Source organism: Bos javanicus, chromosome 2 (assembly GCF_032452875.1).
Source record: "Bos javanicus breed banteng chromosome 2, ARS-OSU_banteng_1.0, whole genome shotgun sequence".
In the NCBI taxonomy this organism is placed as follows: Eukaryota; Metazoa; Chordata; class Mammalia; order Artiodactyla; family Bovidae; genus Bos; species Bos javanicus.
In genome coordinates, this window is record NC_083869.1 from 29,028,709 (window position 1) to 29,172,887 (window position 144,179).

The 144,179-nt window shown below is 37.4% G+C and overlaps 1 protein-coding gene across 3 annotated transcripts; it reads right to left on the reverse strand.

The window, feature by feature from the left end:
- Positions 1–30,057: 30,057 nt before the first annotated feature.
- Positions 30,058–108,869, reverse strand: XIRP2 (xin actin binding repeat containing 2). 3 transcript variants are annotated; one of them, XM_061436246.1, is made up of 8 exons: positions 108,705–108,869; positions 81,639–81,799; positions 75,999–76,136; positions 50,383–50,493; positions 49,892–49,964; positions 48,824–48,954; positions 38,846–48,161; positions 36,624–36,752 (listed from the first exon to the last, which is right to left on the reverse strand). In XM_061436246.1, exons 2-8 carry the CDS (start codon positions 81,693–81,695, stop codon positions 36,658–36,660), a joined length of 9,921 nt encoding a protein of 3,306 aa, XP_061292230.1. In that variant the 5' UTR covers positions 81,696–81,799; positions 108,705–108,869; the 3' UTR covers positions 36,624–36,657. The 3 variants fall into 3 exon arrangements, with proteins under 3 accessions (XP_061292247.1, XP_061292230.1, XP_061292238.1); XM_061436263.1 differs by lacking the exons at positions 38,846–48,161; positions 108,705–108,869 and adding an exon at positions 30,058–31,955 and having other exon boundaries at positions 36,619–36,752; positions 81,639–81,793; XM_061436254.1 differs by lacking the exon at positions 50,383–50,493.
- Positions 108,870–144,179: the final 35,310 nt, after the last annotated feature.

Here is a 144,179-nt window from a genome sequence, read left to right on the forward strand (position 1 = left end):
CAAGCTTGATCCATGAAAGAGAAAAATTGATGTTGGACTGCATTAAAATTAAAAACTCTACTCTGTGAAACACACAGGAAAAAGAATGAAAAGACAAGCCATACACTGGGACAAAACATTAGTCAAACACATATCTGATAAAAGACCTTTGTATGCAAAATATACAAAGAACTCTTAAACCTCAGCAATAAATTGATACCCCAATTTTTAAATGGACAAAGTTCTGAACAGATACCTCAAAGAAGATATACAAATAGCAAACAAACATTTGGAAATATCCTCAAGTCATTTGTAACTAAGGAATTATAAATTAAAATGATAAGGAGATGCCCATACATGCATGTTACCAGTGATTAAAATCCAAAAACCAACTGCTGGTGAAGATGGGGCGCAACAGGAACTCTCATTCATTGCTGCTGGGAATGTGAAATAGTGCAAGCACTTTGGAAGGCAGTTTGGCAGTCTCTTACCAAACCCAACATTGCTGTGCTTTGATGGTACGGTAAACCCCCATATGATGTTTGTGCTTACATATTGTGCAAATGTTGATGCTGACTTTATTCAGAATCACAAACACTGAAGGCAACCAAGATGTCCTGCAATAGGTAAGTGGATAAACAACTGTAATAATCCATAAATGGAATAGTATTCAGAGGGGAAAAGTAAAAACGATGAACTATGATGATACACAAAGACAAATGAATAATGCTAAGTGAAAAAAAACCCAGTCTGCAAAGGTTACACACTGTGCTTTTCCGCTTATGTGACTTTCTAGAAAAGGCAAAACTGTAGAGATAGTAGACAGGTGAGTGGTTGCCTGGGGTTCAAGGTGGAGGGTGCTGAATAGTTGAGATACAGGGGGATTTTGGGGATGGTGAAACTATTCTGTATGATTTTATAATGATGGATATATGACATGATGCATTTCTCAAAACTCATGGAACTTTGTAGCAGAAAGAGTGAATATACTAAACTAAAAAAAAAAAAAATCACTTTGGGGGTTGGCGGATCCCAGGATGAAAGGCATTTAAATATTTACCTAGAAACAGCAATGATTATCTCTTGACATTGACTTTTAAAGAAAGTTATTCTAATTATATCAAATGGGAGGAATGGACACCATTATAAAATTTCCAAATCTTGCTTCCTTGGCTTACACAACTTCTACCACTCAGAATGCAGACTTGAGGAGACTTCCCCAACCCCACATCCTTAGGTAAGTGTAACACATTTTATACCTTCCTCGCCAAGAACAACATGCTCCAAGTGAGTTTCCACAATCAGAGCCGCTGCACTCATTTCTGTCCACATCTTCAGGAACTGTAAACCAGGAAAAGGTCTTCCGCCTCTATGTTGCCAGCTCTCACCACCTGGGGTCATTGTCACGGAGCAAGTTCTGTCTAGGCTGCCAGTTCGCTTCTGCTGCATAGCAGCAAACAGCAGTTGCCAAGGTCATCCTTGCTTTCCTTCGTGCGTGAGCTGCTGGACTGCTCCCTACTCCAATCTGTCCTGACTGCCCTGCTGCTTTGGGCAGGAAGTCCTCACTTCGTTCAACATGTCCTCTTTACTCAAAGTGTATAGAATTTTCTTGACTTTTTCTGTTTCACTCTTATCTCTTAAAAATGACAGAGCTTTTTGGGTTGGAATGATAGAACACAGTCCCACTATTACTGAGAGTTCTTTGGCTTCAGAATTGTTCATCACATCTTTAAGACTAAAACCTTTTTCGGTGATTCTGTCAATTTTTTTGTGTGTGAATGTATTTATAGAAAACTCTCAAGGAAAACTTACGGAATAGTGGAGAGAAAGATTTATAGTTAGAAAACATGGTATTATATTTTAAATCTTGAATTCACTAGCTCTGTGCCTTGCAGCAAGCCACTAAACTCTTACAAACACATGCATAAACTCATCTATAAAATGGACATATCTCCCCTATCTCTTTCACAAGGCTATTTTAAGACTCAAGTATGATCATGAGTGTGAAAATGTTTTAAAGAGCGTGAAACTGTTAATGTAAGGGATTGTTTTTAAATGGAAAATAGACTCTCAAATGTTAATAAAGGAGTGAAATTCAGATATTTGCCTAATTTTTATGGTCTTTCTACTATCTATGTTAGGCAGAATAATGTCCCCCCAAAGATATACACATCTTCATCCTCAGAGCCTGTGAATATGTTATTTACATGGCTAAATAATATTTACATTTACATTTGCAGATGAGATGAAGCTAAAGATACTGTGATGGTGTGCTTATCCTGGATTGCTACTCTGCTGGCATGCATGAACCAAGGAATGCCAGAGGGCTCCAGAGGCTGGGCAAGGCAAGGAAACTGCTTCCCAAAGTCGCTGGAAGGAACACAGTCCTGTTCATATCTTGATTTGGGGACTTGTATCCTCCCGAAAGAAAAGATATAAATTGGTATTGTTTTAAGGCGCTAAGTCTGCAATTATTTATTATAGCAGCAATAAGAAACTAACACATACTAATTCATTCAGAGTCTAAACTTAAAAAGTGAAAGGGAATCATCCCACAAACATTATATCCCTTATTGTATTATTTGGACATTTGATGACTGTTGTTTTAGTCCTAGTCCCCCATGTTTTAGACACACTTATTTCAGCACCTTTATTCTTTATCTGATTATCCTACTCTGATTTTCATAATCAATATCCTATTGTTGGCATTCCCCACTCCAATACCTTATCCAAGTCTCCTCTTCTTGGTTTATCCAACTATTTCCTCAAACCTTGCTTTGTATTTTGTCAGAGTGAAACCAGAGTAGTAATCTCTACAAGACTTTGGGTGCCTCTCATTCTTTATGACTTATGTTACTCATCGAGCGTGTGTATTTTCACGCTCCTGTTTTATTTGGTTGTGGTTTATTAGTCTGTCAACACCCAGTGTTGTTTGTCTTAAATCTTGAGCTCGTAGGTACTACACATAAAGCTCAATCATTTACTTTTGCACACAAAACATATTGTCATGCTCATGCACGATTCTAATGTTTTCAATTCATCAGTCCTTATATATTCTGCCTAGGCAGTTTCATCCATACCCATATCCATTTTGTGTGGATGAATTCCAATTTGGTGCCTCCAGTTTTCAAGCCCTGACTTACTTTATTCCTATCACTGAGAATACAGACAGGATAAAGACACGTTTTTCCAACCTCGAGATGGTTGACCGTTTGTTTTAAGTCCACATACAGAAACAACAGGCTACAGAGGATAGGCACCTAAGTCAGTCTAGGGTGGTAAGGATGTCTTCAAGTTGAAGTGAAGCTTGAATTAATCTTGAGAGACATGGATGAGAGATGGGTTAACCTAGCATAAGGCAGAGAAAGGGCCTCCAGGGGGAAAGGACAGCATGAGGAAGACAGAGAGAGGGAGGCAGACAGACAGACAAGACAGAGAGACAGAGAGGAAGAAACAAAGGATGAGCACCAGCTGGCTTTGTCGACTGCTAGCCATGGTCATCTCCCTCAATTAACACACCATGGAACACAGACACATAATCACATACGCTAGAGGTCAATGTCCGGGCAGAATATACTGTGTTGAATGTCTTTGTGGAAGACCAACCAATTAGAGACAAGGTACCAGAGCTCAGGAGGAAGGTCTGGTCTCGAGAGCTGGAGACACAGCTGTAGGATCTACTCATGCAAGGTGAATATGGATGTGAATAGACTGGTCTGGGCAGAATGTATAATGGAGAAAGCTGAAAAGTCAAGTCTGGAGAATACACATTCCAATGAGAAATAGAGGAGGAGCTGGGGAAAAGGCAAAGGCTGAATACCAAGAGACTGGGAACAGAACCAGGAGAGATGTGTGTTAGGGAAACTAAAGTAGATGGTGGTTTCAAGGAGGGAGATGTATTCTTGCCTGGAAAACCCCATGGAAAGAGGAGCCTGGTGGGCTACAGTCCAGGGGGTTGCAAAGAGTCGGACATGACTGAGTGAGCTCCATCAGAACAGGACGAAGATTAGGTAGAAGTTCTGGGAGATAGGAAGTACCACTGATAGAACAAGATCCCTGGAGAAGCAGGAGGATGAAGACCAGAAGAGAGAAGGAAAGTTTAACCATAAATTAGCTTTTGAGATTTTTGATATGGGGCAAAAGAGAAAAACTTCATTTCCTCCACTTTTCCATAACAATGTTGAAATTAAGGAAAATATAAAAGCATAGTGTGAGAGCCTTGTCACAACCCTTAGAGAAGTTTATGCACAATATATTTTTACCTGTAGATACAGCGCAGCACGTTTTTCAAAATTTTAAGCCCATTCTATATGATAGATCAACAGTTTTAAAATCAGCACAAAGTCAACTTTCTAATAAGCTGACTTCTGAATCTATTAATTATATTCTATTTCATGCATCCTGTCATATATTTATTTTATGGGGAAAAATAACTCCTCTTTCATGGCAAATTTATCCCTTTGTTTTTCCTAGATCCTTTCAACCTATTACTCACAGTGGGTGCAAGTAATTTCATATCCAATAGAACTGAATTAACTTGTTAGTTAACATGTTTGAAGTGTATTTCAGCAATGAGAATTCAAATAAGCTTTAGAAAACACCTGTGGCCTACTAGATATGAAAGCCAAGGATCTCTATTAACATAACTCCATTTAATACTTGAGAGGAAAGACAATGTATCCATGTACCTGTGGACACACACCCATACATACTCATATATATATAAGAAGAGTATGAATCTTTATTTGACACACACGAGGACCTGGATGGAAAGAAAAGATTACCCCTGCCAAAGTATTCCCAGGTTTTTGTATCCATGAAGCTTAACGAGGCACTGATTTGAATAACTGCCAGAAAAAAAAAAAAATTATGAAGAAACACGCAAAACACAGAGAGAGAACTACAAGACTAAACTAAACTGCCTCAGATGGCCAAATACCAAGAGGTTCCCAGGCAGAAGGAGGAGGCAACAGCGGTAACTTGGTCTGTGACCCATGGGCCTGTCGTTTGCCATTGACTGTGTTCCCAAAGTGTGGAATTACCCATCGTTTACCCCAGCAACAATGCAGAGGTCAAGATAATGCAAAGTAGTAGATAATGCCAGTGCCAAACCCGTTCATTTTGGGATTTAGAATGCCTTCTGCCTAGCACATCTATCTAGAAACACTAATGATTGACTTTGGAAATTCTCCCTTTTTCCCTCAGAGATTGGAGCTGGCGCTGTATCTTTGCCAACCCATCTGTAATCTTTAGTCTCATCATTTTTTTTGCCTTTTCCATTCTTGTAGGTTTAGCAGCAATCCTCCAGTCTCTGGCAGGGCGTCTTGAAAAATGCCTGCAAGCAAGGCTGAGAACAGTAGTCAGTCTTTCCCAGGGCTCACACCTGGGCTCTCAGGTTGTTCTGAGTGAGTGATATTCTGCTTTGGATCTTGGCCCTCAGAGTTGAGTCATTATTGTAGGGTCTGCCACGTGCCTCCCACTTGTGCAGCTTCTTAACCTTTCTATACTTGGGGGTGCTTTGAACTCTCAGATCTTCCAAAGACCCACGGTTGTTTGAAATGGCCCAGTCTGCATTCCTGCTTGAAGTTCTGTGCTGTAACTTTCCGGCTTGCCTGGTCTCCACTTTGCCTGCTCTTAACTCCTGAACCTGTGAGCTGCAAGCCTTTTGAGATGGCCCTGAGCCCAGTGCTTGACCTCCCAAAGGTGGTCTGCTTGTCTGTTTTGACTTAGATTCATCCATCCATATCATTACTGAGCCATTAAAAAGAATACATTTGAATCAGTTCTAATGAGGTGGATGAAACTGGAGCCTATCATACAGAGTGAATTAAGTCAGAACGAAAAACACCAATACAGTATACTAACGCATATATACGGAATTTAGAAAGATGGTAACGATGATCCTATATGCAAGACAGCAAAAGAGACACAGATGTATAGAACAGTCTTTTGGACTCTGTGGGAGAAGGAGAGGATAAGATGATTTGAGAGAATAGCATTGAAACATGTATATTATCATACGTACAACAGATCGCCAGTCCAGATTCGATGCATGAGACAGGGTGCTTGGGGCTGGTGCACTGTGATGACCCTGAGGGATGGGATGGGGACGGAGGTGGGAGGGGGGTTCAGGATAGGGAACACATGTACACCCATGGCTGATTCATGTCAATGTATGGCAAAATCCACTGCAATATTGTAAAGTAATTAGCCTCCAATTAAAATAAATAAATTAAAAACAAAACAAAAAAACCCCAAAATATTTATGGTGGATTTCTAAATGAAAGGCTATAACCCATACAGGTACAAATTTTAAAGAATAACATTTAGTACAATGGTTCTGAAAAATAGATGTGATTGGGTGTCTGAAAGTCTGGACTTCCATTTATCTCATTGTGGCAGATGTTCAGATATAAGCATGTTTTTATTTTCTTCCTGGGCCCAAAGTTGAGTACATTTCCCAGGCTCCCTTACTAGCAGGTGTGGCTATAGCATGGAGTTCTGGACAATGAAACGCAGGCAAAAGTGATGTGACCCACTTCCAGGCCTGGCTCATAGAAGCCTCCCACTGCTGAACTGCACTCCCCTTACCTCTCTGTCTGCCAGTTCACGACATTCCAGGGCTGTGCAGGAGGGCAGAACCAGGACGCTAGGCTCCTGAAGGCCTGTTTAGAGCAGAGTTTCTTCCTCACCAGCTCACAGTGGATTGTGATAGAAGCAAGAATTAAACCGTTCTTACCTTACACCACTGAGATTTCAGGGTCTATCTGTTACACCTGGAGTCACTGACAGTAACCAATACGTTCCTCTAACTGCCTTCCTGGCTTCTGGGGTTTCAGTCCTAGAATCTGAACCAATCTGTTTTTACTGACTGGACCCCAGTTATGCTGCTAAACCTGTTATTTTTCTGTCATCTGTTCATGATCACCCACATTTAAGTGCAAAACAAATAAAAACATATTTTTAAATTTGTTTATTGAAGGATAATTGCTTTACAGAATTTTGGTGTCTTCTGTCAAACTTCAACATGAATCAGCCATAGATATACATATATCCCCTCCCTTTTGAAACTCCCTCTCATCTCCCCTCGCCCATCCCACCCATCCAGTTTGATACAGAGCTGCTGTTTGAGTTTCTTGGCCTAAATTCCTGTTGGCTGTCTATTTTACATATGGTAATGTAAGTTTCCATGTTATTCTTTACATACATCTCACATACCCTGAGGAAACCAAAATACATATTTTTTAAGCTGTTTCCCTGACTAAGTTTCTCTTTTATTATATACCTCTACTTCTCGGCTTTCCCAAATTAGGTTTAGGAATACTAATTTTTGGCCAGTGTTCCCGAGATCTTTCATCATTTATTGTGATCTGCCACTTTCTAGATGGGTGACCTTGAGAAAATAGTTTAATTTTCTTCAAGATGTAAGTTCTTTACATAGAGATAATAATTTCATCTCAGAAGTATGTTGTTAAAACTAAATGAACCTCAATTGGTTACCTCAAGTATAAAAACATGATACTAAAATATAGGCCAGATATTTTAACATAAGTATCACATGGATATTAACAGATACTTATTTTGGAAAAACTGAACTTTGGCAAAATGTAGACATCCACCTGAGTTTCTTCCCTCCTTTTCTTCTTCCTGCTCCCTTAACTCTCCATTATTAGCTACATTGGGGAACAAAGATCTGAAGGTGCTTTTTCAAGGAGCTACCATTTGCTGTCCACAGGAACATATGCCATTCATTCATTCATTCTTCTATCAAGTATTCACTGAGCACTCATCCTGTGTTAGTATTAAGGGAGACAGAGACAGGGTGCCATGGTTAATGAAAAAAGCTAGGAAAAGTGGTGTGGAAGTAAATGGCTGCATGCCCTGGGGGCAGGAGATAGAGGGAAAGGAAGTCCATGGGGACTGTCTTAGCAGGATCTTGTGTAAGATTGCCATTGAAAGCAGAAGCAGCAGAAATCCAGCCTGTGTCATTTATGCTCACAATTCTCTTCCTTCTGCCTTGGAATAAAAATATCAGAGGAAATTATTCTGTAAATGCGGCCATTATGTTTTACTTCTGCTGATACTGAAGTGCGTTCTTGTTCCTGGAGGACACAAGTGAAGGTGGCAGGGAGCCAGTGGTCTGGGTAGGTTGGAGACGCCAGCCTGGAACTGAACATTTTCTGTAGGCGATCTCTTCATGGGTAATTGAAAGTGGGCTCTTTGAAATGCTAGTGATTTAATAACTTTCTTATGAATTAAAAAATAGGCACATGCTCTTCCTTTCTTCTTTATAAAGTAGCCATTTACACATCCTTCTGTGTTGGAAGTATTTCTAGCTTAAATATTTCAGAACTTTGAAAATTAAAAGGTTTGGGATTTAGGGTGAACAGTTCCTGTCCTGTTTCACATGGCCGAGGCTGAACCTTTTGCATCCTGACATTTCCTGGCACAGGAGAAAACGCTGCCATGTTTTACAGCCACGCGGAGAGTGAGGTAATCAGTAGCAGCAGAGGCCTTGATGTCTTTCTCTAAGTTATTCAGTCTTCAGGTCCCGCATGTGCTGATTCCTACCTGACATCTCCTCTCTGCCACATGCAATTGCTTTTGTTAATTTCATCGATTTAAAAAGAGCAGTTCTGCTTGTTTCTCGCCTTTGAGGTAGGCGGGCGAATTGATGTATTTCCTTCACTTTCATTCCCTGAGGTTGATGACATTTTCAGTAAGTAATCTTTTTTTCTCTACTTTGCATTATAAACATGTCTTTGGAATGTACAGGCATAAGTACCTGGTAGTAGGCATGTAATAATATGTGTGTGTGTATAAACACAAAATTGTACATAGATACATTTATACAAAAAAATGCAATGAGTATAACACATATGTATACTCATTGTAATATCTAAATATAGTTATAAACATAGTAGTTAGGCATACTTGTGCTTATAAGTATGTATGAGAACATTTGGTGCATATGTTTTACTCACACAATAAAGGGCTGAAAGTCCAGAAGAAGGCGACAAGGCACAGTTAATGGACTTTTTAGTCAGTTAGGACTAATTTCAATCTGTGCCTCTGTACTCACAAGCTGGATAACTTTGTAAAACTCAGTCAAGAAACTGAACCGTCTTAAGCCACAGATCCTTATTTCATGTCATAATCATGAAACCTCATTTCGTGTCCTACCCATGGAACACTTGTGCGAATTAAATGAGATCAGGGACCATGGTGCTTGTCCTTGCTGTGAGGTTGGAGCACAGCAAAAGATGAACACTATCTGCAACTAATTTATATTATTTTTGTATGGACAAGCATAGCTGTTTATTTTCTAATTAATGGCAATTGCTTCTCTGCCTATCTCTAATTTCTGGTTAAATAATGGTTAGTCCATACTCTTTTCTTTTCAATGCTTGTTAAAATCTTCCAAAATGAATGTACTCCACAGATTATCTGAGTTCATTAAAATGATCAACACAGCAAAACCAATACAATATTGTAAAGTAATTAGCCTCCAATTAAAATAAATAAATTTATATTTTTTAAAAAAGTAGAACTCAAAAAAGAAATTTCTAAATATATTGAAATTATGAGCATTTATATAAAAGCTAATACTTTATAGCCAAATCATGTGTAGGACCTTGTTTGAGCAATAGATGCTTCAGATTTGGTTCTAGAACATTAGTATGTGTGCATACACATGTATATGCACACATGGATGTACATGTATGCACAAGTCACACACATATTACATACATCACCAATTACGTACAAAGATAAATGAAAGGGCAAAAACAAAGTCAGAATAAAAATTAAATGTTTGGTAGCAAAATCGTCAGACTTTCAGAGACTGTTTCAATGGAAGAAAGGGTATGAAACCTCAAACAATAACCTTTTTTATGTCCTTAATGTAATGTAATGAAAGTTGCTCAGTCGTGTCCAACTCTTTGCGACCCCAAGGACTATACAATCCATGGAATTCTTTGGGCCAGAACACTGGAGTGGGTAGACTTTCCCCTCTCCAGGGGATCTTTCCAACACCAGGGATCGAACCCAGGTCTCCCGCATTGCGGGCGGATTCTTTACCAGCTGAGCCACCAGGGAAGCCCTTTTATGTTCTTACATTACAGTACTGAACACGTAATCTTAGGTGACTCAATATCTCTAAATCTTGTTTTTCTCAAATATAAATTAGGAATACTAAAATCTCTTTCTCTTCTAGTTTACTGGGTTGAGTGCCAAGTTACTTCAGTCATGCCCCACTCTTTGCGAGCCTATGAACTGTAGCCCCCAGGCTCCTCTGTCCACAGGGTTCTCTAGGCCTGAATACTGGAGTGAGTTGCCATCCCCTACTCCAGGGGATCTACCCAATCCAGGGATAGAACCCCATCTCCTGCATCTCTTGCATTTGCAGATGAATAATTTGCCACTGAACCACATGGGAAGCCCTGAATTTTGGGGGGATAAATACATAACCTCTCTGAGCCGCAGTTTCTTTATATGTCAAATGAAATAAAGATTTACATACAGTGTAGGATTTTTGTGAAAATTGAGATAAATCATATTGACGTGATTTACAAGTTACAAGAAACTATATAAACTTCTATAGTTAGTCAAAATAATAGAGATATTACCATATACATTCTTATACTTTAAATATGCTTTTTTAAATTCCATCTTTAACAGCATTTTATTTATATGTGGGTATTTTTTTGAAATGTGACCTCCAAATCAAGGACTTATCATCATTCCAGCCTTTAACTATCCAACCAGCATATTCTATACAAGGTGTTGTACAAAGTTAACTAGTAATATGTGGGAAAATTCATACCTTAAAGCTAATATAATGAATATTAATACAGACTTTAAATACATGTATTTATATGAATGATTTTGTCTATCCTTAGGTATTGGATTAATTTTGTCAGTCTTTAAGAAAATAAACACATTTTCCTGTAAAAAAAAAATCAGCCTAGCCTTATTTGCAATAATAAAGTTTACCCATTCAGCTGTTATTCTAGAAACGTGCCCAATGGTGCCACTGACATTTGGATATACAGTCTGGGAGTACAACTGCAGTTCTCTCTGAAGTGTTGCTTTTACATTACTACCAACATGGTCTGTGATTGATACTTTGTGTTTAATCCAAAAGTGATCCCAGAAAATATCTTTATCCATTTCCATATGTTATTCTAAAACAGTATGTACAGTGGCTCAAGTTTTAGATTTACAATGGCTCTTTACATTTTTTTCTTCAAAATTTATTAAATGCCTGCTGCTGCTGCTGCTGCTAAGTCGCTTCAGTCGTGGCTGACTCTGTGCGTCCCCATAGATGGCAGCCCACCAGGCTCCCCCATCCCTGGGATTCTCCAGGCAAGAACACTGGAGTGGGTTGCCATTTCCTTCTCCAGTGCATGAAAGTGGAAAGTGAAAGTGAAGTCGCTCAGTCGTGTCCGACTCTTAGCGACCCCATGGACTACAGCCTACCAGGCTCCTCCGTCCATGGGATTTCCTAGGCAAGAGTACTGAAGTGGGGTGCCATTGACTTCTCCTAAATGCCTACCATATGCCTAACTTATTGCTGGAATTTTAGGAAATGTGGAGAGTGAAATTAGACCTACTCCTGTCTTTGTAGAGCTTCCAGTCAGTGTGGGAGGCGTGAGTGGAGTGCCACCAGCATTCATCAAATAATTTATTAAAAACATGGAAAATGATCAACACAAATGTGATTTGTGCTAGGAAGAATAGATGAGTTTCCTAAGCAGTAAAAATCAATTGGATTTGGTGAAAGATTTTAATTGTGAATGGATTAAAAACTAAGAATATAAACTATGAGTCCTAGTTTTTTTTTTTTTTAAGTAACTGGATGTTATAATAGAGTCTGAGATAGGAAATAGCAAAAGAGACCCAAGTTTAAGGCTGGAGGTATGGAGTAGGTAATGCTGTGATTTGGAAATGCTGGATTTAATGTGCCATTGAAATACCCAAGAGAAACCATCAAACTGGCAGTTGTCTATGATTCCAGCATTCAGAGGAAAACTCAGGTAAGGTAATATAAATGTGGGAGTCACTGATACTAAGAAGATAATCAAAGCCTTGGGCATGGATAAAATTGCTAGGAATCATATAGGTGAAGAAATAAAATAAATTAGTAAAACATTTTGAGTAGCTATAGCATGGTTATACGAATTACATTAATAGACACACACTTGCTTACCAGTACTATATCTACATTAACAACAAACCACTGAAGGTATTAACAAAGAAGAGAAGAGTAAAATGCATCGCCTGAATGTTACAATTGGTAACATAAATGTTATCCAAGTGATAAATATTTATCCAAATAATGTTGTTATTAACTTCTAACAATGACATATTCAGAGTTGGTGATTTTGACAGCTTTAAGATTGAATGATCTGGGTTGCTAAAAACAGGCTGAAGAGCATAGAAAAGTGCTGATATTGATGGTTTTGAAATTTGGATATTAACTATTAAACACATATTGAGAGGAATCTTGCAACATTTTGGTTACATCAGCCAACTTATTTCCAACCATGTTCTGAATTCCATTTTTTTCCAAACAAGTCCCTGACCCTGGCAAACCTTTAAGCTTTCATAGGGCCCAGGTACGCTTACAATTAAGCTACATTTAGCCTTTAATTGTTGATTGATAATTTCAGGTTTTTGTTAATTCCCCCACAGAATGACAGTGTTTAATAATGGCCACTCAGTTTCATTTTCATTTTGTAGTTGCTACTTTTCCTGCACATCTCAAATATCTGACATATGGTACCAGTTAAGCACTTACTTCAATTAATACAGCCATTCTAGATCAGCAATGCTGGGATTTTTAACAATTGCACTGCCATCTTGTGCTCAGTGTCAGGCAGCAAATATTTCAGCTCCAAAATATCATGCCAGTGTCTGTGTTCTGGGGTCATTCCTAGTACCAGCTAGTCCAGGTGGGTTCTCAGAGACATCGATTCTGAGACAGAGATTGATGTGGTGATGGTTTATCAGGGTGTGCTCTTGGTACCAAAGGAAGGGAAGGGATGGGAAAGAATGGAGATTGGACAGAAGAAGGTGAGTTGTGATGCAGGCTCAGTGGAGAGCTCAGCCAGCTCTACAGGGAGATTCACACTGGATTGGCCCTTCAGAATTGTGCCAAGTTGTCCTTGAATTCATCAGTTATTGAATACAATCTGTGTTGAGGGAAGTGACTTTCTTTAGCTAAAGCAATCTTAGTATGGGACTGAAAGTGGAGGACTTTCTGTGGGCAGTATTTCCAGCTTTGGGGGAAATAAGTCCTCCTTCCTGTAGGGGGAATCTTGGCTGTGCATCATAGAGTCCACAACCATATAATTCCATCAAAATAAATTGTGATTATGGCAATATGAAGATAGTTTACCTTTCAAAGTCCCAAATTTCTCACATGTTTATTTACTATTATTTTGAAGTACTCTAATTTAAGAGACTCTTTATGGTTATACATTTTCCTGGGTTGGTTCCCTCTACATCTATAAACATCAGCTATAATTAGTGTTTTTTTTTTTTTTTTAATTCAAATCTGAGACCTTATATGGAAGATACCATGAGTTCTTCTTTAAAAAGTCACTCTGACACCATATACTGAGTGTGCTTGGTCATTCAGTCGTGTCTGACAGCCCTCCAGGCTCCTCTGTGCATAGGGATTCTTCAGGCAAGAATACTGGAGTGGGTTGCCATGCCCTCCTCTGGGGATCTTCTCAATCCAGGGATGGAACCCAGGTCTCCTGCATTGCAGGCAGATTCTTTACCAGCTGAGCTACCAGGGAAGTCCCAACATATACTGAATGTTCTATGATATTTGCAGAATGGCTGTTGACTGGGTCCTGCCACAGTATGTACTAGTCAGGCTTTCTATCCATCAGTTTACTTTTACAAAGAAGTACTATATGAAAAGGTAATGGCCACATTGTAGACATTCTATGACTATTACTTTCCCTCTACCACTTCATTCATAAACACTCACAGTTTTAAAATCTTAAAATTTCTCATGATATTTTAGGGGGGAAACATCCATGAAAAACAAACCTTGTTAGGGAGCTTAAATTAGCCTTTCCAAAGTACTCTGTCAAAGCTGAGATTAAATTACCTGTGGCTCAGATGGTAAACAGTCTACCTACCAATGCACAGATCCAGGTTCGATCTCTGGGTCAGGAAGATCCCCTGGAGGAGGGTATGGCAACCCACTCCAGTATTCTTGCCTGGAAAATCCCATGGACAGAGGAGCCCAGAGGGCTACAGTCCACAGGGTTGCAAAGAGTCGGACATGACTGAGTGACTAACACGCACACAAAGTACTCTATCAAAGTTGAGATTAAGTTACTTTTAGATTACATTTATCCAAAAATATTTCTTGTCTTTTATTAGAGATAATTTCCAGGACATTGAGACTAAACTCTTCAGCACTCGCATATACTCTTGGCTCTTGTTTTGAATCTGAGAATTACATTCATGGTCTACTTGTGATCCCCATGTAAAACTGATTTTTCTAAAGTAAGATTTTATATTACTGTTAATATATGCAGATTTAAAAATTTTACATCAGATGTGGCAATAACTCTTGGTTCTCAATAGCATTTCCAGAGAGAAAAAAATGCATTGTACTTTTCTTTCACTGCAACATCTGTGATTATCTTTCTATAAGTTCATTTTCTTAGAAATGGGGAAAGTTTTCTCCTCCTCCATTGGCTTATAACTAATAGTTATTAAAATGTAGCAGAGAAGGTATACTTTTTCTATCCTCAAGTTCCTTAAAAAATTAATGTCCCTTTAGAAATTACTCTAGAAATGTTTATAGAAAACTGTTAATCTAGGGGAAAGTATGGTGGATGGATGCACATGATTGTTGCACATCAGAGATGGGGTAGTGGGTGTACATTCTGAAGTTTCATTGCACTGTGGGAAAATAATTGTCCCAAACCAAAGAATGTGCTGCCCAGAGTTCCAAATATGTCACAAGGATTGATTGTGTGGAAGTTGCAAAAGATAGATAGTTCAGCACAGTTTTCTGGGTAACATAACATTTTTATAATATTCATTAGAAGGTCCAGTCTTGAAAAATGATGCAAAACCCCTTATATACTAAGCTCTGCCATCATACAGACTCCTTTGGTAAAGCACTTGTCTATCATAAACCCATTTTGATTCCTTTGAAAGAGAATTATATTCCTGGAAACATTAATTTTTATAGCATAAATTTATGAACAGTTCTTTGAAGACCTACAAGGCATTTTAGAACTAACACCCAAAAAAGATGTTCTTTTCATTTTAGGGTACTGGAATGCAAACGCAGGAAGTCAAGAAACACCTGGAGTAACAGGCAAATTTGGCCTTGGAGTAGAGAATGAAGCAGGGCAAAGGCTAATAGAGTTTTGCCAAGACAAGGCACTGGTCATAGCAAACACCCTCTTCCAACAACACAAGAGAATACTCTACACATGGACATCACCAGATGGCCAACACCAGAATCAGATTGATTATATTCTTTGCAGCCAAAGATGGAGAAGCTCTATACAGTCAGCAAAAACAAGACCGGGAGCTGACTGGCTCAGATCATGAACTCCTTATTGCCAAATTCAGACTGAAATTGAAGAAAGTGGGGAAAACCACTAGACCATTCAGGTATGATCTAAACAAAATCTCTTATGATTATACAGTGGAAGTGAGAAATAGATTTAAGGGACTAGATCTGATAGACAGAGTGCCTGATGAACTATGGATGGAAGTTCATGACATTGTACAGGAGACAGGGAGCAAGACCATCCTCCAAAAAAAGAAATGGAAAAAAAGCAAAATGGCTGTCTGAGGAGGCCTTACAAATAGCTGTGGAAAGAAGAGAGGCAAAAAGCAAAGGAGAAAAGGAAAGATATACCCATTTGAATGCAGAGTTCCAAAGAACACCAAGGAGAGATAAGAAAGCCTTCCTCACTGATCAGTGCAAAGAAATACAGGAAAATAATAGAATGGGAAAGACTAGAGATCTCTTCAAGAAAATTAGAGATACCAAGGGAACATTTTATGCAAAGGTAGGCTCAATAAAGGACAGAAATGGTATGGACCTAACAGAAGCAGAAGATATTAAGAAGAAGTGGCAAAAATACACAGAAAAACTGTACAAAAAGATCTTCACGACCCAGATAATCATGATGGTGTGATCACTCACCTAGAGCCACACATCCTAGAATGTAAAGTCAAGTGGGCCTTAGGAAGAATCACTACAAACAAAGCTAGTGGAGGTGATGGAATTCCAGTTGAGCTATTTCAAATCCTGAAAGATGATGTTGTGAAAGTGCTGCACTCAATATGCAAGCACATTTGGAAAACTCAGCAGTGGCCTCAGGACTGGAAAAGGTCAGTTTCATTCCAGTCCCAAAGAAAGGCAATGCCAAAGAATGCTCAAACTACCACACAATTGCACTCATCTCACACGCTAGTAAAGTAATGCTCAAAATTCTCCAAGCCAGGATTCAGCAATATGTGAACGATGCACTTCCAGAAGTTCAAGATGGTTTTAGAAAAGGCAGAGGAACCAGAGATCAAATTGCCAACATCCGCTGGATCATTGAAAAAGCAGGAGAGTTCCAGAAAAAACATCCATTTCTAATTATTGACTATGCCAGAGCCTTTGACTGTGTGGATCACAATAAACTATGGAAAACTCTGAAAGAGATAGGAATACCAGACCACCTGACCTACCTCTTGAGAAATCTATATACAGGTCAGGAAGCAACAGTTAGAATTAGACATGGAACAACAGACTGGTTCCAAATAGGGAAAGGAGTATGTCAAAGCTGTGTATTGTCACCCTGCTTATTTAACTTATATGCAGAGTACATCATGAGAAATGCAGGGCTGGAGGAAGCACAAGCTGGAATCAAGATTGCTGGAAGAAATCTCAATAACCTCAAATATGCAGAGGACACCACCCTTATGGCAGAAAGTGAAGAACTAAAGAGCCTCTTGATGAAAGTGAAAGAGGAGAGTGAAAAAGTTGGCTTAAAGCTCAATATTCAGAAAATGAAGATCATGGCATCTGGTCCCATCACTTCATGGCAAATAGATGGTGAAACATTGAAAACAGTGACTGACTTTATTTTTGGGGGCTCCAAATCACTACAGATGATGACTGCAGCCATGAAATTAAAAATGCTTGCTCCTTGGAAGAAAAGCTATGAGCAATCTAGATAGCATATTAAAAAGCAGTGACATTACTTTGCCAACAAAGGTCTGTCTATGCAAGGCTATGGTTTTTCCAGTGGTCATGTATGGATATGAGAGTTGGACTGTAAAGAAAGCTGAGTCCTGAAGAATTGATGCTTTTGAACTGTGGTGTTGGAGAAGCCTCTTGAGAGTCCCTTGGACTGCAAGGAGATCCAACCAGTTCATCCTAAAGGAGATCAGTCCTGAGTGTTCATTGGAAGGACTTTTGTTGAAGCTGAAACTCCAATACTTTGGTCACCTGATGCAAAGAGCTGACTCATTTGAAAAGACTCTGATGCTGCAAATATTGAGGGCAGGAGGAGAAGGGGACGACTGCGGGTAAGATGGTTTGATGGCATCACTGACTCAATGGACATGAGTTTGGGTGAACTCCGGGAGTTGGTGATGGACAGGGAGGCATGGTGTGTTGTAGTCTATGTGGTTGCAGAGAGTCAGACACGACTGAGCAACTGAACTGAACTGATAGCATAAATCTATATGTGACATAATTCTGTGATATAAATTAGAGAAAATTATTGGGAATTTTGAGTGAAAATTGAATGAAAAGGTTATTGGGAATTCATAATATTCATAGACATATTAAAAAAAAGAATCAAGGTAAAATGTAATAACTGCTGTTATGGACTGAGTTGTGTCCCCTAAGACAATATGTTGAAGTCCTAACACTCATTATCTGGAAAAGTGACTATATTTGGATGTTGGGTCTTTGAAGTGGTAATTAGTGTAAAATAGGTAATTAAGATGGACCCTACTACAGTATAAATGGAGTCATTACAAGAGGAAGAAATCTGGACACAGATCTATACAAAAGAAAAACCATGACAGAGAGAAGATAACCATTTAAAGCTAAATAGAGAGGCCTCAGGAGAGGGCAATGGCACCCCACTCCAGTACTCTTGCCTGGAGAATCCCATGGATGGAGGAGCCTGGTAGGCTGTGGTCCATGGGGTCGCGAAGAGTCGGACACGACTGAAGCGACTTAGCAGCAGCAGCAGCAGAGAGGCCTCAGAAAAAAAATTGTTTCCAACTTTATCTTGGACTTCAGCTTCCAGAATTGTGAGATTTCTGTTATTTGAATGACTCCAGTCTGTGGTACTTAGTTATGGCAGCCCTAGCATACTAATACCCTGTTTGCAAAAATAAGAAAATTTATTGAATTTGGATTTGTGTGTTTATCTGTACTTTAGGTCCATTTATTTAGCTGAAACATTTTGTCATAATTAGAGCGAACCAATACTCATCACTAAATAAAGAAATATTTGGACTTCTTAAATATATCTGAATTAAAAAAATTTTTTGTGTGTGTTTCTTTTCTTTTTTTATTGAAGGATAATTGCTTTATAGAATTTTGTTGTTTTCTGTCAAACCTCAACATTAATCAGCCATAGGTATATACATATATCCCTCCCTCTTTTGAAACTCCCTCCCATCTCCCTCACCATCCCACTCCTCTAGGTTGATACAGAGCCCCTGTTTGGGTTTCCTGAGACTACTGCAAATTTCTGTTGGCTATCTATTTTACATATGGTAATGTAAGTTTCCATGTTACTCTTTCCATACATCTCACCCTCTCCTCCCCTCTCTCCATGTTCATAAGTCTCTTCTCTGTGTCTGTTTCTCCATTGCTGCCCTGCAAATAAGTTCTCCAGTACCATTCTTCTAGATTTCATATATGTGCATTAGAATACGATATTTATCTTTCTCTTTCTGACTCACTTAACTCTGTATAGGAGATTCTAGGTTCATCCAACCCCTTAAAACTGACTCAAATGCATTCCTTTTTATGGCTGAGTAATATTCCACTGTGTATATGTACCACAACTTCTTTATCCATTCATCTGTTGATGGACATCAAGGTTGCTTCCATGTTCTAGCTATTGTGAATAGTGCTGCGGTGAACAATGGGATACATGTATCTTTTTCAATTTTGGTTTCCCTAGGGTGTATGCTTAGGAGCGGGATTGCTAGGTCATATGGTGGTTTTATTCCTAGTTTTTAAAGGAATCTCCATACCGTCTTCCATAGTGGCTGTATCAATTTACATTCCCACCAACAGTGCGAGAGTGTTCCCTTTTCTCCACACCCTCTCCAGCATTTACTGTTTATAGACTTTTTGATGAGGGCCATTCTGACCGGTGTGAGATGATATCTCATTGTAGTTTTGATTTGCATTTCTCTAATAATGAGCAATGTTGAGCATCTTTTCATGTGTTTGTTAGCCATCTGTACATCTTCTTTGGAGAAATGTCTGTTTAGGTCTTTTTCCCACTTTTTGATTGCATTGTTTGTTTTTCTGACATTGAGTTGTATGAGCTGCTTGTATACTTTGGAAATTAATCCTTTGTCAGTTGCTTCATTTGCTATTATTTTCTCTCATTCTGAGGGTTTTCTTTTCACCTTGCTTATAGTTTACTTTGCTGTGCAAAAGCTTTTAAGTTTAATCAGACCACACTTTTTTTTACATTTGTTTTTATTTCCGTTACTCTAGGAGATGGGTCATAGAGAATCTTACTTTGATTTATGTCATCGAATATTCTGCCTAAATTTTTCTCTAAGAGTTTTATAGTTTCTGGTCTTACATTTAGGTCTTTAAACCATTCTGAGTTTATCTTTGTGTATGGTGTTAGGAAGTGTTCTAATTTCATTCTTTTACATGTAGCTGTCCAGTTTTCCCAGCTCCATTTATTGAAGAGGCTGTTTTTGCCCCATTGTATATTCTTGCCACCTTTGTCAAAAACAAGGTACCCATAGGTGCATGGGTTTATTTCTGGGCTTTTTATCTTGTTCAATTGGTCTATATTTCTGTTTTTGTGCCAGTACCATACTGTCTTGATGACTGTAGTTTGTAATATAATCTGAAGTCAGGAAGGTTGATTCCTCCAGCTCCATTCTTCTTTCTCAAGACTGCTTTTGCTTTTCAGGGAATTTTGTGTTTCCATATGAATTGTGGAATTTTTTGTTCCAGTTCTGTGAAAAATACCATTGGTAATTTGATGGGGATTGCATTGAATCTGGAGAAGGAAATGGCAACCCACTTCAGTGTTCTTGCCTGGAGAATAATGTGGACACAGGGGCCTGGTGGGCTGCTGTCCATGGGGTCACATAGAGTCGAACACGACTGAAGCGACTTAGCATGCGTGCATGCATTGGAGAAGGAAATGGCAACCCACTACAGTATTCTTGCCTGGAGAATTCCAGGGACAGAGGATCCTGGTGGGCTGCTGTCTATGGGGTAGCACAGAGTCAGGCACCACTGTAGTGACTTAGCAGCAGCAGCAGCAGCATTGAATCTGTAGATTGTATTTGGTAGTATAGTCATTTTCACAATATTGATTTTTCCTACCAAGAAACATGGAATATCTCTTCATCTGTTTATGTTGTCTTTGATTTCTTTCATTAGTGTCTTATAATTTTCTGTGTACAGTCCTTTTGTCTCCTTACATAAGTTTATTCCTAGATATTTAATTCTTTTTGTTCCATTGGTGAATGGGATTGATTCCTTAATTTCTCTTTCTGATTTTTCATTGCTAGTATATAGAAATGCAAACAATTTCTGTGTATCGATTTTGTATCCTGCAACTTGGCTAAATTCACTGATTTACTAGAGCTCTAGTAATTTTCTGATACTAACTTTAGGATTTTCTATGTACAGTATCATGTCATCTGCAAACAGTGAGAGTTTTACTTCTTTTTTGATCTGGATTCCTTTTATTTCTTTTTCTTCTCTGATTGCTGTAGCTAGGACTTACAAAACTATGTTGAATAACAGTGGTGAAAGTGGATATCCTTGTTATGTTCCTGATCTTAGAGAGAATGTTTTCAGTTTTTACCATTGAGGATAATGTTTGTTTAGGCTTATCATATATGGCCTTTACTGTGTTGAGGTAGGTTCCTTCTATGACCATTTTTTTGAAGAGTTTTAATCACAAAGCGGTGCTGAATTTTGTCAAAGGTTTTTTTCTGCATCTATTGAGATTATCATATGATTTTTATCTTTCAGTTTGTTAATGTGGTGTATCACATTGATTGATTTGCATGTATTGAAGAATCCTTGCATTCCAGGGAATAAACCCAACTTGATCATGGTATTTGAGCTTTTTGATGTGTTGCTAAATTCTGTTTGCTAAAATTTTGTTGAGGATTTTTGCATCTATGTTCATCAGTGATATTGGCCTGTAGTTTTCTTTTTTGTGTGTTGTCTTTGTCTGGTTTTGATATCAGGGTGATGATGGCCCCATAGAATGAGTTTGGAAGTGTTTCTTCCTCTGCAATTTTTTAAAAGAGTTTTAGAAGGATAGGCATTAGCTCTTCTCTTCTCTAAATGTTTGATAGAATTCTCCTGTGAAACCATCTGGTCCTGGGCTTTTGTTTTTTGGGAAACTTTTGATCATAGTTTCAGTTTCAGTGCTTGTAATTGGGTTGTTTATAATTTCTATTTCTTCTTGGTTCAGTCTTGGAAGATTGAACTTTTCTAAGAATCTGTCCATTTCTTCCAGGTTATCCATTTTATTGCCATATAGTTGTTCATAATAGTCTCTTATAATCCTTTCTATTTCTGCCTTGTCTGTTGTAATCTCTCCTTTTTCATTTCTAATTTTATTAATTTGATTCTTCTCTCTTTTTTCTTGATGAGTCTGGCTAAAGGTTTGTCAATTTTGTTTATCTTCTCAAAGAACCAGCTTTTAGTTTTTATTAATCTTTACTATTGTTTCTTTCATTTCTTTTTGATTTATTTCTGCTCAGATCTTTATGATTTCTTTCCTTCTACTACTTTTGGGTTGTTTTTGGTTCTTTTTCCAGTTGTTTTAGGTGTAAAGTTAGGTTGTTTATTTGATGTTTTTCTTGTTTCTTGAGTTAGGACTATATTGCTATAAACTTCTCTCTTAGAACTGCTTTAGCTGCATCCCATAGGTTTTGAGTTGTCGTGTTTTCATTGACATTTGTTTCTTGAAATTTTCTGATTTTCCTTTTGATTTCTTCAGTAACCTGTTGGCTATTTAGAAACATGTTGTTTAATCTCCATGTATTTGTGTTTCTTACAGTTTTTTTCTTGTGATTGTTATCTACTCTCATAGCATTGTTGCTGGAGATTTTACTGAGGTTTGATTTGTGAGCCAAGATGTGGTCATTCCTGGAGAATGTTCTATGTGTACTTGAGAAGCAGGTGTATTCTTCTGCATTTGCATGGAATGTCCTGAAGATATCAAGGAAATCTGTCTCATCTAAAGTATCATTAAAGACTTGTGTTTCCTTATTAATTTTCTGTTTTGATGTTCGTCCATGGGTGTGAGTAGGGTGTTAAAGTCTCCTACTATTATTGTGTTGCTGTCAATCTCTCCTTTTATGTCTTTTAGCGTTTGTCTTATGTATTGAGGTACTCCTTTGTTGGGTGCATAGATATTTACAGCTGTTACATCTTCCTCTTGAAGTGATCCCTTGATCATTATGTAGTGTCCTTCCTTATCTCTTGTAATTTTTATTTTAAGGTCTATTTTGTCTGATATGAGGGTTGCTGCTCCAGCTTTCTTTTGCTTCCAATTTGCATGGAATATATTTTTCCATCCTCTCACTTTTAGTCTATACGTGTGTTTAGGTCTGAAGTGGGTTTCTTGTAGGCAGCACATATATGGGGCTTGTTTCTGTATCCATTCAGCCAGTCTGTGTCTTTTGGTTGGAGCATTTAATCCATTTACATTTAAAGTAATTATTGATATATATATTTCTCTTGCCATTTTCTTAATTGTTTGGGGTTGATTTTGTAGATCTTTATTCTTCTCTTTGTATTCTTGACTATATAAAAGTCCCTTTAACATTTTTCGCAAAACTGGTTTGAAGGCACTGAATTCTCTTAATTTTTGCTTGTCTGAAAAGGTTTTTATTTCTCCATCAATTTTGGATGAGATCCTTGCTGGGTACAGTAATCTTGGTTTAGATATTTCCCTTTCATTACTTCAAATATATCCTGCCAATCCCTTCTGGCCTGCAGAGTTTCTGTTGAAAGATCAGCTATTAAGCATATGGGGTTTCCCTTGTATGTTACTTGTTGCTTCTCCCGTGCTGCTTTTAATATTTTTTTCTTTGTGTTTAGTCTTTGTTAGTTTGATTAGTATGTGTCTTGGCATGTTTCTCCTTGAGTTTATCCTGTATGGGACTCTTTGTGCCTCTTGGACTTGACCGACTATTTCCTTTTCCAGGTTGACAAAATTTTCAAGTATAATCTCTTCAAAAATTTTCTCATACCCTGTCTTCTCTTCTTCTGGGATCCCTATAATTTGAATGTTGGTGCATTGACATTGTCCCAGAGGTCTCTGAGACTATCCTCAGTTCTTTTCCTTCCTTTTACTTTATTCTGCTCTTCAGAAGTTATTTCCACCATTTTACCTTTCAGCTCACTGATTTGTTCTTCTGCTTCAGATATTCTGTTATTGATTCCTTCTAGAGTATTTTTAATTTCAGTAATTGTGTTTTTTGTCTCTGTGTGTTTATTCTTTAATTCTTCTAGGTCTTTGTTAATTGATTTCTGCATTTTCTCCATTTTGTTTTCAAGGTTTTGATCATCTTTGCTATCATTATTCTGAATTATTTTTCAGGTAGTTTGCCTATTTCCTCTTCATTTATTTGGACTTCTGTGTTTCTAGTTTGTCCCTTCATTTTTGTAGTGTTTCTCTGCCTTTTCATTATTATTTTTTTAAAACTTATTGTGTTTGAGATCTCCTTTTCCCAGGCTTCAAGGTGGAATTTTTTCTTCCTTTTGGTTTCTGCCCTCCTAAGGTTGGTTCCTCCAGTACTCTTGCCTGGAAAATCCCATGGATGGAGGAGCCTGGTAGGCTGCAGTACATGGGGTCGCTAAGAGTCGAACACGACTGAGTGACTTCACTTTCACGCATTGGGGAAGGAATTGGCAACCCACTCCACTGTTTTTGCCTGGAGAATCCCAGGGACAGGGGAGCCTGGTGGGCTGCCGTCTATGGGGTCGCACAGAGTCAGACAAGACTGAAGTGACTTAGCAGCAGCAGCAAGGTTGGTTCGGTGGTTTGTGTAAGCTTTGTATAGGGTGAGATTTGTGCTGAGTTTTTGTTTGTTTGTCTGTTTGTTTTTCCTCTGATGGGAAAGACTGAGTGAGGTGGTAATCCTGTCTACTGATGATTGGGTTTGTATTTTTGTTTAGTTGTTTAGATGAGGGGTCCTGCATAGAGTACTATTGGTCCTTGGATGATGCTGAGTCTTGTATTCAAATGGGTTCCTTTGTTTGTGTTCTCACTATTTGATACTCCCTAGGATTAGTTCTCTGGTAGTCTAGGGTCTTGGAGTCAGTGTTTCTACTCCAAAGGCTCAGGGCTTATCTCTGGTCAGGAACAAAGATTCCAGAAGTGGGTTTTTTTTTTTTTTTTATGGCATTAAGTGAGATTAAAACAAATATCCAAAAATGAGAAATCAAAGATGAACTCCAGACAAATGGCAGTTACAAAATCAGCAAATAATAATTAAAATAATGGAATATACACATATACATATACATTCATGAGCAAAGTCAAAACAGTCCAACAAAAATAAAGTACAGTAGCTTGGCCTGGTGAATAAAGGAAATCAGAAATTATATTTATCAGTTAAGAACAAAACTAAAGCACAAACTGGAAAACAAAGCTAATGCAAGGTGCCAAGTGGGGAATAAAGCAGTGAAAACAAAACTAACAAATATATTGAGAGGAAAGGAAAGAAAGAAAGAATAGATATGCAAAGTTAAATAAAGGTAGATGAAGAAGATTGATATACATTTAAGATTAACTACAAGGGGAAAAGAACAGTAGGAAGGCAAACAAAGGAATAAATGTAGAAAAAATATAATAGATTTTTAAAAATTAAAATTATAAAAAAGAGAAAAGAAAAAAAACAGAAGAAAGAAAAAAAAAAAGGGAAAAAAGGAAAACTTCACAGAACTGCTAAAGCCCAATGTAGAGGCAGAAGTTTATAACAACAATAAAAAGTGTGACTGAATATACACATATACCTATACACCCATAAGCAAAATCAAAACAGTCCAACAAAAATAAAGTACAATAGACTGGCCTGGCAAACAAAGGAAACCAAAAATTATATCTACCAGAACAAAACTAACTAAAGCAAAAACTGGAAAACAAAACTAAAGCAAGGTGCCAATTGGGGAATAAAGCAATGAAAATAAAATTAACAAACATGTTGAGAGGAAAGGAAAGAAAGATAGAATAGATATGCAAAGTTAAATAGAGGTAGATGAAGAAGATTTACATACACTAAAGATTGACTGCAAGGGGAAAATAACAGTAGGAAAAGCAAACAAATAAATAAATGTAGAGAAAATAATAATAGGTTAAAAATTAAAAATTAAAATTAGAAAAAGAGAAAAGAACAATTAAAAAAAAAAAAAGGAAAACTCTACAGAACTGCAGAAGCTCAATGTAGAGGCAGAGGTTTATAACAACAATAACAAATGTGACTGAGGAAAAAAAAAGTTCAAAAGCTTAATTCGATTTCATAGTGCCAATAAAATCAACTACTACAATGGCGGGGCGGGGTGGGGGAGGTGGCAAAGGAAAAAAAAAGTAACAAAATCCAAAAGAATCTACAGAAAAGTCAAAACATAAGAAAAATAGTTTTTCTTGAGTCGCTGCTTCAGAGTCCTTTCCCTCGCTGAGAGTCACAGTCCCCCTCACCTCCCTAGGATGCCCTCAAGCACTTGCTGATCTCTGGACCTGCTCTGGGGGGAGCTCAGATTCTAATCTGGTCCTACCCTCTGTGTTCTTGCCTCCAATGTCCACAGCTATCAGAACCAGTGCGTTTTCTTTTTGGGGAGCTCTCAATGACCTTTTTTATATTCTGTAAAATAGAATATAACAGAGTTTGCCTAGTTGATCGTGTGGATTTAATCTGCAGCTTGTACAGATGGTGGGAAGGTTTTGGGTCTTCTTCCTTAGCCACACTGCCCCTGGGTTTCAACTGTGGTTTTATTTCCACCTCCACATGTGGTTCGTCCACTGGGGTTTGCTCCTGAGGCTGCCCTGGAGGACTTGGGTTTGCCCCTGTGAGGGCCAGTTGTGGAGGTGCATCGGCTTGGGTCACAGGGCTTCTGGCAGCATCCAGTACTCAGGGGAGTTTGTGGCAAGGGAAGCAGGAAATATAGTTCTTTAGAAGAGTATAGGAACCAGTATTGGCCAATATGCTCCAGTATTCTTGCCTGGAGAACCCCATCCCTGACAGAGGAGCCTGGCAGGCCACAGTCTACAGGGTCACAAAGAGTCAAACACTACTCACTGTGTGCTTAGATGCAAGACTTTTGCTTGACTGTGGCAGCTCTGCCCCAGTGAGTGCTGAGTGTGAAGGTAGCACAGCTGCTTGGCTTGTGGGGACCCTGGCTGCACCAAGTGTGCAGGGCCACAGATTGCCTCTGCCACAGGAGTTATGGCCCTATCAGATTTTTAAGCCTCTTGTAGCTGGTGATCAGAAAGCCTCTTTGGCCAGTCTTTCTCCATAGTTCTGCCCATCCAGGCACTTAGAGTGCTCCCTTGCCTGGAGTCCTTCTCTGTTGTTCAGCATGTCAGGCACATAGAGGGCCCCCTCCCCCTCCCCCCCAGCCCCCGGCTGGGGGCCTACTCTGTAGATCAGTGCATCAGGCACTTAAAGGGGAACCCTGGGTGGGGTCCTACTCTGTAGTTCAGTGTGTCAGGAGTTTGATGGGCCAGCCTCTCTATTGTCCAGCTGCTGATGCTGGCGCCTGGGGAGAGAGAGGCTATGGTGATGGCTTCACCCTTTATGTATGACTCAGCAGTACTGCCTTGCTTCCATGGCTGCCTGGCTTTCCTTAACTGGCATTTCCCACCACGATCTCCTCCCTCACATCCCATTGATCTGTCTCGTCTCAGTCAACAGCAGCCCCTGCACTGGGATTGCTCCACAATCCCTAAAATCCAGCTCCCAGCTGCTGTGCCTTCCAGGGGACCTGTGTCCCTGTCTGGGGTAGGTATGGCTGCGGCAAGGACTGTCTGATTCTCATTCCATTTAGGCTGCCACAGATCAGCTGTTTCACTCTTGGCCTTAAATGTTTCTCCTCTGACTCAGACAGTTGCCCCAATGTGGGGATCAGATCCCTGTTTCAGTTCCTCCACCGGCCGAGGGCAGGTCCAGTCCTACTAACACTCCTGTTTTTCCCCCTAGTTCCTTTGTCCTACCGAGTTTTGGGTGGTTCTATATATTCTTTCCCACTGGTCAGGTACTCCTGTCTGCTCTCAGCTGGTGTTCTGCATGCACTTCTGTGGCTGAAGGCATCTTCCTGATGTATCCATGGAGAGAGATGTATTCCACGTCCACCTACTCCTCTGCCATCTTGTTCTCTCCCCAAATATATCTGAATTTTTAAAAAATCTTACATGTTACCCAAGGAAGGTGAGGCAGTCAATGATTATTTCTGATAAAGAAGGTTTTAAAACAATATGTTGTTGATTGAGTGAAGGTTAAACAAAAGAACAATTCATATTTTTCTATTGTCTTCCCTGATATCTACATTAGCTAATTTTAATCCCAAGTTTTAATGTAACTGACAGTTATGTGGACTGGGATATCAAAATTAAATGTGCAGAATCCCAAGGTAGAAATTTTGTAAAGCAAACCACTTTTGTAAAAGTGCAACTGACATTAATAAATTAAATCTCAAGATATTGCCATGATCATTTATAAATTATTTTTTCTCTATGGAAACTTTTGTGTAATCTTAGCATATATTATCTCACAAGACGTAATTAAAGGTTGTGTGTGCCACAACTAAATCCCAGATGCCATAACTAAGGCCCAGAGCAGCCAAATGAATAATATGTGCATGCTCAGTGGCTCAGTCACGTTCAACTCTTTGTGACCCTATGGACTGTAGCTCACCAGGTTCCTCTGTCCATGGGATCTCTCAGGCAAGAATACTGGAGTGAGTTGTCATTTCCTTCCCTAGCGGATCTTCTTGACTCAGCGATTAAACTTGCATCTCCTGTGTCTCCTTTATTGGCAGGCAGATTTTTACCACTGAGCCAACTCAAAGCCAATAAATAAATAATAAAGATTCAAAGAGTAGATCTAAAGTGGAATAATTCAATTTAAACAGTAATTTTGCTATTGTAGTACCACAGTTAACGGTTTTCTTTGCAGATTTTCACAGTACTCCATTAAACTGGGTAAATATATTCCCACAAAATGTATATGTTGAAGCCATATCCCCAGTGTGACTATATATGGAGGTAGGGTTTGTATTAAAGATGATTAAGGTTAAATGAAGTTACTGGAGTGGGGCCCTAATCCAATAGGCCTAATATCTTTATAGGAAGAGGAAGAAACATCATCAGTACACCTGCATAGAGAAGAGGCCATGTGAGGACGCAGTGAGAGGGCAAGCTGTCTGCAAGTGAAGGAGAGAGGCCTTAGGAGAAACCAATCCTGCAGACACCTTGATCTTGTACATCTAGCCTTCAGAACTGTGAGAAAGTAAATTTCTGTTGTCTAAGCCATCCAGTATGTGGTTTTATATGGCAACCCTGGCAAATGAATAATGTCTTAGAAACCTGTTGAGAACATACTAATAAGAGAGAATTGTTATAATTCCTAAAAAGAATGAGTTTTCAACATTACATTTTGGTTTCATACTTGATAGAAAGATAATGGTCTGTGCTCATGTAGAAAAATACAGAATAAGGCCTATTTTATATATGTACATTTTACATCAAAATGCCTTTTCACATTCTTGACAACAAAGGACCTTTGCCAACAAAGGTCCGTCTAGTCAAAGCTATGGTTTTTCCAGCAGTCATGTATGGAGGTGAGAGTTGGACTATAAAGAAAGTTGAGCACCAAAGAACTGATGCTTTTGAACTGTGGTGTTGGAGAAGACTCTTGAGAGTCCCTTGGACTGCAAGGAGGTCCAACCAGTCCATCCTAAAGGAAATTAGTTCTGAATATTCACTGGAAGGACTGATGCTGAAGCTGAAACTCCAATACTTTGGCCACCTAATACAAAGAACTGATTTATTGGAAAAGACCCTGATTCTGGTAAAGATTGAAGGCAGGACGAGAAGGGGATGACAGAGGATGAGATGGTTGGATGGCCTCACACTTGATGGACGTGAGTTTGAGTAAGCTCCTGGAGTTAATGATGGACAGGGAAGCCTGGCGTGCTGCAGTCCATGGGGTCTCAAAGAGTTGGACATCACTGAGCGACTGAACTAAACTTGAAGTTAACATGCAGTGGCTCATTTATATTCACATTTTTCTTCTCAGAATTATCACATGTATTTGAGGAAAGGAAAAGTCAGAAGTGAAATTTTCGAAAGACAGTGTCTTGTAACAAAAAATTAACATCCATTAAATAGGGTAAGAAAAAAATCTGACAAAATGTAATGATATCATTTATATGTCCACCAATTGCATATATAGTAAGCATTAAAAATGTGTGCCATAATTTTTTTAAGTAACTTCTAAAATCTTTCAAGTTCAGTTGATTTCTGAGTATGAACTTCACATTCACATTATTTTGATGCAAAGTGATTTTTTTTCATTAAATGTTTATAGGTATGTTCCATGATAGTTTAACATAGGTAAATAAACAACCATAATAGTTCTTGTATCTTTATAAAAAGAGGAAAAAAGAGGGTATTTATATTTTCTAATAATACTGTGGCTCTGGCTTAGTATTTAATTTTTCCAGGAGTGTGTGTTTACGTATTAAACGCTTGCTGCAAGACATATATTTCCTAATCATGATAACACACATGCTTAGAATGAAAATATACATGGAGAAAAGAGACACAAGTGTTTTGGTTTGCACCCCAGGTGATTCAATTTTATTTCAGCAGAAATTATAGAGAAAGTGTAAGAATGGTGATAAATATCAGAGTACAGAATGTCACCATGATGTTATCTGGCATGTTGAAAAAACAGAGCAATACACTTAAGTATCATTTGACAAGAAAACATTCAAGAATGTTTCATCTCTTGATTCCATTCAGACTAAAAGTAGATTCAAACCAATTATGAAAAACATCATCTAGTGTAATACAAGGAATTATTTTATCCATTGTGGATCCAATGGATATATTATATCCATTGTGATAGACATGAGATTTCTGAACGTTTACAAATTCAACAAGAGGTTACCAAAACCCGCAAAGTCTTCTTTCAGAACACTGATATTTCTCAGTGCCTGCTGTGGACTGCAAGTGGCCAGAGACACTTACTCAGTGTCACTGTAGTGTCTGTTCCTTTTAATTTGCTCTTCCACTGTGAGTTGTTCAGACTGGACTTCCACTCTGGGAAACGGAGGCTTGGCTGTAAATTCACAGCTCGGAGCATCAAGATCTGTGACGTGTGCTGCTCCTATTGTTTGCCCATGCCAATGTTTGATGTCCTTCCCCAGTTCTCTTAAATACAAACATGGCATATTTTTAATATGATCTACAGAATCTATTAAATTATGCGTAAAAATGTTCTCATTCCTTTTGGAAAAAGCAGCAATTTTCACCGTGTTCGAAAAGAAGAAATGTAGGTTTTTATTATTGGAGTGGTTTCCTTTGATGTTTAAAATGTTTGTCTCAGAAGAGGGCATTGAACTTTTCCCATCACCGAGGCCTGACCTGGAGACAGACTGCACAGGACTGCCAGCAGTAGCTCCGTCAGTCTGTTTATCTAGAGTCATAGGCAGCACGTTTCTTGAGTCAGTCTTTTCAGATTCAAATATACCAAGTAACTCCGAGAGTTTAGAAGCATTTTCTAAGTTTTCAATTTGATATTCATTTGCAGTGTAGTACACTTCACTTGACAGTGGCAATAGATTAGGAAATTCTAAAACAGATGTCTTCTGCCTGCAATTATTCAGATATGACGCTGCTACATAATTGTTATTATTATTCTTGTTCAAATTCTCTTTACTATTTTCTGGTACCACCTCATCATCAGTGTTAGTAACCTGTAAAACTTCTGCACCATCAGGTTCATTAGCTTTTTCATTTTTCTCTTTCTCAGCACTCTGCACAACCGCATTATTGTTGTCATTAAGATCCATTTCACTTTTCCTCTTCTTCTTCGTGTCTTCAGCCTCATTCACCTTATCTTGTACATCCTTATTTCCTTCCTTCTTCTCTCTTCTTGCTTCATATGCTTCCATTTCTTTGATTCCTGTAACATCTTCTTTCTGACACATGTGGATGGACTGCAGGCATGGCTGCAGGAAAGAAATGTTATCTCGTTCTTGTCCTTTGTTTTCCACAGTTTTCATGTGTTCTATCAGTGATCCACTTTTAAATTCAGCAGATGTAGGGGTTGTCATTTCCGGTGGCCATTTAGGTTTACTCATTTTGAGTTCTTCCTCAAGGGGGAAGGTTTTCTTAGGTATCTCCCTGGAAGGAGGCCAAATGATTTTTAATTTTCCCCTCTTTCCACATTTTTTCAAACCATCCCTTTGCCCTTCACTGTTATCAGCATCTAAATGTTTATTAAGTTCTCCAAGCATGCGGGTATTTTCCACATTGTTTTTACACATATTTGGGTCTTCATTAGGAGTAAAGTCAACTGAGCTGCTTTGATTTTTGCACTTCCATCGATCTTTATGCTGTTTGTGTCCAAAACCTTCATCGTAATTTCCTTTTGATTTGAAAAGTTGTTTAAAGTGAGGTTTACAATATATTTGTCCATGAAGTGAGGCATAATTTCCCAAACTGTCAAAAAGAAAAAACATTTTTAAACATTTTATATATACACTGCAAATTCTTACAGCGTTAGGGAATTGATTATTTCAAGCAATGAATCAGAGATTGAGTACAATTAACTTACTGGCAATAGGAATGTGCCTATTAATTGAACATTTCTGTTAGATAATATTCACCACTAATGCCCTCTATAATACTCGTCTTGCAGTAGTCAGAATTTCGTGCTGTATGTCAGGTACCGGTACAAAAGGTGCTATAGTGTAATGCATATGTAGTTATAGATGATGTAAAATGGTAGGACTAAATCTTTGCTAACTCCGAGAATTGTGAGGGGCTGCAGTTTTCAGCAAATCCTGAATAGCATAAAAAATTAACTATTTGAACTTCCTAGTTAAGTGGACTTTGAATGAATGAATTGGAAAGCTTGTCTATGCAATTTTTTATCTTGTCTCTTTGGAAATATTAACAAATAGAAATGCCTGTTAAAATTAACATCAAATTTAGTCAAAGGCAGCAGCATAATTTTTTAACATTTCTGAATCACTACATAAAAATGGAGAGAAAAACTAAAAACCCAAGGATAAAATTACAACAAAACTAAGTGACAAGGTATCCTCATCAACCTCAAAATATAAGGAGGGAAGGACAAACCAATATCAGCTACAAGACTAGCATAATAGTCGCATGTGTGTGGATGACAACAGAGGGAGAAAGGAAGGTGTCTGATGGACCTGAAAATATGAGACTACAAAATAATCAATATTTCCTGCAAAGTATCACATGCCAATCGGAGAGCAGCAGCTCAAATTGGGAGAGGTTTTGGCATTTCAATAGCCAATGAGAGTGCAAAAGTCCTGTGGCAGGAAAGTCTGAAGAGGCTGGAGAAATTAAACTCAAAACTGACCCACTGGGATTGTTTAGATCCTACACTGTGAAAAATAAACATGGGAGTGGAATCAAAAGGGAGGCAAACAATGATGACAGAAATCAAAAGGTCCCAGTCAACATGAGGGAGAGAATTCAAGACAGGAAATCCCAGGAATCAAGGCACCACAGTTTTTTGAACAGTATAAGAAAATTAGAAAAGGTAGCCCTGTGAAGTTGGGAAAACCATCCTGAATTTTGCTTCCTTCCAAGATTTGTGTAAATTAACACCATATAAAACTAAGCAACAGCAAAGTATCAAGGCCAAATAGTATATAAAGTTATTATGAGAAGTGAAAGAATAAGGAGCATTATCACTGTAGGCAACGAAAACATGGTAGAAAAACATGTTATTGAAATATCAAACTTTTAACCTACTATTTCAAAATGACCTAAAAGACATTAAGAAAATGATAAAAGACCCAAAAGAACAGCATGAATTGTAATTAGAAAAAGTAATAAAGAAGGTGTCAGGTATCAAGAAGAAAACAGAAAAGGAAAAAGTCAAACATGTCAGCAATAAAAACCAAACTAAAAGAAAAACAAGAGCAAATCAATAGGAAACGTCTTAAGAAAAATATGGCTTTCCTGGTGGCTCAGATGGTAAATAACCTGCCTTCAGTGTGGGACACCTGGTTTCAGTCCTTGGGTTGGAAAGATCCCTTGGAGAAGGGAATGGCAGCCCACTCCAGTATTCTTGCCTGGAGAATTCCATGGACAGAGGAGCCAGGTAGGCTACAGCTCATGGGGTCACAAAGAGTCGGACACGACTGAGTGACTAACACTTTCACTAAAGAAAAATAGGAAAATGAAAAGATACAAAATTTATAATCATAAATGAAAAATATATAATAGGAGTTCCTGAATGAGAAAATAAAATTATGAAACAAGTTAAATACTAAAAAGCTATAATTTAAAGAGCATTTCCCAATATAAAAAAGAATGAAATTACATACTGAAAGATCACAAATTATTATCAGTATGTAAGAACTAAAGGAATAAACTTTCCATGAGCCTTTTCTAAGGAATCTACTTGAAAATAAGCTTGAGCAACCATAATAACTAAGGAAATGTCAACATAAGGATTGTGGGTTAGATTAAATACATTGTTATATATTAACTGAGATGAAATGAGGGTATAGAGGGAGGTACTATAACATGTAACAGCTATATATGATGACACCAAAGACTCAGTACACTTTTAACAAAATGGGGTGTGAGTGATCAGCGGAGCAAATACAATTTTTAATGCTTTGATAATCAAATTAGTGGTGCTGATAGCTTTGTTTTTCTAAAACTGTTGTTCAAATGAATATGGGATAGTCTAACTCTGTTATCTCCTTTGTCTTTGAGAACCAGAAGCCCTGAAGTAGAAGAAGATACAGCTGTAACGGAGAAGAGGCTAAGCAAAAGCTATGAAATTCTGAATTCAATTTGGAAACATCCCTATGAATTCCTATTTTTTTCTGTATATATAAATATTTACTAGATCTTAACACTTAAAAGCTTAGAAATAGTGATCAACTCAGTAGAAAGAGGGTCAAGATTATAGTCTTGAAATATTTCACATTCTCACTAGAAGAAACCAAGGCTTAGAGAAATGACTGATTCTGCACCTGGGCCAGTAAATGTATAAGATGAGCATGGGACATCTAGTCCTATCAGATAAAGAGGAGGTTATCACAGACAACTTGGGTTCTGTCAAAAGGACTCAGGAGACAGCTTGAAGTGGCTTCCACTGGCCAGGTATAGAGTAACTGGAGTTTCAGTAATGATGATAATTGTTTGTGTAAACATGTGTAAATCTGTAAGTTTATAAAGACATTAAAATATCTTAAAAGTGGTTATCTCTAGGAGATAAGAAACTATTATATGAAATTGTTAAATAAAAAATTGATACATTGACAAAACTGATGAATAAAGGGAAAGAATTGTAGACTTATTCTGCCTTTTTTTAAATTAACTGTATCACCGTGTAACCAAATACCAAATACAGGGAAGCATCTTCTGTGAAAGTATTCTAATAATAAAAAATAAAGAACAAAATTTGAGTATCGGCATTTTGCAGACATCATTGAATGGATAGAGGTATTACAAGCTTCAATATCTGCTATGTCACAAAATGAAAGAAAAGCTGACATAATGTATTAAGTATACTCTTGTCAATACTCCCTATGTTCTTCCAAAAGGAATCAAATCTTATTTTAAACTAGAATTAATCTAGAACCTGGATTCACCTGACAGTTTTTGAAAATACAGAGGATAAAGGAGCATATGAACTGCAGTATGAGTGTGTAATCAGCAATTCCAGACTGTGCAAAACTGCACAGGTCAAATGTCCTGGGTCTTTCACAAGTAAGCAATAAGGAATGAAAGGAATGGATGGAAAGCCTAGAGATTATTTTTAAAAAAGACTTGAAAGACTTGAGAGAGTTTTTTAAAAAAGGATAAAACCAGAGTACAGAATTTAAGAAAGCACATTTGGGTAAATAAAACTATAAAATGCAAGGAAACAATTACTATAAAGGATGATATTTAGTCATAGGCAAGAGACTGGTTATGTTTGCAAAGGGCAAAGGGAGGAAGGAGCTTCTGGAATGGCTAACAATATTGTATTTCTTGATCTTGATAGTGTTTATGAAGTGTTCACTTTATAATTTAGTGAGCCACATATTTGCTTTGCTTGGTTTTCTGTATCTGTGGGTGTTATACGTGTTGTACTGTGTTTAATTGCTCAGTTGTGTCTGATTCTTTCTGAGCCCAAGAACTGTAGCCTACTAGGTTACCCTACTCCATGGGGGTTCCCCAGCAAGAATAGTGGAGTGGGTTGCCATGCCCTCTCCAGGGGATCTTCCCAACCCAAGGATTGAACCCAGGTCTCCCGCATTGCAGACAGATTCTTTACCATCTGAGCCACTAGGGAAGCCTGGGTTTTATATAATGTTTTTTAAAAATAGCAGTCATTGAATAAATATTTTTGAGTCCTTATTGTATATTTGGGTTTACTTGGTACTGACAAGACAAACATTAACACATTTCCTATAGCCAGGGACAATTACACTAGACTGTGTTAGAATGGAGCGAGCACAGGAGATGCTGTGATCCATATACAGGGGTAAAAGCAGGTCACTTCAAAGACATAAAGTCTCAGTTGAGGTCTGAGGAATGATATGGGGGTGAGGCATGGGAAAACTCCTCCAAGGAGCAGCAACAACATTTGGAATCAGCTAGATGAGCGAGGAAAAAAAAATGACTTCGAGGAACTGAAATTCAGTCTTCATGAAAAGCAACAGGCAACAGGAGGAAGGGGTGCTGGGAGATGAGAAGGGACAAGATATTGAATCGCTTTTTAATTCATATTTATATGTTAATTTTGGGAATAGAGGAAGCCATTATATGTTTAAAACTGGGAAGTGATCCCAGATTTGCATTTTTAGAAAGATCATTCTTCTTACGCAATGGAGCATGGCATTGGGAACGGTCGGTGGTAGTGAGAGTTATTTCTCTTATCTATGTGATCTTCATGCTTGGACTAAAGGGCCCCTTCTGAATTTTATTAAGAAAGCAAAATGTCAAAAGGAAAAAGGTAACAGCCATTCCGAGCAACACAGAAAATGACCACATTTCCATTTGTTGTTTTAAGTGATGGAAACAGGATTTGGAAAAACTGACATTTTTGAAGAGACATGATGTAAGTATACTGCAAGCTCTTTGACTATTTGTGCCCCAGGCCACAAAACAGTTTTACCTCAGTTTACTGTTGCAATGGTGGCAGCGGAAACAGGATTTATGAAAACTCTGCCTGTCTGCTACTAGGCACTCCATTGGATAAACCGTCTTTTGACAAAGTATGCATATTTCCTTGTCTTGGAGTTGCAGTTTCTAAAAATAAAAATGTATAAGAGCTTATGTAATACTGTTTTCAGTCACATTGTAAAAACAAAACAAACAGCAACAGCATATTAACTGGCCATGCAGTTAGTGTAGAAAGTTCTAACACTACTGGTCTCGATGTTCCTTCTCTGGATGTGGGGCATCTACCATTAGGCATAAGGTTCTGGTACAATCAACCTTATTCTGGTTTCTCTACTATTTATACATGGGACAAGTTAATTTTTATTATTTTAGGAAATATACATGAGTAAAATGTGTTCACTAACTTTAATACACTGAAAAGGATATATAGGAAAATCGGCCACGAGGAGACCTCCTGAGACCACTTATCATTCTAAATGACTGAACTTTCTATGTATATAAAAGTTTATACCTAACTTGGTCTAAAGTTTTAGTCTTTAAAGTATTCTGTAGAGATTTTTCTAAAATATATCCATATATCTTTTCAGCTGATATTTTATTTGTTTAGGTATTTTCTTGATGACTTAGTGTTGACTCTGTGACACTAATTCTTAACAATAAGACGAGACTCCTAAATACACTGAACTATTCAGAGCCATTTGTCCTCAGTCTAAATAGCTTAAGATTTCAGGGCTTTGGGGATTCTTATCTCTGCCTCTTATGATTTCCCTACCTCCACCAAAATTACATGTGAATGCCAGTTCCTATAAGTAGTTATATTACCAAGTGTTTGCATAGTTATATTACCAATGTTTGCCTAGTGGTTCAAAACTGACACAACTTTTGCCAGAGTATTGTTTTGATTCTCACAACTCATCTGTAAGAATAAGCTTTTGTAGTAGTTTTATATATGAGCATATATGTGCATTGTTTTTTATATAAATAAATATTATATACACACACTTTAATGTTTTGATGCTCAATTTGGGCTACTAAGAAATCTCCTTTATTTATTTTGCTCTAATAGGAGACACACTTCTATATTTAACACCAGTTTCCTTGTATTTTTTATGTCTTTAGTTAACAGAAACTCAGCATTTGAAATTAGACAGCTTTGCTTAATTATGCCAGAAGCCAGTACATTAAGAAATCATATTAACCTGATAAAGTAGACACATATGTTGCAAATATGATAAGGGCAGAATTATTAGTTTCAGCAGTTTTTATTTTTAGGCTTGCTATTTCTTTCAATCTATCTAAAATAATGGGCTACATTAATTATGTCAAATCTTTTTATTGTGAAGCCTCATTAATTGTAAAAAGGAGGAAAATATAAAGAAATGAGCTGTTCTCTGATGTTAAAAAATCTGTACTAAGTTCATGTGTTTTAAATCTCTTTTCTTCCAAATATAATTATATTTTAAAATTATTGTCCACATTTATCTGTGAATGAGGCCAATTGAGCTGTAATTTGGGGTTTAGGAAAGGCAAAAGAAAATCAATTACAAGGGGAAAAATAGCAGTGGCATTAGAGAGCCAATTCCATCCAACTCAACAACAATAATTAAATATACAAAAGGTCTAATTCCATACTACACTTTTGTCAGAGATCCCAATCAATGAAAATCCTTAAAGCACATATGCAGAGTGTAAATTGTTTCTTGGATTATTACCAGGTTGTATTGAATGCAAACTCAAACACCACTTAAGTCTGGTAGTTAAAAATCTATCAATAATAGGTCAAGAAATATTATCTCCTATTGTCTTTAACAAGTGTATAAAATAATATTTTAATAAGAAATACTCATAATGTACTAACGGTATACAATAATTAATAAATATAAAATCTATATAATAATTAATGCTATCACAATAGCAATTATTATTATACCTGCTGCTTTATCTAAAGCCTTATTTACCTTGACAAACACAGGTCTCAATAACCTATAGAGTAGTGTTTGTTACTCTCACACAGGGCTGGTGAATCATATTAAAAGCTTTTGTAAAGAGAAAGTAGTAAAAGCAAGCATGGTAAAGGGAAGGATAGCAACAACCAGGGAAAGCTGTTAGTTTTACGTTATGGTGTTTAGTTCTTTCCATGTACTCTTTTAATTGCAGATCGTCTTAGCTCTGTGCTTTTAAAGGGTTAATCTTACTTCACTCTTTGCAAGGTCATTTACCACGTATAAATGCAGATTCCTCTTGGAAGGTGGTTTCCATCTCAGTTGCAGAAGCATCTGAGGTTGCATATCCCAAGTTTTTAATAACTCTTTCACTCTCCTGCCAAGTCTGTTGAAAATTCCTCCTGAGTTCTTTAGGTGAATCAGAAACATCTAAAATGTGGCCGGCGATGACATCCTCATAGGTGGGTGGGGCGTGCTTGAAGTCAAAGCGAGATCTGCCAGCTTCTGAGCCATGTGACGAAGAGACTGTCGTCTTCGATCCAACAACCTGACTCTCAAATGCATCCACACCTGAGAAATGTTCACTGAGAGACCTTGTTTCAGAGCGTATGCTGGGCAGCTTAACGGGCATCATTTCTTGTAGCTCTCTAGGACGACTTTGAGAAAAACCCGTAAAGCTAGTGCTTTCTGAAGATGTTAATCCAAATTCCTCCTTAAATGAACGGCTTTCTTGCTTTATATTACGATTTGCTTCTCCATTTATATAAGCTCTTCTATTTGACTGTGTGTCAAAACTTAGGCCATCCTCAAATCCCCTGAACCACCTGTTTATTTCATGTTCATGGTCACTCATGAAATTTTCAGCCATTTCAACAGTCCTGTTGGCTGCTGCGTATCTCTGCGCGTGCTCTGACAGGCGAGGTCCTTCGACTTTGCGGATGATTTCCACTGCGTCAAAACTCTCAGTATCTGGCACTATGTCTGTAGCAGAATTTACTCCATCTTTGTGAACGTAAGTCGATCTATTCTCTACTTTCCTTACTTCCTCTTGAGCTTCCATGGATTCTTTGAAAGAACCACTGTCAGCATGATTTACAGTTATAGGTATTGTGATTGTAGGTGGAGAGTCCCTACCACGAGCCTCTATCTTAATTTGACGGCGAAGTGTTGCAGGAGATGTGATGATCTCAGACCTCTTCTCCACAATGGGAACCGGGGTTATCGATGAACATGGGATGATCCCTCTGGATAACTTCGCAGTGGTGTCTTTGAGTTTCACAAGTTGTTCAGAACGACTCTTGGGTGGCGAAGGGGAGGTACTTGCTTTGAGGATTCTAGTTGGTTGTGACGGCCTTGGTGATAGTTCAGCAAAACTGTCCTTTTTAGGGGACTGGGAAAGCTCATCCTTGGGAGAGGTTTGTGTTCGCCGGGCGGTAGACTCGATCGTTATGAAAGTTGGTGACGATGGGCGTGTTTTTAAAGATGGAGGAGGAACCTTGGCATCATCTAGTTTAATTTCCTGATGGGTTTTCACTTGATGATGAGCAGTAGTTTCTTGATGAGTTGCTACTTGGTGGTGCTCTGCTTTTTCCACAATTGTATTTTCTTTCTGCTGGGTATTTTTATTATAACTGACATTAGCATTAGACACTTTAGATAATGTTTCATTAAGACTGGTAGCTTTATTTCTCTGCTTTCCCGCTTTAGACGATATCATGGCCGTTTGAATTGTATTTTCACAGGACACAAGCATATCCTCTGCCTGAGTCTTAATGTGTGTTATTTCTTCTTTGATTTTTTCTATGTTATTCTCCATAGCAATGTGAACTCCATATTCTCTTTTTTCTTCACTTAATAGCCATACTGGAATAATTTTTAACAGCATCTGAAATGTCTTAAGGCCATTTTTATCTGGCTCTGCTTCAAACTCTTTTACCCTAGACAGAATCTGTTGTAGTTCTTCACGTTTTCTCAAGAATTCCAATACATTTACAGCACGTTTTCCATCATCCTGCTGGGATTCTTTCGCAGAAGAGAATAAAGATTTGTTCTGTGTAATCTCTTGCTTTGACTCTTTAGTATTAGAAAAGACTTGTTTCTGTTGTATGCCCTTGACGCCAAGATATTTTTCTTCCTGAAGATTATTATTTGGCTGGGGCAATTTTTTATGTTCAACTTGACTTTCAAAAGACTGTGTATGTGTTTGCTGAAAATTCTGAGTCTGAGAATCAAGATGTGCCTCAGTAACCTTTTGTTCGACTACCTTCTGAGCTGATATATTTAAGTGTTCTTGTTTTGTTTCAGCTATTAGACTTTCTTTCTTTGGACCAATCATTGGTGGTCCCTGAATTGTTTCTTCACTTCCTAGAAGTTTCCCACTCTCAGATTCTCTAAATTCTCTTTGCTTCTCATGAACTATTTTGAGCTTACTTTCATGGCTTTTCCCTGTGGTTTCTGTAGGCAATTGTATTGTTGCTGTCTTCTCCTTCGCAGGTAATTGATAATGTTTTTCAGTCACTGATTGCTTATAGCTACTACCTTCAGTCCTTGCTTCTGTTCTCCCGGTTTCCTGGTACTGTTGTTTGGTAATGGTTTGAATATCAACTTCAGATTGCTTTTTATGACTTTCATAGCTGTGGTTTGTTTCATCTAACTTATGACCTAGAATTGGAACCTTCATGGTTTTAACTTTGAAACTGGGGGAAACTGGCTGGCTTTTGGGCAAGTGCAACTGCTCCAGATGCTTCTGTTGTGTTTGCTGGGTCCTATATTCTTGCTGACTCTGTTTAATTTCACAAGCTGATTTAGATTGGATCATACCCTTTGAGCTCTGCAAAACTTCCTTTTTCATTGTATCTTTGCCTTCCAAGGTTGCTGGAACATGTTGGAGCCTCTTGGCAGAGAATGTCACTGCCGGTGTTGTGGAAAGCTGGTTATCAGTACAGACCCTTAGATCTTGAGAAAGACTTTGAGAGACTGGGTTGGTTTGGGCTGCAGTCACCTCTGAATCCATTCCAGTTAGGGGGACCTCCTCCTTTGTTTTTTGTAACAGCACTTCCTTTTTCAACTCTGATATGTTTTGATTTTGGCTCTCTGTTCTAACTATGTTGTAGCCCGAACTCCCCTGTCTCTGTTTTTCATGCTCTTCTCTTTGTTGTCTGTATTTTTCTTCAGCAATCATTAAAGGTGTTTTAAATTTTCTCATATAAGGTTTTGGACTTTGCTGCCCTGAACCTGCTGGAAATGAATGAGATTTTATGAGAGGTGCTATAGGTTTTTTCTTGGGTGGTGAACTTTCTGGAACTGCCTGTGAGAAAGACCTTGTAGAGTCCATAGATAGTTGTTTTCTTTTATCAAGACTTTTGCTAGATACATTCTGCATTGTCTCTATGTGTTCACTGCTAGTTGCCATTATTACTCTTTTCTGATCCTTTGAGGGAGTCATTTTACATTCTGTATCTGGCAGAGAATTTTCCAAATCAACTTTTGGGGAACTATGATTCTTTATATCTTCTATCTGCTTGGGAAACTTGGGTTTGGGGAGTGTGGGAGGTGGCAAACGTCCTCCAGATTTTCCTGTTGTGATTTTAGCCTGAGAGCTTGAGGCTTCTTCTTGGGAGTATTGTATGAATGTTCCATTATGCTTTTCTTGAACAGAAGAGGAAAGGAGATGTGCTGGTTTTAGAGCTGGAGCTGGAGGAGGAGGGGGCGGTGGTGGAAACGTGGATAGACATTCTCTTTCAAATTTCTCATCTTCTGGTGGTGGAGGAAGAGGGAGGCCTGGAAAATTTTCAAATTCAGCCTGTATCTTCTCAGTGGACAGTGATGGAGGAAACACATTTTTTTCAGGCAACATCATTAAAGGAGGTGGAGGAGGAAGAGGAAATTCAATTTCAGATGATGCATTGGAAGGTAGAGGAGGAGGTGGAGATGGAGGTGGAAGAGGGAACTCATTTTCCTTTGCATTATTTTCAGGGTTAAATTTGATTGGATTAAAGGACATTTCCATTGCCATTTTTAAGTCTTTGGAGGTATTTGTCTTCATTAGAAAGTCCGGGCTCTTCAGATGAATATCAGTCTGCTTTTTGTCAATTGCCTTAAGTTGATTGTGGCTTTTTTGGGAGACTTTCACTTCTGTTACATTTGACATGTCTTGATTCACAGGCAAAGTCTGCCACCCTGGTTGAAGGGTCACATTCTTTTTCATTATATCTTTATTAGAATATTGCTTTTCTTGTTTTAACAGAGTCTGCTTCTGAAAGTCCTCTGAAACTTCACGTGTTTCTCCAACCATCCTGTTGACTGGACCCTGGGTTAAACCAGGCCTAGAGCTTTGTGTATCTGTTGATGTTTTAGTGTTTTTGGTATTTTTAGGACTCTTGACAGGGAAAGCCTCAATCTTCTGGTAGTCATTCCTCAGTTGGCCAGTTTCAGTCTGTTGCTTTCCAATTGTTTTGTCAATAGATTGCAAAAACACAGCCTCCTTCTTCTGTTCTCTCTCTGTCTCTGCTTCCTTGGTTTTTCGATGTTCCCTAACTGACAGGGTTGAAGTCAACTGTCCGCTTACATGTTCATCCCTAAGATGTTGCTCTGTCATGTTATCAGTCCAGATACCCACTTGGTGTGAATTAGATAGTTTTCTAAGGTTTTTCTCAAGAGCATCATTGTTTTGTTCACGATCTATGACAATCTTTACAGGGCCTTTGGGGGCTTTTGGAAGATTAACCTCAGTTCTTTCTTTCATTAAATCTCCATGACAAGATTTGTTTATAGTTTGATTGAGAATGTCTGCTCCCTCCTGCCACCTGGCTGCTGGCTCAAAGGGTCCTGGTCTTGGCTGCAGAATGCTTTTTTTGTCCCTCTGTACAGCCACCTGATGAGTCCCTGTTTTCTGCTCTTCTTTGGATCCTGCCATCACAGTCTGCACTTCATCTTTCACTGCACTTTTTACCTCTTTGAAAGCTGTTTGTGTTTCTTTTAGATTCCTTAATGATGCCTCGAGGTCATCTAGGATAAGCTCCTTTTTCAGTATTTCCGTCCTCGTATGTGCAGTCTTTTCAAGGCATTCAATAGCTTTCTCAATATCCCCAGGGACGACGTCAGGCTGTTTAGAATCTTTCCATTTTTGACTTGATTCCTTAAGTGACTTGAGGGTGGTCAGCATGTCACCTTTTATAATTTCTTCTGTTTTAGCCACTGTTTTCTGACTTACGGCCTGGCTGAGGGAGTTTAGGGTTGACTTCACATCACCTTTAATAATTTCTTCTTTGGGTAACTTACAAGATGTATTCTGAGGCTCTGTCAGAAAAACCTTAACTGTATTATGCACATCTCCTGGGATGATGTCAGTTTCATTAACAGTACGTTCAACCTGAGATTGCCTTTTCTTTAATAACAGTTTTGTGCCTTCTACATCACCACCAATGATTTCTTCCTCTTTCTCTTGTTTCCTACCTGTTAGTATTTCATTTGAGCCTGTCTGGAGTTGTCTGAGATAATCCAAAGCTCCAGTTTCTATGCATGTTGTAAAAAACTGAACATTTCCTCTCTCAGAGGCATCAATTTTAGCCCTTTCAGATATTTTATTGTTTGATATGGAAGATAGCAAATTATGAATCGTACGTTTTACATCACCCCCTACTATTTCTTCACGCTTAATTGTATCACCAGCATTTTCATGAAGAAGACAATAGATAGTCATGTTAATATCGCCTCTTTCATCTTCCTGAATCAAAATACCTTTCTTTACAGATCTTTCCTCAGAGAACAGGTTTTTTATTGCTTGTTGGACATCACCACTCACTATCTCTTCTTTTTCAGCATGAAATTCTGTTGATCTGTTTAATAACTGAGTTTTGGTCAGATTAACATTTCCCTTCTCTTCTTCACTGACCAAAATCTCTCTTTTCTTACAGTCTCTTTCGGAAAGAAGGTTCACCATTATATTTCTGAGGTCAACCTTGATAATTTCTTCTTTCTGTATCTCAGGTGATGCTTGATTCATTAGCTTGTATTTTGCCATTCGAACATCCCCAACCTCATCAGCTTCAATGATGATTCCAGGAGCCTCGATAACTTTTTGAGAGTACAGTTCTCCTAAGGTTTCTTTAATGCTCTTGCCAATAATTTCCACCTTTTCTACCCTATTTTCAGTAAATCTGTGAAGGGGTGTGGTTTCAAAGAGCCATGTAGTTGTCTTGACATCAGCAGGAGGGATTTCTTCCTTGGTGATTTTTGTGATGCTTTCATCTGCTTCCTTAATAGAATCCAAAGTTTGATTTTCAAAGAGCCATACTGCCTGCTTCACATCACCTTTCTGCATATCTTCCTGGGTGACTGTTTTGATATTTTCATATTCTGACCCTTCTCCTCTCAGTTCATCTAGAGTATGGGTCTCAAACAGCCAGGTGGATGTTTTAACATTGCCCTTCTGTATTTCATTGACACTTACTGTTCTTACATAAGTATTCTTATCCAAATTTTCAGACTCAAAGAATTGTTTACTTTTCCTTACATCCCCACCTTGAATACAGTCCACAGTGGGCACAATATCACGTGATTCCTTTGCAATCTGATCCAGTGGCTGGGTTTCAAATCTGTATCTAACAGAACTAACATCCCCCTTCTGAATGTCTTCTTGTGTGACAGATTTAATCACATACACAGTCTCAGATTCATTAATTGAGTCTAATGGTTTTGTTTCAAAAAGCCACCTTGTCCCTCGTACATCGCCGTGAATTACCTCTTCCTTTTTAACTGTAGTCACTTCATGATAAAACCCTTCTCGATCTTGAATTGCATAGAGTGGCTGGGTTTCAAAGAGCATTCTATAGCTTTTTACGTCGCCCTTTATTACTTCTTCAGTAATTGTTTTCTTGGTGCTAATATAGTCCAATTCTTCTTTAATCTCATCTAAAGAAAAAGTCTCAAAAATAAAGCACCCCTTTCTTACATTTCCACCTTGTATGTCTGTCACTGTCTTAACTAATTCATCACCTTCTTGACTTTCTTTTATCATATCAATTGGTTGGTTTTCAAAGAGCCACCTACAATTTAAAACATTGCCTTTCTGAATATCTTCAGCTTTTAGGGTTTTGATCTTTCTCAAAACCTCCTCTGAACCGGAACTTATAGAATCTAAGGACTGACTTTCAAATTTATGCCGCATGCTGGAGACATCCCCAGCTTGGATATCCATTTCTATGGCTTTGATCTCCTTTCCTTCTTCTCCTTGTATGCTGTCCAAATTTTCTGTCTCAAAAAGGAAACATGTTGTACGAACATCCCCACCATGGATTTCCTCTTGTTTCACAGTTTGCAATTTGACTGTTGCTTCAGAGTCATCTTTTATGGTATCAAGTGGCTGAGTTTCAAAGAGCCAGGTACAGGCTTTGACATCTCCCTTATGAATTTCTTTACTGCCAGTCATTAGTGAAACTTTTTCATAAAGAGATTCCATTGGCTGGGTTTCAAAAAGCCATCTACAGGTTTTGACATCCCCTTTAACAATATCAGTGACTTGTTCAGTTTTCCTTTCTACTTCTTCCATATTGCTAAAATGTTTAATCGAATCAAGTGGTTGGGTTTCAAATAGCCACTTAGCAGATTTTACATTCCCAGTCTGTATTTCTTGAGCAGATATTCCTCTAATTATCTGATATTTATGAATGCTTTCATCAAACTGATCGATGGGCCTTGTTTCAAAAAGCCACCTACAGCTTCTTACATCACCTCTTAGGATTTCTTCTTGCTGGACTGTCTTTACTTGATGGTATTTTCCAAGGTGATCTTGAATGGCATATAATGGTGTTGTTTCAAAGAGTGATTTATTTAACTCTACAGCACCTCTTGTGACTCCTTCCACCTCTATTTTATGTGATGCATCAAATTTAATCAAGTTGTTTGATTCAAAGATATGTGTATAATTCCTTACATCTCCTCTGTCAACTTCTTCAAGTTTCACTGTTCGTATGTACTCTTTTTTATCTTCTCTAATCTCTTCCAGAGGTTGGGTTTCGAAAATCCATTTTTGGTGCCTGACATCCCCCTTTTCTTCTTCAGAAGCAGTAATTTTTTGAAGTTTTCCTACATCAGGGCTATCTTTTAAAGCCTCTATTGGAAGTGTTTCAAATAGTTGCTTAGTAGTTTGTACATCGCCCCCTATTATCTCTTCAGACTTTAGATGGTCTGCATCAGGAACTTCTTTCAGAATATCTAATGGCTGTGTTTCAAACATCCAACACTTTTTAGAGACATCTGTACCTATTACTGTTTCCTTTTCAACGATGACCTCTTCTGTCTCTTCTTTGATTTTCTCCAAAGGTTGAGTTTCAAACAACCACTTGGCCCTACGCACCCCACCTTTGACATTTTCTTCCATGGATATTCCTCTGACGACTTTAATTTCTGTTATATCTTTGTTAATTGTGTCTAGGGGCTGTGTTTCAAACATCCAACGTGCTGTTCTCACATCCCCCTTTTCAACATCTTCTCTGTGAACAGTTTTAATTTCTAGCATTTGACCTGAGCCATCTCTAATAACATATAATGGTTGCGTTTCAAAGTATTTTATACTTCTCTTAACATTCCCCTTAATTTCTTTGAGCTCAGATCTGAGTTGCAGTAGGTGCATCTCATCTACTGAGTGAAGTTGTCCAAGTTGATCCAGATGTTGAGTTTCAAACATGTATCTCACAGTCTTGACATCCCCCCCAGTTATGTCCTTTATGGCAGTTGCTATTGATTCTTCTTGGCTTTGATGCAATTTATTCATTGAGTCTAATGGCTTTGTTTCAAACATCCACCGGGCTGTGTGGACATCTCCTCTGGCTAGCTCAGGAATTTTCTCAGCATGTTTCTCAGTGCCAGAAGAATGATCCCCCAGAGTATCGATGGGTTGGGTTTCAAACATCCATGTGGTATATTTCACATCACCACCAGCAATGATTTCTTGATCAGCAATGCCCTTGGAGATGTTGTCTTCATCTGGAGAGCCATTGTTGATGGAATCTAATGGCTGATTCTCGAAGATCCATCTCATGGACTGCACCTCCCCCTTCAGAATTTCATCCCACTCCACGTGTTCTCTTTCCGAGTTCAGACCTTTTTGAGAACTGTCATTCGTATTTTCAAAAACATACCGGGCTTGTTGCACATCTGCTGAAACTGAGCTCCCTGCATTCATTTGACGAGAAACAATCTCAGAAACCTCACTGATATAATCTTTTTCTAAGTTTTTCCTTAACTCGGGATGGATGTGTTTATATAAACGGTTTAATTCATACAAATTTCTTTGTTTGGAGTATAATTCTTTGGGGACTGGTGGTTTTCTAGGAGGGTTGGGGAGTTCAGGGGACTGGGAAAATGCTGTCACATCTACTGGAGGTTGAAGCATGTCGGGCGGGGGAGGAGGAAATTCTTCTGTCTTTTCCGAAGGAGTGGCATTAATTTGTGCCAGCGTTGAGGAAGTGGCACTGTGGTCACTGTATCTGGTGGTTGATGTTTCCTTCCTCTGGCTGGTTGAAGTGTAAGAAGTAGAAGAGGTACCCACAATTGATGATGGCTTTAAAGTCTCTTCAGATTCACTTTCCATCTTTAAGGGAGAGAAAATCAAATCTTATAAAGCTGAATATAGTGGTGGAGACTTTCTGGGCACTGCCTTTCACCTGCCCATGCTACGATATCTCCATTGGGAACAAGAGGTGATAGAGTCCATTTAGAGACCTACTTCAAAGCAACATTCAGTATATGTTGCTATCTTTCCTATAATCCATTTGCACTTTTTAGAATTATATTCCCTATTCAATACATCAGGAACTCAGTATTTTAACATTTACCCATAATCTTGACTGTCTTTCCTTCTTTACTTAATGTGCTATGCAGAGTAATCTAGAGGGAAAAAATTAAAATCTTAAAGCACTTTTGAGGGTTGTTTTGTTTTCCTTGGAATTTTAAACACAACAGAGTAAGTAGATGACATTTAAAAATTGGCTTTATTACTGTATCTAATGTTAATTATTAAACTTAAGTACATACATAATTTTTTCTCCCCTAATTTGCTTTAGTGAGAAAAGTTTTAATTCTCTCTACTGCTTTTCTCATGTAGAATAATATTCTTTGTCTGGAACAGAATAAGTACTGGTTCAAGATATTTTTTTGCTATTGGAAAACCTCTTCATTCAATAATTTGAAAATGTTATGTGTTTACATGTGGTTTTATACTTAACATGTCTCTGTGCAGAGACATTATCTTACCTTAATCTGCTTGGCTGGGGTCAATTCTTTGTCAGAATAAAGGACCTTTTCCTGGACAGACTTTTCAAATTGTTCTTTTAAAAACTTAGTCGAAACCTTTGGAATCTCTTCATCTTCAGGTGTATCTATGACTATAAACACAAAAGAACACCATGGATATTATGTAACTAATAAACATGATGTTTGAGAAGTCATTATAATACTATGGAAAACTTCTTATAATGTAAGTTAAGTAAAAGTATTCAGGATATAAGTGTATACATATGGCACTACTTCATTAGGTAAGTTAGTAATTGTCAAGAAATATAGGAAGAAAAATAATGGTGGTTACTGGATGGAAAGTCATAAGTTATGAAGCTGTTATTTATTTTAATTGCATATATTTTCCAAATTTTCTACAAGCATGTTTTACTGTTGTGCTCAAATAATAATAAAAGTTATAAAACAAGAAAAGAACAGCAGAAGAATAGAAAAGGATCTACTTCCTTAAGCAAAACTACAATAAAACAAAATTCAGATATAGTTAAGTAACATTTGGGTCACAGTTGGCTTAAATCTTCCCTTCTAGCACTTAGGAATAGCAAAACTCATTCCCCTTTTACAGGCAAGACACTCTGTACCCATTTTATGCAGATCCGCACAAGTTTGCCTGGAATCTAATCTCATATCTGGAGGTTGGAGAATTAGACTTAAACATGCTTGAATCTATCATTAAAAGTAATACAATCTAGATAACTTTTCTGTTCCCAAGGAGCTTGATAAACATCAAGTTTATTCTAGATCCCTAAGGCAAAAACAATTCAGAGGTGACTGGCTTATCACCTTCTAGGCTTTTGGATACATCATAAGGTTGAAGGGCAGTGAACTATTTTAGAAGCTTATTGCAGCTCTTAGCATAGACAGAACCTAATTATATATAGAAATACTGCCCTATCTCCATTAGAATCATGAGTAATAGTTACTAACTTTATTTAGTGGGAAGGCTTGTACTTTAGAAGTTCTCTATTCAAACACAGACGCATCAACAGTAAAAAGGTATATTCAAATCAAATAATATCAGATTCTTACCTGTTTCTTGAACATATTGATGGAGCTTAGAAGCTTGGTTTATTTCCTCAGTGTGTTTTTCAAGATGAGAGACCTATGTTTAAAGATAATTTTAAATAAATAATTGTTTTTAAGAAATCAGGTCATTTCAGGATTGTACATGTATTCTTGGACTTCCCTGGTGGCTCAGACAGTAAAGCGTATTCTACATTGCAGAGTGATTTTCATCCAAGACTTCAGTACACATAGAGAGATGCAAATTAAACACTGATCATTTATTTTAATGCATGAGTTCATGCTATAACAGAACATATATGAATGGACATCTAAAGTACCCTTATATTTTCAGGGTGCTCATTTTATATTTCAAAGACTTCAAAGTTGGGAAAGAGACACTGATGTGTATTGGTATTAAATACATAAAGGAATATAAAAGCAATTGTTTATAACAAGATCAGAATGTCCACACAGTTCTGGAAACTGTGTGGAAAGTGTTTTTTCTAAGTAGTTACCATTTCTGTTCCAAGAACATCAATTTTGTGTGCTTCGGAAATTTCTGGTTCATTTCTTTCCATTTCCTGGCTGCATCTTGAAATGTCGACCTGGCTGCTACGGATTACCTCCTGAAAATGAATGAATGAATAGACAATGCCTTAAGAGAATTCTGAAATTTTTAACTTTCATTTTATCAGTGCAATTTCAGTGAAAGAGACTTCTGAAAAAAATTGTTTCCTCCGTATATTGCTTTGCTTGACTGTTGTAACAAATGACCACAAACTTAGTATCTTACAGTTGTATAGGTCAGAAACACTGAATGGGTCTTGCTGGGTGTTAGCAGGTGCCATTCCTTTCTCCAGGCTATAGGGGAGGATCCATTCTCTTGCCTCCAGCAGTTCTAGAGGCTGCCCACTTTCACTGGATCGCGGCCTCCTTCTTCTAGTTAAACTTTTTCTCACTCTGCCATCTTGCTGATTTTCTCTTCTGATCCCCCTTTCACTTTTATGGACCCTTGTGATTACATTGGACTAATCCACAGAATCCAGGATTATCTCCCTGTCAAAAGGTCAGCTACTTAGCAGCTGTAATTCCATCTTCAACCTTAATTCTTCTTTGTCACATAACTTAACATATCCACAAATTCTGAGGATTAAGATACAGGTATCTTCAGGAGCCAGTATTCTGTTTACCACCCTTAAAAAGCAACAAATGTTAACGAGGCAACTCATACCCCGTATGACAAGGATGACTCTCAAAGAGAAAATGAAAATCCTTGATGAAAAAGAAATATATTAATATTGTTGTTTATAAGCCAGATTTTCATGTTACAGAAAGACATTCCTGTGTTCAAGTTGACCTTCTGATTTGGTGGCAGATCTAGAGTCTAATTTAAGAGTCTAACCATTACATAAAACCAATATAAACAGGCCATATTATGCTAGCATATCTCCATCATCACACATCCGGCTACTTTTGATTTTAGTTATGCCATTGCCTTCTCCAGTTAAGTTAGCATAGGTGATCCTGACTGAACTGGATGGTTGAAACTGCTACTAACTTTGGTGATCCATCCCTGCTGTTACTATGGGATGGGATCTGACAGAAATATACGATTGTTTGATTGATATGAAGCATTTGGCATACTGCTAAAAATCTTACCATCAAAAAATAGAAGGTAGACAGATGACTCTCCAAGAACACATCTATGTGAACACCTTTGAAGTTGGGATTTCACTTTACTTTTGATAATTTACATGACTAGCAAGTGCTGTTTTTGATATGGGATTTCAGTAATAAAAATTTTGTCTTACTAAAGTATAGTCAAGTGAGCAAAGGTGAATTATTATTATTAATCAAATAGAAGCACTAAAGTTTTTCTTTTTAAACATGGAGTTAAATAGTTTTAAGTGATTAAATTCTAAACCTTTAAACCAAGAATAAATTTATATTAAAGCTAATTCATGAGATCTTGACTTGCGGTTTTTTTTTTTCTTCTTGCTAGTATACTTGCAGTGTTTGGCTTTTTTCCCCCAAGTCTATTTGGTATATAGGGTCAAAGTTAATAAAGTGGCAGTCATATATTTGCACACACACACACACACACACATATATATATATGGTTTAGTTGCTAAGTCATGTCCAACTCTTGTGACCCCTTGGACTGTAGCCTGAAAGGCTCCTCTATCCATGGAATTTTCCAGGCCAGAATACTGCAATGGGTATTTCCTTCTCCAGTGGATCTTCCTGACCCAGGGATCAAACTCTGGTCTCTTGCATTGCAAGCAGATTCTTTACCAACTGAGCCACTAGGGAAGTTGTATACACACACACACACACACACACACACACACATATATGTATATAAAACATGACTTGATCTTATTACACTTCTCTGGGAAGGAGAATTAAGACAAAAAATTGATAACCTCTCAAATGTCCTACAGAGAATTGAAGCCAAAATCTAGGTTTGTACTTTAAAATGTAGATTATATTCCATTCACTTCAGTTCAGTTCAGTCGCTCAGTTGTGTCCAACTCCTTGCGACCCCATGAACCACAGCATGCCAGGACATTCTGTCCATCACCAACTCCCAGAGTTTACCCAAATATTTTTGGGTAAACCTAATATTTACACCTAATATTCCATTAGGTGTGTTAATTAACTAGATGGGAGGAATCCTTTCACAGTGTATAAGTATACCAATGATCACTGTGTATGCTTTAAATATCTTATAATTTTTTCAATTATACTTCAATAAAGGTATAACTGAATATCTGAAAAAGGCATTTGAAAAGGTACCTGGAAAAATTTAAATTATACCTCATTAAATTAAAGACCAGTGTAATATTTTCCTAATTAGAATGCGCTTCCAGCTCTAGTCATTTATCACATGATATTTATTAACATGCTTGATGCATAGTTTATGCTAAGGAAAAGTTTACTTAATGAATGAATGAATAAAACAAAACTTCCATTAACAAATTAATTTCATTCAACCTTCTATTTGCCTGAGAATGTCCTAGGACCTGGGGTTAGAACGATGAACAAATGTGTACTTTACTTTCTCAAGAGGGAGTATAGAAAGTAAATAATCCATATTCTTTCCTTTAAGTTCAGAGAATCATAATTCTATAATAAGAAGTTGTGCATAATCAAGTTTTATTTAAGGTTATTAATAACATTATGCTGGAGGAAATAATAAAAGTATTATCTTTTGTTGTCATCACCTAGGTTTCCCAGGTGGTGCTAGTGGTAAGAAACCCACCTACTCAGTTCAGGAGACATAAGAACCTCGGGTTCAATCCCTGGGTCAGGAAGATCCCCTGGAGGGGGGCACGCCAACCCACTCCAGTATTCTGGCCTGGAGAACAACGCCATGGAGAGAGGAGCCTGGCAGGCTGCAGTCCATGGGGTTGAAAAGAGTCAGACATGACTGAAGCGACTTAGCATGCATGGAGAGAATTAAAACTGTCATTGAAGACCACAGAGAGAAAGGAATGCACTGGTACAAATAACATTTCTTTGTGTAAAAACTGTTTGCAACTATGGCAGATCTTTCTATCTATCGACATATAATGGGGATATTCTATGAGTTTCTTTTGACACACTGAGAAATAGGAAGTACTGATTAAACAGTGAAAGAGCAAAGGACATGGGAACTTGATCAGTGACAAGATCCTTACTGAAGGGCACTTTGATTATTACTACAGAATCACATCTCTGCCTAGAGGCGCATATGACAAGCTGTGATCCAGAGACCCATTTATTTGACCCACTCAATGATTTTAAGGTTTTGAGCTAGTTAACGCCTACAAAAATAATCAAGATTCCTGCTTATGTTTGAAATTTTGAAGATCCGGCAACACTGGATTCACATTCCAGCATGGCAGTGGCTTGCTGGACAAAGTAGTGGCCACCCGTCTTAGTTGGGACATACACTTTTCAGTTGGTCCCTGTTCCCATCACTCACTAATGTTTCACACCAAACCTGCCTGGAACCATAGCAATTTGAGTTTCTGATACTTGCTGCTAACTGTCAGGCTGAAAGAATAAAGTCAGTAAGTTAACTTGGTATGTTGAGAAAGATAAATGCAAAATGTTGGGAGTAGAAAAACAGTAAATAAATATATTTCAACACATTTTTAAAAAAATTATTATTTTCTGGGGCAAACATTTTATACTTAATGTGTATCTATTTGGTTTAAAAAAATCCAGGCCTATCATCTCTAAATATATTTTCTTGTGGGAGATGACACAACATAAACACATAAACAGTACAAGGATACATAAATTTAGTTTAGAGGTATAAGCTTCTACTTCAGCACTTATGTGCTATTATGAAACAGAACTATAATTGTTACACTAGTTCGGTATGTTAGTGTCAATGCATCAATTTTACTGCCCCCTGTTTTCTGTAACTTACATAAAGCCTGTCTTAAATTATTCCAAGATTTTGTTTCCATTATTTACTGTGTTTCATATTTTGTAACTAGTGGAGTTGGATTTTAAATCTGACTTTCTTTCTTCCCAAGTGTTGGTGTCTATAGACTGAAGGGTTAGATAAAAGGATGGATCATCATAATGATCAGGAAGAAATCCAATTATACAAATAAATGCAATAAAGAATTCTGGCCAGAACACCATACATAAATTCACATGAAACAATTCATGAAATTGGTATTAATACTTAAAAAATTAAATTCAAATATAGATTGGCTGCAAGAAGAAAAATACAATTTTGGGTTCACAGGTGAATTAACCAAAATCAGTACTCACGCCTTCCTTTATACTAGGTATGTCATAAGTTACTATGGGTAACTTACTAAATCACACCTAACTTTTAAAAAAAAATCTCATTCATCCCTGAAAAGAAACATATGATATATATGCTCTAATTTTGGAATCTAGACAACATCGGGCAAAATAAAAAAATGTTATACTGTTTGCATAACTCATGCCAATCTGGTATCAGCTCATAGATTAATCAAGTATATTACAAAGTTTCCATGGATATACATTTCTCCAAAAGGGATTTCTCCAGCACAGAAAAGATTCCACACTTTGCCTACTTAATTTGCCATTGTTCTTACCACTGTAAGAAAAGGCATTGTACATTTCCACTGATAAAAATGCAAACTCATGGTATCATAATGAGTAAGGGAAGAAAAAAGACAGTCTTTTTATGATGACTCACTACTATTGTGACTCTTAGAAGTACATCCATTAAAATAAAGTGTGATGTAACTGGCAGAAGAGTAGATAATAACTGCCTCACTAAAGTGGAAAAAATAGCTCATTTTCAATGCTAGTAATTCAGCAATTTTACCCATCACTAACCTCATTCTTAATAAAACCAGGAAGGGTTTGTACCATTGTCAAACAGGCAGAAATAATACCAAAAATGTGCTTTTTATGTTAACAAAGATGTCAGTTGATTCAAGACTTGAAAGAATAATCAGTTCTTTAAGTGATGAACATAAAAATTTGTGGTTGATATATTGTGTGTGTCTAGATTTGGATATATTTGAATTCAAACATGTTTTATTTTTGCCCTGAGTTTTTTCTCTTCACTTTTTAAAAAATTTACTTTAAAATTTTACAGCATAAAATTTGATATCCCTGTAGTTAGAGCTTCATGTTAGGGTTTTTCCTCATTCACTACACACTTTTGAATCTTGGCTCAAAAATTGTTTTTTATTTGAAACCTTTCCTGACTTTTCTATACAGAGGTACCTGTTCCTGCTTTTATTATCATATTCTTATATGGTCAGTACATATCTCTATTACCTACCTATCACATTTCTCATAACTGAACTCATGCATCTTCAAATCTTGATGTTTATCTTCCTGGTAGAGAGTAGATCCTCCCCTCTAAATGTCAAGAAGTGAATGCATGGATAAATAACTTTTTTCTTAGGAATGTGAAAACTTTATGATTTTATAAAAATCTAGTTTAAAAATTAAAGTTCTATAAAATCGTATGATTTCATTTTTTGATATTTCAGTTGATAATCTTTGATACTGAACATTTCATAATTGGTAGGCAGGGTTACTGAAGCTGATGCATATAGCAATGATATGTCAATCACTGACAAAGTGTACTTAGCAGAGTTCTCCTGGTAACACTCAAATGGTTGGAACGTTTACGGAAGAGCATGGGCAGTGCTGTTATGCTATAAAGAGCAATTGAAATCATTAGAGGGAAGAAAAGCCTGTATCAAGAAACCAAAAGATACACAAAGGCAGCAAACACACACAGAAAGTAAAGAACCTTTCAAAATAGGAAAATTTATTTTCAAATGTTCTTTTTATAAAAGATCTTATTGGTGAGAAACTAATCTGTATGTTTTTTTTCTTTTGTAAATTGTTATTATTCATTGGGTTGGTAAATCAATGCATTATCAAGCATTATGTAAAAACAACAGTAGAATGCTTTGGGCAGAATTACTACGACATCAACAAATTAAGTTGATATATTTGTGATGACAATAAAAGATACTATTTTATCCTTATTTTCACTATAAAGGGGAAAGAAGAGTCCAGGCAAATGTAAGTCATGATCCTTTGTATCCCTGTATATACTCGGAAGTGAAGACTCCAGTTTTACTTCATTTAGTACTAGGGCTGCCTGAAGCGATGAATGCTCCCTGAAGCTGGTTGGACTATTGGATCCTAAGAGACTGATGATGCAAAACATTTGTAAAAAAAAAGTAAAGTAGCAACTTTTTCCTTTGAAATTACTGCATCTCTAAATGTGAGTGACCTCATATCACTTCACCTATATATTTATTTATTCTACCAACAGCTACTGAGCACCACCTATCTCTATAGCATTTTGCTAGGCATTGTCAGTATTGTTTTAATAAAAGTTTTATCTACCAACCTATCTACATATCAATAATCTGTCGGTCTATCTCTATATCTGTGCAATATATATAAATATGTACATATATATCTAATGGAATAAAAATGGCTCACTTAACTTGAAATTCTCTTAAGATCTGTAATATATAGAAATGCACAAATTATGTAGGATTGTTGTATAAGTCTCTGAGAGAATTGAATTCATACTTTATTGAATTCATACTAATTCATAATTTAATTGAATGCTATCATTCAATTAATATCAACTATTTCCTGACTCAAAAGAATTATGCTTTGGTCACATCTAGCTATAAAGAGCAAAACTTATCATTTTTAATAAAAATACTTAATTTAAAAGTAGAAATGTTTGACTTCAAAGAGAGGTTTCTGAATAAGTAATGCCAGCTTTCACTGCTAAAATTCTGTCCTCTTCTTTCCCCAAAGTGTTATTTATAGAGTCATATCTCAGCATCTAAAATGCTAAAGATTCATAAAAAGAACTTGTAAAAGATGTACTCTCAACTGAGCCATCAAACATATTAGTTATATAAATAGGATACTTACTTGATAAAGTAAAAAAACAGGATACATAAAACATTTGGTTTTCAGTAAAAGACACCTAGAAGTATTATGTAGAAGTATAATATATATATTATATATTAACACACACACACACATATACACGTATACAGCATTTCAGTCTAACATAGAAGTAAGGCATCTTAAAAACAAAAGGGCATTTGGATATAAATAAACATAAAAGTACAATAAAAGAAGCTAAAACATGGAGTCTCAAGGAGTAGTGAAATTGCAAGTAAAAAGCTTGCAAAAAGAATAAAAATAACTTAAAAAGAAAACCAGGGGTAACATGTATATTATGTTAATTAATCCAAACCAAAATAGATAAAAAGAAGAATTGTACCTGTTCATTACACAACTCCTCTTCACCAATATTCAGTTGATTTGACAGTGAAAGCCCTGCCAATTCTACCTTTAATTATCTTTTGAGTCGGTGTCCCCTTTATTCTAGAATTTCTGACCCATTTAAGCCCTCATATATTTAATCTGCTATTTCAGTAGTCTCTTAACTTACCTTCTTCAATCTAACTTTGACACCCTTTACGTCAATCCTATACAGCTAGGAAAAACATTACTTAAATGCATATCTATTCTTCTTTTTCCCTTGTTTGTTTCTTCAATGGGTTTTGATTGCCTTAGAATAAAATAAAAATAAAAAATTTTTTCTCTTATGCAGGCTTTGGCTACACTTCCAGCCCCACGACTCAATTATGTTTCACTATATTCATAAATATACTAATTTACCTGTGGCATAAGCTGTTTCTTTCACCTACAGTGTAGTTCTACATTTATAAAAAAGAAAATTTAAATCTCAGCTGAAGCATTCTCCACTCTCAGATTCCCCTCAATTATCCCTCATCCAGAGTAAAGTTTATCACAACCTTGTGTCCTAACAAACCTCATTTATATTTTCTATCATAGAATCTACCATATTGCACTTGTAATCATTTGTTATGTGTCTGTCTTTCTGATAGAGAGAGCTTCTTGAGGGCAAAGTAATATCACACTCATCACGGAATCTTTTGTGCTTGACATATGGTGCATGCTTAATGACTATCAGCAGAATAAAAAAATTACAAGGCACAGACTCTGGAATTAGCCTTCTTGAGTTTGGATCACATTTGCTCACTTTCTTTGGACAAATTACTTAGCTCTTCCATGAGTTCATTTCTTGTCCAAAAAAAGTGTGTGTGTGTGTGTGCGCGTGTAGGGGGCAGATGAAATAGTGCCTATCTTGGAAGGTTACTGCAAGGAGAATCAGAGTAACATTTGTGAAAACCTGGCTTATAAGTGCTACATGAATATTTGTTATTTTTGCTTAACAAATATTCATTGTACACTTACTCTGCATCAACTATTTCCCAGGTAATTCAAGATATACAGTAAATAAGGCAAAAGAAAAAAAAAAAGATTGAATGAAAGTAGATTGTCTCTGGTTATGTCAATATATTTTGCCATGAAATTTTTCATTATATAAGTAAGTCCAGAAACAAAAGAAAAAATAAGTTTCAATATGTATATTCTTTATTCTACCAGAGAAGAAGTGGATTTGTGAGGTTTATTGAAAGAGAAGCAAAAAGGTGCCTGTGCATATTATAACCCTTCTAAATCATTCTGGTCCCCAGGACATAGAAATTTCTATAGAGGCATGGCCAGAGAGTAGCTTTCAGATCACTGATTTAGTTTTTCTCTGATTCATCTTTTATGAACTGATATCCAACGAAGAGTCAGTTCACAGGGATTTGATCTCAGTTCAGTTCAGTCGCTCAGTCGTGTCCAACTCTTTGTGACACCATGAATTGCAGCACGCCAGGCCTCCCTGTCCATCACCATCTCCCAGAGATCACTCAACTTATGTCCATCGAGTTGGTGATGCCATCCAGCCATCTCATCCTCTGTCATCCCCTTCTCCTCCTGCCCCCAATCCCTCCCAGCATCAGAGTCTTTTCCAGTGAGTCAACTCTTAGCATGAGGTGGTCAAAGTACTGGAGTTTCAGCTTTAGCATCATTCCTTCCAAAGAACACCCAGGGCTGATCTCCTTTAGAAGGGACTGGTTGGATCTCCTTGCAGTCCAAGGGATTCTCAAGAGTCTTTTCCAACACCACAGTTCAAAAGCATCAATTCTTCGGCACTCAGCTTTCTTCACAGTCCAACTCTCACATCCATATATGACCACTGGAAAAACCATAGCCTTGTCTAGATGGACCTTTGTTGGCAAAGTAATGTCTCTGCTTTTGAATATGCTATCTAGGTTGGTCATAACTTTCCTTCCAAGGAGGAAGCATCTTTTAATTTCATGGCTGCAATCACCATCTGCAGTGATTTTTGAGTCCAAAAAAATAAAGCCTGACACTGTTTCCACTGTTTCCCCATCTATTTCCCATGAAGTGATGGGACCAGATGCCATGATCTTCGTTTTCTGAATGTTGAGCTTTAAGCCAACTTTTTCACTCTCCTCTTTCACTTTCATCAAGAGGCTTTTTAGTTCCTCTTCACTTTCTGCCATAAGGGTGTTGTCATCTACATATCTGAGCTTATTGATATTTCTCCCAGCAATCTTGATTCCAGCTTGTGCTTCTTCCAGCCCAGCATTTCTCATGATGTGCTCTGCATTTAAGTTAAATAGGGTGACAATATACAGCCTTGATGTACTCCTTTTCCTATTTGTAACCAGTCTGTTGTTTCATGTCCAGTTCTAACTTGCTTCCTGACCTGCATATAGGTTTCTCAAGAGGCAGGGCAGGTGGTCTGGTATTCCCATCTCTCAGGATTTTCCACAGTTTATTGTGATCCACACAGTCAAAGGCTTTGGCATAGTCAATAAATCAGAGATAGATGTTTATCTGGAACTCTCTTGTTTTTTCCATGATCCAGCGGATGTTGGCGATTTGATCTCTGGTTCCTCTGCCTTTTCTAAAACCAGCTTGAACATCTGGAAGTTCACGGTTCACATATTGCTGAAGCCTGGCTTGGAGAATTTTGAGCATTACTTTACTAGTGTGTGAGATGAGTGCAATTGTGTGGTAGTTTGAGCATTACTTTGGCATTGCCTTTCTTTGGGATTGGAATGAAAACTGACCTTTTCCAGTCCTGTGGCCACTGCTGAGTTTTCCAAATTTGCTGGCATATTGAGTGCAGCACTTTCACAGCATCATCTTTCAGGATTTGAAATAGCTCAACTGGAATTCCATCACCTCCACTAGCTTTGTTCGTAGTGATGCTTTCTAAGGCCCACTTGATTTCACATTCCAGGATGTCTGGCTCTAGGTGAGTGATCACACCATCTTGATTATCTTGGTCATGAAGCTCTTTTTTGTGCAGTTCTTCTGTGTTTTCTTGCCACCTCTTCTTAATATCTTCTGCTTCTGTTAGGTCCATACCATTTCTGTCCTTTATCGAGCCCATCTTTGCATGAAATGTTCCCTTGGTATCTCTAATTTTCTTGAAGGGATCTCTAGTCTTTCCCATTCTGTTGTTTTCCTCTATTTCTTTGCATTGATCACTGAGGAAGGCTTTCTTATCTCTTCTTGCTATTCTTTGGAACTCTGCATTCATATGCTTATATCTTTCCTTTTCTCCTTTGCTTTCGCTTCTCTTCTTTCCACTATTATACAATTTTCACACTTAACTCTTCATTAAAAGGTCCTGTTTTTTGTCTCTCATGTAAATAACAAATTGAATGTTAAGATTTGTAATTTTCCCTCATAGTTCAGTTGGTAAAGAATCTGCCTGCAATGCAGGAGATTCGGGTTCAATTCCTGGGTCAGGAAGATCCCCTGGAGAAAGAAATGGCAACCCATTCCAGTATTCTTGCCTGGAGAAACCCATGGACAGAGGAGCCTGGTAGGCTGCAGTCCATGGGGTTGCAGGAGTCGGACACAACTTAGTGACTAAGTGAAAGTTAATTCTCTCAGTCATGTCTGACTCTTTGCGACCCCATAGACTTAGTCTGTTGACTGTAACCAGACTCCTCCGTCCTTGGGATTTTTTAGGCAAGAACACTGGAGTGGGTTGCCATTTCCTTCTCCAGAGGATCTTCCTGACCCAGGGATTGAACCCAGGTCTCCCTCATTGTAGGCAGACGCTTTACCATCTGAGCCACCAGGGAAGTTCAAAATATAGTGACTAAACCACCACATATATATGTATATTATCAGTCACAGCTCCCAGTGCCAAGCATCAGAGTCTAACTGATATAAACAGGAAAGGTACTTTGTTAAAGAAACAATTCACAGTAGAAGTGTATTTCTCAGACTCACCAGGAATATGATTCCTGAAATATTCTCAGAGAATGAGACTTGGAGGTTTTATAGCGAGAAACCATGCTGAATAAAGCTGCAGAACCTTCTGGTGAATCCACCCTTGCGGTTGACACTGGACACACCCACTGCTAAAGTCACTGATACTATATCATGAACACTGTTTTTACAATGACTATTTCTTGAAACTTGATGTAGCTAATCTCCTGTTACTAGCTATCACCAAAACTGTTTCTGCATAGTTCTTGCTTCTCATGTTGTTTCATTACTTCCTCATGCAAAGCTTGAATTGGAAATGTCTGATTGGTGCAGTCCAGTCGACAAGCTTGAGTCCTACATACCAGGAAGGCCAGGTTAGTGAATGTATGGTATTTGCAGCTTCTGCTAGTGGAGACTGGTTCTGCCTCATGGGATGGTGAAGTCCCCAGGGGTAGACGGAGGTGCAGATGTCCAAAAGAATGAAAATAGGGCATTATCTCTCCTAAGAAAGTGTTATTTATCAACACTGCAGTCTTACTAATCAAATAGAAACCAGTTAAAAACACAAGAAAAGGGATGCCGTTCATTGTAGAAAACACTATTCATGTCTTATGATGAAACTGATTTGGGCTTATTTCTTGGCAATATATGTTCCATTTGACTTTACAAATTCCTTTGGGAGGACTGAGACAGTAAAGTTTCTCTGCTAAAAGGATCACAAAGAGCTCCTGGTATACAAACCTGCCTCCGCCTTTCACCATCCCTCTGAGTCTTTATGGTCATCAGTCTTACTCACTGGAGTGATACATTTTAATTCCTTATATAAAAATCCAAGCAGAAGAAAGTGCAATAAAACAGATTTAGCTCTGATGTAAGCACTCCAAGATAATCTGTGCAAACAAAGCCTTTCAGGGTAATTATTAATTATGATTACAAATTACTCTGATCACTTGGGTTTTCTTCAAAATGAGGGAAACTTCTGAAAAATAAAAGGGTAATTAGTTGCAGTTGCACTAGTGAATGTGTCTACTAGTAACATCAGGAATGGAAAGATAATGAAGTGGAAATAGGAATGGTAGATTATGAGCTGGAGTTTGTCATCAATTCAAGTGAGAAATCAGGTAAGTAAATGACAGCTAGTTTCAGTCGCAGTTAGAATCCTGATTCGTAATCTGCCGGGATAGAGTGTAGGGAAGCATTGAAGGAGACAGAAAGAAAGACCTGCCACTGACTGTTGTAAATGTCAGGAAATACACAAGGCCCTTCACACTTTATAACATCTGATTTGTTAAGAATTTTCCCATTTTTAAATTCTACATGTTGATTACCCATGGACTTAATCAGTAAAAGGAGTTAAAGGGGAAATGCTGCACAAGATTTGAAAATTCCAAACATATACCATGGTACAGAGGTTAACAAGAATTCCATCAGTATAGAATCAATGCTTTAACACCTAAAAGCAGTAAGTTATGTGCTCAACATGCACTTGTGATGTACCTAAAGTGTGTTTAAACTAGGAACAAGAAAGGAGGGTCGTTATCCTTAAGTAGCTAAATATTTATGCTGAAGAACTGCACTGAAACACCTTCAAAGAATTAAAAAATTCATGTGCTGTAATTTTTATTGCACACTGATTTCAAAAATCACTGAGTCTTTTCCCCCTAATATGGTTTTCACTAGTCTATCAGGTAACTGCACAGTTTTATTTCTTTTAAGGTTGGTGATTCAGTGAAACATCTTTTCTATCAATGTAATACTGGTAATCACGTGCAAAGATTTAAAAAATACAAAAGTTAGAGGGGTCTCAAAATTGAAAAGAGACTCTTACAAAAAAAGGACAAAGAACTATTTGCTTTAAGTAGATGTTTAATAGTTTCATTTTGCCTAAAAGTATACATCTATCGAAAAAGCAAGAGAGTTCCAGAAAAACATCTATTTCTGCTTTATTGACTATGCCAAAGCCTTTGGCTGTGTGGATCACAATAAACTGTGGAAAATTCTGAAAGAGATGGGAATACCAGACCACCTGACCTGCCTCTTGAGAAACCTATATGCAGGTGAGGAAGCAACAGTTAGAACTGGACATGGAACAACAGACTGGTTACAAATAGGAAAAGGAGTACGTCAAGGCTGTACATTGTCACCCTGCTTATTTAACTTATATGCAGAGCACATCATGAGAAATGCTGGGCTGGAAGAAGCACAAGCTGGAATCAAGATTGCCAGGAGAAATATCAATAAGCTCAGATATGCAGATGGCACCACCCTTATGGCAGAAAGTGAAGAGGAACTAAAAGGCCTCTTAAAGAGAGTGAAAGAGGAGAGTGAAAAAGTTGGCTTAAAGCTCAACATTCAGAAAACGAAGATCATGGCATCCGGTCCCATCATTTCATGGCAAATAGATGGGGAAACAGTATCAGACTTTATTTTTTTGGGCTGCAAAATCACTGCAGATGGTGACTGCAGCCATGAAATTAAAAGACACTTACTCCTTGGAAGAAAAGTTATGACCAACCTAGATAGCATATTCAAAAGCAGACACATTAGTTTGCCAACAAAGGTCCGTCTGGTCAAGGCTATAGTTTTTCCAGTGGTCATGTATGGATGTGAGAGTTGGACTGTGAAGAAAGCTGAGAGCCGAAGAATTGATGCTTTTGAACTGTGGTATTGGAGAAGACTCTTGAGAGTTCCTTGGACTGCAAGGAGATCCAACCAGTCCATTCTAAAGGAGATCAGCCCTGGGTGTTCCTTGGAAGGAATGATGCTAAAGCTGAAACTCCAGTACTTTGGCCACCTCATGCGAAGAGTTGACTCATTGGAAAAGACTCTGATACTGGGAGGGATTGGGGGCAGGCGGAAAAGGTGACAACAGAGGATGAGATGGCTGGATGGCATCACCAAGTCGATGGATGTGAGTTTGAGTGAACTCTGGGAGATGGTGATAGACAGGGAGGCCTGGCATGCTGAGGTTCATGAGGTTGCATATAGTTGGACACGACTGAGCGACTGAACTGAACTGAACTGAACTGATACATCTATAGCTTTTAAAAATTGAGCCATTTAATTCCTATACATATATAGAAACAAATCAGATGAGTTGAAATTTAAGGACATAGCCTTTGACCTGTATTGGATTTTCCTCCAATTGTACTTATCAACTCCAGGGCAATGTAAAGGGTAGAACACCCACCCACTTGCTGGAGATTCATGACTGAAGATCAAATTAGTTCTGTAAGGAGGGGTCAGAGCAGATGAGATTCAAATAGACTTTGCTAAGAAGGGGTGATAGTCTTTAAAACTTCAAGTGTAGTGGTCTAGGAAACAGTAAAAGATAAATACTTGATTACATATCTCAGAATTATAAGAGAAATTTTACTGAGCATAAGTGCTAAACACAGAGACAATGATCATTATATTTAAATAAGTTAACCTGTATTTGTCTGAAATGATATTGTTTGTCTCACCACTATTTTTACAGGAGGAAATCAACACAATATATCTGATTCTGATATAGAAAAAGTAGTTGTATATGTAAGTATCTCTAATTCTCTCACCCATATTTCCTTGCATTCCCTCATCTCCATAAATTACTGCTTTTTCTTTCTCTATTTTCTGTACCCAGACTTGATGGTACACCTTGTCATTGTCATAATCCCCTCTTTAGTAATGAAAGGGCTGGAAACAATAAAGACAGGAAAGAAAAGAAATTGAGGGGAAGAAAGGAATACTCCTTTTTTAGATCCTCTAAGAAAAACAAAACAACGAAAATGTGATTGGGGGAATTTGTTGTTGATACTTTTAGAATAATGATAAAAAATGCTTATGATAACGGGTTCACAAACTGGACCCCAGCCTAAAGTCTTGACTTCACTGAAGCCTCACAAATCTTCCCCAAATATATTTCTATACACTGTGCAATATGATGAATTGCATAATTCAATGGAGGGATTTCAAATACCAAAGCAGAATGATGTCTCTAGAAGACCATGGCATATACCCAAGGATAAGCAAGATGGATTGAGTACTTGGCTCCCTACTTTTGGTGTCCACCTAGTGGGTGGTACTGAAATGCTCTGTCCTCCTGACAGGGTTGAAAATGAAGGCTCCTTGGGAGTTGGTGATGGACAGGGAAGCCTGGAGTGCTGCAGTCCATGGGGTCACAAAGAGTCGGACACGACTGAGCAACTGAACTGAACTGAACTGAAAGAGCTGTCTATTGGACCATGCTGAGTAGATCACTCAGGACAGAGAGGGATAAAGAAGAAGCAGAAGAAAAGCCTGTTGGAAGGAGATGTAATCTTACTTTTGGGTTCTGTGATGTTGAGATTTGCAAAGAAACTGAAAAAAAAATCAAGAATTTCCTAAACATATCTCTGCAGAAGAATTTCCTCTTTATGCTGCTTCTTCTTTGCTCATGCCTTGTGTTCTTCCAGTTTTGTTTTTGTAGCAGGATAATTCATTTGTAATTATGCAAACTAATGAATAAATGAACATCCAAAAGAACAGACAGGCTTGACTCAATCCAATCATTTTCAGAGCCCCAAGAGGACAGGTTTATTTTGAGAAATATCAGATCCAGAAGCAGCAGAAAAATCTAATACTATATCCTCTGATGTCAAGTGCCCATTTTCATAAAAGTAATTATATGGAAAAAAACCACATTTTTGCAGATTTTACTAAGTTCTGAAAACATAATGATTGTATAATGTTAATGATTTCTATTGTTGTTATAATTTTCCTTGCTCTTCACAAACTAGCATAATCTCAGAACTTAAAATACTGTATCTTACCATTTTATTATTAAATTTAAAAAGAAAGTGTATTTAGTAAATATACTATATTGTCTACATACTTGAGAAGCTTTTTAGGTGTAATTATACAAAGAGCACAGTTATAATTTTAAACTAATAGGACACTTCAGATTGAAGAATGGGCTATACAAATATATATTCTTTTCCTATTCCAACTTTCCCTAAATGTCTACTGTCTCCCATAAAAGAAGACATACAACTTGATTATGTCTAAATAATCTTTACATCTTTATCAACATCAAAAGCTTTTTGAGATCATGTGTTGGAGCACCAAGAATATGAAATTCTGCCGTGATTTTGTGTCTTTGTGGAAAGGGTCCAGGTGACACTCCCTCAACAACCACAGGCCCTGTGATAAGCACAATGCCATTTCTTTCCTCCTGAGCAATCCTAACTCCTTTTACTTGAAAGAAGTGAAGGGTATATCTGTAAACACACTTGTCTTCTGTAAAAGAAATTGAAAATGGGTTCTATAAGAACAAAGAGGTTACAGAAATGGAAAACTCACAGTACCATTCAGAAGAAGAGGAACTATGGTCATAATATTCCAATAACTGGGATAAATCTTGTTCCTACAAATTTTGTTTTGGAGAATCAGTAAGATGATCATAGAAAGAAAAGCAACCAATTCAAGATATTTTGAAAGTGTTGAATCTATTCTTGTAACTTAGTCTTATTTATGAGTATTTGTACTATCCCCCAAGGTCCTGCCTGCCTGAGAAACCAGGGGATAGGGATGGGGCTTCATATGTTGATGCTTCTAAATCCGTCTAAGCCACCGGGAAGATTAGTTTCTTTGCTCATTTTCAGCACAGTAAAGGTTAACAGAGATTTGTCAAGAGAACACACTGATCATAACAAACATGCTCTTCCATCAACACAAGAGGTGACTTGACACATGGACATCATCAGATGGTCAATACTGAAACCAGATTGATTATATTCTTTGTAGCTGAAGATGGAGAAGCTCTATACAATCAGCAAAAACAAGACCGGGAGCAGACTGTGGCTTAGATCATGAAGTCCTTATTGCATAATTCAGAATTAAATTGAAGAAAGTAGGGAAAACCACTAGACCATAGAGGTATGACTTAAATCAAAGTCAGGAATAGATTCAAGGGATAAAATCTGTAGACAGAGTGCCTGAAGAAATATGGATGGAGTTTTGTAACACTGTTACGAGGTGGTAATCAAAACCATCCTAAAGAAAATGAAATGTAAGAAGTCAAAGTGGTTGTCTGAGGAGGCTTTACAAATAGCTGAGAAAAGAAGAGAGGCAAAAGGCAAAAAGGAAAGACATACCCAACTGAATGTAGAGTTCAAGAGAATAGCAAGGAGAAATAAGAAAGACTTCTTAAGTGAACAATGCAAAGAAATAGAGGAAAACAATGGAATGGGAAAGACCAGATTTCTTTAAAAAATTGGAGATACAAAGGGAACATTTCATGCAAAGATGGGCACAATAAAGCACAGAAATGGCAAGGACCTAACAGAAGCAGAAGAGATTAAGAAGAGGTAGTAAGAATACACAGAACTATACAAAAAAGGCCTTAATGACCTGGATAACCACAATGATGTGGTCACTTACCTAGAGCCAAACATTCTGGAGTGTGAAGTCAAGTGGGCCTTAGGAAGCATTATTATGAACAAAGCTATTGGAGGTGATAGAATTCCAGCTGAGTTATTTCAAATCCAAAAAATGATGCTGTTAAAGTGCTGCATGCAATATGCCAGCAAATTTGGAAAACTCAGTAGTAGCCACAGGACTAGAAAAAGTCAGTTTTCATTCTAATCCCAAAGAAGGGCAACGCGAAACAATGTTCAGACTACCACACCATTGCACTCATTTCACATGCTAGCAAGGTAATGCTCAAAATCCTTCAAGCTAGGCTTCAACAGTACGTGAGCCAAGAAACTTCAGATGTACAAGCTGGATCTGGAAAAGGCAGAGGAACTAGAGATCAAATTGCCAACATTCACTGGATCATAGAGAAAGCAAGAGAATTCTGGAAAAACATCTACTTCTGTTTTACTGACTTTGCCAAAGCTTTTGACTGTGGATCACAAAAACTATGGATAATTCGTAAAGAGATGGGAATACCAGACCACCTTACCTGTCTTTGAGAAACCTGTGTGCAGGTCTAATAGCAACAGTTAGAACTGGACATGGTTTCACCAAGACATACAGAGCTATAGGAAGGTGGACATGAATAGGAAGAGAGGAGGCAGATGGAGACTGGGTAGCGGGAGGTTACCAGTTGCAAAGCATATTCAGGGATGTTAATTTTAAACTAATCTCGAATTGCCTAATGAGCTTCTAGGAAATGGTTCTGTCTCCCCAGGCCAAAAAGGCGAAAAGAAAGAAGGTGTGAGGCATAGAACAATGCCATCCTTCTTTGTCATTTTACTTATAAATAAAATAAGTTTATGAATCGTATTCTACTTTGAATGGCAAAGTAATGTCAATACTACTACTGATAGTAGCTGGTGTTACGGAACCGTTCATATCTGCTGGTCAGTTCTGGTAAGAATTTTACATGAACCACCTCATTTTATTCTTAACACATATGTTACTTAATCCTCATTTTATAGAGGAGGTTATGTGGTTAACTCAGGAGACTATAACCTGGGCTGTCTGATTCTGGAACTGATAGGCTTAACCATTCCTCTAAACTGCCTGTTTGATTGGGTTACTTTAGTTACAATAGTCATTTAAAAACCATGCACACAACTTAAAAAAAAAAAAATTTTCAAGACATACTTCTGGTCACAATCCTGTGTGCTGATAGAGATATAGGTTAGGTTGGGGTTGTTAATAGCAATCCAGGCCCTTGAAAAATTATCTATGTGGCAGAAAGCTGAAGTCAGGCTTAAAACACTTTTTATGAGAAATGCTTTGCAATGTGGACATACAGTTGATAAAAATATGTTTAGCTTGCTAGAAAATAATTATGGGTCACCTTTAAAGAGTCTAAAACACACAGATGTCAGATATATCACAAGCTGTCAAAAATGTTTTATATCAACCTAAAATTGTCTAGAGATTGCTTCAAATCCACATAATCTTAATAGAGTACGACTGTTTATGTGAGGCTTTTTGCAACAGCAGATGTGTGTGGAAAGATACACCCTGTCTTGCAGCTCCCTACTGGTCCACATCAGACTTGGCAGCAGGGAGTGGAGGTCAGGCATGCTTTAGACTCTTGACATAGATTCAGTGCAGCCGTTCTCATATGAAAGCAATTACCTAAGCACAGCATTGTACTGAGTACTTACCAGATTTTTGGAGCTCCATCTGTTCTTTCCTATGTAGACCACTTAAAATGAGGAAAAAAAGAAGCAACTCCAGAAAAGAGCTGCTAGGACTTCACAATTAATACACAAAGAGCTACTCAGTACTGTGTAAATACAAGAGAAAGAAGAGGAGGAAATAAGCATGAGAGGATGAAGATCAAATCCTGAATGTGAGAATATGGCTCAGAGAAGGAAGGTCCTAAGATTGCTAATGGGTCCAAGGTTTGGTTTTTGGAGGAATGCGAAAGTTCTAAAATTAGATTGTGGCGACACCGCACAACTTTGTAAATATATTAAACAGCCATTGAACTGTATACTTAAAATGGGTGAACTTTATGGTATGGAAATTATCTCAATAAAGCTGTTAAAAATGAAGAAAGAGAGGATGAAAGTCTTTAAAAAGAACAACAACCCAGCAACCATACAATGGGTGAGTGAAAATAAACTCTGACAAGCAGAATGACATTTTCCTACCAACAACACATTTATCCTAATATCTGCTCCATGTACTTCAAGATCTCTTTTTAAAGATGAGGGGATGGATTATTCAGAATGTTTTCCCAAATGGAGCCTGTTGTAGTGAGTGGATTAAAAATATCCCTCTTAAGTGGTCCTTTCCATTCTAGTATTAAGAACCTACTGCTTTTCACTGGCATAGAATTCTGAGAATTCAGTCCTAAGACAAAATGAGAAACAATGCTAATGTGGTATTTCTAATCTAAATATCAACAGGACACATGCTGAATGGCTCATAATCCCTTAAGGAGGGTTGGATTTCATTCTTATCTACAGGAATAAGTAACGGATACTTTGAAAAACAGGCTCTAAATGGGTGATATTAAAAACAGTACTAACTACCAGAACCACCGATAACAATAAAGTTTTCCCCAACACATTCCTCTAAGAAGCTGAATTCCACACCCCTGTTACCCAGAGACCATGACTGTCCAGAGTGGCTTCTTTTTCTAATTTACATAAGGATATTCCCACAAGCTAGAAGTGATGTTGCTAACTGTTGCTGCTGCTGCTGCTAAGTCGCTTCAGTTGTGTCCGACTCTGTGCAACCCCATAGACGGCAGCCCACCAGGCTCCTCTGTCCATGGAATTCTCCAGACAAGAATTCTGGGGTGGGTTGCCATTTCCTCCTCCAATGCATGAAAGTGAAAAGTGAAAGTGAAGTCGCTCAGTCGTGTCCGACTTGTAGCGACCCCATGGACTGCAGCCTACCAGGCTCCTCCGTCCATGGGATTTTCCAGGCAAGAGTCCTGGAGTGGGGTGCCATTGCCTTCTCTGAAGTCAAAGTCTAGAATACATAAATAGGACATTATTCCCAGTTTAAAATGTTTGGCATAGTGAGTGTTCCTGTATCTAGTACCTGCTTTCCCCCCACTATTTAAACCTCTTTTTCAATAGGTATAATCAATTAAAAAAAGAGGGAACTTTACCCTCAGAGATAGCTTAATTTTCAAAACCTGTTTAGTCCTGTTGCCTGTCTTCTAGACAAACTGCTTCCAAATAGCTAATTACCTTGAAACATCTCACTTCAATACATTAGGAAAAAAAAAGAGGCAGATTGGAATTCATATTACACCTTATGAAATTATTGGAGGAGGAAATGGCAACCCACTCCAGTATTCTTGTCTGGAGAATTCCATGGACAGAGGAGCCTGGCAAGCTACAAGTGCATGGGGTCGCAAAGAGTTGGACACGACTGAGCGACTAACATTTTCACTTCACTATGAAGTTATTACTAATTGTGATGTTAAATATTGTCAGAAATCCAAAACAAATGTTCTTTCTTTTAACTCTAATTAAACTTGATATCCAAGTTAATTTATATATGTTAGCAAACTAAATATTTTTCTGACTATGGGCAGAACTTAGCAGAGAGATAAATCTCAAGTACTTTAAACAAAGAGACAGGAAACACTCTCAGGCATGACAACAATTTGGATAAAACAGAATTAACTGTTTGTCTACCAATAAATGTTTTGTCCTCAATCCTTGCTGATAAAAGAAGAGATTTTTAGAATGCATTCAGAACGCTTTAAACATTTAAGTGAATATCTAAAACATGAGTTTTCTGCATTTTCTGCCCTATAACCAAATTTGATAGATATCTCAAATTTCCATTAAGAATTATAAGTCAGTAATTTGACTTTTAAGGACAGATGACTTGTTTCTTTTATTCCCTACAGATTTCTGTGTAAGAGTCAATAAATGGTATTTACTTGTTCATTCTCCCACATTTCCTTTCTATTTTATTTATATTGCATTGCATTCCTTATGGAATTATGGGGTATTATTAGTATGTCTAAAGGCAGATAATGAAACTGAAGTTCAGAGAGGTCATTACAGGCTTAGAATCATGCAGCTATTCAGGTTTTTAGTGCATTTTTTTATTTACTCTTACACACTTTAGTATTTCATGTTCTCAGAGCAGGGATTACAGCCTATAATAGTACACTATATTTGCAAGGAGAAAAATACATCTGCAAAACACATACACACACATATTGCTTGACTGCTTTGATTTTTTTGATTGTTTTTTGATTTGATTATTTTTACCCAGGTTTGATTTGTTTTTGATTGGTTGATTGTTTTGGTTTGATGGTTTTTACCCAGCCTCTATTTATTGTTTGTTCCTAAGGGGATGTGGAGGACATGCACAGAGGCTGCTCAGCCAATCAGCATCCTCTGGCTATAGTACTTTAGTTCTAGGGGAAGCACATGTATTCCATTTAGAGCCAATTAGATGTTATAAAGGCTTTTCCTGGAGCTTCTGGGAAAAGGATTCTCCTTTTTCTCCATCATTTTTAGTCTTTTCTGGGGAAAATTTGAGTGAAAATGGGGCCAACTCAGAGGAAGTAAGGCTGAGAGGTTAAAAAAGAAAAGAAATATGATCAAGGAGATATTCAGTTTTTAAAACAAACACTTGGAAAGTGTTTATAAGGTCCAAGCACAATCTTAAGTACTTTACAAAAACAGCTTTTTTAATGCTCTTAACAAACCTATCAGGTGGGTGCTATTCTAATCTTGGCTTTATAATTGAGGAAATTGAGACACAGAGATATTAAGAAACTTGCCGAATGTCACCAGCTAATATGTTAGGAAGGGCTTCCTTGGTGGCTCAGCAGTAAAGAATCCGCTTGCCAAAGCAGGAAATGTGGGTTCGATCCCAGGGTCAGGAAGATCACCTGGAGAAGGAAATGGCAACCTACTTCTAGTATTATTGCCTGGAGATCCCATGTGACAGAGGAGCCTGGTGTGCTATGGTCTATGGGGTCCCAAAGAGTCGGACACGACTGAGTGACTAAACAACAACAACAATGAGTTAAGGAGCAGGGATATGGACCCAAGTGATCTGGCTCCATCCAAGTGCTCCTAGCTACTGTGCTAGAGACATACTGTGAATCCTTAGGTAAATCAATGGTAATGTAATACCTGCTTAACAATGGGTTCTCAAAGAAAAGACAGAAAGAGGAAAGGGAGGAAGAATAGAAGGGAAGGAAAGCAGGAAGGACGGGAGAAAAAATATTCCTGATTTGTTGCCAATTCCCTTGGTGTTAATATTCATAATATGGCTGATGTCAAGCTATTAACATGATATTATCTGGTTTTCAAAATTCCTAAAAATTTAATAATGAAAGCGTTGGCACAAGCCAGCTGCTCTAGTATACCTCTGGAGATTACATCAAATCTCCCTTCTACAAGATTGCATTTTTATGAATCTGTGATATGCTTTTTAGTTTAAGACGTTTGTGGTTGGGTTTTTGGTTTTTTGCAAAATAAAGTGTCCTAATTGATATCAAATTTTACAGATGATGAAATGCTTTCACGGAAATGCCCATTGTTATCTTTGACCACCACAATCACCTTGTGAAATAGACAAATCACTCATCGGTTTCTCCATCTTAACAGAAACTGACTTGAGGGGGTTATGAATTTGGACTATGTAGTACTGGCAACATAATTTGCGATACTCAGTGTAAAATGAAAATGTAATGTTCCTTGTTCAAAAATCATGAAGAATTTCAAGATAATAGCAGAGTATGAAACTAAATGCAGGGCCCTTCCACCCAAGGGGTCCTGTGTACCTGCTCCCCGTGAAGGCGGCCCTGGGTCTACGTGACTCAGCTGATAAACTTCAGAGGTGGCGCGTGAACTCATATCTACAAGTCTCATAGTTCTTACACTCTATCACACCGCTTTCCTGTAAGGTAAAGGATCTGTAAAACCTATACTTCTATGTAGGATTTATTTAAATTATTAATAATGACTATATATCATGTAGTCGATCAATTTCAAGTAAATACACATACTTGATTCACTTAGATTCCTATGTTGTAAAAGCTATATTTTAGATCACAAGTATATCCAATCCCAGGTTTCCTTGGTGGCTCAGTGGTAAAGAATCCACCTGCAAGTTTGATCCCTAGGTCGGGAAGATAGCCCTGGAGAGGGAAATGTCAACCCACTCCAGTAATCTTGTCTGAAAAACTCCATGGGCAGTCCTTGAGGTCACAAAAGAGTTGGATATGCCTTAGCGACCAAAGGGCAACAATATCTTGTTGGTGGGAATGCAAACTAGTACAGCCACTATGGAGAACAGTGTGGAGATTCCTTAAAAAACTGGAAATAGAACTGCCTTATGATCCAGCAATCCCACTGCTGGGCATACACACTGAGGAAACCAGAAGGGAAAGAGACACGTGTACCCCAATGTTCATTGTAGCACTGTTTATAATAGCCAGGACATAGAAGCAACCTAGATGTCCATCAGCAGATGAATGGATAAAGAAAGCTGTGGTACATATACACAATGGAGTATTACTCAGCCATTAAAAAGAATACATTTGAATCAGTTCTAATGAGGTGGATGAAACTGGAGCCTATTATACAGAGTGAAGTAAGCCAGAAGGAAAAACATAAATACAGTATACTAACGCATATATATGGAATTTAGAAAGATGGTAACAATAACCCTGTGTATGAGACAGCAAAAGAGACACTGATGTATAGAACAGTCTTATGGACTCTGTGGGAGAGGGAGAGGGTGGGAAGATTTGGGAGAATGACATTGAAACATGTAAAATATCATGTAAGAAACGAGTTGCCAGTCCAGGTTTGATGCACGATACTGGATGCTTGGGGCTGGTGCACTGGGACAACCCAGAGGGAGGGTATGGGGAGGGAGGAGGGAGGAGGGTTCAGGATGGGGAACACATGTATACCTGTGGCAGATTCATTTTGATATTTGGCAAAACTAATACAATTTTGTAAAATTTAAAAATAAAATAAAATTTAAAAAAAAAGTCAAAAAATAAATAAATAAAACAGTAAAAAAAACACAAAAAACAATATCCAATCTTAATTTATTTACATTTCCTTTAGGAAAAATTAAAAGAAATCTTGCCTTAAACTTGAGCTACTTAAATTTTTTTTTTCAAAAAGCCAGAAAAAGAAAACAAATACTAATTCACATATCAGACTTTTAATTAATCTGATATACTTTCCCTGCTACCCTACCACCATACACACTCAACTGCCTTAATATTCAAAACTTAGACAACTCTAAATATCCTTGGGATTTTTCTGAAAACAAAAACAAAAACAAAAACAAAAAATACTTTTATGTCCTATGACAACATTTCAGAACTATCCCAGTTACTTTCTTCCTCATAGAAAGGCTATTTATAGTGCAATTACTATTTTTCACAGTGCCAGGCTCAATCTAATGAGTTTTATTACTAATGTTTTCACAATCAAAAATCATTATAACCCATGATAATATTTGGTGATATATGACAATGGAGTAATGAAATGGGAAAATAAATCTTTCATGTAAGATAACATTTAGAGGTTGCATCAGTAAGTTTCATATAACATCTGGGTTCCACTACTCAATTTTTGATGATTTTAAGAAAGCAGAAAACTCATCAGAATAAGCAGCTGAATAATGCTTCAAATTTAATCTATGCAAACAAATAACAGGTAGTTTATCATGAGTTATAATATAAAGACAGAGGTTCAATGTAAATATTGTTCTCAACATTTCTGTTTACCTGTTGACTTAGACTATTTAATTTTCATTTTTGAGACAATACAAGCTGAGAAAAAAATATACCAGTATGATTTTCTAGAAACATGTCAAAATGCTCTAGTAAGTCAATACGCTGATATGCTTTCAGGATGATTTTCAAAACATTTCAAAATTACCATTCTTGATGAGTAATGTAAACAAATATACCACCAAAGAGGGCGGGTATGTGTGTTTTATATTAGCACTGAAATAAGAGCATTTCAGCCCGACAGGATTTATCCTTTACTGATAGTAGTATTACCTGCTCAGATCTGTTCTGGTGTTGGTATTGGTACTGAGTGAAGGTATTAGAGGAAGAAGCAATTTTGTCCTTCTCAAACTGTTTCTTCACTCTGGCCAAACCACCAGGTACTGTGCACATTTCTGATTCTTCCAGCATCTAAGACAAATTAAGAAAAAGGAAAATTCAACTTTACATCATCTCAGGGTGGGATTCTCAAGCTGTTTAAAAAAAATCATTGACAGTTATTAATGGGTGGTATAATAGAAAGACAGTAACATAAACAATTATTTCAGAAGGGCCTTTATTACAGAAAACCTTAATAAAAATAATCTATCCATGTTGGATTTTCATGTGTCAGTCTTCTGATATAAAGTTAGAAGAATCTTCAAAGTATTGAGTTAATTTTCTTTATCTCAGATAGATTTTGATGTCTAGAGATTAGACCTATTAGAATGTATTTCTCTCATACTACACAAACCAGCCAGATATTAGATAATGGATTAAATTTTAATCCATAATAAAGTCATTATTAAAATTCCAAATGTCTAGATAGGTAACACATTATTAAGAATATTAAAAAACATTTGACTTATTCCAAAATGTACTTAAATCATTAAGGATAAATAAAATAGCTTTGGAGTTATTTTAGGGGAGCATATTTTTAATCATATGCAAAAATATTAAAGTTAATAAAAATAACCACTATTTAATACATAGTGCTGAGTGATTTTCTTCTATATGTTTACATATATTTTTTCATTTGATGCTTCTCCATATTCTGTGAGATATGAACATTTATCATCCTCACTTTAAAATGAGGAAATTGAGGTTTGGGGAAGTAAGACATCTTGTTAAATTCTTACAACTAGGGTGTGAGTGTGGGAGCTGGAGTTTGAACCCACATCTGCCTGTCTTAATCACAGCTGTCTGTCTTAACACTAGCCTTTAAAAACTAGGCAGAAAAACAGATACTCCGGGCTGGATGTACCCTAGGACTCAGCTCTTAGCCTTGGTATATGAGACTCTGGGTTTGGGGGGAGGGTCTAAGTTTAGAAAGATCCTGGTCTATGGCAGTTTATGGATGAGAAAGCTCATTCTAGTAGGAGTCACTTGGAGCAAGCTGAACAACTTTGAGAAGTTGTCTCAGATACTCTGCCCCTGTAAGAAGCAGTAGTAACTCGAAGGCTTTGGTTTTGACAATTCAGCATATTCCCCAGCCCAGCAGGCACTCAAGCCCAGGTGGGACGACAACTGTTAAGCAAACAGGCCCCAGGCCAACCCACTCTCCTCTAGGATGTGTCCCAGTATGAGACTGGGAGGAGATTCAGTGACACTTCATGCACAGAAGGTCTCCTGAGGTCTGGCCCAGTCCTGACATAACCCTGGAAGACTTGAGACCCGAGAGTAACTGGATACTTGTGAGCTGAGCTTCCCTGGACTGTGGATTCTTACGATCCTGAAATCTTGACTGAAATAGTTTCTCAAACAAGTACTAAAAATACAACACTATATTGAGGTTTGCTATACGCTAAAGTGGGTTTCCAGAGGTGGGAGTGGTAAAGAATCCACCTGCCAATGTAGGAGACACAAGAGACACGAGGGTTTGATCCCTGGGTCGGGAAAATCCCCTGGTGGAGTAAATGGCAGCCCACTCTAGTATTCTTGCCTGGGATATCCCATGGACAGAGAAGCCTGGCGGGCTGCAGTCCGTGGGGTCACAGAGTTGGACAGGACTGACCGTGCATGCATGCACACACGCACGCAATACTCTAAGATACCGGAGATGAAATTAACATTCAGGATTGTCTGAATTACTGGCAGATACTCAAGTGGTTGCTTTATCAAGTTTATAACCTTTCCCCAGTTATAGGGCCTGCCAAATATTTAAGAATAGCACATTAGCTCAATGGAAAGAAGGGATACTTTCTATCAAACTGTAACAAACTTCACGTATAAATCCTGGTCAATTACTATCACTTGATACATGTTAAAATCATAAGAAATTATGGCATCTCTTTTGAAATTTAAGATAAAGAAAGGGAAGGGCAAATTAAGGCTATAGTATTTCTCTTATCCCCATCATTTAATTTACATAAATGACCTTTTTCAATTGATCATGTATAGATAATATATAAATATCAAATTACAGAAATCAAGCCAAATTTTGTTAAGAAGAAAGTTACCTTTTCCAACAACTATAAACAATGTCCAAATGATGTGCAAATTAATCTGGTAGGTCTGATTAATTGTGCTAATGAATGGATACTTTCCTAGTATGTGTATTTGCACAAAAATATCAGTTCTTACACTGAATCAGATTGCCTCTTATCTACTAAATGAATTAGGGAAAAATGAATATATCCATTCATTTCCTTTAGCATCGTGCTTTGGAATTAGACCATGTTACACATGCAACAATGCATAGTTTGTTAATATCTTCTAGTAACACAACCCAGTACTCCTGATGCCACTCGCTGGCCTAAGGGGGAAAGCCCTTTGAGCTATAGTTTAGTTAGTAGGAGTGAAAAGGTTTTCTTGTTTACTTCAGCTTATAAGTGCAAGTTTACCTATGTAAGATGGCAGGACTTACTCAAGAAGCAGCCTGTGACTATGAGCTGGAGTGATGTTTCTTTGCTTAGACTGAAATCATTTTGCCTTGGTTACCACCAGGTACTGACATCTCAACTACTCCATGTACTTGTCAATGACCATATAACTTAGATTGCTTTGCGTTGAACCTTTCAAAAAATGTTTATCCTTATTCTGTGTTTCCTATTCTTGGACACAGCAACAAGATTTGGATTTTAATGGGTACACCAATAATAATTATTCTATTAACAAGTCAATTTAAATACCTAACACAAAATCTACCTAATGTTATTTTAATAGTAAGTTAATTTAAATATATAACACTTAAACCTAGGCAAGTATATTACATACAGAATCAGCAATTTTGTTTACAAAGAACTGTTCTTGGTTTCTAGAGCATAATAGAAATGACATAATTTGGGGAGAGGACAAACAGTGATTCTGATCCCATGTATGAGCCTTAAAACCTTGGGCTAGAGTTCCTTAACCTCAGTTTTCTTTCTTATAAACTCGGAGGAGTAGCAACATATTTCTCACAGATTTTTTGCAAGTGTTGAAAAAGAAGATAAAGGAAATGAAACTGCACAGCACAAAATGTATTGCTTTGTTGCTTAATAAATGTTACTTCTCCTTTCTCCTCCAGGGGGCTTCTGTGGACTGATGCTTTTTCACAGGCAGGCCTTTCCTTTGGTGGTGGTGGTGTAGTCCCTAAGTCGTGTCGGACTCTTGAGACCCCATGGACTGCAGCCCGCCAGGCTCCTCTGCCCATGGGATTCTCCAGGCAAGAATACTGGAGTGGGTTGCCATTTCCTTCTCCAGGGGATCTTCCTGACCCAGGGATTGAACCCTGGTCTCCTTCTTTGCAGGCAGATCCTTTACCAACTGAGCTCTGAGGGAAGCCCCAGCCTTTCCTTTATGTTCAACAAAATACCATCTGGCTGATTCTAGGACAAAGAGAAACTGATCTAGGACAAAGAAACTATCTCAGTGTGATTCAAATATAATGGATTCAGTTTGGGGCCAAATCAATGACTTCCGAATTCTGCACATAAAATATTGGTTTATTTATGTAGACAACACTTGGTTATAAGTAGTTTCCACGCTTTTTTGATTAAACAAACATTTGAAGCAATTGACCAAATGAGGCAGTTATTTTGCTGTATCTTAGATACTTATCAGGATTTCTCTGAGATAATATATGTGCTCATTTTTCTCAAAATATTAGCTTAGGGGCAAACCAAACAATAGGGCTTTTTTTTGGACCAAAGATGCTTTCCTGTATAAGAAGAGGCAGTTGAATATAGTTAAAAGAGTATTAGAGTCAAGAGACTTTGAATCTAGTCTGGCTCTGTTGCTATCTAATTACATGACCTCCCACAAATCGCTGTCCCTCAGTTTGTTTTATCTGTACATGGGCAGGAAAGACAGGGACTATTACATTCCTTTTATATAGACTTTCTTCAGAATAGCACTGAAATTAAAAATTTTTTATATGAAATAGTGAGAAATTTACTTTCTCATGTGCCCGATTTAAATGTTTTTCTTTTAACATACTATAAATACAAATCATGCCTTGTACACATTTGTTTTATGGTATAGTATCCTCGTGCCTAGCAAGATAAAAGTCTTCCTAGATAAAAGATAGCTAAGTAAATAGCTAGTCTTTATCTAGGTATTTTCAAAGTCAGCTTGTTTCCCCAAGAAACATTTTTTCAATTTATTATCTAACTTGCAGTGAAGTTGCTTAATGATCCAGCAGGGGGTGCTATGTAAGAAGGCTGGCAGGAGGTGCTGGAGGGATACTATTTGTTTTGGAAGTATTTAGATACTTATTTCTCTACATTCATTCAGCATCTATGCTGTGTCTCAAATGTATTTTAATTACAATGCAAAATCTTAAATGTCATCTAGAATTGCAGTATTGTTAATGAGTTTGGCACAGTCATTCTTGTCTCTGAATAATTTGTAAAGAAAAACGCCGCTTCACAGTAGCTATTTTAGAATACCACCCTTCTTGGCTGTTCTCTCTCTCTTTTGGATAAATGAACATCTTTGCTAATTTGAAGATTATAATTATAAAAGAATATCCTTACATTCCATTAAACTATAAAGCTTCTACTAATAACATGACTTCTCAAATCCTGTGGCTTGAAGGCCACAGAATATGGAGCCCAACAAACTCTTTTGAATATGACTTTATTATGCACTGGCTCTAAAAATCGGTGGTCTTACTGAATCCTGCTGTTTCCTATAATCATAATTGGTTTAGCAGAGTGCCTACATTGCTAATCTCCCTCATTTCTATGTTGATTAAGCTACTCGTAATGGATTTAGTGCATACAGAGAAATGAAAAAAGCAAAAGAAATTATATTGCCAGTGAATTTAAATTAACTATACATGTGACCAAGGAGGATGGGAGGCAGACCCACATTATTAAGATTTTGAAATTAATTCCCAACCTTCCTGAGGAGAATAGCTATAGGTTAAATGATAATTGTGGCAATAATAACACATTTATACAGTGCCTTACGGCTTACATGTAAATTATCTCTTTGACTCTTCACAGAGACCCTTTGCAGTAGGTGGTTTTTCCCATTTTTCAGTTAAGGAAACTGAAGTTCAGAGAGGGGTTAAGATAGTAGCCCAAGTTTATACAAATGGTAAGTGGCAGCGTGCATGCTAATTAGCTTTAGTCATGTCTAACTTTTTGTGACCCTAGGGGCTGTGGCCTGACAGGCTCCTCTGTCCATGGGATTCTTCATGCAAAAATACTGGAGTGGATTGCCATGCCGTCTTCCAGGGTATCTGCCTGACCCAGCGATTAAACCTTAGTCCCTTATGTCTCCTGCATTGGCAGGCAGGTTCTTTACCACTAGTGCCACCTAGGAAGCCCCAGCAAGTGGCAGAGCTGAAGCTTAATTTCAGATACCCTGAATTTGATACATAGTATTTCTGTTTTCTCTACTTTATCCAATTGTCCAGTAGTATTCTTATATTTCCATGTAAAGAGGGCATGTGAAAGGCAGACAATCAGCCGGCCTATTGCAGAAGCACCAGGAGCAGCTTACATTGGCGGAGAAGCTGCGGCAGTCACCCCTGGAAACAGCTGCCTGGTACTTCGCCATCCGTTCCTTCAAGGACACCACCTCTTGGAGGTCTGATGCACTCTTGCTCTGCACGGCAGTGTCTTCTGCAAATCCACTTGCAGGCTTATTAGGGCCAGTAGTCACTAAAAACAAACGTAGCATACTCAGATATGATTCAGGTTTTGAAAAGAAAATAACATCATCTTAGGAACAGTGAAGGCAGTTAAAACATCTGGTTTTGGAAAGCAGACTGTAATATACCACAGTATTGCCCATGTTTCATGGTCACCTTCTTTTTTTAAACTTTCAAGCAAAGCTACAAGCCCATAGAGAAGCATCTGCTTATGCAAACAGCAAATGAAAGTACTGCCCCTCTTTCCTGCCATCATTCCGATAAACAGTAAGTATTTATTAAGAGACACATAATGTTAATGAAACTCCTGAAGTACTATGTGTTGGATTTATGCTAAATGCTATAAAAGCATAATCTCATTTACTTCTCTAACCACCTCATGAAGTATGTTCCATTATTTTCCAAAATTTACAGATAAAGAAAATGGAGAATCAGAGTAATTAAAAAACTTTCCCATGATCACACAATTAGTGTCAGATTTGGTGGTTTGACTAAATCTTTAGCAAGTCTAAAAATTGCTCTTTGCCTCTCACTTTACCTTTCAACCCTCAAGGAGATAGATCTAGAAAGATCTATTGAGATAGATCTAAAATATGTGAATGCTATGAGAATTATAGACTGGAGTTTTTCCTATTTCATAGAGGCATGTGTTACATAAGACAGAATTAATAGTTCCCTTTAAAAAAACTTTTACCAGTCATTCCAGATCACCTGATATTTTCCCATGAAAGCCATCTACCTGACAAAAATATAGGGCATTAGATATTACATATTTGCAAACAGAGCAAAAGCCTGATTGCATGACCACAGGATAACAGATGTTAGAAGCAGAAATGTCTTAGAGATACTGTAGTCTTATTTGGTCTAATAGGTTCCTTTTAGGCATAAGGAAACACATCTAAAGGTTTCTTGATGTGAAAGGAATATAAGGACCCTCCCTGGTTAGTGTGATTCTCCATGTTTATTTAAATATTGGTGCCAGAGTTGATTTCACAACTAGTTTTTGTTATTTAATTCAGTGTTCTTTGTTGCTATCACTCTGTTTGTTGGTTTACTATTCACTCTTTAAAAATTGTAATTCCAAAATCATTTCAAGGGCTCCTTCTGGGGCCAACCAGCGAAAGGTGTGTGTTTTGATGTCTATCACTCATTCATACACCCTGCCTTTCTCCTTAGGGCTTGTTGATTTTTGGACTCATAGGGTAGTGGTTTTTGGTGTATTTTGTTATTTGAATTGGTTTACTAACACTGACTCAAAGCCCCAGAAAACCCCAGTTAACAGATCACCAAGCTGTTTCCTCCCTGCCTTGTTCCCCTATCTTCTCACCTTGTCCCCACACTGAACCATCTTATTACATTGTTTGTTTTTTCCATCAGCTACTTCAAAGTTTATGTACACACAGCAATTTGAGAATAATATGTGTGACTCAGGAGAGATTAAAAATCATTTGTAGTTTGCCTCCGTGAGTATTTGGCTTTCCTTAAGGACTTATTATATTAAATTATGGATATATTTTAAGGTTTTAATTTTTTTATATTTTATTTCACTCATATCAAAAAGAAACAAAATATAAAGGAATAAGACATTGTATCATATGCATGCTGTGATTGTATAACCTGATATATTCACAATAAATGTGAATTAGTTTTTAAAATTTACTTGTCTTCCGAAAACTCTATATATCCACACAAAAGTATAACTCCTCTAGATAATCCTGATAAAAAGAGATTCCCACAATCTACTGAAAGTCTTTCACATGCTGAGGAAAATATATCTTTATTTTTCTCTGTGCATTGTCTATTTGTACAGATGAATTCTGATCATGTTCAGCCATAGTCCTCTTGTTGTAAATGGTCACTATATAAATTTTATTGAACGTGAACCACTAAAGGTTTTCCACATTATGATATAAATTTCATTTTGTACATTATTCATAAAATATGTCAGTCTTTTATCAGTCTTAATAGAAAGTCAGTAGTTTATTTTTGCAAAAATGTACAGAGTATTTACTTTCCAAATACTTCAATTTTTATCAATTTTTATCCTACTTACTGGGAAATGCCTAAGATTATTAATGGTCAGGAAATCAGTTGCCTGAGTATGAAAGAGATTTGGCTTCCATTGCCTTGTGGCTCTTTATTCTGATCAGAGAAAAGACATTACATTTTAATCTCTCTGTTTTTCTCTCTCTTTCTCCCTCTCTTTTCCCCATCAGTGACTTTGCCTACACAGGCAGGGTAGTGGAGTAGAAAACCTACCTGGAGCAAATAAATTGTGTCCATGTTTTTTAACCTCCTAAGTCAATGTCTTTTAATTTCCTCATCTGAAAAACAAGGTGATGCTTCCTGTCGAATGTACTGTGAGGCAGCACACCCATCTGTTCCTATCCTGATGTTGATGACACCTGATGTACATTTGTAAGGTTCATAAAACAGCTTCTTTTTTATTTTTAACTTATTTATTTGTTGAAGTATAATTGCTTTACAGAATTTTATTGTTTTCTGTCAAACCTCAACCTGAATCAGCCATAGGTATACATGTATCCCCTCCCTTCTGAACCTCCCTCCCATCTCCCTCCCCATCCCACCCCTCTAGGTTGATACAGAGCCCCTGTTTGAGTTTTCTGAGCCATACAGCAAATTCCTGTTGGCTATCTATTTTATGCACCCCACTCCAGTACTCTTGCCTGGAAAATCCCATGGATGGAGGAGCCTGGTGGGCTTCCGTCTATGGGGTCGCACAGAGTCGGACATGACTGCAGTGACTTAGCAGCAGCAGCAGCATATATTTTACACATGGTAATATAAGTTTCCATGTTACTCTTTCCATACATCTCACCCTCTCCTCCCCTCTCCCCATGTCCATAAGTCTATTCTCTATGTCTATTTCTCTATCGCTGCCCTGTAAATAAATTCTTCAGTACCATTTTTCTAGATTCTGCATGTGTGCGTTAGAATACAATATTATCTTTCTCTTTCTGACTCACTTCACTCTGTATCATAGGTTCTAGGTTCATCCACTACATCAGAACTGACTCAAAGGCGTTCCTTTTTATGGCTGAGTAATATTCCATTGTGTATATGTACCACAACATCTTTATCTATTCATCTGTTGATGGACATCTAGGTTGCTTCCATGTTCTAGCTATTGTAAATAGTGTTGCAATGAACAATGGGCTACATGTGTCTTTTTAAATTTTGGTTTCCTCAGGGTCTATGCCTAGGAGTGGGATTTCTGGGTCAAACGGTGGTTTTATTCCTAGTTTTTTAAGGAATCTCCATACTGTCTTCTATAATGGCTGTATCAATTTACATTCCCACCAACAGTGTGAGAGCGTTCTCTTTTCTCCACACCCTCTCCAGCATTTATTGTTTGTAGACTTTTTGATGAGGGCCATTCTGACTGGTGTAAGGTGATATCTCATTGTAGTTTTGATTTGCATTTTTCTAATAATAAGAAATGTTGAGCATCTTTTCATATATTTGTTAGCCATCTGTACGGACAGTCCCTTTCTTAGTGATGTGTGGCAAAGAAGATAGGAACATTGGTTGCCTGACCTCATGATATACTCTTTCAGAATACGACTGAGATTAGAAACAGTGTTAACTGAGTTTAGGGTTACTTTAAAGAGAAAGGCAATACAGAACAAAGTGAGTGTAAGACAGACTCAAAGATATCCTGTACAACACAGGGAATATAGCCAACATTTTGTAATAACGGTAAATGGAAGATAACCTTTAAAAATTAAATAATTTAAAAAAATTACTAATAATTGACTGAAAACTAAAGATGCTATTGTCATAAAATACGTGCAGAAAATAGGGAATAATAGGACCTGTAAGTGTTCTAATGGAAAACAGAGGGTGGAGTAACATGTTATAAGGCTACAGTGGTCTGTGAAAAAGAGGAAGGGAAAATAAAATTTTAGATGACTATTTCTGATAGGAAGCATTATAAATATTTACATCACAAAACCATTGTTCTAGAAGTTATTTGTCTCTGGGATTTAGAGGTAATTCACTGTGCAGATGAGTAAATAAACTTTTTTAAAAGTTCAATGAATTCTCTCAAATCTCCAGTTAATGAGTTTTCCAGCCCAGCCTAGACTCTATTGTAACCCTATATATAGAATGTTTTATTTGCTGATAAGAAAATAATTGCTAATCCACCCCAAAATTAATTCTTTCTGCAATAGAATATATCCTGTAAAGCAGAAAGAGCATATAGGGAAGCACTTGGAAAGAATATACACCACTAACAAATCTAAGCTGTTATTATGAGACTATTGGAAACCAAGGGTAAGAATGCCTTTTCAAAGAATTCTGAGATTCTTAGGGAAAAGATTTCTATTATTACCTTTTGTAATATAAGAAGTTACATACTCCAGTTAGACCCAATTGATGTCCACTTCCTATTTTCTTAAATCATGAGAGAGTCTGTGACTATTTTTCATGTCTCTATTTTCCATGAGCCCCAAACATGCGCTTTTCTTCTGCAGTTTTTAAAAATGAAGAAACTGACTAAACCAATTGATCAATCAAGCAAATTTACCTAGGTTGCAAAATTTATTATGCTTCCTTGAGTTTTACTTCCTGTGGAAAGTCCTTGTTTAAGGAATTTTTTAAAAAGCAAAGTAGTACAAGGTAAGGCAGAATGCCCTGATTTTGTTGAGCAATTATTCATCTGCATGTAATCAGTCACAGAAGGGTTTGCACAGTCAGCTTTCTGTGTTTTCTTGGAGGTGATAATAGTTTTAAGATATCAGATATACAAAATGATGAGGAATAGTCAATGTTTTGAATACACTTTGAAATTTTCTCCTAATTTCACAATTTCTGTTATCAGTGAAAGAATTCTTAGAAATATGCAGAGACTAATATCAAGAGGCATTTCAAAAGGGTCACTGAGACATTTGCTATGAATTAGTCTTTGAATTAGCTGTTCAGGAATTTTCAAAGATGCAATTCAGTATTTTTATTTTATAAATGATATGTTCCTAGAGCATTAAAAAATGACAAATCTATCCTTATTTCTCATTAAAAAATGTCTAAAAAGTGAAATAACAAGTTATAAATATAATTCTAGGGTCTTTTTAGAGTAATGACTTGGAAATAAAGGTTAATGTCTAGATACATAGTGGTAGGCTCAGTGTATTGCTTCAAAATACTGTCAAAGTCATAAAAGTATTTACTTAGAAAACACCTAATGTGGCAGGATTCACACGGCCAAGTGCTTTGTCATGATCTTATTTCTAAAGCAAGATTCAATCTCAGCACATTTTCTAAATTTAAATATGTCTTCTTATTTTCAAAATACAAGAGGCCCGTTCCCAAATCGTAGTTGTGGGTAAAGTTTTATGGAAAAGACAATATGTCAATGGATGTTATTGGATGAAAGACTGATATTGAACACCAGGAGCTTCAAAACTGGCTCGCACAAGGATGGTGTAAATTTTTGTGAGTCACCTCTTTACTTCTCCCTTTTGCCTGCGCAATACGAGCTATGTGAAATAAAGTAAAAAAATACTTTGACCTCTTTATTTCACTAAGAGACTGTTTGCTAGAGTCTGAGTTGTAAAGCTGATATTTGGTCTCTCTGATTTAGAGCACAGGTATAAGCAGAGGTGTGTCTGATTTCCTAGCTGTGGTGAAATCAGAAGGAAAGTTATCAAAGGTGGCAAAAGAACTAAAGGTATAAAACTTTTTTAGAAGACTTAAAGCACACATTGAAGGCAGTTAATAGAGTTACTATATGTTGCAGAGGGCTCCCCGGGTAGCTCAGATGGTAAAAAATCTGCCTGCAATGCAGGAGACCTGGGTTCCATCCCTGGGTCCAGAAGATCCCCTAGAGAAGGGAATGGCTTCCCACTCCAGTGTTCTTGCCTGGAGAATTCCATGGACAGAAAAGCCTGGTGAACTACGGTACGTTGTGTCACAAAGAGTTGGACATGACTGAGCGACTTTATTTTTCATATACTGCAGAAGAGAAAAACCAATAGCGAAATACTAATGACAATGTGAAAGAAGATGACAAAGATGGAGAAAAGACAGCAAAATTCAAAATGCTACTGCAAGATAGTAGCATTTCAGTGGGAAGGTGGAGGAATGAGCAGAACAAATGAAAAATAGAATTTTTGCTGAAAATAGAAGAAATATTTGCTGAAAATAAAAGTTGGGCATTGGTAGATTTAAAGTATTTACCATAATCCAGGATAAAAAGTAATTTTAAAACACTGATAGTAAATCCTGGTAAAACATTTCAGAATCAAGGAAAAGAAATTACCCAGACAGATGAAGGATTTCTGTGATGATGAGGCAAAATTCAGGATGTCTTCTTTTTAACACTGAACACTAAAAGCAGTTAGAGAACTGATTACTGAAATTTTAGTTTCCATAGAGAACTAGAGTCTCTGTGAATTAGAGTCTATGTGAATTCAAGACTCTGAGAACTAGAGTCTATGTGAATTCAAGTTGGTACTCATGTGAAAAGTCAATAAAAATCAAGACACAATCCTTTGAACAAGTCAGCCAAAAAGAAAACAGAGACTTAACAAAATCAAATGCAATAGTGTAAAACCAAATGTAAATAAACATGTGCCAAACTTCACCTAAAAGACAAAAGACAAATATTAATAAGTCCAATCATACGCCACTTGCAAGACAAAATTTAAAAAGAAAATATTGGGCAAGAAATTGCCAGGCAAAAATAAATGAAGAGGAGTTATCATGGCTATATTCCTTTCATGCAGTAGCATTAAAAACAAAAATATGTTCAATGAAATAGAGAGCTATTCTATAAATAGAAGATGCCATCCCACTATGAAGCCATAGCAACAATGGGCTTCTGGATGCTGACTAGCATAGAACAGAAACATATAAAGGTCATCTGTAACAAAAAGGAGAATTTTTATATAATTGTTGTGAACATAATTGCTGTGGATGACTTTAATGTTTTTCCATCTTTGCCATATGAAACTTCAAAAATAAATTAGCTGAATTATACTTTAATAAGGTTTATTTTAATGTCATTTATGTATTATTTATTATTAAACAAATACTGCTTATAATAAATATTCATTATGCTCCAGAACCTCCAGTCTAATTGGTAAGAGAGACGGGCAATTTTAGTTTAGAGCGTTTATGGTTTTCCCTCAGGTTGAGTTGGGAGCCCCTGGGATGGGGAGAACCTAATCTACCTGGGTGTGTCATTGCGTTAGGTGTCAGGAAGGCATCCTGAGAAGTGGAATATCTGCCCTGAAACAAGAAAGAGTTGGCATGTGACCATGTGGAAGAGAAGAAGATGCAGAAAAGGAACGAAACAGCAGAATTACCAACAAATCGTGTTGGGAAAATTAGGCAATGCTTTTGAGGAAAACATTAAGAGTTTCTCACCACATGTCAAAGTCAGGAAAATATTTAGAAAACACCTAATATGACCAGATTCACACCACCAAGTGCTTTGTCGTGATCTTATTTCTAAAGCAAGACTTAACTGATTTTTAAAATGATGAAAATTCCTTAGAGAGATATAGCTAATTCATAAAATGAGTTCAGTTGGACTTTCTCAGCATAAAAATTCAAAGTGACAAAATCTTTCAAAATATGTATTGAGACAAAAGAAAACTGGAGGACAGACAAGTATAATAAATAGGCTGAAGTGTTAATTTTCTAATTTTCTGTAAAGAACACTGGTTGAAAAGAAAACCTAACATTATTGAAAAGACAAAAAAATGACTCAAAAGAATGATTCACAAGCAAAAAACAATAGAAAATATGTATAAAGTGCTTTCTACATGTCAGACATTAGTCTTCCTAATGCTCTCAACTGCCTTATGAGGTAGAGACTATATTTATTTTTAATCTCCATTTTACAGATAAGGAAACAGAGACACAGAAAGACTGTCAAACTTGCTCAAGATCAGGTGGCTAGTAAGCTTCAGAGCTGGAAAGGAAGCTAGACAATCTGGCTCTGGGTTCTGTGACTTAAGTACAATTCTATGCTATATCTCAAGAAGTACAAATGTCCAAAAACCAAAAGACAAACCCAAACAATTACCTTCCCAAGGAAAGAGATGAAGTAAAATTCAAACAACAAAATGATGTTGTTTTTTTTTGCTAACTGACTCATTGCATATGCAATAAAAACATATAAAATAAACAGATAGACCTAGAATACTGATCTGATGTATAATTATGACTCAAAAGAAATTCTAGGGTTAAATAGTAATTTGAACTCTCAGGCAGAAAAATAAGAATTTAAAGATTTTTTTATTAGAAATTTTCTAAAATAAATTTAAAAAGCCTTTATTTAGTCCAAACTAAAAGCCAGGCAAAGAATGAGCTGGAGTGTCACAAAAGTCCACAAAGCTGATGCAAATACAGATGTCAGCTTCAAAAGGCAAGTGTACTTCTGGAGACATATTAATAGCCTTGCTATTATATTCTGGATGCATTCTAAAGAAGTCAACTACTTAGTACTCAGAAAATTGACTTAGAACTAAATTGGGAGAATGATGAACTAAATTCCATAAAATCTAAATATATGATTTATAACCCAGCTCAAATTTGTGTACACCAGATCAAATCTATGGACATACCATAGACTCAGAGCCATTACCATGAATAAATTTTCTATAATTCTTAACATTTGCATATCCCTCAGCTAATAATAAAATTCATCTCTTTTAAGCATTCAGAATGCTGCTGCCAAGTCAAATTTGTACTCAATTTGAGTTTTATATATTTTACCCTTATTTGAATATTATAAAACCAAGAAATAGGTGGAGAATAAAATGAAAGAGCAAGTGTATAGCAAATCCTGCATTAATTTACAGTGTTTAAAAAAAACATGGAGAAGAAGGGCAGAGAGTTAACTGAGTAAAACTGTTTGACATGACGGCACGAAAGGCATGCTGTGGCATATGCACCCAGTAAATCAGATTCCACCTTTTAAACCAACCTCCCTCTGGCCCCATTCCCCCCAGAAGCATTGTGTCGTGTGTACTCTAGTCACCTCTCCAAAATCCATTCATTCATGTGATTTTCACGATTTATACATTAACAAGAACAGATCATCTCTCAGGGTAATAAAAAGGATTAGTTCTTGCCTTCTTAGTAAGTCTTCCCTAACCACTCTTCTTCTTATTCAGGTACTGGAAGAGATCCTACACATCCAGTTGCCTTATAGAGGAGAAAGACAAGGTTTAGCAATGTGATAAACAAAGTATAGGTTCTCAAAAGACGTGTACATCCTTATCCCCAACTCTGTGAGAGAGAGAGAGAGAGTGTGTGTGTGTGTGCGTGTATGTTCAGTTATGTCCTGACTCATTGAGACCCCATGGACTGTAGCCCGTCAGGCTCCTCTGTCCATGGGGTTCTCTAGGCATGAATATTGGAGTGGGTTGCCATTTCCTTCTTCAGGGGATCTCCCTGATCCAGGGCTTGAACCTGTGTCTTTTGCTTTTCTTTCATTGGCAAGTGGGTTCTTTACCACTGCACCACTGAGAGGCCCCATTATCTGTGAATATGATATTTTATTGGGTTGACCAAAAGTTCATTCAGATTTTCCTGCAAGATCTTACAGAAAATCTTGAATGTACTTTCTGGTCAACCCAATACATGACAAAGGGGACTTTGCAGATGTGATTAAGAATTTTAAGGTGGGAAGATTATCCAGGATTGTCCAGGTGGGTTCAATGTAGTCACAAGGTTTCACATGAGGGAAAGAGAGGCAGGAGAGTCAGAGTCAAAAAGGAGAGGTAATGACAGAGGTGAGAGAGGGGGAAGAAGGTGAAGAAGGAGAAGAAAAAGAGGAGAAAGAAGTGGAGGAGGAAGGAGAAGAGGAAGAGGAGTGAGAGGGAGGGGAGGAGGAGAAGGAGAAGAGTGGGGTGGGGGAGAGAGAGAGAGATGTAATACAAAATCTAAGCTACAGGCTTTGAAAGCAGAGGAAAGATTCCATGAATCAAGGAATGCAGGTAGATTCTAAAAGCTTAAAAATGTAAGCTCCCCCATAAAACTTCTAGGAGGAAGGGGTGGGGGGCGTCCCAGGCAACACTGTGATGTTGATCCAGTGAAACTTGTTTTGGACCTCCAGAACTGTAATAGAATGGATTTGTGCTATTGTAAGCACAATTGTATGTATTAATAACTGTTTGCATTAATTTGTTACAGCAGCAATAGAAAACTAATACAAGCATCCACTATACATATATATACACCTCACCAAGTTGGAAATCACTACACAGTAAATTATTTTTATGGCATATTTCAGTTCTAGCTGCCCCAAATTTCATAGATTTATACACACAAACCATGCTCTGTTGGAAACATCTTTGAATTTCTTTGTGCCTCAAAGAATAAATGTTCACCTACTCATATATAAGACTTAGTATAAAAGTCCAATTAGATTCTAATCTCTCTGAGTAACAGAATTGCCATTTCTAACTGTAATAACAACTTCTTGTATAGATTTGTCTTCTCTTTTCTGCAGCCCCTAGCATCTCATAAGAAGTTCTCCTGGTACAAGAGCAGTTATAAATGTATAGAATTTAGATGGAAATTAAATAATCATTAGTGCTTACTATTGCTAGTTTGGACATATTTGAAAATTCAATCATATTGCTATTAAATATTTTAAATTGATTGCTTAAAGTATTGGCCAGTTAAAAAATCAATAATTGAATTAAATGACTTAAATTTCTTTGAAATGGTCAAATAAATTGAAACTATTAAATGCCTATAGATGATGCATACTTTTACAAAATAAGTCTTGTTAGATATTTCCCTAACACAATGAGACTTATATTGCATTACAACAATAACTACTTGTTAATGAGTATCAATTATGTATTAGCCATAACCTTACACATCATTTTATGTCTAATTCTTATAACAACTCTACCTGATGGGTGGTATTATTTCCAGTTTACTAATGGCAAAAGTAACATTTAAAAAGATAAAATCATACAATACATGGCTGAGCTTGAAAAAGTTCTGGTATTTCTGAGTACAAGGCTATTTAACTCTGCACAGTCTTTTATGTAAGTGTTTTTCATTAACATATAACATTATAAAGTAAACTTTTAATGAAGGGTATGAATCTCCCTTTCTGCTTCCTAAACATCTACACACAAATCCTTTATTTCAGAGTATCTAGGGATAAATCAAAGGGAAACCAACAAAGTGAATTTTTGTGCCTCTAAGTGAATTCTTTTTTTGTCCTTATAAGCTTGAGTTTAGAACTGGAAATCAAGCAAATTCTTCATCTATATTTCTTTGGTCACTCACTGTGGAGCTCAAACTTGAGATAGGGTTAGGTATTGATCCAAGCCAGCAGGGACAGAGTCAAGCTTTTCTGTAAGGGAAGGAAATACAAAGCCAGGACTACTCTCATTGCTATTGATTTGTTTTGCCTCAGGGCATGGGAAGTGGTGGCATGATTCCATCAAAGTTTCTTCTTGTTTAAATCTGTATCCCAGGTATACAATAAGGGTATTTGATAAACTCTCCCCTTAAGGCTGTCAGCATACATTTGGTAAACATTTATTACTCATCTACTGTTGACCATAAAGAAGGCTGAGCCCCGAAGAACTGATGCTTTTGAATTGCAGTGCTGGGGAAGACTCTTGAGAGTCCCTTGGACAGTAAGGAGATCACATCAATCCTAAAGGAAGTCAGTCCTGAATATTTATCGGAAGGACTGATGGTGAAGCTGAAGCTCCAGTATTCTGGCCACCTGATGCTAAGAGCTGACTCATTGGAAAAGACCCTGATGCTGGAAAAGACTGAGGGCAGAGGGAGAAGGGGGCAACAGAGGATGAGACGGTTGGATGGCATCACCAACTGAATGGACATGAATTTGAGCAAACTCCAGGAGATAGTGAAGGGCAGGGAAGCCTGGTGTGCTGCCGTCCATGGGGTCACAGAAAGTCAGACATGACTTAAAGACTGAACACCAGCAACTGTTGACCACGCATAGTGCTCAGGGCAGGGCACAAAGTCATCACTGTTGTATTTAGTCCTGCTCTACTTGAAAAGAGAAGAAAAGAAAAACCCCAGAGTGATCCTCAAGAAACACAGTGTTCTAAGTGTTGATCTGGCCTTGTGTCTAAAAATAGAACTACAACAGCTTGCATCATTTCCACATGCTGACTTAGGAATAAAAAGTTCCCATATGGCTGGCCCTGCCAAGGAAGTTAGCTTTTGTGAATATGCAGCAGCTGGAGTCCTCCTGAGGTGGGGAATCCTAAAGGAACTTGGTGACACACATACCACATCCCCATCCCCCAAACCACATTCATTTATACTGAGATGAAACTGAAGTAAAATAGATCAAGACTAATCATATTGATGGGGTTTAAAAGTCCCTCACATGTATCCTCATAATGGCTTAATTTCTCTTCAGATTTTTCCCACTTAACCCAAGCAATGAGTAGCTCTCTCTACTGTGCTCTCCCAATGTTTGAAAATTACACTTCTGTTTGCATTATGTGTTACTTTTTATTGTATTGTTGAATCTCTCTGTCATCCCTACTTTTCTCCCCTTCCACCTGTATGCAAGTTCCTCCAGCACAGGGCTGGGTTAAGCTCATTTTGAAACCCGTTTTATATCCGTTCTACCTGGGTTTCATCCTGCATGAGGCAAACCCAAGGGAGATTAACCATCTACTCTGGACCCAGAAAGCCTGATATTTATTCTGTCTCTGACACTTACTTTTGACTTTAAGCAAATTTCTTAACCCCTGGAAGTCTTCTTCTTCCCTATAACAAGAAAATGATACCAGAACCCGAATGCCTGTGAGGACTGAGGGATATCTGATTAAAGCAATGAGTTTTACGTAGTATCTTGCACATAGTAAATAATATATGTTCACTAGCTTCCTGTCTCCTTAGGTGGTGTTATATATCCTAGGTATTATTATCCAGATAATTTGAGATGATACAAGTCTGAGAATAATAAAAGTTACAAAGTTCCCCAAATCTCAAAGCTAGTAAGTAGAAAGGATAGCACTGGACTGATCCATATGAATCTCAAGGCTATTCCATTCCTTTCTAAAGTCAAGTATCTTTCATGTCACTTGAAACAAGGAGAATACAATAGATCATGAAAGAGTAGGTAATTACTGGGAAAGATTGGGGCAAAGAAGGTGTATGGTCATGTTCATATGGCCACAGGAATGGAGAAAGTATTTAAAAGAGAAGAATGTCAATGAATGTGATATCCAAAGTATTAGTCTGTCTGTGTTTTTGGCATTAGCCAATGAACCATCAATTTTTCACCAGGAAACAGGAGGGCAGTCCCCTAGAAAATGTGAAATGTGTGAAAATCACTCTAGTATATCACACTGTGGGGATCAATCTACTCCTTTTCTCCCTGCAAATGGTTCCTCACATTTCCCCCTTCCCTCTGCTTTTAGGTAAAATCATGAAATCATCACTCAAAGCTATTCACATGTTTTATTTCCCTGTAGTGTCTCTGAGCAGTGGGCTTAGCACAATGAACTCTGGCCTGGATCAGTTAGGTAGTGATGATTGGGCTGCTCCTTAAGATTCTGCCTTCCTTGTTTCTGCCTTCCAAAGGCAAAGAAAGAGAAGGATCCTGGATTCCATGTTTAACAATCCATTCCACTGCTGCTCTGGTAAGTACTTCTACATTGCTAGGTACCTCTGCTAAGTATCTCTTCTAAGTACCTTACTGAGATGTTTGATAACTGCTAAAGGAAGAGGGGTTTTTATATTTGGTTAGTTGGAATATAGGTATTCTTTCTATTTCATCTGTATATTCCTTTACTTAAATTGATTTCCATCCCCTTTTTCCCCTAAGGTCTTGGTCTAGAAACTCTCCAAAGTTGCTATGTTTCTGCATAATTCACCTCTCCCTAACTCATTTCCTCTTTGATGTAAGTTAACTTTTTCTCACCCATTATTTCCTAATGTATTCCTTTTATATTCCTACTGCATACTAGCTTAGAATATGTTCTTTCCCTAAAACAATCCATTTTTATTTTTCAGGCTTGGAAAAATTTCATGCAAAGCTAGTTCATGCGTACTGAACTATTTTATTTAGTTCCAAGTATGCTGTTGTATTGGAGAAGACTTTTGAGAGTCCCTTGGACTGCAAGGAGATCCAGCCAATCCATTCTGAAGGAGATCAGCCCTGGGATTTCTTTGGAGGGAATGATGCTAAAGCTGAAACTCCAGTACTTTGGCTACCTCATGCGAAGAGTTGACTCATTGGAAAAGACTCTGATGCTGGGAGGGATTGGGGGCAAGAGGAGAAGGGGACGACAGAGGATGAGATGGCTGGATGGCATCACTGACTCAATGGACATGAGTCTGAGTGAACTCCAGGAGTTGGTGATGGACAGGGAGGCCTGGCGTGCTGCGATTCATGGGGTCGCAAAGAGTCAGACACGACTGAGCGACTGATCTGATCTGATCTGATGCTGTTGTCACTCAACAGATCAAAAATAAGCAACAGTAATAAAATGCAGATGAACCGTTAATCATCTGCAGCTTTGAAAAACATCTTCCCAGTATGCCTACCTTTAAAACAAGCTTGGGCAGAGTAAGAAACTTATTTTCTACTTAAATCAGTCTATGCTAGCTGCAATCTGGAAAAGCCAGACATTTCCAGATCCATTTTTAGGAATTCCTCAATTCTTCATCCTCTAAATTTCCCCTCTCCATTAAGGTTAGCATCTGAGATTTATTCTGACAGAGGGCATTAAAAGAAAGCCTGAATCATTCAGTTCTGATTCTCACTGACTTAGACAATTGATGCTGTGGCAGCTTCTCTCCTACTGACCATACTTTTCCTTTGAAAAACAAAATGCATTTTTTTCAGTCTGCTTTTTGTCTTAGAGAAATTCAGTCTCTGAATTTACACAAACTCTTTTCAATGACCTTAAGTAAGTCTTTGTTTAAAATACTTTCTCTGCCTAAGTCCACAAATAACAGCATACTTTGATATGGTTTTCTTTTGAACTAAATGGCTAATAGACTTCATCAAAGAAAGGAAACCTCACAAACTCCACACAGTTTCCTTGCCGAACATTATTTGGAAAGGCTAAGCAATCAAGGAGAAAAGTGAAAATGCTTAAGTAATGCAACATTTTGCTTGCTAAATAACAGACTCCTCTGGAAGTAAATTCACTCTTTCAGAGCAGTGATATGCTAGAAAAATTCTACCTAAAGAAACAAACACATTCCAAACAATGTGATCTTTAGTCATTTAAATGTTTCCTGGGTAGGAAAATAAAATTGTGAATGTTAAGCAGAAATAATAAGAATCCATCCAGTCTATGGGATTGCAAAGAGTCGGACATGACTGAGCGACTAAACACAGCTCTTACCAAAGTTCTAGGTTCTCCTAATATGCGATAAAATGAAAGGTAATCAGCACTTGTCAAATGTTTGTACTCGCATGACTCCTTTCTGATTATTGTCCCCCATAATTGCAAAGGACACTTGATAATACTGTATACATTTTGAACGGTCTTTTAATTTAGAACAAGGATGTTTATAAATTAAAACTATAATAATTTTAATTATGTCAAAACTGAATCAGCCAGGTGCTGGGTTACTGTCCCTGTCACCATTAACATGCCCTAAATACCCTTTGCATATCAACACAGCCTGTAATTTCAAAAGAAAGAGATGATGTCAGTTTCCTAATGATATCCTGGTCCTAGAACAGTCCAAAGAGTGGAAGTAATTTAATAGTCTTCCCTGCTTAAGATACACATGAGACACATAGTCAGTCAGTCTCATCATCCCTTAATTTATTTATAGCTACTATCCTTGAAAATCTGGCATTGGCATTTGTTTCTTTTTTCTCAGATTCAAAACCTAATCCTATCAGGCCCCATAAGTGGTGGAACTCAGTTTATGCTGCCTATTTCACTCCTGTTTTTAAAGGGCGAAGTGTAAAAATCAGTCTCTAAGTGTTATTCGGATTGAAACTCGCTCTTGTCTATGCACGATAAGACAGAAACATCTATGAACAATGAATTTAATTAAAGCTTGCAAACAAAAGTTTTGATAGACCACTCAGGTGTGGTGGTAGGTAAGGGGAGGAAAGTTGTTGGGGGTCGGGGGTGGGTGGGAAAGAAATGTAAAAAGAATTAAAAATTATATATTGTGCTTCTTTGTAAGATTCCACATGAAGCTAGGCTTTCACAGCTTTCAAACAGAATCACTTTCCAAGACTACTCCCGTTAGGCACCAAAAAACCTTAGGCAGCTGGACAAATCACTTCAACTTAGTGTAACCTTCCACTCTTTTAAGACAACTTACCTGAAAAGGAACTCAGACTATAAAGTTAAGTATGTCCTTGTTTATTTTTAAAGATTATTTAAAAATCTAGACACTTAACTACAGCTACAGATGGGAACTAACAATCACTAGTCAGGGACTCAGCATCAGTCTCCATCTCTTCAGTCTTCTAGTAGCATACATCACCATGCTTACCATTATTTCAGTCAAAGAATCTCTTAGCCTCATCAGTTTACAAAGTGGTCACACCCACAATGTGAATGTGAAAGTCTGGTCATCAAACAGTGGCCAGAAATGATCCCCATGGGCCTTTATATGGGGATAGAAGAAATACAATCATTTGTAAGAATGATGTTCTTGTGCTTTTCCTAACAATGAGTGCCAGAGCCTCTCCTAAAATTTTTTTTGTTTTTGGAAGAACCGGTTATATGCAATTTTTATTATTACCAGGAACTAAAATTCCTAGATTGCCAAGAAGCAAATTGACAGTTGAGATGAATATGGCCAGCTTCACAGATATTTAACATATAACATTATAACTTGCCCAGTAAGCATTTATTGAATGAATTTGCCTTGCAACAATACTGCAAAATTCAGTGCACATCTTTTTAGGGTTTCTGTTGACAGATTTTAATTTTTCTCTTGTAGTTCTTTTTAAAGAGTAGAAAACAAGTTCCCAATTCTGTAACAGAAGTTATTTAAGCAGAGCAGTGATGTGAAATTTGGGATTAGAGCTTCCAGGAGGGAGGAGAAATAAACTTCTTGCCTGTGAACCTGTGAGTCTCCCACAATGAAATCCAGCTCATCTCCCAAAATGCTCAGCAAGACACCACATGAGCAGGTGAAAATTAAAACTGCATAAAATCGTGTGTTCGGAAAATGAAACAAGTCAACTTTGGGCTTTCTGCCCAGTTTCATTTCTGTCAGAAATTCTCTTGTTATTACCTATCTGCAGAAAGAAATTAGAAAAGTGTTATAGCTAAAAAATTTCAGATACATTCATATCTCCATCACAGTTTGGTCCAGAAGAAGATAACTAGCTTCCTCATTCCAGTGGGTAAGTACAAGACTACAGATAGAACATGCAAGTACTAATACACACACACACATACACACACACACACACACACACACTTTTCTTTGGGGGACTATTTAATCACAAGTAGTATCCTGTTTGCTTTATGAGATCGAGGAGGAAGCCCTCCCGAGGTTTTCAGACTGTCCCAGTGCAGTTCTGAGTTGGAAGCCTGCGAAGGAAAACATATGGGGCAGAAATCCCCAGGCCCCATTCACCAGCCGTGCAGGACCTGAGGAAAACATCACGAAACTCTCTGAGCCTAACATTTGCTATTACATGAAGTATCTCAGGAGAAGGAATTTAAAATGTTGATGCTTTGCAGCACTCTCAGCAGTGTGCTTTATAAAATCTTAAAACTGAGTGTGGAGCTGGTGAGTAGCTTAGACCAGACAGAAGTAATACTCATCTATCGTGACCAGTCTCCTGAAACACACACACACACACACAATTCTTGACACCCAATCATGTACATTTTTCAGGGTTCCATCCCCAGTCTTGTGTTTTTGTCTCACCACACACATTCTATTAGCTCTCAGTTTCATCCATATTATATCAATGTATATCTCTAGTAACTATTTAAGACTTAATCTTAACCTTGCCATACTTCTGAAAATTCAGTCTGACTTTTAAAAAGAATATTACTCGCAAACTTCTTTTCATTTTCAAATTTTCCAGTTGTATATTACAATGGAGAACATCTGGGATTGTCAGGATAATGGTGAATGTGACATGCAGTCAATTAAAAGTGAATAAAATGATTGTTGGGTATTAGTATATATGCAAAACCATAAACCTTTAAATATATACACACACACACACACACACAACCTGGGAATGGGGGCAAATATATCAGATGATGAGGAAAATGTCAAACTGGCTTCTGATAAGGTATATTTAGCTCAAGAATGTGGGGACAAATGAAATGGAAGATCAGTGGAACTTCTAATCTTGCAGCTGACAATGGGCCCAGGCTGAGTGGGCATTGGGTCTGGCATGGGTCCTTTAAGCTTTAGCCCCATGCCTGAAGCCTGGAGTCAGGAGCGCTTAACACCAGGCCACCAACACTCCTGAACTGTTCTTGGCCTCAGTTGAAATGTGTGCCCTAATCCATCCTAGGTTCCATCCTGTCTTGTGCTTAGTTTTCCTTATTTCTGACCTTGTGATTTATTTTTCTGTTTATAGCTTAGCTTCATCCATCAAACCTGATATATTGTACCATTTCACTGGCTCATAAACTTTTGCTTTCTCTTCCATTACTGGATTCCTCTTGGCCTTTTCTGCTTTAGATTCTCCTGATGAACAGGTGCCCACAGCTGCATCTTTCAATGCTTTCCTCCCAAGTAAGAGTTCTCCCTGCATCTTTACTCAGACACTGAGTGGATTCAAAATACAGAGAGATGAGGCAAAAGAGCAGAGGGGCTGATGGGCAGGATGTGTTGAGGATGGGAACACTATACTGTGGGTCAAGAAGGTTAGTTGCAGCTAAAAGAAAAAAGACTGTGATCTAAGAGTATTTTGAGAGTTAAGAACTAAGTCAAAGTAATGAGGGGGTCCAGTGTGTGGCTATGAGCAGCTCCATCAGAAAGGAAACAGACTCATTATGGCTGAAGAGGTTCAAGAGTTCAGTTTCTTGAAGTAATGTAATATTGATATCACTGAAGATAACCAAAAAGTTATTAGTTTCAAGTGTTGGAATGACTATAATAGAAAAATGATATTTAATAGCTTTCTAAAATTCCAAAGAGGACATAAATTTAATTTGAGCTCAAGAGTGCACCTTTGAAAAGGAAGGGTACCTTTAACAAGAGAAAGTGAAAGTAAAGTCGCTCAGTCATGTCCGACTCTTAGCGACCCCGTGGACTGCAGCCTACCAGGCTCCTCCGTCCATGGGATTTTCCAGGCAAGAGTACTGGAGTGGGAACAACCTATTAAATCGGGTAAATAATTTTCTCTCTTAAAAACGTTTTTATTTAGTATGGTGTTATTTTGAATTTGCAGTATCTAGGATAACTTGGTACTTTAAATTCTTAAGTTGTTCTCTGGGAAACACATAAATGTTATTATATGAACCCCATATATTAGACAGTAATAATAATGATAATAATAATAATAGCAAAAACTTATGTAACACTGTATACCAGGCACTGTTGTTTTAGTCATTTTACAAATTTGAATTTATTTAATCCTCAAAACAGTAATCTATGAGATAGATTCTATTAGTATCTCCATTTTCAGATGAGGAAATAGGCACAGAGATGGATTAAGTAATTTGCCCAGGATCAACCAGTTGGTTAGGTTTAAGAGCCAGAATTCAAACCCATACTGTCTTGTTTCAAAGTCTGTGCTCAACTAGTTAGATTTTACGTGACACAGCATTTTCTGGTTTCCTAGTAAAGTGTTTGGAGAAGGCAATGGCACCCCAATCCAGTACTCTTGCCTGGAAAATCCCATGGATGGAGGAGCCTGGTGGGTTGCACTCCATGGGGTCTCGAAGAGTCAGACACGACTCAGCGACTTCACTTTCACTTTTCATTTTCATGAATTGGAGAAGGAAATGGCAACCCACTCCAGTGTTCTTGTCTGGAGAATCCCAGGGATGGGGGAGCCTGGTGGGCTGCCGTCCACGGGGTCGCACAGAGTCGGACACGACTGAAGTGACTTAGCAGCAGCAGTAAAATGTTATGTGGGTTTCCTTTGAGATCTCTTCTGGCTCTAGAAGGTGATGTTCTTGTGATTTTGGTAAACTGAGGACACTCCATAAATCTTAAGGATAATGATAGCCCTAGGGTTAAGTAATATATTCCACAGGTCTTTAAGAGAAATGAAAAAAAAGAAGGAAGGAGAAAGGGAGAGAGAGAGAGAACAATGCATACCATTTCTGAAATCTTTCTAATATTGAAAAATTTTCAAAAAGTTTTCTAATTTCAAAATATAAAGATGATTATCAATAATGAAATTTTATATATCAACTCCTAGAACTCCTTTTATACAGCTATCTATGGGAGAATAATCTTATAGAAAATGTTTATTATTGTTATAGTTTTTATAAAAATATAGCTTTGTACTTTATCAGTACAAATGTTTACAAAACGGAAGTTTTTAAAGCAATGTTACACAAAAGGTAAAGTGTCACTATAGATGATATTGTGGTTATTGGTTATTGTTCGAAGACTACTCATTTTTTTTTGAACATCTAAATGGACTTTGAGAACATAAAATAAAGGGAAAACAATATGGAGACATAGGTAACACTGTGCCTTGTGTATAATAATGTATACATATACATGTGCTCAGTTGCTCGGTCGTGTCTGACTCTTTGCAACCTCATGGGCTATAGCCCACCAGGCTTCTTTGTTCATGGGCCTTTCCAGGCAAGAATTCTGGAGTGGGTTGCCATTTCCTCACCCAGGGGATATTCACGACTCAGGGATCAAACTCACACCAGCAGGCAGGTTCTTTACCATTAAGCCACTGGGGAGGCCCATGCAGATACATACACATACATATATATACACATACGTGTATATACGTGATCATAATGGAACACAAATTAAAAGAGATGGTAACCGTATAACAAAATGACATAGTAGAGAAGCTGGGATCAGTTGGGTTGAATGATGAATTAAAAGAAAAGCAGTGAAAATTGAAATTTGAGGTAATTTTTTGCTTCTAGTTAAAGGGTGGACTATTAGAAACTTGGAGAAGGAAATGGCAACCCACTCCAGTACTCTTGCCTGGAGAATCCTGTGGATGGAGGACCCTGGTGGGCTGCCGTCTATGGGGTTGCACAGAGTCAGACACAACTGAAGCGACTTACCATGCATGCATAGCATTAGGAACTATAAATTGTAGTTTTGAGCCAACAATTGAAACAACTGAACTAGATCTTTACAGGAAAAAAAAAAATAAAAAAGATTGCAACTTAAATACAAACACATGGCTTCCTTTCAAATTTCATTTCTCTGATACTTTATAGAATTAAACTTGTGGTTGTTGCCTAACTCTGGATGACGAAAGGATGATGAATCCTGAAATTATTCCCATTCCAGAATGAGTCAGTGACTGAAGCACACATGCATAACACAGTTATATTCCTCAAAATAAACACTTTTGAGTCCTCTGAGATCCAGAGGGCTAGTACAGTTTCCACTGAAGAAGGAAAAACAGGGCTGTAAAACAGGGTTCTGTTCTTACTCTGAGCAGTCTGGGTGGCACAGAGGACAGAGAGAGTGACCAAGCGGCTGATCGCCATCCACTGCTCTTCCTTGGCACCTCTAAATAATGTGAATGAACTCATTTTATTTTTGTCTCTTTCCAGGATTTTCCAACTTGATAATAAGACGCTTGTGTTGACAATAAAAAACTCTAACTTATATGACAAATAAATTAAAAGCTGATCCTTAGCTTTACAAAAAGATTTCTCCCTGTTTCTCTGGAACACTTATTTACTATAGTTACTTCTGAAGTCTAATTACTTGACAAAAAGGCTTAGTGGTTAGATAAGATAAAGCTGAATTCTTGTTATGACTGTATGGACTGAAAACAGTCAACAACAGAGATAGTGATAAAGCACCTGTGGATTTTAATGCAATCCAGTGCAGTCCATCGGGTCGCTAGAGTCGTACACGACTGAGCGACTTCACTTTCAGTTTTCACTTTCATGCATTGGAGAAGGAAATGGAAACCCACTCCAGTGTTCTTACCTGGAGAATCCCAGGGATGGGGAAGCCTGGTGGGCTGCCGTCTATGGGGTCGCACAGAGTCGGACACGACTGAAGCGACTTAGCAGCAGCAGCAGCAGTGGGGAAATGTGACTCTGCTGTTGCTGCTGCTAAGTCGCTTCAGTCGTGTCCGACTCTGTGCGACCCCATAGACGGCAGCCCACCAGGCTTCCCCATCCCTGGGATTCTCCAGGTAAGAACACTGGAGTGGGTTTCCATTTCCTTCTCCAATGCATGAAAGTGAAAACTGAAAGTGAAGTCGCTCAGTCGTGTCTGACTCCTAGCGACCCCATGGACTGCAGCCTACCAGGCTCCTCCATCCATGGGATTTTCCAGGCAAGAGTACTGGAGTGGGGTGCCATTGCCTTCTCCAAATGTGACTCTACTCATCAAAATTGCATATATATAGCTTAAAAAAAAAACCCCACCACTTAATAAAGTGAGATCCGCCTACACCTTACTTCAGTGGAATTAACTTCTTATGAATTAAGTAAGAAAATAAAATAATTATTATCTGAACATTATTTTATATTTATAGTTCCTATTTGTGAAAGTTTACATGAAAAGCATTGACATGTTTTGAAACCATTTATAACACTGAACTTAGCTTTTAAAATTAACGGTGATGTGATTTTTCTTTTTTTCCTTTTAGCTTTTCCATGTTGCTGACTACCAAGTACATACACTTAGAAACACATACGCTGATATATTCAGATTTTGGGGGAATTGGGTCTTTGATAAACAAAAATTTCCTGAAATAAATTATTTTAGTATTATATTCATTTTAAGTCATATGTATGCCTGGAGCAATTTGGCAATTATTTATTTTTGAACAGCCAGACATATCTAAAGTGTTCAGTTAATCAGGCAACAGGATATATCCTGCATGCAATTAGAAAAATGCAGAAGACACAAACCTACTTGAAGGTCTGCCAAAAAGAACAGTGAAAAATGATGTGTCCAATGACAAAGTGATGGTGGAGGGCGGGGGACATGGGGCGGAAGTGCTGGGGAAGAGGGGAAGAGTTCATCTAGCACAGATGACAAGCAAACTTAGATGATTAGTAAAGTTAAAAAATAAACCAAGGATCATTTATTAAGTTGTCAATAAATATGTGGATCAGGTCTCCTTTTCCATAATTTACCCTAAATTTGAGAGAAATATGAAATGAAAAATGAAAAGAAAAATAATAACCTGGGACAAAAAGACTTTATCAAGTTGTACTTTGAAATGTATTCCAAGTCGTGGGGGTGGAGTGGGGATGGAGTGATGATTGCATGAAGCTTTGCAGAATAAAATACAGTCAAGAGAGTAGGTTTCTACTTCTCTCTTTCTAAATCTTGTAAGTTACTAATTAATGTTCTGTGCCTCAGTTTTCTTATCTAGAACTTAAAAGTGTTAAGTCAAATGAGTCAGTGGGGCTCTTTGTGCTATCTATGTGACAACTTCCTTTTATCCTTTGTGACATTTTCAGAAGTACAGCCACTCTACCAGGAATTTGGATTACCTATTGCACTGCTCACCACCAGATTATTTTTACGCCATCATTTAGGCCCATGGAGTCCCAGGAGTCATTAAATATAGCCATGCCGTCATTTGTTATATCCAATGGACACAAATAACGCATTGAATTTGCTGACTCTCAACTCTTTTAAGAAAGCAAAATCTTTGTTCTTTACATTGACTATCTGATTGTCACTGTTCTTTGTGCTTTTCTTGACTATAATGTACAAATAGAAAAATACTCAGGTTAGTTAAATTTGCAAAAGAAAGATTTCAGTGATTTGGAAAATAAATACTGTGAATATTTCACTCTGGAATTCATAGGTAGCACTTCACAGAGGAGTAATATTGTGGGACATATGTGAAATAATAAAAAAAAATATATTTGGCCTGTTTCCCTGATTCCTGGCATAGTGCTCCTAAAACTCTTGGAATTTGATGGTGTCTTTGGTATGCGAGCTAATGAAGTAACTCCTGGCTTCATGTTGCTTGTGGGGGGGGAAATATAGATAGTTTCAGGACAGGGTTTGCATTCAGAAAAACCAATTGAGTAATTAGAGAGTTGGAATATTCAGCTCTACTTTCTACTTTAAGAAAGGGGGAGAGGGATTAGGCATTGAATCCTATTACCAATGGCCATGATTCAGCCAATTTCCCCACATAATGAAATCTCAGTTCTAAACAACAGCATGTAGTGAGCTTCCAGGCTGGTGGACACGTTGATTGATGGTCAGCCCAGAGGGGGCATGGAAGTTCTGTGCACCATCTCCACACAAACACTTTACTCTATGAATCTCTTCCATTTGACTGTTCTTGAGCTGTAACCCAAGTTCGAGGCTAAAGTGGGGTCAACCTGTGGGTTCTGCTCTAACTCTGGAAGTTAGTATGAGTATTGAAATGAATTGTTGTACACCCAGTTGCTATCAGAGAATTGGAGAACTGGTTGGTGTTAGAAAACATCAGTCATTTGGTATCAGGGAAGAAAACCAACAATATCATATCTTACACAGTCACATGAAAACCATTTACCTAGGGGAATTCCCTGGTGGTCCAGTGCAGGGGGTGTGGGTTTAACACCTGGTCAGGAGTTAACATCCTACATGTCTCACAGCCAAAAAACACAAAACATAAAACAGAAACAATATTGTAACAAATTCAATAAAGACTTTAAAAAATGGCCCACATTTTAAAAAAACTTTAAAAAAAAGATTGAATAAATCAGTGTTCTCAAATAGCTATTCCTGAATCAGAAAAGTCTGAAGTTAACCACAGTCTGCAAAGGATGAAACTGTAATTTGAATGAGCAAGTGGTTGTTTCAGAAACAGGAAAAAACAAATTACAATTTAATTAAATTTCAAAGTGTAACTTGAATGCTTTTAAAGAGGAGGTGGAAAACAAAAAGGACAACGTATTGTCAATTAAGTACTGTTCCCCACAGACTGTTCAATCAGAAGTCTTGAAATTATACTGCCAGGCACTTATTAAGTTGCTGCCCTGGTCTATAAATTACTGAATTTAGACATGACTTTGAGCTAACAAGTAAGTGTTACAAAATGGTCTCTTTCTGCCCAGTTGCATATGTGCATGAGGAAGAAAGAGAGGAGAGAGATGGAGAAAAGTGAGAGAAGAACCAAGTATCAATTCCCTGTTCCAAGGTTATCACGGGAGTCCAACCCCAAATTGTCTCATCGTAAGTAATATTTTACCGGAAAAATAAAAAAGAATACTGATGTGCAGAAGCTTTTCAATTGTGGTAAACGTGAGAGGCAAAATGCTTGACTAGCAGACAGCTATCCGTGGTAAACAACAATAAATTATGTATGAACTTTGTGGTCTTTTTACCCAAAAGTCAACTTGAAGAAAGAGAACCAACCCTCTCTCCCTCTGTAATCACTGAAGACTTGAGGCTCGCCTGACGTTTTCTAAAGTGATGCTCTCTGTGATCATGAAACAGTGCTTCTCTATTTTTTAGGTGGTTACAGGCAGTTGTATCAAAGATGCCCAGTACTTCATGCAGAAACATTCATGCCAAACTCCAGACTACATTTTCCCCAAACAGCTGGCACTTTGCCATATTGTAGACATTTGAAATGCTGACTGACTTTAAAAAAAAAAAGGTCTAGTTGTTTGTTTATATATTAACAGTAAAAAAGGTAAAAGAGTCAAAGATTAGGCAGAGAAGTAGAGAAATACTTAAGCATAGAATTAAAGACTTTCCCATTTTTGATCTGGTATTTTTGCTTCTAAAACTCAATGGTAATAGCTTCTAAAACTCAAAATAGGTGCTCTTTCATATTAAAATTCATGGCTGTGAAGGTAGCTGAGGTAAATATTTTACTCGTCCTTTGGCACTCTGTACATAAAATTTTAAAATAATTCAAACCAACACCAACATGTCAGTGAGCAAATAGAGCTTTGATAAAAATAAAATATCTTTCAGTTCAGCACCAGCTGGCTAAATTTAAACCCTGCATTATGTAATCTTAAAGTGTCCTTGCTTTTAGTTGGTGTCTTAATTTAAGAGAATCTGTTATAATGTCTCTTCCAAATCGCTTTAGTTTCTAACATTCTAAACATTTAAGGCACAACAGGACCAAATTAAGGTGTTCACAGGCAACTGAAGACAGAAAAAATTCATTTGAAACAGTATATAGGGCATGCTACTTTTAAAGTAAAATCTGTCTTCTCTCTTTAAGTTTGTAGTTACTATAATTAGGGCTGGCAGATCTGACTGGCTGTGCTTTTCTTAATTCTGGAAAACATGTAAGAACCTGATTCTTTAATCCTTACTCCAGTAATAGTCCCAGAGGAGATGAAACTGTGGCTGGGGCAAGAAGTACAAAATCAAACTAAGGATGGATAAAGAATACATTTCATACATTTCCCTGAGTAAGCTGCAACAGTTGAGAATATTTTAAGTTCTCTTTTTCCCTCAGCAAATTTTAAGAAATATAGTTTAGAGTTTTAAACATATTCATTGTATAGATTATCAATTTATGCTCATAAAAGATGAACTAATTTTTTCAGTTTTCTCTTTTGGCTATAACCTGAAGTATAACTTCCACTCATGTCTGTTTATCAAATTTGGCTTATTATTCTTTAATACTATAAATAAAAAAGGACTAACTATTGATCTATAAAGAGATTAATAGATGAAGCCCTAAATGTAATAATCTGAAGTAATGCTAAATATTGTCATAAAAACAAAATCTGACTGAATATTTCCTCTGCTAACAAGTACAGTTTGACCTGTGGTCTTCATTGATCTTAAGCAATCAGTAAGAACATATTACAGCTATGGAAGTAGACATTTATCAATGGCGACGTAACACATACCTTCTGCAATATTTAGACTTAACCCCAAGTTCGTGGAAATATCATATATCTTTACAGTTCTTCACAGACTAGTTTCCTCCTTTGTACAGCAAATTTCCCAGTCCCCTGAAAGCAATCGGTGGAGTGGAGGCCAGCTCCACTGAAGGGTCTATCAAGCAAGTAGATGGGACGGCTGAATTTATTTTAGCCCTGCGTCTAAAGGATGTAACTTAGCACCTATTTTTAGGAACTGAGCTCTGTATAGGTGGAGCCTGAGTCAACTACTCTTTTCAGAAGTGTGTCTCTGAGGGCACACTGCCTCGTAGTTCCTCAGTAATGTATGCATGGTATTAACACATGTGCAGTCAATCAAACCTCCTTCTGCAGCCAGGACCATCAAGCCAACTCTCCACTTCCGAACAAAGTCTAAAAAATAACCAGCACTGATGAGGGAAAGGACTGACAGTCTTTGAATTAGTTTCATTTGTTAAATTTCAACCTTTTAAGAGTCAGGAATCTGAAAATAAAGCATAGAGGAAATGTTCCAATTTATTATGATGGAATTTGGGTTTTCAGGAAGCAGAAACACCATTTTTATTTACAAACAGCTCTTAGGTATTGAAAATATTGGATTGCTTTTTGCAGTTCACATACAAACAAAACACCGCTGTGGTATATTTGTAAGGAAGAAAGTGCTCTCTTGTTTAAAGAAAGTGAGAGAGGAAGGGGTGATAAGGCATTCTAGAGAGAATAAAGCGCACTTGGCAGAAGGAAGAGCAGGCTAGGAAAGGAGTCACCTCACATGCTCCTGAGAGAATCATATTCGGTGTCCTTTGCTGCCACTCTCCTTACTCAGCACAACCTGGAGACCTGACCCGGAAGGAAGTGGGAGAACTCGCCTAGAATTGCAATTTAGCTCCATAATGCCAACATCTAATACTGTCTAAGTAAACATAAACGAGGCAGCATCCTTATCTTTCCTCTCTTCTATTATTTGCCTATGATAGGCTTACTGTGTACACTAATGGCCTCACAGGAAGCCCAAATAAAGAGAAAAATCAGCCTTAAAGAAATCACTTGACTCACATATTGTTTATTTCATACAAATGCTTACAAGTAAGCCATTCATATTGTTTACTAATAAAGACTAGTATATACATTACATTTTTCCATATACAATATTCCATATATATGTACTTTCTAATAAAAATAGGTCAAGGAGTGATATTCCAACTGATTAACTCTAGGAAAAAGCTTTGGAAACAGTGTTCTTGTACACCCAACAGATTTTTCAGGGCCAGAAGCCAATACAATCTAATTAGTTTAGGGTAGTGCTGTCCAGTGTGGGAGCTACTAGACACGTGATCAATCATTCAAAGTTTCAGTTTCAGTTTTGTCACTCAGTTGTGTCTGACTCTTTGCAACCCCATGGGCTGTAGCAACGCCAGGCCTCCCTGTCAATCACCAACTCCCGGAGTCTACCCAAACTCATGTCCATGAGTCAGTGATACCATCCAACCATCTCATCCTTTGTCATCCCCTTCTCTGCCTGCCCTCAATCTTTCCCAACATCAGGGTCTTTTAAAATGAGTCAGATGGCCAAAGTATTGGAGTTTCAGCTTCAACATCAGTCCCTCCAATGAACACCCAGGACTGAACTCCTTTAGGATAGACCGGTTGGATCTCCTTGCAGTCCAAGGGACTCTCAAGAGTCTTCTCCAACACCACAGTTCAAAAGCATCAATTCTTTGGTGATCAGCTTTCTTCATAGTCCAACTCTCATATCTATACACGATTATTGGAAAAACCATAGCCTTGACTAGACAGACTTTTGTTGACAAAGTAATGTCTCTGCTTTTTAATATGTTGTCTAGGTTGGTCATAACTTTTCTTCCAAGGAGTAAGTGTCTTTTAATTTCATGGCTGCAGTCACCATCTGCAGTGATTTTGGAGCCCCAAAAATAAAGTCTGACACTGTTCCCACTGTTTCCCCATCTATTTGCCATCAAGTGATGGGACCAGATGCCATGATCTTAGTTTTCTGAATGCTGAGCTTTAAGCCAACTTTTTCACTCTCCTCTTTCACTTTCATCAAAAGGCTCTTTAGTTCTTCTTCACTTTCTGCCATAAGAGTGGTGTCATCTGCATATCTGAGGTTATTGATTTTCTCCGGGCAATCTTGATTCCAGCTTGTGCTTCATCCAGCCCTGCGTTTCTCATGATGTACTCTGCAGATAAGTTAAATAAGCAGGGTGACAATATACAGCCTTGACAGACTCCTTTTCCTATTTGTAACCAGTCTGTTGTTCCATGTCCAGTTCTAACTGTTGCTTCCTTACTGCATACAGATTTCTCAAGAGGCAGGTCATGTGGTCTGGTATTCCCATCTCTTTCAGAATTTTCCACAGTTTGTTGTGATCCACACAGTCAGAGGCTTTGGCATAGTCAATAATGCAGAAATAGATGTTTATCTGGAACTCTCTTGCTTTTTCGATGATCCAGCGGATGTTGGCAATTTCATCTCTGGTTCCTCTGCCTTTTCTAAAACACCTGGAAGTTCACGGTTCACATATTGCTGAAGCCTGGCTTGAAGAATTTTGGGCATTACTTTGTTAGCATGTGAGATGAGTGCAATTATGCAGTAGTTGAGCATTCCTTCACATTGCCTTTCTTTGGGATTAGAAAGACAACTGACCTTTTCCAGTTCCATGGCCACTGCTGCGTTTTCCAAATTTGCTGGCAAAAGTTTACTTGATTAAAATGAAATAAAATTGAAAGCTCATTTCATCAATTGCACTAGGCACATTTCAATACTTAATTTCTACATGTAGCTGGTGGCTATGTATTAGACATTGCAGTGATAGCACATTCCTATTATTGCAGACAATTCTATGCTGATTTAGAGCACAGGATTTTAACATAGCTTTGATGCCAACTAAACTCTGTGACTTGACAAATTTCATACATTGTTTATGTTTCACTTTACTTCTCTATAACTAAATGGGACTCAGTTTACCTACTTTAAATGGTGGTTGTGAAGATTAAATGACTGTGTGTGTGTGTGTGTGTAATACTCAGGAGCTTCCTTAATGGCTAAGTGATAAAGAATTTGCCTACCAATGCAGGACATGCGGGTTCAGTCCCTGGGTTGGGAAGATCCCCTGGAATAGGAAAGGGCAACCCATCCAGTATTCTTGTCTAGGAAATCCCATGGATAGAGGAGCCTGGTGGGCTACAGTCCACTGGGTCGCAAAACAGTTGCACATGACTTAGCAACTAAATGACAACCATATATAATACACGTGAAGGTCCAAATCTAGGAAAAATATTTATTTAAAAATTATCATTATTATTATTATGAATTTATCCTGCATATGGTTAAGAAAATGGCACTGGACCTATAATCACAACAGTTCAATTTTAGTCGTGAGGATATTGACCTACAAGGTAAATACAGTAATCCTTACTTTTTATTTGAATATAGAAGCTAATGATGCTATCATGGTTTTAGTCTTTCAAAATATTGTCAGTTACTCAAAGACAGGACTTGTAGCTTTGTATTTTCTCTTCTTACTCAAAACTGCCTGCTTTCTCATTCCATTGTAGTGATAGGTTTCTTCACTTGTTTCTGTAAGTTTAATTCAAGAAAATATTTCTTCAAACTTTCACCTTTTGGCCCTTTCAGGAAAGAAATATATTTGATTTAAATACATAAATAAAATTATTTTTTCCATATTTTCTAGTGTTCGTTGTTGTTGTTTAATTGCTAAGTCATGTCTGACTGTTTTGCGATCCAAAGCACTGTAGCCCTCTAGGCTCCTCTGTCCATGGGATTCTCCAGGCAAGAATACTGGAGTGGGTTGCCATTTCCTCCTCCAGGGGATCTTCCTGACCCAGAGGTCAAACCCGCATCTTCTGCATTAGCAGGTGGGTTCTTCACCATTGACCCATCTTGGAAGCCTTCCTTTAGGTTACTTGCTTTCAATGTGGCTACCAGAAAAGCTGAATTTGGTTTTGCATCTCCTTGCTTCTGTCATCATTCCCTGTTATTGAATACTTTTGAAACAACACTTACTAGTTGAGAAGGATTCATTTCAAATACACAGTCTGACTTCTACATTTTTTAAATCTCTGGGGCACTTTGCATGATGAGGGTCATATTTATCATCGTTACATTCTCAGGGACCTCCAGGTCTGTTTGCATGTAGCACCTATAAGCATGTTGTGGATCACAGCAAACTGTGGAAAATTCTTCAAGAGATGGAAATATCAGACCACCTTACCTGCCTTCTGAGAAATCTGTATATAGGTCAAGAAGCAACAGTTAGAACTGGACATGAAACAATAGACTGGTTCCAAGTTGGGAAAGGAGTACATCAAGGCTGTATACTGTCACCTTGTTTATTTAACTTATATGTAGAGTATATCATGTGAATTGCTGGGCTGGATGAAGCACAAGTTGGAATCAAGATTCCCGGGAGAAATATAAATAACCTCAGATATGCAGATGACACCACACTTCTGGCAGAAAGCAAAGAGGAACTGAGGAGCCTCTTGATGAAAGTGAAAGAGGAGAGTGAAAAAGTTGGCTTAAAACTCAACATTCAAAAGACTAAGATCATGGCATCTAGTCCTATCACTTCATGAGAAATAGATGGGGAAACAGTAGAAACACTGACAGACTTTATTTTCCTGGGTTCCAAAACCACTGCAGATGGTGACTGCAGCCATGAAATTAAAAGATGTTTACCCCTTGGAAGAAAAGTTATGACCAACCTAGATGGCATATTAAAAAGCACAGACATTACTTTACCACCAAAGGTCCGTCTAGTCAAAGCTATGGTTTTTCCATATGGTTGTGAGAGTAGGACCATAAAGAAAGCTGAGGGCCGAAGAATTGACACTTTTGAACTGTGGTGCTGGAGAAGACTCTTGAGAGTCCCTTGGGCTGCAAGGAGATCCAACCAGTCCATCCTAAAGGAAATCAGTCCTGAACATTCATTGCAAGGACTGATGCTGAAGCTGAAGCTCCAATACTTAGGCCACTTGATGTGAAGAACTGACCCATTGGAAAACACCCTGATGCTGGGAAAGACTGAAAGCCGGAGGAGAAGGGGATGACAGAGGATGAGATTTTGGATGGCATCACCAACCCGATGGCCATGACTTTGAGTAAGCTCTGGGAGTTGGTGATGGACAGGGAAGCCTGGCGTGCTGCAGTCCATGGGGTCACAGAGAGTCAGATATGACTGAGTGACTGAACTAAACTGAACTGAACTGAGCTGAACCTAAAAGCTTGATAAATTCTTTCTAGAAACTCTGATGGATCCTCAGTTGGTTTTGTTTTTTCTCCTGAATTTTTAAAGCTCCTCTGTCTATGTATCCTTTTGGGTTTTCATTCGACCTCCATACCGTAATATGGTAGTTCTCTGACTCCTTTTTCTCCTGATGCAATAGCAAAAATGCTTCTATATATGGAATCTCATCTCTTTTCTCTGCTCTTTTGCAAAACACTTTTGTGAGATTGTATGATAGCTGAGTGGAGGTTGGGAAGATCCCCTGGAGAAGGAAATGGCAACCCACTCCTGTATTCTTGCCTGGAAAATCCCACGGACAGAGAAGCCTGGCGGCTACAGTCCATAAGGGTCACAAAGAGTTGGACATGACTGAGCGACAGCATGCAATGTTCCCATTGAGAACAATTAGAAAAGTTGAATCAATAACAAAAAAAGTATATTAAAAGCATCAAGGATCAGCCAAACATAAGGACTAGAGGGAGTACCTTCCAAGAAATATGATTTTTCAAGTGTGAGCTAAGAATCTGAAGCTGTCCCTGGAGGTTATTTTTCATTTCTAGATGCAGATGAAGCTGACAATCCAGGCTAACTCAGGAAGAGCACTGAGGCTGAGGGACAAAAGAACAACAATAGTTTTGGCAGTTGCACAGGACTGGGATAACAAAACTGGAGAGGAGCAGGACCTCAGATTTATTTTGCTCCTCAAGACATTGGCTAAGTTTCAAAATTTCACAAGACAGCAGGCTATAGTCATAAGCCCAAACACAGAAAAGTGGGATAGCCTACATTTTCATGATCTACTAGGAGGGCAGGAGACAGCTCAAATCCTCAAAGGAAAGGGGAATTGACTTTTAAATAATCTTCAATAACTGCTTTGTCTCTGGGGGTGCTTGATAGTGCAGACTGAACTGGAGCTGAGTGAGGATCCTGTCTCAGCCCCTAGAAGACGGAAGACAGATGAAACAGCAAAGGAGGGACCAGTTTAGGCATAGGGTGATAAAATTAATGACTTGAATTGACTTAACAAGAGCCAGTCTCTCTTCCTCAATTTACCAAACTCAGAAGCTTCACGGGGTGTGTCACTACATATCCAAGCTGAAGACCTTTGAAAAGTAGAGCAGAGATAGGATCTGACAGATTCTTCATAAAAACTTAAAGTAGTCAGCCTCTCTACTTCCTCTGCTCTGTCTGCCTAGCAGAGGAGAGGCTGACCTCTCTGATTAAAGTATATCATCTGGAGGTGTTTAAACCTTTGTTTTTTGAAAACACAATGCTTGACTTTCAACTAAAAAAAGTACTTGGCATGAGAAGAGACAGAACATTGTCTCTACTTACAAAAGGGAAAAAAGCGGATATTAATAGATGGTTAATTACATGATAAGGACTTTAAAACAATCATGATTTCTATATTTAAGAAAATACAGGAAATGTCACAGGATGTATATAAAAATATGGAGAATTTTGCAATAAAGTCAGAATTACAAAATAATAATGAAATGGACATTCCAGTGCTGAAAATACAGTATCAGAATTTAAAAACTTGAGGGATAGTTTAACACCAGATGGGAGACAGTGAAAGACAAGATTAATAATCTGGAAGACAGGTGAATAAAAAATAGAAAGGTTTTGTTTGGATATTTTATATTGAATATCAAAAAGTGTTCATGAGATTTTCTGTAGACATATGCTATTGTTGAATCATATAACTACCGTTCATTAAAATGTAAGCCTTTTTTTTGCATATGTTACTGACAAGCCACCTTACATTCTCTTATTTTTTAAAAATGTATGCCTAAGTGAATGGTAATGGCGCCATCCCATTAGTCCAGCATGCTTCTGCCATTTACCATAGTTTTCTCTTCACAAACTGCAATATATGTTTTATCTAAGTGAATGATAAAGAATATTGAACAGAAAAGAACCACTGACATATTTAAAGTCATACTGCTGCTAACGACCTCCTTCTGAGGGGAAACTGATGTATGAGTTTAGGTTCATTTATGTATATACAATTGTATTGTTCTTGGTGGCTTGATATAAAATGTATTGATTAGGAGATTTCAAAATTCTATGTGCTTCCTTACTAGGTCATCAGTTATCTTGAATTTATTCCCTTATTCTACTTTTCCTGGTACCATTTGTTGGTTGAAGACTATTATCCTTGACAAAAAGTATAGACACTCTCTGGGAATTCATTTGGCTCACTTTCTTTTCTTGTTCATTAATAGTACAAATTTCCAAGAAAAGCAGTGAATCTTTTTTTCTTTAATTTTCTCTTAATAAATATAGACTTTATGAAAAAGAATTGTATCAGAGTGATTTACATATATTTTCTTTTATTGTTACAAAAACACCAAGATTTTTGGTATTATTACAACTTCATATTAGGAAACTGGGGGTCAGTGAAGTTAAGGAACTCCTTCAAAGGCAAAAGTTAATAATCAGCAGTATTGGAAATTAGATTCAGTTTTGTTGATTTCATATGTTTGGATCATTTGGGATATGTTATTTATCCTGACCATAATCTACACATTCTATCCAATCACTGTTATGAATGCTGGATGATATGCTTTGAGAGGGACACTTGTTCAGTTTAGTTCAGCTGCTTAGCAGTTGTGTCTGACTCTTTGTGACCCCATGGACTGCAGCACGCCAGGCTTCCCTGTCCTTCACCAACTCCCAGAGCTTACTCAAACTCATGTCCATTGAGTCGGTAATGCCATCCAACCATTTCAACCTCTGTCGTCCCCTTCTCCTCTCACTTTCAATCTTTCCCAGCTTCAGGGTCTTTTCCAGTGAGTCAGTTCTTTGCATCTGGTGGCCAAAGTATTGGAGCTTCAGCTTCAGCATCAGTCCTTCCAATGAATGTTCAGGACTGATTTCCTTTAGGATGGACTGGTTGGATCTCCTTGCAGTCCAAGGGACTCTCAAGAGTCTTCTCCAACACCACAGTTCAAAAGCATCAATTCTTCGGCGCTCAGCTTCCTTTATAGTTCAACTCTCAAACCCATATATGACTACTGGAAAAACCATAGCTTTGACCAGAAAGACCTCAGTTGGTAAAGTAATGTCTCTGCTTTTTAATATGCTATCTAGGTTGGTCATAGCTTTTCTTCCAAGGAGCAAGCTACTTTTAATTTCATGGCTGCAGTCACCATCTGCAGTGATTTTGGAACCCAAGAAAATGAAGTCTGTCACTGTTTCCACTGTTTCCCCATCTATTTGCCATCAAGTGATGGGACCAGATGCCATGATCTTCGTTTTCTGAATGCTGAGTTTTAAATCAAGTTTTTCACTCTCCTCTTTCACTTTCATCAAGAGGCTTCTCAGTTCCTCTTTGCTTTCTGCCATAAGAATGGTGTCATCTGTATATCTGAGGTTATTGATATTTCTCCTGGCAATCTTGATTCCAGTTTGTGCTTCATCCAGCCTGGCATTTCACATGATATACTCTGCATCTATGTTAAATAAGCAAGGTGACAATATACAGCCTTTACATACTCCTTTCCTGATTTGGAACCAGTCTGTTGTTCCATGTCCAGTTCTAACTGTTGCTTCCTGACCTGAATACAGATTTCTCAGGAAGCAGGTAAGGTGTTCTGGTATTCCTATCTCTATGGGAATTTGTTGTGATCCACACAGTCAAAGGCTTTGGCATAGTCAATAAAGTAGAAGTAGATGTTTTTCTGGAAATCTCTTGCTGTTTCGATGATCCAACAGATGTTGGCAATTTGATCTCTGGTACCTCTGCCTTTTCTAAAACCAGCTTGAATATCTGGAAGTTCACAGTTCATGTACTGTTGAAGCCTGGCTTAGAGAATTTTGAGCATTACTTTACTAGCGTGTGAGATGAGCACAATTGTACGGTAGTTTGAGCATTGTTTGGCATGCCTTTCTTTGGGATTGGAAGGAAAACAGACCTTTTCCAGTCCTGTGGCTACTGCTGAGTTTCCAAATTTGTTGGCATATTGAGTGCAGCACTTTCACTGCATCATCTTTTAGGATTTGAAATAGTTCAACTGGAATTCCATCACCGCCACTAGCTTTTTCATAGTGATGTTTCCTAAGGTCCACTTCACATTCCAGGATTTCTGACTCTAGGTGAGTGACCACCTAACCATTGTGGTTATCTGGGTCATGAAGATCTTTTTTGTATAGTTCTTCTGTGTATTCTTGCCACCTCTTAATATCTTCTGCTTCTGTTAGGTCCCTACCATTTCTGTCCTTTATTGAGCCCATCTTTGCATGAAATGTTCTCATGGTATCTCTAATTTTTTTGAAGAGATCTCTAGTCTTTCTCTTCCTCTTGTTTTCCTTTATTTCTTTGCATTGATCATAGAGAAAGGCTTTCTTATCTTTCCTTGCTATTCTTCTGCCTTCAAATGGGTATATGTTTCCTTTTCTTCTTTGTCTTTAGCTTCTCTTCTTTTCTCAGCTATTTGTAAGGCCTCCTGAGACCACCATTTTGCCTTTTTGCATTTCTTTTTCTTGGAGATGGTCTTGATCACTGCCTGCAAAGTAGGTAGGTAGACTCTAGAAAGCTCCTTTGTGCATTGCAGCAAAGTTAACTAACAGTGGACACTCTAAAGACAAAAAGAGTGGATGAGTGAGAACTTTACAGCTGGGACATCTGCACTTCAGTCACCTGATGATAATCCCTGGACCAATGGGGCCAATCTAAGATTTTTAGAATTAACAACTAAATGTCTAGAATCTGCAGAATTAAAGAACTTGAATATTTAAAGCCCCAAATTCTGTGTTATTATCTAGCGTACATGAAGTACTAGTCCACCAGTTAGAGTTTAACAATCTGCTTTGAACATTGTTGATGACATGACCCATTCAGTTTTCATGCAAGCAGGATTAGGATATTAGTAACTAAATTGTAGCTCAATTTAATTAACAGCAATTTTCACCTGCTCAAGTTTAATTCCATTAAAATTACATCACAATATTAAGGAAGCATGAATAAGTCCTTCAAGGATATATAACTGACATTTAAATTGTATCTCATAGTGTCATATAGGATGATCATGAAATTTATCATGCAAACCAGAATGCTTTAGAGAGTGAACAGAACACTATAAATAATTATGATAACACAATAGCACAAGCTGTAACAGTCCAGGACAAACAGGATGGTGGAATGACATGACTAATAAGCCTAATGTGGACCCTCTTGACTCACCATCAGGGTCTGCATTCAAGAGACTGGTGACCTGGCTCCCAATATAAAATAGTCCTTTACTAGGTACTTCAGCATGTGAATCATCTCTACTCTTTAAATATAATTTGGATAAAACATGTTCCCTATAACAAAGATGGAGATGAATTAAAGAACTACAGGGACTCTATGAGATTTGATTCAGATAAAGTTAATATTAGGGTACAGTTTGGTTAAAAAATGACAGATGACTAGGTATTCCTAATAAGCCTCATATTAACTGTCAGTTAAAATAGTAAAAAAGAATAAAGCAGTCCAAAATATCATGGATTGCTAATAATGAGAGAGCTAGAATATTAAAGGGATGCTATGTTTGTGTAAGAGAGAAGATGAACAAAGAAGACAATGAGAGAAAAAAAGAAAGAAGAGGAGAAAATATGCTGACTTTTGTATAGAATACCCAACAGTGGTTTCAGTCCGAGTGCATGAATCACGGTTTTGGATGACACATTGCATAGAGAACCCTCCGAATCAGAAGGCGACGCATAATTCTCTCAAATAAGAGAGAAAGACTGACTCACTCCACAGTCTCATGTTGCTCTGACCAAGACTAGGAGGTCTTCTCTCAATATCATGTGAATACCTTCTGGCCCAAGCCGCACTATAGCCCTGACTCATCTCCACTCCTACCCCTCTGACAATACATCAGTACATACACTACATCTCTCAGAACAGAATGGAGAAGTGGGTGGGTTGTTAGGGTTCTAAAGCGGTACTTTAGACAGTAGATGGAGGAACTCTGTACAATTTGTCATGCTTTGCACTATGCAAAGGCAAGTTTATACACTATACCTGATAATCTCAGTTTAATTCTGTAAGGTAGAAGGTAGAAGCTTCAAACTCTACTCAGCAAATTTGGATAGGAGTAAAAATTAAAGCTTTTCAATGTAGTTCAAAGAGAAAATGGAAAAATTATGGTAAGAATGAAGATCCAAGTGTTCCATGATGGCAAAAAAAAAAAAAGAAAAAATTCACTCACCCTATGTGAAGGAAATGGCAAGCCTGAATCAATCTCAACACAGTGCAAGTAAAGTAAATAAGTCAAGATGTCATAAAGAGGCACTGCTGGAGGAAGGCAAAAGTGTATTGACTTGATGAGGCCAGTTGAAAGCATAATTCTGAGAATTAGTTTATTTTTTAAATAGCTGAAAAATTTACAGTTATATTCTTCATTTTAACATTTACATTCTTGATGTGCTCAAGAAGATTCATGAAGAAAAGCCTCTACAGAACTATAATACGTGTTATTAAGGAGAGAATAGGATGAAATAAAAAAATGGGAAAAGTGAAGGCTATAGTAGGTTGCAAGAAAATGCAAAATTCAATAGAAAATTAAAGTAGCAGTTGAGATAGCAAAGGGCATGTAAGAAAAAGATGAATCCAATTGATGAAATGGGAAAAGATTTGAGAAATTTTTTGTAATGCAGGAGTGAAATCAAAGAGATGAAAATGATGGCCTAGATAATGATGGATATGAAGGACAGAGATATGATCAAAGAAAGACAACTGTTTAGGGGAAGAAAGAAAAAAATAGCAAGGACATAAATAATTAAGTTTAAAAGAAAAGAAAAAGTTTTCAAGCTGAAGAAAGATCTGAGAAGACAAAACCAAAGGCTCATCAAGATACCTGGATATGCCCTTATAAATTTTTGAATTTTAAAGATAAAAAATAATGAACAAGGAAAAAGACAAGCTAGTCTCAGAGTTCTCACTGAGACATTATGTACCATGATAGAGTGCGATATTGTGTATGAGGGGTTTTGCTTTTGTTTGTTTTTATGATGGACATAGACTGAATGGACAATTCTCTTTATAGACAAGTACCTGTTATTTATGTATGAGGCACATAGAGACATATTTTCAATACACAAAAAATTTCTCAAAGCAAGTGGTTAATATATCCTCAGTAGGGAAGCTGCTAAAATATATCTGTAAGCCTACAAAAGATGATTCAAATCAAGAATTAAAGAATGAGAAATTTATTGTATAAAAGCTTTATTATTTGAGTTAAAAGCAGACAAATATTGTAAACACAGTTATAAAACTGAATGTAAGGACTTCCCTGGTACTCCAGTAGTTAAGACTCATCTATTCCACTGCAGGGGAGAGGGCAGGTTTGACCCCTGGTCTGGGAACTACAATCCCACATGCCACACAGTGCAGCCAAAAAAAAAAAAATTGAGTGTAAACTTCCCCCACATCCTTGAAAAAGCATATATGGAAAACAACATTTTAGTATTCGTAACACCTTATTTTAAAATAGAATAATTCAGGGTTCTAATCACAGATTAAAATAAATTATGTGACATTAAGTGTCAAGAGTGGAGAGAAAGCAGGGGAAATAAAATCGAGTGTGTATTTTTTTGGAATTTGATGAATTTATTCAAATCACTCACTCATACATTCATTCATTGAGTAGGTCAGTCATCAAATATTAATAGAGCAGCTGTATATCAAGCACTGTGATAGATAAAGTGTTTATAGGATGAACAAAACATCCATGGGCCCTAGTAAATACACAAATAGATATACTATATAGGGGATAAGTTGATGAAGGAGAAGAAATTAGCAGTATGAAGAAGAAAATACTTTGGGTTGAGTGGTCAAGGAACACACCTTAAGGTAGTGACCAAATTTCAAATTTTATCAGGAAAATAAATACAAAAATTAAAGAAAAAGAGTGAGTTAAAAAACATGACAAACCAATACGACACACTAGCCCCAACAAAAATTACAATTTACAAAGCTACATTAACTCAAATATAGTGAAATTGGCATTGAAATCAATATCCTTTTAGTGGAATAAAAATAATCGTTCTGGTCAAGCATACAAAATGGAATTAGTTTTCTAGAGCATAGAAATTCAACTAAATAACTGGAAAAAAGAAAAAAAGAACATTTCAAAGTCACACCTTATATTTCAAATATATATTCTAAGCTCATAAAATACTTAAGCCTAAATGCAACAAACAACCATAAGAAATAGAGACACGTACGCATTTTTTCAAAGTCATATATAGTCAGCATTTCACACAAGAGAGTAAGAACAAAATTAAATCTTCCTGTAGTCCAGACACCCAAACCTTTTTTATGTGGACAACACATTGTTGTCAAGTTTTTCATGTCTCCTGAAATGTTCTTTGTACGTAAAAAGACATTATGTGAGTGATAATATATGCATAAATACATATCTACTTGTGTATGTATATATATACACTGGGTACAAAATTATCCCATTATTATAAAAAAGGAGGGTATGGAGATATATATATATAGATTATATATCTATATCTATATATATCTATATCTATATCTCTATATCTATCTATCTATATATATCTCCATACTCTCCTTTTTTATAATAATGGGATAATTTTATACCCAGTGGTTTATATTTGCCTTATTTTTTTGTGAAAAATGATGCAAATCCATTTATGTCTCCAAAGTAAAAAAAGTCAGTCATCATAATTGTAGACTAAAAATATTTTAAGTAATTTATCATTCCAATAACCAAGAACCAATTGGACAATATTCAATATGTGTTTATGAATAAAAACTTTTGATAAACTAAGAATAAAAAGATTTTTTACAGTTCATAAAAAGCATGTACATAAAATTTTGTTGCCTACATCACACTTAATGATGGAAAGTGAATGTTTTGTCTTTATTAAGATTGTGATGAGGATGTCTACTCTTATTCTTTCCACTTGGCATCATGCTGGAGCATTTGCCAGTGTAATAAGGTAGGAAAAATAAATATGAGACAAATGATTAGGAAGAAGTAAACCAACCACTATTCAAATAGCATTACTATATACTTAAAAGCCTTCAAAAATTACTATAACTAATAAAAGCAAAACCAAATACCACCACACATCTAGTAGAATGTGGAATACCACTACACAGCTAGTAGAACACTAATTTCTAAAAATGTATATTTCTACATGTTATTTTACATGTACATCCATTGAGAAAAAACTAGGAGGAAATACACCTGATTCTCCATGGTAGGAATATCAGTAATTTTAATTTTTTTAACTTTATCTTACAATGGAAAATCACATTATAACAATAACAAAACAATAAGCCTCATTAATGTTTTTTGAATAAACATGCTGTCATTTGCCATTGAAAATATAGAAGTGGAAGAACTTTTTTAGCTAGAATTTTTTATGTCTTTTTGTGTGTGTGTGTGTGTGTGGTGCACCATGTGGCATGTGGGATCTTCCCTGACAAGGGAGCGAACCTGTGCCCCCTGCTTTGGGAACACGGAGTCTTAACCATTGGACCTCTAGGATTCTATTGCCTATATAGTCAAGATGTTAGAAACAACTAGATTGCTTATAGAATTATTTATTAATAATCTCTTCTCCCTCAAACCTGCATACATCATTCTACTGTTTTCTAGCAGAGCATAGGTTGGAGAAAAATTCAGGGCACCTTGACAGTGTTACTTTGTATATGACTGATTTTCTTCTCAGGTTGCTTATAAGACTTTTTATTTTTTATCCTACATATTTAAGATTTGTAATGGAAGAAATAATAATAATATATGAAAATAATAGCAGCAAATAATAACAGCAAGTGAGCATATGTATGTGCCAGTTGCATTCCAGATATATTGCAAACATCATCTAATATAATCTTCATAAGAAATATATGTAGTAAGTTCTGCTTTTTTTTAAAAGCAAACAAACCAAAATATAGAGAGAGGTTAAATATTTTTCCCAACATATTTTGCTCAAAGTCTAACAGTCAGAAATTGGATCCAAATAGTCTGGTGCCCAATTCAATGCTTTTGATTACCAGGTTGTAAGTCTTACTCTTTATAGTAATGGGCAAAGTAATTTCAAAATTTTTTATCTTTTAGAAATAAATAGATGAAATATATTTAAAAAATGATTTAATCCATCAGGGAAGAATAAAATATGTATCCCCTTAGTGAACTGTGACAAATAAATGATATTATGTAATTCATCTAAATGTTCTTGATATACCAACGTGTCATTTATCATTTTATTCCTCTAAGCTCCAAATCTACCCTCGGTGGCTCTGCTTGCAATGCTGGAACATTTTTCTCTTGCTAGCTGGCAAGATGGTAAGCTTCATAAGTAGAGAACCCTGGAGGGATCCTGGAAGAGAAACAGCTCTTGGTTTCTGTGCATCCTCTCCTGGCAGGTTCCTGTAATGCTTTGCGGCCCGGGCATATGGTACCTCTCCATGGTACCTCCCTCAGAGACCCAGAAGGTGATTCCCCAGTTTCCCAGTGCAGCCCCTCTATGAACCTCTCTGCCATCCGGTGGGCCTCAGTAGTGTGCTCTCCAGGGAGGTCTGGATCCCAGCCTTACAGGGCAGAGGACCCTTTCTATATTCGTTAGTTTCTTGGGTGATCCGTGTTACCTCTAGAGGTTGTGGCTGCTTTCTGTATCTTCTATTTCTATATTCCTTAGAGTTTTCTTTACCCCTTTATGTACCATTCTCTTTTGCTCCTATCTCCTGTTATAGCTAATGATTCCCTATTTTAAACTTTCCCTGTTAAATTTACTGTATGTTTCTTGTCTCCTGATTGAAATCTTACTGGAAGAACCATTAAGTGCAATAAAATATAAATGGATGTATCAATTTACATTCTCAACTGTGTGAGAGGATTCCCTTTTCTCTACATCCTTTCCAGCATTTATTGTTTGTAGATTTTGTGATGATGGTGATTCTGACAGGTGTAAGGGGATACCTCATTGTAGTTTTGATTTGCATTTCTATAATAATAAGTGATGTTGAGCATCGTTTCAAGTATTTGTTGGCCATCTGTATGTCTTCTTTGAAGTAATGACTATTCAGGTCTTCTACTCATATTTTTTTAATTGGGTTGTTTCTTTTTTGATATTGAGCTGCATGAGCTGCTTGTACATTTTGTAGATTAGTCCCTTGTCAGATGCTTCATTTGCAAATATTTTCTCCCATTCTGAGGGTTACTTTCTTTGTCTTGTTTATGGCTTCCTTTGCTATGCAAAAGTTTTAAGTTTAATTAGGTCCCATTTGTTTATTTTTGTTTTTATTCTCATTATTCCAGGAGAGGCATCAAAAAAGATCTTGTTGTTCTTTATGCCAAGAGTGTTCTGCCTATGTTTTCCTCTAAGAGTATTATAGTATCTAGCCTTACATTTAGGTGTTTAATCCATTCTGATTTTATGTTTGGGCATGATATTAGGGAGTGTTCTAATTTCATTCTTTTACATGTGGCTGTCCAGCCACTAGGTAGAATAACATGGAGTTTCCTTAAAAGAACTAAAAATACAACTACCATGTGACCTACCAATCCTGCTACTGGACATATACCTGGGCAAAACCATAATTTAAAAAGAAACATGCACTCCAATGTTCACTGCAGCAGTATGTACAATAAACGTGGATGCCAAGGGAGAAGGCGGGGTTGGGATGAACTGGAAGATTGGGATTGACGTATGCGCACTATTGATACTATTGAGAACCTACTGTATGGCAAAGGGAACTCTACTCAGTGCTCTGTGGTGACCTAAATGGGAAGGAAATTCAAAAAATGACAGGATATATGTATACATATAGCTTATTCACTTTGCTTTGCAGTGGACATTAATACAATATTGTAACCAATCATATGCCAATAAAAAGTTTTTAAAGATATACAAATGGCTATTTTTTGAGATTGAATATCCCCTATACATATCTGTAGTTATCTCTGAACCTCCCAACCTTAAAGTGTTCCAGTTTCAATAATCTCATTTACATGCTGGGAATAATAACATTTATCTCAAAGGATAAGAAGTAGGTGACACATATGTTTATAAAACATGCATTACATATTGTGAAAGCACAATAGAAATGTGAGTTATTATTACTACATGGTAAATGCTGTGAGGACAGGCGCATTTCTGTCCTGCAGTTACTGGATACCCAGTGCCTTTCACAGGGCTTGGTACACTGTGGGTGCTCCATAAATGCTGGTTTGGTGAACAGATGCATGAACACATCTCTATCATTCCATTTCATGTTTAAGTCCATTTGAGCTAAATTTTAAAAATGTCAGATAAAGACATTGAGCAAAAGGTAAATATTATACAACAAAAATTTACTTTGCATTCTTCAACAGCATCTCAAAATCTTCTCGACTCTTGACTCAAACACATTTGTAGTTATAAAAGAGATAGAAAACATGGGAAAAAAAAAAACCTATGTAGACCCAGAGATAAAACTGTGATGTACTGTCTAATTAATGATTTTCAGGTGTATTTTGTAAGAACAGTTACTGTTTGTAACCTGCTTTGGCCACCTGATGCAAAGAGCTGACTCATTTGAAAAGACCCTGATGCTGGGAAAGATTGAAGGTAGGAGGAGAAGGGGACGACAGAGGATGAGATGGTGGGATGGCATCACTGACTCAATGGACATGAGTTTGAGTAAACTCCTGGGAGTTGGTGATGGACAGGGAGGCCTGGCGTGCTGCAGTCCGTGGGGTCACAAAGAGTCAGACACGACTGAGTGACTGAACTGACTGAAAACATTTAATTGTGCATGAGTCTTCTTTTGTTATCTTTAAGCAAATTATAGGTTCTGATGCCAAACTGTTTATATTACAGCACAACTAGAACACTGTTTTAAGTTATTATGTAGATAAATAACTTCACATTTGATGCCCTTTATTTTCAGGGAGAAAAGAAACAGCTTTCATAGATTTTTTTCCCCCCACTCTTAATAGTCTGTCCTACAATAGTTTCACCCAAAAGACTAGACAGATATCAAGTTAAAATATGTCACTATGGCCAAGATGAAGCTCTATAATTGTTTTCTTCTTACATCTGTCCATGGGCTTGTACACACATATACTGTTTGTTCCTCCCATTGCAACACTTTTCATAATGATCTTCAGCTGCCTTGTCAAGGAAGTTTGTTGCTTTTTTCTAGAGTATGGAATTAGTAACATTTCACAAGCTGCTTTGATCACAGGGGTGGATGGGGAAAGACAGGCAAAAATTCTGGATTCACAAAATTTTTTCTTAAAGTAATGAAAATCACTTATTTTTTGGTGGCCTTCCTTCTCTGTGTGTCTGGTGTTTCACAAAAAATGAAGACATAGGATAGTCTCTGAGCTGTTATATATCTACATGTATACTGTATACAGCATATGTGTAAGCTTCTTTCCTTTGCTTGCTGTAAATGAAGAGCAATGTCCATATAAAGTAGATACTGACTTTTTCACATAGGAACATCCCACTGAACACAGTAGGATGACATGTTATCCCAAGTATTTGCATGTGTGCTCAGTCATGTACAACTCTTTGTGACCCAATGGACTGTAGTCAGCCAGTCTCCTCTGTCCATAGAATTTTCCAGGCATGAATACTGGAGTGGGTTGCCATTTCCTACTCCAGGGGATCTTCCTGACCCAGGGGTCAAACCTGCTTCTCTTGTGTCTCCTGCATTGGCAGGCGGGTTCTTCACCACTGCACCACTTGGGAAGCCCCCCAAAGATAATGAATTAAGTCAAAAGCACACTGAAAACATGTTTGTTTTATGACACACAGAATAAATAGATAAGTAAAAGAATGAATGAATGAATCAAAGCTGAGAAGATGTGATGGAAGAATTTAGTAATAAAAACTAGGATCGCTGGGCTTTCTCATGAATCTAACACTTTTTTTAAGCATGCCCTTTGGATGTCATAAACTGCTTTGTGTGTCTTTTGAGAATGCTTGTCTCCATGACTTTATTGCACTCGATGCATTTTGTTGTTGTTGTAAATAACAAAATATTTCTGAGCAACATTTGATTTGTTTATATTGGGAATTGGGAGAATGTGTAAGGATGATTTAGCATGTGCATTTTTAGACTGTGAGTTGGAAAAAAAAACATAAGCAAGATGAAAATAAAAATCTAAAAGAATATTCAGTGGAGCTTGGAAGAGGAAAATCATGAACAGTCAGTTTCATTGTCTTTGAAGTTTTAGACATTCATCTATTTTTATTGACTAACCAAAAAGCCATTTATGCTTTGCTTCAGATGTCATTTCAGGCTGATAGGTCAGTTTCTCTTACCCTTCAAGACTTAGTTATTAAAAAGTGTTTTTTCCTATTGACAGGTCATAAAACATGAACATAGCAGACTTTATTTGATACAAAGTTTTTTTCAAAACTTCTTATCTAAATTTATGCCTTAGAAGTGCAATCCATAGTCAACCACCTTGTCAAAAACTGGAAAATCATGTATTCACACAAATAACATTCCTTGAACATCTATGTAGCACTGAGTATGCAAATACAACTTATCTTGCATTGATAAACTTACAATTGTTTATTGATGCAAAGAACTTGGAAACATCTTAGAGATATGTTTTAAATAATAATTCACTCTAATTATAAATATATCTTATAGAAGTTTTATGGACTGCACTTTCCTACTGCTGAACACTTTCCCTAGCTGGTAAACTATTTCTGTGCCATTTTGAGTGCTATGCAGAGTAATAGGTTATTTTCCTGTAATATTTTAGGCAATACTAACAATATGCCTAAGAGATACATATTATTAACTTTACTATTATTAACTTTATTATTAACTTTACTATTTTAAAGAATAGGAAACTAGAGCTTAGAGCAGTGAAGTAACTTTCTCAAGGTTGCACAATTTGTAAGTGACCCAAATAGGATTTAACCCAAACTGGCCCATCACCAAATCAGCATGTTCAACCACTTTATCATGAGTCCATATATGAAAGAGCATATTCTCATATGCTCACAATTTTAACTATGTTCAATGATTATTGGTATTTACAAATTAATTTATTCATTCAACAAGTATTTTGAGCATATAGTCCACACCAGGCATATATTGCTATGTACTTGTGAATAACACACACAAATAAATCATAACACAATGTAGAATCATCATATAGATACTTGTAAAGGTTGCGTGTGCAATTAGGAAGGGGTTGCATCTGAGGGAGCATCTGAAGAAAACATCCTGGGATCATTTTATCTGTTATTCTAATGCCAGTGGCTCAGAATACCAACTTCTCTTTAGGCTGTCTAGGTATTTCCTATTTTGTAGAATGTTGTACTTCTCAAAGTGATTACATAGGGGAGGGGCATCAATGTGGCAAACAATTCTCTATGGATCCATTTATTTACTTATTTTAAAAATAATTTTATTTATTTTTGGCTGTGCTAAGTCTTTGTTGCTGCTTGGACTTTTCTCCGTTTGTGGCAAGCAGGGGCTGCTCTCTAGCTGTGGGGCAAGGGCTTCTCATCACAGTGGTTTCTCTTGTTGCAGAGCATGGGCTCAGGGTGTGTGGGCTTTGGTAGTTGCTGCACCTGGGCTCAGTAGCTGCCGTTCCTGGGCTCCAGGGCACAGGCTCACTAGCTGTGGCACATGGGTTTAGTTGCTCTGTGGCATGTGGGAACTTCCCGGATCAGGGATTGAACCTGCATCTCTGGCATTGGCAAGCAGATTCTTTATAACTGAGCCACCAGGGAAGCCCCAGCCCATTTATTCTTAATGAAATAGCTATTCACCTTATCTAGAGTGGAGATTTCTGTTACATTGCTTTTCTAGCTTTAATTAAATATGATTTGACTTGTCCTCTGGCTCTTCAGGCCCAGGTTGTGTTGGGCATGAAGACATATCAAATTCATTGCTGTGAGGACATAAGTGATTATGCATATATATATAAATAAAGACTAACAATGTAAGCAATAATAACCAGCTGGTCTAAAATAAAGTCAGCTTAACCTGAATGAAATGAAAATATATGGTCAAAACATTTCTCTCACAGAACTGTCAGCCTCTGGTGCTCACTTTAGGACTAAGTTAATTTAAAAATACAACAGGAAAAGAGAGTTGGTATCACCTTTATTAATACAATCATTTGACAGCCTACTGACACATAAATAGAAAATAACTTGTCAGACTTAGCTAATTCTTCTGAAATCTAGAGAGAAATTCAATTTTAAAGATTATGTGTAAATGGTTCCTTTGTCCCCAGTAATTCCACAGCCACCTCATACACCCAATTTTCTTCCTTTACTCTCAATTTGTCATTATTTATTTTGTTATCCCTTTATATACTTATTGTCTACTTTATTCACCAGCAGAAAAGATCCATATGGGCAGGAACCACATTTTTGTTCATCATGGTATATCTGGGGCCTGGTATCCAGTTGTCATTTTATTAATGTGTTGCTTGAATAAATTAATAATGACTTCTATAGCCCTACTGGGCTTCCCTGGTAGCTCAGATGGTAAAGAATCTGCCTGCAGTGTGGGAGACTGGGTTGGGAAGATCCCCTGGAGAAGGGGATGGCTACCTACTTTAGTATTCTTGCCTGGAATATTCCATGGGCAGAGGAGCCTGGTGGGCTAGTCCCATGAGGGGTTGCATTTGTATCTCTATCCATCTTCTATAAATTCTGAGCTCCTTGAGAGCAAAATTATAGTCTTAATTCATATTTGTGTCTTCTGAGCCTAGTCTATAAGAGATGCTCAATCATAATTTGCTAAATAAATCAACTCAACCCAGATGTTGCAAAACTGTTCCACTCACACAAACAACTGCAACATATTTCCTTGATTTATGGAGAGAGGGGAGAGAGGTAGGATCCCAGGATCTGTTTGAGAATTTATTTCCCTGTTTCTCTCTGTCTAAAGAGAATTTTTGCTAATCTAAAATTTATGGTACTTTTTATTTGCATTCTTGTGTTTTATATTGTTAGTTATTTTCACATTGATTGGCCTGTGTCCAAAACTCAAACTTTGATCCCACTCCAGCCCAATTCCTGCCTCTCTCCAAATACAGGATCGGTCTTAGTACTGATGAGCTGCTAGAACTCAGTGCTATTTCCCTTAGCAAACAAAAATCCAAGATAATATTGTTTACCAAACTAGATCAGAGTACAAAGAAATCACTTGGGAAGTTTATTAAAATGCATGGATATTCAGAGTCTAAATCAAAGAGGTAAGCTACATTTTACTGTAAGCTGTAGGTTGCACTGAGAAATCTGCATTTTATTTATTTATTTATTTTGGAAATCTGCATTTCAATAATCATGCTAGCAGGGTGATTTGAGAAACTCAAATTTTAAGACCAGAGTTGAGGGAGGATGTTTTATGCATCCTGGCATTGTCAGTGCCTGTGTCTGACACATAATTGGTATTAACATCCTTCCTCAAAATGTAGATGCCTGTGCTTCCTGGACCATCAGTTTTATTCATGATCTGTCTTCTTTTGTTAACCTTTTTCCTGCCCCAGAATCCATTTCCTATCACTTCTTATCCTATGTTATGGCCTAGTCTCAACAGAAATTTAGCCTATTGGTTTATATTTAATGAGAACCTTCTCTATGCCATTAACAATTTCCAATATCACTTAAGATAACTAAGTTGTTTACTAAGAGCAGGTTGAAATGCAAAAAACATCCCATAGCCACTGGGACCCAATCCAGATTGCTTGGTGATAAATGACGAGCACTGAATTCATTCTTCTTTAAACCTGTAAAAGAATCTAGACCTTGTACTTCACACAATGTCATAGATTGTGTTGTGTCCTAAAAAAAGATTTTATTTAAAGTTACAAGATTTTCCATTAACCTCTTCTAAAATACTTTATTCACTAATATTTGTTAAACTTGCAAATCTCTAAAAAACTTCCACCAAAGTAGAAATTGAAATAACAATAGTCTTTTACAAAATGTGGAATCAAATAACAACAAAAAGGCCAGTTCCACTGTCTAAACAGCCATATTTTAACATAATAGTTTTTCATTTATATTGCTATTATAAAACTTAAACCTAACTCTTTACAGCTTTTTACAATTCTTTTTGCTGCTGCCGTTGGGGGGTGGGCCTGCTGCCATCGCCCCTCAGCTTTTTACAACTCTTAAGCATATAGACATGCCACTCACAGTACTGAAACCAAGCAGGACCCTATGGGGCCCTCCCAGATGCAAAAGATTTCTGTGTCCACTGTTTCTTGTTTGCAGGAAAAGATTTCAACCTTCCAGACATTCCCAGAGTTCTAAAGGGCAGATTCAAACAGTTACTAATTAGAAGGCTGAGGGAATGCAGAAAGAAAGGAAAGACTGTCAAGAAACAGTGCAGTGATGCAGCAGGGTTCTGGTTCCTCCTCAAGGGATATACATAACACTGTGATGTGTATACTTGGGATCAACAAGTGTTATGGTTGTTCAGTCATCCTGTTGTGTTGACTCCTTGTGACCCCATGAACTGCAGTACCCAGGCCTCCCTGTCCCCCACCATCTTCTGGAGTTTGCCCAAGTTCATGTCCATTGCATAAGTGATTCATCCAACCATCTAATGCTCTGTCATCCCCCTCTCCCGCTGCCCTCAATCTCGCCCAGTCTGCATCTTTTCCAATGAGCTGACTCTGCATGAGGTGGCCAAAGTATTGGAGCTTCAGCATCAGTCCTTCCAGGGAACACTCAGCACTGATCTCCTTTAGGATGGACTGGTTTGATCTTGCAGTCCAAGGGACTCTCAAGAGTTTTCTCGGGCACCACAGTTTGAAAGCATCAATTCTTTGGTGCTCTGCCTTCTTCATGGTCCAGCTCTCACAACTGTACATGACTACTGGAAAGACCATAGTCTTGCTTACACAGAACTTTGTCCACAAGGTTATGTCTTTGCTTTTTAACATACTATATAGGTTTGTCATAGCTTTTCTGCCAAGAAGTAACTGTCCTCTAATTTCATGAATGCAGTAAACATCCACAGTGATTTTAAAGCCCAAGAAAAAGGAAATCTGTCACTGCTTTCACCTTTTTCCCTTCTATTTGTCATGAAGTGATGGGAACAGATATCATGATCTTAGTTTTTTTTTAATATTTAGTTTAAAGCTGACTTTTTCACTCTCCTCCTTTATCCTCATCAAGAGGTTCTTAAGTTCCTCTTCTCTTTCTGCCCTTAGAATGGTATCATCTGCATTTCTGAGGTTCTTGATATTTCTCCTGGCAATCTTGATTTCAGCTTATAACTCATCCAGCCCAGCATTTCTCATGATGTACATACAAGTTAAATAAACAGGGTGACAATAAACAGCCTTGTCATTCTCCATTCTCAATCCTGAACCAGTTATTCCATAAAGGTTCTAACTGTTGCTTCTTGACCAGTATACAGGTTTCCAGGAGACAGTTAAGATGGTCTGGTATTCCTGTCTCTTTAAGAGTTTTCCAAAGCTTGTTATGATCTACACAGTCAAAGGCTTTAGCATAGTCAGTGAAACAGAGGTAGATGTTTTTCTGGTTTGATCTCTGGTTCCTCTGCCTTTTCTAAACCCAGCATGGACATCTACGTATTCTTGGTTCACATCATGCTGAAGCCTAGCATGCAGGACCTTACTAGCATGGGAGATGAGTGCAATTGTTCAGTGGTTTGAACATTCTTTAGTACTGTTCTTCTTGGGAATTGGGATGAGGATTGACCTTTTTCAGTCCTGTGGCCACTGCTGGGTTTTCCACATTTGCTGACATATTGAGTGCAGCATTTTGATAGTGTCATCTTTCAGGATTTAAATAACTCTGCTGGAATTCCATCACCTCCACTAGCTTTACAGACAGCAGTGCTTCCTAAGACCTAGGAGACTTCACACTCCAGAAGGCCTGGTTCTGGGTAAGTGACCACACTATTGTGGTTATCCAGGTCATTAAGATCCTTTTTTGTACAGTTTTTCTGTGTCTTCTTTCCATCTCTTCTTGACCTCTTCTGTTTTTATTAGGTCTTTATCATTTCTGTCCTTTATTGTGCCCATTTTTGGTACTTCCAATGTTCCATCTTTGATTCCAATGTTCCATCTTTGATATTTCCAATTTTCTGGAAGAGATCTCTAGTCTTTCCCCTTCTGTTGTTTTCCTCTACTTTTTTTTTTTTTTTTTTGCATTGTTCATTGAAGAAGGCCTTCTTATCTCTCCTTGGTATTCTCTGTAATTCTGCATTTATTTGGGTGTATCTTTTCCTATCTCCCTTGCCTTTCACTTCACTTCAGCTATTTGTAAAGCCTCCTCAGACAACCCCTTTGCCTTCTTGCTTTTCATTTTCTTTGGGATGGCTTTGTTTGCTGCCTCCTGTACAATATTATTTGGAGAAGGAAATGGTAACCCACTCCAGTGTTCTTGCCTGGAGAATCCCAGGGGCGGGGGAGCCTGGTGGGCTGCCGTCTATGGGGTCGCACAGAGTTGGACACGACTGATGCAACTTAGCAGCAGCAGTACAATATTATGGACATCTGTCCATAGTTCTTCAGGCACTCTGTTTACTAGATCTAATCCCTTGAATCTATTCATCACCTCCAATGTATATTCATCAGATCAGATCAGTCACTCAGTCGTGTCCTACCCTTTGCAACCCCATGAATCACAGCATGCCAGGCATCCCTGTCCATAAGCAAATCCTGGAGTTCACTCAAACTCACGTCCATCGAGTCAGTGATGCCACCCAGCCATCTCATCCTCTGTCGTCCCCTTTTCCTCCTGCTCCCAATCCCTCCCAGCATCAGAATCTTTTCCAATGAGTCAACTCTTCACATGAGGTGGCCAAAGTACAGGAGTTTCAGCTTTAGCATCATTCCTTCCAAAGAACACTCAGGGCTGATCTCCTTTAGAATGCACTGGTTGGATATCCTTGCAGCCCAAGGGACTCTCAAGAGTCTTCTCCAACACCACAGTTCAAAAGCATCAATTCTTCGGTGCTCAGCTTTCTTCACAGTCCGACTCTCACATCCATACATGACCACTGGAAAAACCATAGCCTTGACTAGATGGACCTTTGTTGGCAAAGTACTGTCACTGCTTTTCAATATGCTATCTAGGTTGGTCATAACTTTTCTTCCAAGGAGTAAGCGTCTTTTAATTTCATGGCTGCAGTTACCATCTGCAGTGATTTTGGAGCCCCCCAAAATAAAGTCTGATATTGTTTCCACTGTTTCCCCCTGTATTTGCCATGAAGTGATGGGACCAGATGCCATGATCTTCATTTTCTGAATGTTGAGCTTTAAGCCAACTTTTTCACTCTCCTCTTTCACTTTCATCAAGAGGCTTTTTAGTTCCTCTTCACATAGGGGATTTTATTTAAGTCTTACCTGGCTGGCCCAGTGGTTTTCCCCACTTTCTTTGGCTTAAGCCTGAATTTTGTTATGAGAAGCTTATGATACAATACTATAAAGATTTTAACAATATTTTAGCAAGATTAAAAAAAATTCAACAATAATATTATAAAGATTTTAGTAATCTTAATCAAAAATTTTTCTCTAGTAAACTCAATTCTTCAATATATATTCCCCATCATTGATGATTGTACTTACTTCTAGTGTTTCTTTTAGAAAAATAGATAAAAGTTGGTAAGAATTTTTAGATTGAAATCTTGAATTTGATTAACATTGTTAAATTGTCTCTCCAAGAAAGAATACTTTTTTTTTTTTTTCCCACCACATCAACGTATGAGAGGGTCTATTTCTTTATAAAGCTTCCCTGGTGGCTCAGACAGTAAAGGATCTTCTGCAAAGCAGGAGACTCAAGTTCATTTCCTGGGTCAGGAAGATCCCCTGGAGAAGGAAATGGCAACCCACTCCAGTATTCTTGCCTGGAGAATTCCATGAATAGAGGAGCCTGGCTATGGTCCATGGTCACAAAGAGCTGGACATGGCTGAGTAGATAACACACTTTCATTACCTAGTACATCCTACAAATGGAGGGGCTTCCCTTGTGGCTCAGCTGATAAAGAATCTGCCTACAAGGCAGGAGACCTGGGTTTGATCCCTGCTGGGGAAGATCCCTTGGAGAAGAAAGCAGCAACCCACTCCAGTACTCTTGCCTGGAAAATTCCATGGACAGAGGAGTGGGACAGGCTGCGGTCCATGGAATTGCAAAGAGTTGGACACAACTGTGTGAATAACTTTCACTTTTTCACAAATGGAAGTTTGTCGCAGAAAGTTTTTGCATTCTGATGGAAAATATTATGCCTAATTACTATGTCAATTTTATCAATAATTAATATTGCTGTTCACATTTTCATATGATCATTATAAATTATAGCTTTATTTTGGTTCCTACACACTTACTCCTTGGAAGGAAAGTTATGACCAAACTAGACAGCATATTAAAAAGCAGAGACATTACTTTGCCAACAAAGATCCATCTAGTCAAGGCTATGGTTTTTCCAGTAGTCAAGTATGGATGTGAGAGTTGGACTATAAAGAAAGCTGAGCGCCAAAGAATTGATACTTTTGAACTGTGGTGTTGTAGAAGACCCTTGATAGTCCCTTGGATTGCAAGGAGATCCAACCAGTCCATCCTAAAGGAGATGAGTCCTGGGTGTTCATTGGAAGGACTGATGTTGAAGCTGAAACTCCAAAACTTTGGCCATCTGATGCAAAGAGCTGACTCATTTGAAAAGACCCTGATGCTGGGAAAGATTGAAGGTGGGAGGAGAAGGGGACGACAAGGGGACGAGAAGAGGATGAGATGGTTGGATGGCATCACCGACTCAATGGACTGAGTTTGGGTAAACTCTGGGTGTTGGTGATGGACAGGGAGGCCTGGTGTGCTGCAGTCCATGGGGTCACAAAGAGTTGGACACGACTGAGTAACTGAACTGAAATGGAAACTGATACTTTTCCCAGTTTTAAATTTGGTTGTCTCTTTGATAGATGCTTCCCATATATCCTGGATATTAATGTTTTGTTGGTTATATGTCTTATAATATTTGCTATTTTTCTATTCTCTTATTTAGTTAATATATTGTTTTCAGAACCATAGACAAAAAATGTCACCTGCCATATAAGTAACCAAAGGACAATGGGGCTATCAAGCTATCAGCCATCCTTGATGACAGTACACCCTAGGGGGGTTCAGGATGGCGAAAAACAGGACACTGGCCCTACTTAGTTAAGAAGCATATCAAAGGAATAATTTCATTAAGCCCAGATTTAAAAAAAGAGGAGACTTCCTTGATGGTCCAGTGGTTAAGACTCTGCACTTCCAAAGAAGGGGTACAGGTTTGATTCTTGATTGGGGAACTAAGATCCCACAGGCCCAGCAACATGATCCCCCCAAAAACACCCAGACTAGCATCTTCTCATACAGAGAAAAGTGCTAAATTCATTAACTTAGGATGTTTGCTTTTACTTTAATTAGCAGTAATCTTTTCATGTTCAACTCTTTTTTTTTGTTTGTTTGTTTTGCAAAAATTCCAATGTCCTGGCTCTTCCCTTACCTTTTTAGAACAGACTCCCAGAGATATCTAAAAGGCTATATTCTGGGCTTAGTATTGTGTATTCTAGATAAGTCTTCAGTAATGCCCCAACTAAAACATAATTCTCACCTTTTAGGCTGTGCAATTTTTTCATTCAACAGAAGTTTAAATATTTTTATGATATTGGGTCTCATACATTTTCTGTTTATTTTCCCTTCTCAAGTCATAAGCATATACTTATATTAATATAATTTTATACAGAGCTCTCTTTCTAAAACCTCTAATTCACATCTGATGTCTGTGTAGGTATAGTTCTGTCTTGTTACATATGTTGCCTCTTACATAGTATTGCTTCTTGCCTGTACTGTGATTTTTGATTGTGAGCTCATGTTCATTGGAACTCTAACCCTGGACTTTATTGAGGCCTTAGTCAACTAAGAACATTCTGCCAGAGAGGATTTATATTTTGTCCCACCAACTGTTTACTAACCTGGATCCATTAAAAATTGATATTAAAATTCCTTAACAGTTTCCTATCCATAATATAACTAAAAGTAATGGGCTCCATGCTCTGACATCATCTTCCCACAGAGCACTTCATCATCACTAGGGATAGAGATTGAAGATACTTAAGCAATGAGTCGAAAGTATTGTTATATGATGATATAAAATAGGTTTGGCAAAACTAATACAATTTTGTAAAGTTTAAAAATAAAATAAGATTTAAAAAAAAGAAAAAAGTAAAATAAAATAGGTTTGGAGGTGGTGTATAAAATTCTTCCCTGATGTTTTTGAAAGGCAATGGTCTTAACAAGTCACTAGAGAGTGATTACGCATCCCTTAATAAATCTGGCAGGAGGAAAAGGGGACGACAGAGGATGAGATGGCTGGATGGCATCACTGACTTGATGGACGTGGGTCTGGGTGAACTCCGGGAGTTGGTGATGGACAGGGAGGCCTGGAGTGCTGCGATTCATGGGGTGGCAAAGAGTTGGACACGACTGAGCGACTGAACTGAACTGAACTGAACTGAATAAATCTGGAACTACCTAGAATGTTACGTGCTGAAATATTAGACCTAGTAAACTATTAAACAGGCTGCTTCCTATTGTGTTTGGCAAGAACTGATTATTATTTTTTTTAAATAGATGATCTTCAAAAAATTGAACAACTGGTCTTTTCTATTAGGCAATACAAAGTTATGTGTTATTCTTCAAGAATTCCTGAGACCCTCTGGCTGGAACTTTGTGTACTCTTCTAATTGAGGCCCCATATAGTGTTTCATCACTTTGGAAGTTGGAAATAAAGAATCATAACTATGACATGCAAAATTTATTCATAGAACATTATTTTAGCTCAATCCTCATATTTATAGATGTGCAAAAAAAGCCAAATATAGAAACATGTAACTCTTTGTAAATATAACTTCATATTCATGTGCTATTATTACTTGCTTTCATATTCCTTATTGATAAGTTTTTATTCTTCTAATTCACCATGGACACTAAATATTTTAAGGAGCATGTGAAGCTGCATTAAGCAGAAATAATAAGATATTATCTTTAAAAACATGCTTCTAATTAATTTTGATTTCAAATAAATGAGATATTTCTTATATTAGATTGTCTGGAAAAAATACACATTTGTAATAAAAATATTTGGCTCAAAATCTGAAAATACAAATATATAAAAAACATATATACTTTGAAAACTGAATTTTTAAAGAACTGCTAATTAGCTAATATACTTGGCAGCTTTTTTTCCCCACTCATATCTAGGATGTCTAGAGCTTAGGATTATCCCTAGAATGTTAGTTTTTTATTGTGGTAAAAAATAGATAAATACTCCACTCCTTCAATTTTATAAACTTTGTTAAAACATCTCAACCAACATTTTAATCAACCCTGAATGCATAAAAATTGCCTTCCTTTTTCATTGAAACAAGCTTTCTTAACCTGGCAACTGAGTCATATTAACCTCAACCTAAATTGTTTCATTTTGGAATTGAGATCCTACTCTGGCACCACCTCACTGGGTATAAAGACACTCATTGACATGAACTGCTAAGTATAAAATATATGGAAGCTTTCCTATTGCCCCCAAATTCCTTACTTTCAATTGATCTACCTGGAATTTTCCCCCTTTCTCATATTCCTCCCTTTCAAACATCTTTGAAAAAAACATCTTCTTTACAAATCCCAATCATATTTCACGATCAGCACCATTCCCCTCCGCAAAAAGACTTAAAAAAGAAAAAGAAGAAAATCAGCACTTCTACAAAGCATCTTGGGTCCAGGGACACATGACTTTCTCTATGTCCTTCTACTAAACAACTATTCATCCTTAAAAGACAATTTTTGCTTGTGGATGTGCTTCCTTTCTTAAAAGTGGCTCAGGGACAGAATATGCCTTCATATACCCCACTCCCCAATACCAAATACAGAAGCAGGTCCATAGTACATGTTCAGTAAATATTTGCTGAATGTATGGATGTTGCTATTGCTCTCCCTCTGTGTTTGTCTCTGACGTCAGTTATTTAGTAACTGGATTCTAGATATTTCTCAAAAATTGTTTTAGGACTGTTTTCCCCTGATGCCTTTTCCTGCCTTTCCGCCTCTATTCCTACTTCTGTTTTGTCACTTTCTCTCTCTCTCTCCTTTCTTCGTTCTCTCTTTTCCCTCAAAAATCACTGCCTCAAAGTAATGTGTTTTCTTAGTCATGCATTAATCCTTTGTGACTAGCTTTGTGCTTAAACCCAGCTATGATTGCATCTTCAACACCTGTCATCAAACTTGTCCAATGTGGACCTACCACATTCGTGAACCTCTAACGTTACCTTTATTTTGAAACACTGACAGCCATATGAACCGTGCCAACCTGGAGAGAACATGAACTCAGGTTAAGATGTGGGGTTCTTGTGTTTCACCTTTGTACTGACATTCTAATTTCAAACCTATTAGGTAACACAATTCTCATGTCCCTTTCCCTAGAATAACCACTTCTTGGTTTAGGTCCCATGGTGAGCTCCAAGTCTTTAGCTAGTCCTGTGATTCTGCCTGAATCATTTGTCTCTTATCTTAGCCTATCTTCTGGAGACCAAAAGTGAGCAATAGATATGCCAAATGTATAAGATGTGTACTGAGGAACAAAGGGAGGAACAGTCACACACTTTGCATGGTGACACTGGTAAGGTATAAGGGTATGTGTGTGCTTAGTTGCTCAGTAACATCCGACTCTGTGGTCCCATGGACTGTAGCCTGCCAGGCTCCTCTGTCCATGGAATTTTCCAGGCAAGAATACTGGAGTAGGTTGCCATCCCCTTCTCCATGGATCTTCCTGACCCAGGGATCAAACCCATGTCTTTTGCATCTCCTGCATTGGCAGGTGGATTCTTTACCACTAGCTCCATCTGTGAAACCCCATAACGGTTTTACTGCCATGGTACCTGTGCGTCAAGTAAATTGCATAAATACCAACAATATAGTCTACTCAGATCATGGAGACTGTCATCTCTCAAGGAGGATTCTGCTTCAAACCTTCCTGAATATATCTGTTTTTAACACATTAAAAACTATAACTTTGTATACTCCGAGGGATGAAGAAAGAGAAAAAATCTTTTATTTGAGTCTTTGCTTAAATGTCATCTTTTTTGTTGTGGCTCATCCTGACTATCCTAATTAAAACTGCAAACCTTCACAGTACCCTATCCAATTTATCCTGATCTATATCTTCTATAGTACTTATTGCCTTCTGATATATAATTTACTTAACTATTTTTATTGTGCATTGTATGTTTCTCCCTGTTAGAATACAAGCTGCACGAAGGCAGATTTTTTTTTTCTTTTCCCTCATCTTAGTCTATTTTATTCATGGATGTTCCCAAGCATGTAGACTAGTACCTGGCTCAAATAAACAATCAAAAAATTTGATGAATGAATGAATGGACAAATTAAAACAGTGCATCAAAAATATTCTCCAGGAATAAATATACATTTCTGATTCTATAATCAGAATACTTAAAAAATAATATTTAGTTCTTCTAATATACAAGATGAATGAATGGTTCTCAAGTGGGATATTTATATTTGTTGTTCTCTTTCTTTGATGGCATCATGTTTTAAAATTAAGTATGACCATGTCCCAGCTCAAAATGATTTCCTGGGATTTTGATTATTAACCAATGGAAATTTTCCAGCATTCCAAGGTGCTGATTTATAGCTACCATGTGAAAGACCTCATGAATAGATCCTTCACTACAGTTTCCTCAGAATAGCAAACCCCCAGCTGCCCCTTCCAGCAGAGTCCATGATTTAACTCTGGACTTTGTTTTGACTCACTGACTATAAAAGGGACTAAAAGGAACATATGGGAGTCATTGAAAAACTGCAGGTGAAACCCACTTTAAGAAAGAAAAAGAGCAACCTCAAACTGAGTAAAGAGATCAAACATAGCAAATCCTTTTGACATGACAAAAGGAGCCTTCACTTTTGTGAAGGACGTCACTGTGAGATTATTTTAAATGGTGATTCACTGACAATATTTTTCCTGACGACATGTCTCCTGTATGAATTAAAATAACATGGCTATTTTATAGGAGATTACCTGGGGGCATGAAAGAAGGTACAGCAGGTAAGGAAGGAGGTCTGGGAGTAGAAGCTGGTGTTGAGAGTCTTGGGTTCACCACGGTGTGCCCAGAGACTAGGTCTAAAAGCCTGTATTTTGAGTTTCATTAGAGAGAACACATCAGAGCAGAACAAATGGTGCTGATGGCTGTCGCTGGAACTGCTCTGTGACTAAATGTCTAATTTATTTATGAGCTTCCAAATGAAGCCCCTTTTTATTGAAGGAATGGTTCTGTTAATTTTAAGGCATCCTGTTACTGTATTTCATTTAACTTTGTTGACCTTAGGTATTTAGATAATGGTTTGCTTCCTGACCTGAGCAGATTCATATTCCTAAGACAATTAAGCTCTAGAAAAGGTATTATAGGAAAATCGCATAGCCTCACAGTAGAAATGTCTGTTCCTATGATAGTACCATTGTTTTATAGTGCGTTGAGAAGGGGACACACGTGAAACTATGTTTCTCTTAATTTTGTCACTAGGAAATACTGCACGGAAGAGACAGTTACTAAACCTCGTAGACAACCTTTTTATTATGTGGATTATTGCTACTTGTTTATTTTGCTGACATAGACTTTCTTTATACTTACCCACTTATATTTTTAGAAGGATAAATTTGCAGAGAAAGGGTAAGTTAAAATTGACTATCATCTGGATCCCTTCCTATGAGAAAGGTGGATGATGAGTTTCTTGAAGAAATGACATCTACTAAAACTATAATGTCCAAAATGGTAACTATTTGCATTTAAATTGATTAAAATTCAGTAAAATTCACAAATTGCTCAATCTCAGCAGGTACTTTTGAAGTACTTAATTGTCATTAGTGGTTATTTGCTACTGGTGTTACCACACTGAAGTGTACACATGTGGAACACTTTTACAAGAGACATGTGTACCCAAATGTTCATTGCAGCACTGTTTACAATAGTTAGGATATGGAAGCAACCTAGATGTCCATCGGCGGATGAGTGGATAAGAAAGTTGTGTTTCATATATACAATGGAATATTATTCAGCTATAAAAAAGAATGCATTTGAATCAGTTCTAATGAAGTGGATGAAACTAGAGCTTGTTATACAGAGTAAAGTAAGTCAGAAAGAAAACACCAATACAGTATATTAACGCATACATACAGAATTTAGAAAGATGGCAGCAACGACCCTATCTGTAAAACAGCAAAAGAGACACAGATATAAAGAACATAGTTTTGGACTCTGTGGGAGAAGGCGAGGGTGGGATAATTTGAGAGAATAGCATTGAAACATTTATATCACCATATGTGAAATAGATCACCAGTCCAAGTTTGACGCATGAAAGAGGGCACTCAAAGCCAGTGCAGGACAACCCAGAGGGATGGGATGGGGAGGGATGCGGGAGAGGGGTTCAGCAAGGGGGACACATATATACCTGTTGCTGATTCATGTCAATATATGGCAAAAACCACCACAATATTGTAAAGTAATTAGCCTACAATTAAACTAATTAAAAAACATTAAAACATCTAATTTTAAAGAACAAATGAGACATGTGAATAATAATCACACACAAGTATATGCAGTGCACATATATCAATATAGTAGAAACATTAATAACTGAAAGGATCCCACCACTTATAGACTAGTGGAAGATTTGAACAAACAGAACCCAGAACTCTATCAGGGAAGACGAATGGCCATTATGAGAAGAAAAATAAATTTAGCTTTAATTCGGCATAATAAAATGAGAAATATACCAGGTAATATCTTAAGGTTTATCACAAAAGCCCTTGAAAGAGTACCTTTGAACGTATATTTTATCTGTTAGCATTTTACATGTTGATGATTTAAAAAATAAATATTAAAATGATGGTTTAGAGAATAAAAGTGAAAAGTAGGCATCTGTCATATAAGAAAATCCCAATTAATTTAAAATTTATGAACATTACCCAATCACCTGTGATATTTGAAGCATCTCTTGGTCCAGAAATTTTCAGCAGAAAAAGTAGATATTGTATACTATGTACATGTGGATCAAACTGAAGTAGATCAAACCATGTAAATCAGTATCTAGGACCCTCATTATTTACTTTCCAACTTAGTGGTTTTTAAATTTCTGAAGGAAATTCCATAAATCAGGTTTTTAATAGCAC

Bases quoted from the DNA above. Each gene is read 5' to 3' on its own strand.
- XIRP2 (XM_061436246.1), bottom strand. From the start codon at position 81,695: ATGGCGAAGTACCAGGCAGCTGTTTCCAGGGGTGACTGCCGCAGCTTC. The intron at 49,965-50,382 runs GTAACTACTTAG...CTTTAAACATAG, and splicing joins ATGTTCTTGGAACAGAAATG to GTCTCTCATCTTGAAAAACA. The intron at 48,955-49,891 runs GTAAGAATCTGA...TTGTGTTTATAG, and splicing joins TCAATATGTTCAAGAAACAG to TCATAGATACACCTGAAGAT.